General features: G+C 41.6%; 7 protein-coding genes across 8 annotated transcripts in view; 2 read left to right on the forward strand and 5 right to left on the reverse strand.

Moving 5' to 3' along the window:
* Positions 1-225: 225 nt before the first annotated feature.
* On the reverse strand, positions 226-51,855 carry LOC120066168 (low-density lipoprotein receptor-related protein 5-like). Of its 2 annotated transcripts, none has more exons than XM_039017337.1 (24): positions 51,644-51,855; positions 45,866-46,060; positions 45,389-45,605; positions 40,266-40,463; positions 36,257-36,453; positions 35,190-35,321; positions 32,352-32,748; positions 31,891-32,062; positions 14,523-14,739; positions 14,030-14,319; positions 13,588-13,814; positions 12,784-12,968; positions 9,158-9,481; positions 7,715-7,911; positions 7,194-7,408; positions 5,285-5,475; positions 4,245-4,454; positions 3,963-4,088; positions 3,602-3,838; positions 3,317-3,427; positions 2,926-3,165; positions 2,640-2,782; positions 2,308-2,405; positions 226-2,198 (listed from the first exon to the last, which is right to left on the reverse strand). In XM_039017337.1, the coding sequence occupies exons 1-24, from the start codon at positions 51,726-51,728 to the stop codon at positions 1,937-1,939; spliced, it is 4,866 nt and encodes a 1,621-aa protein (XP_038873265.1). In that variant the 5' UTR covers positions 51,729-51,855; the 3' UTR covers positions 226-1,936. The 2 variants fall into 2 exon arrangements, with proteins under 2 accessions (XP_038873265.1, XP_038873264.1); XM_039017336.1 differs by having other exon boundaries at positions 2,917-3,165.
* A 4,320-nt stretch (positions 51,856-56,175) lies between these two features.
* Positions 56,176-68,068, reverse strand: wu:fa25f02 (uncharacterized protein C11orf24). Its single transcript, XM_039017338.1, has 4 exons — positions 67,892-68,068; positions 65,025-65,262; positions 58,117-58,242; positions 56,176-57,918 (listed from the first exon to the last, which is right to left on the reverse strand). The coding sequence occupies exons 2-4, from the start codon at positions 65,161-65,163 to the stop codon at positions 57,011-57,013; spliced, it is 1,173 nt and encodes a 390-aa protein (XP_038873266.1). The 5' UTR covers positions 65,164-65,262; positions 67,892-68,068; the 3' UTR covers positions 56,176-57,010.
* A 19,641-nt stretch (positions 68,069-87,709) lies between these two features.
* On the forward strand, positions 87,710-96,023 carry anpepb (alanyl (membrane) aminopeptidase b). The gene is made up of 20 exons (XM_039017339.1): positions 87,710-88,399; positions 88,507-88,649; positions 88,756-88,904; positions 89,071-89,197; positions 89,454-89,608; positions 89,864-89,977; positions 90,148-90,291; positions 90,478-90,543; positions 90,766-90,831; positions 92,510-92,691; positions 92,900-92,976; positions 93,177-93,310; positions 93,415-93,470; positions 93,583-93,730; positions 93,859-93,950; positions 94,133-94,243; positions 94,596-94,763; positions 94,999-95,139; positions 95,268-95,349; positions 95,475-96,023. Exons 1-20 carry the CDS (start codon positions 87,747-87,749, stop codon positions 95,631-95,633), a joined length of 2,967 nt encoding a protein of 988 aa, XP_038873267.1. The 5' UTR covers positions 87,710-87,746; the 3' UTR covers positions 95,634-96,023.
* Positions 96,024-100,731: 4,708 nt separating this feature from the next.
* LOC120066645 (aminopeptidase N) lies at positions 100,732-112,248 on the forward strand. Its single transcript, XM_039018075.1, has 19 exons — positions 100,732-100,870; positions 101,388-101,518; positions 101,744-101,870; positions 101,973-102,127; positions 102,230-102,343; positions 102,514-102,657; positions 105,992-106,057; positions 106,283-106,348; positions 106,799-106,974; positions 108,632-108,708; positions 108,854-108,981; positions 109,067-109,122; positions 109,220-109,367; positions 109,482-109,573; positions 109,671-109,781; positions 109,934-110,101; positions 110,962-111,102; positions 111,720-111,801; positions 112,031-112,248. Exons 1-19 carry the CDS (start codon positions 100,747-100,749, stop codon positions 112,181-112,183), a joined length of 2,259 nt encoding a protein of 752 aa, XP_038874003.1. The 5' UTR covers positions 100,732-100,746; the 3' UTR covers positions 112,184-112,248.
* A 2,870-nt stretch (positions 112,249-115,118) lies between these two features.
* On the reverse strand, positions 115,119-116,756 carry LOC120065816 (mesoderm posterior protein 1-like). Its single transcript, XM_039016867.1, has 3 exons — positions 116,706-116,756; positions 115,361-116,044; positions 115,119-115,178 (listed from the first exon to the last, which is right to left on the reverse strand). The coding sequence occupies exons 1-3, from the start codon at positions 116,754-116,756 to the stop codon at positions 115,119-115,121; spliced, it is 795 nt and encodes a 264-aa protein (XP_038872795.1).
* A 527-nt stretch (positions 116,757-117,283) lies between these two features.
* LOC120065817 (mesogenin-1-like) lies at positions 117,284-135,282 on the reverse strand. The gene is made up of 3 exons (XM_039016868.1): positions 134,685-135,282; positions 134,479-134,630; positions 117,284-117,340 (listed from the first exon to the last, which is right to left on the reverse strand). Exons 1-3 carry the CDS (start codon positions 135,280-135,282, stop codon positions 117,284-117,286), a joined length of 807 nt encoding a protein of 268 aa, XP_038872796.1.
* Positions 135,283-139,766: 4,484 nt separating this feature from the next.
* Positions 139,767-144,179, reverse strand: part of LOC120066646 (synaptic vesicle glycoprotein 2B-like) — a 9,586-nt gene continuing 5,173 nt past the window's right edge. The window contains exons 3-12 of the mRNA XM_039018076.1: positions 143,509-143,660; positions 142,899-143,032; positions 142,604-142,693; positions 142,361-142,474; positions 142,164-142,252; positions 141,799-141,963; positions 141,129-141,262; positions 140,611-140,811; positions 140,117-140,276; positions 139,767-139,950 (exon numbers count right to left, since the gene is read on the reverse strand). Coding sequence (XP_038874004.1) covers positions 139,767-139,950; positions 140,117-140,276; positions 140,611-140,811; positions 141,129-141,262; positions 141,799-141,963; positions 142,164-142,252; positions 142,361-142,474; positions 142,604-142,693; positions 142,899-143,032; positions 143,509-143,660 — 1,423 coding nt within the window. The remainder of the gene's footprint in view (positions 139,951-140,116; positions 140,277-140,610; positions 140,812-141,128; positions 141,263-141,798; positions 141,964-142,163; positions 142,253-142,360; positions 142,475-142,603; positions 142,694-142,898; positions 143,033-143,508; positions 143,661-144,179) is intronic.

Consider the following 144,179-nt stretch of genomic DNA (forward strand, 5'->3'; position numbering starts at 1 on the left):
GCGGATAGGGAAAAAACCCTAGAAAGGCAGGAACCTAGGAAGAAACCTAGAGGAACCAGGCTGACAGGTGGCCAGTCCTCTTCTGGCTGTGCTGAATAACCAGTGCAGTACCATCTCAACAGGAATGTGAACTCCATTTGGCTAACCAACATGGAAATTAATATCACATTTCATGTGACTATATAAAACAATGACACAGCTAATTTAAAAGATTAGGCACACAAGTATTCTTTAAAATATAACCTTTATTATATAAAAATGCTTTTGATACAAAAATTATCACAAGTGTAAATTACACAAGGCATTTAAAACACAAAACAGAGTTTGTACGGAGAGCATCTATATACTGGCACAATGAAGTAGTGTCGAAGTTTTCCCTATCCAGCAACAAGGCTTAAAATGGGCAGGGCAGCAGGTTTTGTTGTGGAGGTCTGAGGAACCTATACAACCTCTCTGGTAGAAGCCAGAGGTGTTCAACATAAAGATGGAGGCCTGACACTATGTCATAACACTAATGTTGAACATGATTTAATTTCACTTCTTATGTCAGCACCATTGTTAATTGCCTATACACAAATATCCAAATGACTGAGAAAAAGCTTGGAAATAAGCTTTAAAAGAGGTATGAATTTAATATACATTTCCCTCTGCACGTCCAACAGTCATTTTTACATTCACTGTTCACATTTCATAACTGGTTGGATAGTTCATTTTTAAGTAAGTGCTCAATTTAGCAACTGACAGCTTGCTGAGCGTACACATAGACCTTCAAAACACGACAATATAATGGAGCCATGATTTTACAGGTGCATGATATTCACCACTGATGAAATTCAATCTATAGAATTAAATTGAAATGTATGAGGATAGTAAAATTGTTTAGAGAAGAGGATGATGGAACAGCTTTTTTTTTAAACTAAAAACTCTGACAAAAGCTGAAATACCAACCGTATTGGCATCTTAATTTTTTTTATTTTATATTTTTTTAAAGGAATAGTCAGTGTAATATGTCATATGTAATTAGAGCACACTGACATGGCATATCAGTTTAATGATAAAGTGAAGAGATTCACGAGAGAGTTAAAAGGTTGTGTCTAGCCTTGTCATTTCTGGGTGACAACTGCATCAATGATGAAGCCGTTCTTATGAGTTATTTCATACAGACTCCTTCAAAACAATGAACACAATTTCACAAATGCACATGTGAATACTGTTCTACACAAAAAAAACAATTGCAATGTTGCTAGACAAATAATTAAAAACAGTCAAATAGCTTCATGATCTATTGTCAGTCTTAATACGCAAATTGTAATTGTTTGGTTGGGTGCTTTCTTTTCTCTTTTTTTTAAGTGTTTTTATAACTCAGTATATATGTACAGTAGCAGCAAACACACTTTTGGTATATTGTAAAATAAACATATGCTTGGGACAATTTCAAATCACAAATAAAATCATTAATAAGAACATATGATGGCTGTTATGAAAACAATTATTATTTACTTAATTACAAATATTTACAATATAATTTTTTGTAATTCTTTTGGCTGGCCACATAACCAGTTTAATATTTTTGAATAGAGTACTTCCTCAAATCGATATTGGTGTCCGCTTGTTAAAAATGTCACCGTAAATAGGTATCTGTTGTTTGAAGGAAGTTCTAAAGTATTTTGCTGAAAAAACAAAGGCCAATAGAATGGAGTCAAATTGAAGGTATTCTCTAAATTAGGACGATACTCCATCTGAAACGAGGGTGGGAAACATGAAAGATAAAGACAAGTGATACAATTCACACTGTACAACAATTTCACACTTGATCTGGCCCTATTCCATCCCATCCCCACTTTAACCCATGGCAATCAGTGGAAATGAATAAAATAGAATTATCTAATTTGTTCATATTTAAAATTATTTACAGACATGGCTATTTCCCCAAGTGTCATGAAGAGTCAGTGCAGGGTGAGGGGGGCGGGGGACAGAGGTGAAAGTAACTGCGCTCTGTGGATGGAGAAGGGGGGCAGCTCTCCTCTGCTGATAGGTACTGGCTCCGGGGGGTGGGGGGAGGAGGGTAGGGGTCAGAGTCTGAGTTAAGGTCCATGTAGTACTTGTTGCTCTTCCAGCGACTTGTGGTGTAGTCGCTGTCACAGACGTCAGTGCTGCAGGGGGTGGTGGGGGGTGCCACGCCTCGCATTAGATAAGGCCTTTCAGGAGCAAGCATGGAGGAGAGAAGACAACATTGTAAATTGGCATCTGTTGTAAAATAAAACAAAGTTGACTGTAGCATAATGCAAAGAGAAACTGATCTCTTACCTGTAAGACCTGGTGGTGGAGGGACTGTTAGAGGAATAGAAGATGTCTGCGTTATACAGGGAGCGATCCGTGGCTGGAGAGGGAGGAGGGTTGAGCATCTGCAAATACAGAGAATAACATGCATATCTTCAGCCATTCTCCATTTGTAATTGAACTTTTACTTTTCTTCAGTATGGGAATTATGTATGAGAGCCAACTCGGATAGGACAGACGAGGTGGGTCCCCTACGTGCAGGTAAAAGAGGGTGGAGAAGGTAGGTCCCCTACGTGCAGGTAAAAGAGGGTGGAGAAGGTGGGTCCCCTACGTGCAGGTAAAAGAAGGTGGGTACATACCTGTGGATAGAAGGCTCCCTTGGCGCTGGATGAGCTGCTGGAGGAGGCCCCTGTCACATGGTTCCTGTCGTAGAGCGGAGTTCCACTACTGCTGCTCCCCATCAGACTGACAGAACTCATGATAGACTTCCCACACGAGATACCTAAGAGAAACAAAACACTGTCTGTCAGAACAACTACCTGCTTCAGCACGTAAAAACAATCCCGTCACAGTACAGGCGATCTCTATACACTCATCCAATTGACCTGCAGTTTTCAGTGTTGTGTAATTGCTGACCTTCTTTACCTGTGAAGGTTCCGTTCTGTGAGCTGCTAGGGGCGATGAAGTTGAGGGGTACGTGGGGGGTGCCACTGATGTACTCGTGGGGGAAGGCTCCGTTGGGACCTTTGTAACGGCGGCACACGACCCGCTGGCACAAAAAGTACATCCCTCCCATCACAAACACTGACAGGATGATGCCAATGACAGGGCCTATGGTGCTGGTGTGAGATGAGTGAATGTCGTTTGACGAGGGGGTGAGGAATTCTACAGACAGACAGACAAAGACATTACTATACATTTAACGGACCGCTGTCAATTCTGAGCAAAATGACACAAAATACAGGTATGTGTAAATTCTGAACTGACAATTCTAAACTCCCTTGATTTTGGCGACAGTGAGTGAAGTTAAACGCACCACAGAAGAGCTCGTCAGAGTTGTCAGCACAGTCACTGTAGGAGTCACACTGCTGTTTCTTCAGGATGCACTGGTTGTTGTTACAGCGGAACTGGTTGGGCAGGCAGATAGCTGAGGGGAGGAGAGCAGAGCAAAGTCCTCGTTACAAGACGAGGCATGGTTTATCGTTACAATCCACACAAGGTTGCTGTTGCTCCCAGCCTAAATCCCAACCCCATTAGTCCATGTTTACTAAACTGTCCCAGTGTCAATATGTAGTACACAGTCTGAGTTGAGTGAGCGTACTGTCACAGTCCTGTTCATCGGAGTTGTCTGTGCAGTCTGCCTCTCCGTTACAGCGTAGCTGAGCATCCACACACTGGCCCTTGTCACACTGGAACTGGAAGGCCGAGCACACTGGGCACTTCTCCTCGTCACTGTTATCGTCACACTCGGCGAAGCCGTCACAACGCCACGCCATGGGGATGCAGTCAATGTCGCCTGTGGCACAGGTGAACTGCTCTGTGGAACAGGTGGGCGGCTCTGAGGTGGTAAAGGAGCAGAGGACGTTTAGATTCACAGCAAAACGCCTGGTGGAGGAATAATGCACCTGATATTGTTCACTCAAAGCCTTATTGGATTTGTTAGAGCAGCGGCTGTGCTGTACCTCCACAGACGAGCAGGTTGGGCAGCAGGACCAGGTGCATGGGACAGGAGCAGCGAGGCGTCCCGTCTCCTTTGGCGATGCAGATGTGTGAGCAGCCTCCGTTGTCACGGGAACAGGGATGAGAAGCTTTGGAGGAGAGGAAGGAAAAGACGTGGATGGTTAGCTTTGGCCACTGGAGTGTCAACCGAACTCTGCTGTACTACATACAGCACTACATATGCAAAGGTACTGTTATAAACTGTGGCAACGGAAGTGACTAAACAAAGGGTCCTGTTGCCTTACCAAACTCGGTAGGGTCCATGTCTTCCACAGCGTGGATGCTGGTGAGGTAGGAGATGCGACCCTGGATGCGGGTCCTCTTCTCCCCCGTCAGCTTGTCCACCCGCTCGATCATCTGCTGCTGTCTGTCGATCCAGTACAGGTGCTCTCCCAGCACCGTCAGACCCATGGGCTGCAGGATGTTTGAGTCCTGGAGGACGATCCGATTGGCTCCTGGGAGGAGGAAAAGAAATGACCTCATCAGAACCAGGGCCGTATACATTATCCTAATCATCAAAGACCGTGCACTCCCAAACGTATTTACTTTCCAGACCCTTAGGGCTTACTTTAGAAGCTCTAACCTTTATCATACCAAATATAGCTAACAACTTCAGACGCCATCACTAAAACAACTTTGTTTGAATAATATTCAATATCTCTGACCAAACATGGTCTGCCAAAGTAAAGATACACTCTTATATAACTCGACAGTCTTCGATGGTGCATAAATGGCCTGGATAAATCAGTCTGGGTGCTTGTTCCTATCCATTCCAGACTTCAGAAGCCAGGCAGGGGGAGTGAAGCTAAACATGTATGTGCACAGTCAGATAAAGGTGAGCTCATCAGCCACCAGGCAGACATCAAACCTTTCTCTCTGCACCAGGACCGGAAAGGATCACAAGGCCTTGGCTAGCAGCTGTCTGACAATGATAGAGCTTAACCAGACAACCTTGATGTCTCTGCTCGTGTGAGGGAGGGACTAGGAGAGACCAAGGATTAAATGTTTTTTTTTTAAAGGCCCACATCCGTTCTGATTACCTACTATTTTCCTATGATCAAACTCAGCTCCCCCCTATTTGACCACAAACTGTGTTTGGACTGGAGGAACATTCCGTGTCATTTTCTGTAGTATTGCGGTGTACTTCAGTGACTATTGAGAATGAGAGCTGTAGATAAACACCGTCGAAGCAGATGAAAAGGAACAATATATTTTCAGCTGAGTGTTTAGAAGTGCTGGTCCTCTGGTTCTAGAATGGTTGTTGTTCTTTAGCCCTGGGACTCACCAGTGAGGTCACTGCTCTCGATGCGTTTCAGGTCAGCGTCCACCCAGAACAGTTTTCCCAGCTTGTTGTCCAGGGCTAGGGCTACAGGCCGGATCAGACCCGTGGTGAACAGAGACTCCCGCTCCGTCCCGTCCAGAGACGCTCCCTCGATCTTAGCAGAGCGATCCTGCATGGTGGTGAAATACATGTACCTATAGGAGAGATGAGCCGGTCCGAGGTTAGAAAACTAAAACGACCAAAACAAAAGCATACTGCCAGACATTTTATCGGTTTCTAGCCTAACCCCCCAACTGTGTACAGTACTTTAGATGTACATTAATATACAGTATCTATCAAGGTTATCACAAAACATTGGGCCGGCAAGTAGCCTAGTGGTTAGATCATTGGACTAGTAACCGAAAGGTTGCAAGATCGAATCCCTGAGCTGACAAGGTAAAAATCTGTCATTCTGCCCCTGAACAAGGCAGTTGTAAGGCCCTCATTGAAAATAAGAATTTGTTCTTAAGTGACTTGCCTAGTTAAATAAAAGTCAAAAAAAATAAAAATAAATGACAAAACAATTGAAATCAGCCAGAGATGATGGATAGTATAATACTGTGGTATGTGTTTTGATGGGTGGGCAGGGCAGGGCTCTCCTTCACCCTGTACTGTGCTGGGTGTAGACTAGAGCTCAGGGCTGTTCAGTTAGCCCCCCTCTCCCTCTCTCTGAAAGCCTGGAGGAGTAGAAGCTATTGTCTGTGTGTGGGCCTTCCCTGGTTTGTTATGTCTCACGCCAGGTTCTATCAGCTCTGATAAGACCCTCCCTAACACTTGTTGGACTGAGAAGACTTGGAGAAATAAACGCTATTGCTCAAACGCTCATCTGTTTGTAATTTGGTTCTGCCTCTCCAAGGGAACAATTGTAAAATGGCAGTCTGTGAGCATAATCAATTGACATATTAATGTAACACCAGAATGCTTTGAGTAAATCTGGAAGATGTCACTTCAAGGGAAAGTGGGAGAAAAATTTATCCTGACAGATTCTCAACCTGCCTGTAACCTTTACTGAGCCAAATATCTTCAATGTTTATCTACTGCTTTCCAGGCCCAAAGAGAGACATTTGAAAGTTGCATTTGATTCCCTAACATACAAAACTACAAGACCATGTCAAATTCTCAAAATTGTCAGCTGGTTGCCATAAGTTTTAAATTTGTTCCTTTCTGGCCACGCTCGTTGAGACAATAAACACCTCTCATGATGATTTGTTTACTTCTTTGACTTTGGGTTACTCCTATGGAATAAGTCCCCTCTGTCACATCCAGGCCAAGCCACAAAGAGCCCAAAATAGAAGCTAACGTGGAGGGCAGCCGCATGAACAATGGGCATCACAATTACAGCGCAGCTTGCCAGGGCCTGACCATGGCCCTGAACATACCACTGCTCCACTAGGCTAGAGGTGAGGAGAGAAGAGAAGCTCAGGCAGCAGAGCACAATATGCACAACCATCTGCTGCACACATGGCCCGACATCTCAGCCTCGTACTTACTTAGGGCTGTGGTTCCTTCCCTGCCCTATGGAAGGAAAATAAACAGAGCTCCACGGAGCGTCCAAGTCAAATTGTCAACACCACATCACTAAACACCTGATCACCCACTAATTACTCTGCTGCTTGGAGGCGTGCCACGCCCTGTCCCTGATATATTTTGGAAGTCCTGTATATTTTCAAAAGCTTTCGAGTGAGTTCCCCCTGTTTTCCATTCCCAAGTCCACCACTTATGGGGTAGATTTCAAATAGAAATGTTGCCATCTCTAAATGCAGTTATTGAGTCAGTCTGCCTCCATCTTCACAGTTGCCTCAACCAGTGTGACAGTATGAAGCAGTATTTTGTTTTATTCAGCCTCCGCCATGACTCCACCCTCCCCTCTCACCCTTTCTCTGCATTGACAACGATGGCTCTGGGTTTGTCGTGTTCGTCCCTCAGCACCACGCCCACAGCATCTCCGTCTAGGCGCTGGAGGTTGATGGTGTTGGTGGCCTCACAAGTCCAGTAGACAGTACGGCTGTAGGGGTCCAGGCTCAGGTCGTGGGGCTGCTTGTCAGGCTGCTGCTGGTGGGTGGAAGTGGTGGACACCACCACTGATGACTGGAACAGGAGAAAGGAGAAACAGATACACATCAGAGAAAGGGGCCTACAACAGTTTCACATGGTCAAAGTTATTTCCAGTGTTCATACAAATTCATTTGTGGCTGATGGCTGTACTGATGTCAATCAAATTAAGTGTTATAACTCTGTCATCGCCTTGATACAGTAGCCTGCTCTATATGTCAACTGGAAGGTGACAAGCATAGTTAGTGTCTGTTGGAAATCACATGACATAGTATCTTAAAATGTGCTGTTGGTACAAGCAGGTTAACATTCTGGCCCGTGGTCCTGTTAATGCTCTCGCACCTGTGTGCCATCGTCGCGGGCCCTCCTGATGTTCTGTCGTCCGTCCACCCAGTAGACCAGGTGGTCCAGGGGGTCATAGCTGATGGCCCGGACGGTGCGGAGCACGTGGATGGGCAGGATGATGTCGGGGCTCTGCTCCCCCAGAACCATGCGGCTGATGGAGGCCTTCTGGCTGAACAGGAGGAAGCTGGAGGGGGCTAGAGAGAGAGCCGGGGGACAGAGGTCAGCAGGCGCAATCCAAACAAATCTTTCTCATTCCCCCTTCTCCTACCAACCTCTCCATGACTGTAATCAGCTTACTAGAATGCAGTAATCAGTGATCCCCAGAGGCCAGGGAAGTATGCAACAGTAAGAAAGAAAAACAGACTCATGTAGAAAGACAGAGCCTTCATCCCCTGCCAAGTGCAGAGGAATGCTCAAGCTGGGATATGTGCACAGCAACCTCCTTTCTAACACTTGTGTCCACATCAGGCCTCAGTGAAAGTCTGAGGTTTGCTCATGGCATGATTCAGACAGACATGTGTTTGGGGTTTTGCATGGCCGAGGGCTGTAGACAGACCTGCGTTTGATTTAGACAATACATTCATCTACAGCGGGCGGAGGGATCGATGGCAATATATATATATTTTTTTAAAGTCAGTGGGGGACCACACATTTTTTTTGGGGGGGGGGACTTATTTGGTTGCCAAAAGCAATTTGCGGGCCAGATAGAGGGCAGTTATTTGAAAAGGTATAGGTCCATTCTAATTTCTACATACTTCGATCTAGATTTAGACGTTCAAGAGCAGCCTGGAGCTTTAACCCAAAATAAATCCTAAATACTCTCCTTACCCAAACTATGACTGCTCAATACAACACTGAACAACACTACAATTTTTTTATTATTTTTTTAAATATTTTTTTTATCCCATTTTCTCCCCAATTTACGTGGTATCCAATCGCTAGTAATTACTATCTTGTCTCATCGCTACAACTCCCGTACGGGCTCGGGAGAGACGAAGGTCGAAAGCCATGCGTCCTCCGAAGCACAACCCAACCAAGCCGCACTGCTTCTTTAACACAGCGCGCCTCCAACCCGGAAGCCAGCCGCACCAATGTGTCGGAGGAAACACCGTGTACCTGGCCCCCTTGGTTAGCGCGCACTGCGCCCGGCCCGCCACAGGAGTCGCTGGAGCGCGATGAGACAAGGATATCCCTACCGGCCAAACCCTCCCTAACCCGGACGACGCTATGACAATTGTGCATCGCCCCACGGACCTCCCGGTCGCGGCCGGCTGCGACAGAGCCTGGGCGCGAACCCAGAGACTCTGGTGGCGCAGTTAGCACTGCGATGCAGTGCCCTAGACCACTGCGCCACCCGGGAGGCCACAAAACTACATTTTGTTTATTACACCAAAACATCCCCCAGCCAAGAGCCCGCACGCTCCCCGTTTCTCAACTCACAGCTGCAGTTCCTGCCGTTGGAATCCAGGGTGTAGTGGGAGGCACAGCGGCACTGGGCGCCGGCGGGCGACGCCAGGCACAGGTGGGCACAGTTGCCGTTGTTCTGGGAGCAGTCGTTGGCACCGTCCTGGCGGGAGGAGTGGAAGACCAGGATGTCCATGACGTACTCCAGGTGTCCCTGGACCATGGTGCGGTTGAGGCCGCTGCGCTTGTCTGCCCGCTCGATGCTGCGCAGGTTCCAGTCGGTCCAGTAGATATAATCCCGGTACTGGGTCAGACCAAACGGGTGCGGGAGGTCGTCAGCCACTATCTCCCTCTGTAGACCTGGGGGAAATATATAATTATCAATGTGGACTAATGAAAATGTATTGGTGAGGGTATGGTTTTAAACCACAGCAATATGAAAGTAATATTGTACAGTAATATGAAAATAAGTATATCATCAATATACACCATGTATCATTAACGAAACAGCAGAGGGGGTTGAAAAAGAGATCGACTAGGAAAAAAGGAGAGTATCTGGGCTAAATGAAGATTGATATTTCTGTCAACCACAGAAACATGATGGATAGGGTAATATGCTCATCATTTATATTGGAGTCATTTTAGTAGACGCTCTTATTCAGAGCGACTTACAGCGCCTTCAGACCCCTCAACTTTTCCCACATTGTTACTTTACAGCCTTATTCTAAAATGGATTATATAATTACTCAGCAATCTACACAGAATACCCTATAATGACAAAGCGAAAGCAGGTTAAAAAAAATTGCACATGTATTACAAATAAACTGAGATCTTGTTCACATACAGTACCAGTCAAAAGTTGACACCTAATTATTCAAGGGTTTCTTTATTTTAACTAATAAAATAAAAAAAATCTACATTGTAAAATAGTGAAGACATCAAAACTATGAAATAACATATGGAATCATGTAGTAACCAGTGTTAAACAAATCAAAATATATTTTAGATTCTTCAAAGTAGACACCCTTTGCCTTGACAGCTTTGCACACTGTTGGCATTCACTCAACCAGCTTCATGAGGTAGTGACCTGGAATGCATTTCAATTAACAGGTGTGCCTTGTTAAAAGTACATTTATGGAATTTCTTTCCTTCTTAATGTGTATGAGTCAATCAGTTGTGTTGTGACATGGTAGGGGTGGTATACAGAAGACAGCCCTATTTGGTAAAAGACCAAGTCCATATTATGGCAAGAACAGCTCAAATAAGCAAAGAGAAACAACAGTCCATCATTACTTTAAGACACGAAGGTCAATCAATACGAAAAATTTCAAGAGCTTTGTGCAGTAGCAAAAACCATCAAGCGTTATGATGAAACTGGCTCCCATGAGGGCCGCCACAAAAAAGGAAGACCCAAAGTTACCTCTGCTGCAGAGGATAAGTTCATTAGAGTTAACTGCACCTCAGATTGCAGCCCAAAGAAATGCATCAGAGTTCAAGTAACAGACACATCAACTGTTCAGAGGAGACTGGGTGAATTAGGTCTTCATGGTCAAATTGCAGCAAAGAAACCACTACTAAAGGACACCAATAAGAAGAAGAGACTTGTTTGGGCCAAGAAACATGAGCAATGGATAATAGACCGGTAGAAATCTGTCCTTTGTTCTGAGATTTTTGGTTCCAACCGCCATGTCTTTGTGAGACACAGAGTAGGTGAACGGATGATCTCCACAGGAGTGGTTCCCACCGTGAAGCATGGAGGAGGTGGTGGTGCTTTGCTGGTGACACTGTCTGCGATTTATTTAGAATTCAAAGCACACTTAACCAGCATGGCTACCACAACATTCTGCAGCTATATGCAATCCCATCTGGTTTGCGCTTAGTGGGACTATCATTTGTTTTTCAACAGGACACTGAACCAAAACACACCTCCAGGCTGTGTAAGGAGCGTGATGGAGTGCTGCATCAGATGACCTGGCCTCCACAACCAACCGACCTCAACCCAATTGAGATGGTTTGGGATGAGTTGGACCGTAGAGTGAAGGAAAAGCAGCCAACAAGGGCTCAGCATGTGGGATCTCCTTCAAGACTGTCGGAAAAGTATTCCTCAAGAAGCTGGTTGAGAGAATGCCAAGCGTGTGCAAAGCTGTCATCAAGGGAAAGGGTGGCTACTTTGAAGAATCAAAAATCTTTTGATTTGTTTAACACTCTTTTGGGTTACTACATGATTCCATGTGTTATCTTATCATTTTAATGTCTTCACTATTATTAATCAACGTAGAAAATAGTAAAAAGAAAAACCCTTGAATGAGTAGGTGTGTCCCTTTGCTGAGACTCAAAATTGAGCTCAGGTGCATCCTGTTTCCATTGATCATCCTTGAGATGTTTCTACAATTTGAAGTCCACCTGTGGTAAATTCAATTGATTGGACATGATTTTGAAAAGGCAAACCTGTCTATATAAGGTCCCACAGTTGACAGTGCATTTCAGAGCAAAAACCAAGCCATGAGGTCGAAGGAATTGTCAGGGGACCTCCGAGACAGGATTGTGTCGAGGCACAGATCTGGGGAAGCGTACCAAACAATTTCTGCTGCATTGAAGGTCCCCAAGAACACAGTGGCCTCCATCATTCTTAAATGGAAGAAGTTTGGAACCACCAAGACTCTTCCTAGAGCCTGCTTGGAGTTTGCCAAATGGCACCCAAATACTCTGACCATGAGAAACAAGATTATCTGGTCTGATGAAAACAATATTGAACTCTTTAGCCTGAATGCCGAGCGTCACGTCTGGAGGAAACCTGACAACATCCCTACGATGAAGCATAGGTGGCAGCATCATGATGTGGGGATGTTCTTCAGCAGCAGGGAGTAGGAGACTAGTCTGGATCGAGGCAAAGATGAACGGAACAAAGTACAGAGAGATCCTTGAAAAGGTCCTGAGCGCTCTGGAGCAGGTTAAGACTGGGGCGAAGGTTCACCTTTCAACAGGACAATGGCCCTAAGCTCACAGCCAAGACAACGCAGGAGTGGCTTTGGGACAAGTCTCTGAATGTCCTCGAGTGGCCCAGCCAGAGCCCGGACTTGAACCCGATCAAACGTCTCTGGAGAGACCTGAAAATAGCTGTTCAGCAACGCTCCCCAGCCAACCTGACAGAGCTTGAGAGGATCTGCAGAGAAGAATGTGAGAAACTCCCCAAATACAGATGTGCCGAGCTTGTAGCGTCATACCCAAGAAGACCGCTGTAATCGCTGCCAAAGGTGATTCAACAAAGAGTAAAGGGTCTGAACACTTATGTAAATGTGATATTTAATTGATTTTTTTTTCTTCTAAAAACCAGTTTTTGCTTTGTCATGGGGTATTGTGTGTAGATGAGGGAAAAAAACAATTTAATCAATTTTTGAATATGTCTAACGTAACAAAATGTGAAAAAAAGTCAAGGGGTCTGAAAACTTCCCGAAGGCACTGTACAAGAATAATTAGGGTTAAGTGCCTTGCTCAAGAGCACATCAGCTTATTTTTCACCTAGTTGGCTCAGGGATTCAAATCAGCGACCTTTCAGTTACTGGCCCAACGCTCTTCACCACTAGACTACCTGCAACCATTTCATGTGCTGTCGTCATTAACATTAGTGGTTGGAAAAGAGATTGACTACGGTATGCGTTTACCTTGCATGTTGGTTGACTCTATCATGCAGGTGTCCAGGTCGGTCCAGTACAGTCTCTGGTCAATGTAGTCGATGGTGAGGCCGTTTGCTCTGCCCACTTTGTCCACTAGGGTCACTATGTTGCTGCCGTCCATGTGGGCCCTGGCGATCCTGGGCTTGCCTCCCCATTCAGTCCAGTACATGTAACTGAGGAGAGTAGACAAAGAACTGCTTTTTATATCCCCCCAAACACTTGATGGCAGCCAAGACCATGTCTGCATTCTTAAACTAATTCAATATGAACTAGTAAATTGGTAAAAATGGCCACGGCCCCAAGTACGGGGACAATCACTGTGGAATAACTCAGTGTTGTATTTGAGAGAGGAAACAATGCCAATGGGTGAAGCTATGTGGTAAAAATGCATCAGAAGCCACAGGAATGACTTTTGACAGCTCCAGGATATGACTTCATACTGCAGAGTGACATGTAGAAGCCGTGGCAGGTTGGCACAAGAGTGTCGACAAACTCCTCACACGGAGGACTAGCCGCAGTGCTGTGCCACTGACGCAACCTCTCATTACACTCACTGCCTGAGAGGGAAAAGATCATGTGTGGGGATTCACCCAGCCAGACATCTCTATCAGTACTGGTGAAGAGACAGTCTAGCCTGGCTTCAAAGCTGTTTGTACGGTTTTACCCACTCTTATGGTCACGGTCACACGTTCAAAGTTGGCAAGACCGCACAAACAGATCAACGACCAGGCTAAGGTCAGTCAGACATGAAAGTTGCGTCATGCAGATGGGACGAATCTCAGTCAGTCTTACCCGTTGGCGGGGTCGAGGGCCAGGGAGCGAGGGTTGTCCAGGTCCTTACACACCAGGACCTGCCGGTACTGTCCGTCCAGCTTGGCCACCTCGATACGATTGGTCCCCGTGTCCGCCCAGTACAGATTCTTCCCCAGCCAGTCCACCGCCATGCCTTCTGGGTAGTCCAGGCCAAACTCTATCACATGCTCCACAGAGCTGCCATTCATGAAGGCCCTGCTGATGGTCTGGGGAGGCAGAACAGGGGAGTAGGTTCAGACACTTGTACAACAGTCAGGCACAGAGCTCAATAGGAATTTTAAAAAGCCTGGAGCCTAAACAAATAAACACCCGGTGGCTAATTCAACCCAAAATGACAGAAAACAAACCCCCAAAATGATACATGGAAACTCTAAAATTAACAATGACTAGAATAGAATGACAGAAAAGCAGTCATCCTCACCTTGGTGCTAACGTCAGTCCAGTAGATCCTGTTCTCGGAGACGTCAAAGTCGAGGGCAGAGGCCTCCTTGACCCCGGTGAGTGGGATGGCCACATCGTTAGAGTTTGTGCCGAGAGAGATGGAGCGGATGTCAGCCCGGTTGGTGAAAAGCAGGAAAGCCTCGGGCACCACGCACGTCCTCATGTCACTGAGCAGCTCCAGGCCCATGGGACAGGCACAGCGCAGGCCCTGGGGCCGGTGGAAACACAGGTGGCTGCAGCCGCCGTTGTCTTCCGCACAGCCGTTCGTGCCTTTAGGAGAGAGAGAGAGGCAGACACGGTCAGTTTCTCTGCAGTAGACAGGGAGTTCTGCTCTCTTCAAGTGTTGATAGTTGTGGATATCCATACATGAAAATTAGAAAACATTTACATGAGTATTCGTAAATATTGTATACTACTTCTACTAAAAAAGCTGTCTACATCCTTGTGTCAAACATTAACATTCTGTCTCCTACCGGAGGTCTCTGTGACTCTGGTGGCCTTGAGACCCATAAGGTCAGGCAGCTGATCGATGATGATCTCTCGGATGGCGTCGGTCTTGTGGACCCTCTCGATGCTCCGTCTCTGCCAGTCCGTCCAGTAGATGTAGTCGCCCAGCAGCGTGAAGCCAAAGATGTGGGGAAGCTTGTCCTCCAGCAGGGTCACCCTGTTGGAGCCATCCACGTCAATCACCTGAGGGAGAGCAAGGAGGAGGGTTTAACCGTAAAATGGGCAACCCAAGCAGTAGCCTATGCCATGTATGAAAATAAACAGTTTTATTTCAGCACACCTGGCGCAGTAGGGTGATTTGCTCAAGGGCAAAATGGTAGGAACTGGCAACTAATAGGCATCTTAAGTCTGCCAAGTATGAGCAACAGAGTTTGATTCATCCTCAGGCTCTTGTTCTGTTAGACAAGCATCCACTCACACCCCATAGATGCTGTAGGCATCAATAAGAGTTATGCAATCTTGTACTTGATAACCTGGGGCTAAAAAAAACAACAAAAAAAACAGGTGAGACCAAGTTTGACACAACTGGATACATTGCACTGACAGTGACCCTCACATAATATTTGTTGAGTTCACCAAGTGTGTACTAATTTCAAGACGTTCTTGCTGCGTGTATTAAAGCCAAACCACGGAGACATTTCAAACCAAGAAAAGTCAATACATAACTGCAAACAGACAAACTTGATTTTCATAGATTACCATTAACCATAGAGCATGACTGAATATCTCCATCTAGGAAAAACATCTGTGGGAGACAGCACAAATCCTTATTTGTATCACGTTTAAAAATGAATAAATGTGACAGTATAAGATTCCTGTCACAAGTGTTGCATTACAGAGGGAAGAAAATGAAGTAAACGGATGTAGGGAGTGGTGCCAAAGCATGCGTCGGTCTTTTAAGGTGCAGAAAGAGAGAACTGAAACTGAGTGTTCCTTCCTGGGAAGTGAACTGTGCTTATTTCAGAAAAGACTGCAATTACACTCAACACAAATCCTAGACTACCCGGCATTACCATTACACAAAACTGTGCCTCTGAAAATAGAGCCATTTTTTATTTTCGCAAACTGGGGTCAGCTCCAGGATATATTTCCATCTGACTGAAAATTCTGGTGTGGCATCTTATGGCGGCCACTACTACGTGACTCGGTGAGCATATTCTGCTCCAGGAGAAACCGAACGCTACGCAGATCAGCACTGTGTTTCTCCTCTTCCATTTCAGCTTGCATGGAGGTATCAGTGGGTTCACGTGGGTGTAATTCAGTCCATGCAACCAACCAGCCCACCCTAGGTGTTCATTTTGGTGGGAGACAAACTGAAGTGGTTCAGACACACAGTATTACATTTTTTTTTTTAAAGGGCCTGCTCTGGATAAAAACAAGATGTTGTCCACAAGCACAAAACCCTATAGGAATTCAGCACAAAAGGCACCAGTACACCTTTATGTCCTGTTCAAAGCAAGTATTTAACATAATGGCAACTTGTACTTCTAAGATCCGGTGGTCTTACAGATGACTTTGGATTGCTCGAGTTAAGACAAACTTAGGCCCATTCAGCAGTTACCGGTTGACATGTAGATTTGTATTAAGACATTCTGCCAGGTGACGGCCATAATAATGTGGACTATTGTTTTACCGAGAAGGAGCTCTTAAAACAAAGACTTCCTGTACGATGTGGTTCCCATCTCGAGCCCTTCCTGTGTGGAGCAGAGAGTGCAGACGGAGATTGGGTTAGGGCTGGGGATTGGGGCTACTGCCAGGGGCTGTTGCCCTGGAGGGGTGTCCACTTGATTCATTCCTGCAATTCAGTCCCTTGCTTCCTACAGCTGGTGGAGCGACTGACTTCCTCCCTCTCCTAATATAAAGAAAAACTGGGCGCATTGCAGGCAGCACACTATGAGGGGGACTGGCAGAATTTGACACCACAGAGAAATGGTGTCGCTTTTGAGGAGGGGAAAAAGGTGATGGAAGATAATCCGGTTCACTAAACTGCTCTGACCACATGGCTGACAAACTCAAGGGGTGGATTGGGTTCACTTTACACCCAGCATTCTTTATTGGACATTTATACCGTGTGACTCGGTTGTCCCCACCACTGTTTCAGTAAAAAGCTGAGATGAGGCTGGAGAAATGTTAGCAGTCAAATTCATAGACAGAGCTAGGGATGTAAAGAATGACATCAAAATTATAGTTAACCATGTTGAGGCTATACAGTGTTTGTAAACAAACATTGGCGTAAAACAAGCTCATATTTTAAGTTCTGATGGGGTACTACAGTTAAACTAAGATCATGAGGAATGTATATGTTATATTCTTCAAGAATCAATGGGTATATATCAAATTTATAAGTCCAAAAATGGATGTAGAAACTGCAGATTGCCCCTTTAAAAGGGCTAAGCACAACAAGCCAACCAATAAAACTCAGAGTGCAAAGTCTTAAAGGGGAACTAGCAGAAAGTTGTTTTTTCACACCTCACTCCAATACACAGTTCAACTTCAAAGACAAGTTGAAGTGCAGTAACACTGTGGGGGAGAGGGTGGGTCATCTCTGGGGAGGGTCACGTGACGCTCAGCAAACAGGTTTCTATAACAGCCCCAGCTAGCAGAGATATAATACCTCAACTGAACTTTCCTGGAAGCTTCACACAACGTGTGTGGTATTCCAAGTTCCATGAATGTTATGATTCCCTGTTTGAGGGAGACGGATCATTTAAAATGTTTTTCCTGTCTTTGGAATGTAAATATTTGTTATTCTGTAGTTAGGCCTTACTAGTGCGTTATCTTGTCCCAATTAAAATATTGATGACCAGTTATGCTTTGGAAGCAGACTTTCGACTTCGGGTTCTAACAATCTGTACAGAATATTGAGAGTGTTGTTGAACACAGGATGGGGTTGATCTTTGTCTCATGGTTTCCTAGGAGTTAGGCATGAATTCTTTCCACTGGTGTAATTAGACATGTTATTGGATGGCATACCTTTCAAAACGTCCGTTTCCCCTTGCCTTTTTGCTTTCAGTGGACTACAGGACATTGTTCAGGCGCTCACCCGCGTATACCACCAAAATCCCAGCACTTTTACCAGCAATGGATGAAACCTCCCCAACTCGGGGATGATTTCTCCCCTCTACCTTTTCCCCCCAGTCTAATCCAGGTAGGAGTACTGCTCTGGAGTCATGTTCCTCCCTATCCTGACAATTCCACATAATCCTTTGATGCGCTGCAAGGCGAGCGGTATAAGTGCGCAGCTTATCAATTTTTGGCCCTGGATTCCAGCGGCGTGGCCACACTTTCTCCAGGTTAACTCCTTCTGGGGCTGGCCTGGGAGTGGAGGGGAGAAAGGAAGGAGTGGGGGAGGGGAGGCCCTAGACAGCATGCTCGAGTAAACGCATGGCTGCCAGTGCATACTGGACCCTTTTGTGTAATTAAAAACGTGCCAGCTGCCTTGGTAAATTAGCCCAGAACAAACTTAAGCAGGCCTCTGAGGTCATTCAAACATATGCCACAGGGAGAAGAAAGTGTTGAAGGAATTGACCTCCCCTTTCCACCAAAAAGGAAAAATCTTGCAAACAAACAAAAATGGACTCAAAACACCCAAACACACATTCTTTTGCTAAACAAAAAAAATGAAGGTATAGAGTTGGCAATACAACAAGTAAGGTTTGTTAAATAAGTTGGATCTGATCTTATTATGATAGATATAGAAATGTTGATTCCACAGGATTTAGGATCAACTGAAAACACACATTTTGATGGCACTTATGAGCAGAAATCTTTTCCAACCCTTGGAAAAATGATAAAACAATTTTATTGAGAGGAAAACAAAACATGAAAGTCTCATCAGCAAGTCAGAGAAAGTTACTTTTTATTTAACCTTTATTTAACTAGTCAAGTCATTTAAGAACAAATTCGTATTTACAATGACAGCCTACCCCGGCCAAACCCTAACGACGCTGGGCCAATTGTGCGCTGCCCTATGGGACTCCCAATCACAGCCGGTTGTGATACAGCCTGGAATCGAATCAGGGTCTTTAGTGACGCCTCTAGCACTGAGATAGTGACTTAGACTACTGAGCCACTCGGGAGTCCCTGCTTGGCGGGCTTCAATGCCAGCCGATTTTAAAATATCCTATTTGCGCCTTAGTGTCACAGATGCCATTCAAATTCTGTGGGCCGGGGCAGTGTGACAACGGGCCGCATGTTCTCCAAAGACCAGTCTCTACTGGCGAGCCTAAAGCTGCTCTGAGTATGACTGAGGCCTGACCAACACAGAACAGGCCATTTCACTCCCACATTACACTTGATTTACAAAATCAGAGTGACATTTATTTCTTACCACTTAGTCTCAATTACAAACCATCATTCCAATGGCCCTTTAATTAAAATGTCAAGCACTAGTTTATTTTAATTTAAATAATTAGGCTATAAAGTCAGCTTTCTGCAGAAGTAAGATAGATTTGTAGTAGTGGGACCTTGGATGCGTTTTTCTGGGTTTGTTGCTGTGTGATATGATACCTACCCATCATATCATTGGCTCAGCTTTGGGATCACCATCAAGATGCACATAACCTTGTGGACTACATTATATGGAGAAGTCTAGGAGAACTGCACAAATTCAATCTCCACATGAGCGAGCCCCCCCCCCCCCCCCCCACCACCTCTTTTACCTGCCAGATCTGACCAATTACCCCACTCCCGAATACAGTCCCCCCTCAGGCCGCTTCACACGAAACAACCTCCCTATTCACCATTGGCTTTGAAATATTATAGGGTTTCGCTTGAAGTTTGGCCAGTTCTTCTGAAGGCCCGACTCGGCAACAAATGATATTATCTTTTTATCTGCCGTTTTCTATGTAAGGCCAAGAACAGCGCTGCCTTAATTCAAACAGAATGTCCTTACTGCTTTTCTTTCCCCCTCCAATTCTCCATTACACCACCACCCCCCCCCCCCCCAATAATGTTCCATGCACTTTCCCCCAACTCCCTTTTCAAGCCTTTCTCTCGACTTTCTCTTGCTCACCCTCCCTTATGAGGGTTGACCACCTCCACAGGAAATAAGCAGGAAAGGAGGAGAAATGCTATTCTCAAATAACATTTGAATTGTGTCACCCAATATACAAAGTCATGCTTCTGTTTGAAGCTTTAAACAACATTTGGTTTAATGGACTACTATTGGTCATATGATCAAATTCTTGTAAAAGACTTAATCTGAACATGTTTTAATTATTTGCTTATACATGTTGACGTTTGGTCTGTGAAGACTATCTTAAAAACAAAAATGGTGGATCTGAGTTGGTGTCATGTCTACAAAATATCTAAATATAAAAATTAAATATCAATTCTGCAATTCAAATGTCTAGTATCATAATTGGAACCGTCCTCTGGAACTCAACATGAGTCTAATGTGACGCAGAACACAATTCAAATCAAATGTTATTTGTCACATGACTCGTAAAGAACCGGTGTAGACTAACAGTGAAATGCTTACTTACGGGCCCTTCCCAACAATGCAGAAAGAAAATAACGAGGAATAAATACACAATGACTAACGTGGCTAGACACACACGGGGTACCAGTATCGAGTCGATGTGCAGGGGTACAAGGTAATGGAGGTAGATATAGGTAGTGGTAAAGTAACTAGGCAACAGGATAGATAATAAACAGTAGCAGCAGCGTAAGTGAAGAGTCAAAAAGTGCATAGAGGGTTCATGCAGATAGCACTAATAGTTAACTTCTTCGGGGTAGGGGGCAGTATTCAGATGACTGAGGTGCCTAAAGTAAACTGCCTGCTACTCAGGCGTAGAAGCTAGGATATGCATATAATTGGTAGTATTTGATAGAAAACACTCAGAAGTTTCTAAAACTGTTTGAATGATGTCTGTGTATAACAGAACTTATTTGGCAGGCGAAACCATCCAGGAATGTTTTATTTTTATTTTTTAAATTTTTTGGGTCACTTTTCAATTGGTTTTCTATGGGGATCTAGATTTCTAAGGCACTTGCTTGCAGTTCCTATCGCTTCCACTGGATGTCAGTCTTTAGAAATTGGTTGATGTTTTTCCTTTGAGAAATGAAGAAGTAGGGCTGTTCAGAACGAGGGTCGAGTCTAGTGTACTGTTGTGGTTGGGGCGCGTGACTTGAAAGCTCGCTCCACTTTGTTTTCGTCCTGTATTGAACGCAGTTTATCCCATCTTAAATTTTATCGATAATTTATGTAAAAAAATACCTAAAGTTGTATTAGAAAAGTTGTTTGAAATGTTTGGACAAAGATTACAGGTAACTTATTAGGTATTTTTTAGTCATGTTGCGCGAGTTGGAACCAGTGTTTTTCTGGATCAAACGCGCCAAATAAAATGGACATTTTGGAGATATAACGACGGAATTAATCGAACAAAAGGACCATTTGTGATGTTTATGGGACATATTGGAGTGCCAACAGAAGAAGCACTTCAAAAGGTAAGGCATGAATTATATCGTTATTTCCGAGTTTTGTGTCGCGCCTGGCGGGATGAAATATGATTGTCTGTGTTTGTTTCATGGGGTGCTGTCCTCAGAAAATCGCATGGTTTGCTTTCGCCGTAAAGCCTTTTTGAAATCTGACATGGTGGCTGGATTAACAAGAAGTCAAGCTTTAGTTTGCCATATTGCATGTGTATTTTCAATAATGTTAAATATTTACAATTCCGTAGTTTGAATTTGGCGCCCTGCACTTTCACTGGATGTTGGTTAGGTGGGACGCTACCGTCCCACGTACCCTAGAGAGGTTAACAAAATAGCTGCTCGGACTGAGTGATTAACCAAAACGGTTATTTTGGTTTTTTAAACTAATTGATCGACTTCGGTTCAATTATTTAAATTCCATTTTCTTCTGTTTAAAAAAATAATCTGTGAGCTCAGTGCGCACATTGTACTGCATTTTCTCTAGAGATAAATGCCCAAACTGTGCAATGTATTAAGGGGTTGTAGTTTCCAACAGGCCAATGTTTTACATGTTAACGTAAGAATTAAGTGATGCAGAAAACGTGATAATTAACTACAATGACCATAATCCATTGTGCAGCTACTTGGCCGGTCTTGGTTTCTTTCACGCCTCCTACTAAGAAGAATGTATCCCTTGATCGCGCAGAGAGCAGTTGCTTTGCGAGGTATTGGTATTCAGCAGTCATGAAAGTATGCGTTATGTACTTTGAAATACTACTTAAACAGTTATCGTCAGACAGCAGCTCTATAGAAATGATTTTTAAAATTAAGTCATCAAATATAATATACAACTGAAATATTTTATTAAAGTAAGGTAATGCGAATAACTGATCAATAGTCATGGGCAGTCACTACCATTATGGGAATTTGCGTTCAACCCACATGATGCATGTAATGTTAAAAATTACATATTTTTTACTAATCAAACTGAAAACAGACCAGGGGGGAAAAAGCACTAATCGCTCAGCACTATGTACTATTTAGTAGTCTTACGGCTTGGGGGGGAAGAAGCTGTTCAGGGCCCTGTTGGTTCCAGACTTGGTGCATCCATACTGCTTGCCGTGCGGTAGAAGAGAACAGTCGGTAACTTGGGTGGCTAGATTCTTTGACCATTTTTAGGGCCTTCCTTCGACACCGCCTGGTATAAAGGTCCTGGATGACAGAGCTCGGCCCCACTCCACTACAGCCCCGTTGATGTGGATCGGGGCGCGCTCGGCACTCCGTTTCCTGTTGTCCCATGATCAGCTCATTTGTCTTGCTGACGTGGAGGTTGTCGTTCTGGCACCACACTGTCAGATCACGGACCTCCTCTCTATAGGCGGCATCGTCGGTGATCAGGCCTACCACGCGTGTCATCAGCAAACTTAAAATGGTGTTGGAGTCGTGCGAGGTCCCACACTCGTGGGAACAAAGACTACAGGAGGGGACTAAACACGCATCCCTGTGTTTAGGGTCACCGTGGCGGATGTGTCGTTGACTAGGCCAGATTTTCCAAAGGGAGGGCGAGCCTTGTTACACATTTCCGTGCGTGGACTATTGCTGATCTACAGTTGTTGCACAGGTGACACGCTGGTGAAAACCGAGGTAAAACGGATTTCAGTTTCCATGCATTAAAATCGCAGGCCACTACGAGCGCCACCTCTGGATGAGAATTTTCTTGTTTGCTTATGGCCCTATACAGCTCGTTGAGTGTGGTCTTAGTGCTCGCGTCGGTCTGTGGAGGGAAATAGACGGCTACTAAAAATATAAACTCTTGGAAAATAGTATGGTCAGCAGCTTATGAGGTATTCCATCTCAGGCGAACAAAAACTTGAGACTTCGGTAAGATTAGTGATCGCGCAGCAGCAGCTGTTAACACACCCTCAGCGCAAACAGCTTTCCACATAGTACAGTAATCGGAGAAGTTTAAATTGTGGATTATTGCATTTTATAAATGGTAATTTTCTACCAATCATTTGTTTATAAAGGTGTACCTTCAAAAAGGTAGATGGAGTTATTTCCTAGATGAAGGAGACTCATTAGCGCCACAAGTTCAAGTTGATATATTGTGATTTACAGTGCATTGCACAGAGTCCATATTTCCTTTATAGCAATATAAACATTCTTGTTCCATATGGGCAAACTCCAACACACACACACCCAGACAGAGCAACAGAACCAGATAGGGTCTAGCTTTAGCTGAACATAGTAACTCTTGATCCATGGAACTCCATCTTCCCCTGATCCCTGCACCTCCCCAGGAAATATGGGGAGCTGGTGTCTGGAGAGGATCACTGACAATAAATCTCACCCACTCGTCTATAAACATTGAAGTATTCTCCAACCAGGCCTGCCAACAGTAGGTCCAGTTAAGCCAAAACATAATTACATTTACATGGCGGAACGGCTTTCACACGCAAAGACAATCCTGCTGATCCAGGAGGCATGAGTAAAACGCACGACTTGGGTAACAAGAGCGTCGGGCTCATTTAGGCTGTTCATTCACAATTGTTAAAGCAAAGAGTAGTGTAAACAGTATACAAAAACATTGCCTTTATCTACTATGTCAGTCAATCGTTGAGCCAACCTGCACACACACGATACAAAAGTGATGGGGAAAAAAAATGTACAATTAAAAAAAAATAAACCCCCCCAAGCACCATATTCAAGGACAATGTAAACAAAAATGTACAGTGCCTTGAGAAAGTATTCACACCTTGACTTTTTCCACATTGTGTGTTAATGCCTGCATTTAAAATTGATGAAATATTTTTTTATGTCACTGTCCTACACACAATACCTCATGTCAAAGTGGAATTATGTTTTTAGAAATGTTTACAAATTAATGAAACCTGAACAGCAGAAATGTCTTGAGTCAAAAGTATTTAAACCCTTTGTTATGGCAAGCCTAAATAAGTTTAGGAATAAAAATGTGCTTAACGAGTCATAATAAGTTGCATGGACTCATTCTGTGCAATAATAGTATTTAACATGATTTTTGAATGACTACCTCATCTCTGTACCCCACACATACAATTATCTGTAAGGTCCCTCAGTCGAGCAGTGAATTTCAAACAGAATCAAACAAAGACCAGGGAGGTTTTCCAATAACTCACAAAGGGAACATATTGGTAGATGGGTAAAAAAAAGAAAAAAGACATTGAATATCCCTTTGAGCATGGTTAAGTTATTAATTACACTTTGGATGGTGTATCAATACACTCAGTCACTACAAGCACAGGCAAAGTCCTAGAAGCAGGACAATAACTTAAAACACAAGGCCAAATCAACCTGAGTTGCTTACCAAGAAGACCGTGACTGTTCCTGAGTGGCCGAGTTAGATTTAAGCAGATTTAAGTCAAAACTATGGCAAGACTTAAATGGTTGTCTAGCAATGATCAACAACCTATTTGACAGAGTGAAGAATTTAGAAAATATACATTTATTTTTTTTTAAACAATTTTAAATGGGAAATATTGTACAATCCAGGTATGCAAAGCTCAGACTCACCCAGAAGCACTCACAGCTGTAATCACTGCCTAAGTTGGTTCTAACATGTATTGACTCAGGGATGTGAATACTTACATAAAACGCAACAAAATGTATAAAAACAAGTTTTCACTTTGTCATTATGGGGCATTGTGTGTAGATGTTTGAGAAAAAAAAAAAAAAAAGTAATCCATTTTGAATTCAGGCTGTAACAACAAAATGTGGAATAAGTCCAAGGGTATGAATACTTTCTGAAGGCACTATAAATGTAGCTAGGAACTATAACAGGTGCTTCCGGTCTTTTCAACTGGGTTTAGAAAGGACGGTCTAAACAGGCTGGCTGTCTCAGCGATGTCTTTGAACGCCACGCAGGCCTATTTGCCTGTAAATTCCAACACAATGTGGTCTTTGGGATACATATGGGATGCATTGTGAACAGACAAGTCGACAGCTTCTGGCAACTCCTCACCGCAACACTGCTATGGAGAAGAGAGATAGACACAGCACAATCATGTTAATAAGCCACAAACATGGCCAGAACAGGAGCAGAGGAGCTCGCAGACCCCCTGCCTGCTGACAGATGTGGGACAGCAGTGCACATCCCTCAGGAAATGAGACATTGTCGTGCAGCACAGCACTGGGGCTAAGGCTGCTTCTCTGGCTGAATATTACTAGACCAGGCAGTCTCAGTGCTGGAGCTAGGGAGGAGAGCCAGACAGCTCTTTGTAAAGGTTATTGTTAACCTTTGAAGAAGCCGATCTCATCCTCCCCTCTAGCAGGGCTGTAACGTCAAAGAAAACAGACGTTCTTGTTGATTCAAGACACTCCTCTCCAATTCATCTTTCCCTTTCCTTTGTTATTTCCAAAGGTGCACCGCCACGAGCCATCAAGAAGATGAGCGTTTACCGGCGAAGTCTCCTGGAAAATTGCAAGACACCTAAACAACACATAGGCTAATAGTTCTCTTCCCGGCAAAACATTTGATTAACTTAATGTATTGGAGAACCTGGAGTTCTAACACAGCTGTTTACCATCAACCTGGGCAGACAACTTTAAAACAACTTTAACATTGATGAAGGCACCAAAACACGACACTTGCCACTAATGAGTCTTTCAGATACCTAGATGTGTTTTCTAAAACAGCTTTGCCCATGATGTACAGCCCAAGTGAGTGACAAGTTGGACGGCAGAGTGCTGGCCGATGGGGGTGGAAAATATTACAAAAGTCAGGTGTCTTTTATTCCCCTCAAATGTGTATCCTTCCTCAGAGCTTGGCACATCAAAGTTTAAGACCTCACTGTAGAAGGCAACAGCAACAAACGGTTGTTACCAGGCAAGTAACTGATTGGCTAAGTGAGATATAAGACGTAGCAGTGGAAACAAACCAGCCAACAAGGCCAGCACAACAACAAGCTTGTACAAAGACTTACTGGACACCTCTGAAAATGAGATGCATGTCATCATCCCCTTTATAAAACCAGGGAGTTCCACAGTAAACATGTGGATAACCTGTAAGAAGAGCAGAGCATTCAGCAGACTTCATTCCATTCCAGAAAATTGTGACTGAATGAAAGCACAGAAATAGCAATGATGGCAGATGAATCCATAGCGGAATGGGAGTTTAACTTATTTCCTACAATTTGAGTTGTGACTCGAGGTGGTTTGATCTTACTGACTGTGAAGGTGGTTGGACAAGGATTAAGAGAGCGAGTCTGTGATACAACTCAGCTGTTAAGACTGATCGGCCACAAGGCTGTGTGTGTGCGTGGTTGTGTCTGTTGAGTGGCTGAGTGCTCTATGGCTTACTCTGCTGCCGTCCCCCCCACCGTCCTCCATGTGAAGAGGCTTGAACGGGTCACTTATACTGAGACTAAAGCTGTCATTAGCATGGCCAATGTTTTAGAGGGGCCCCTTGTTGGAAAATCCTCCGCAAATCAAGTTTCACGGCTCAAGACGGCAACAATGTGGCGAGGCCATCTGAGCGACGCTTCGGGGGAACTTTAAAGAAAACATTATTGATCCCTTTCAGACGAGAGAGGTTTCAGCCAGCATCCATCAGCACCAGGGCCTTCAGCTGGTCAGACTCAGATCTCAGGCCTAAATAAAGCCTTTCTTTCAGAGCAAGGCTTTTCATTGTGGTGGTGAAAACAGCCCTGGTTGCCACTACCTTGGCTGTAATGTACCGAAAAAACTAAAGTAATCAGATGCACTTAAGGCTATTCATTGTTGTTTGTGCCCTTTCTCCACTTTTTATAGAAATAATAGACCACTTCACATAATGATTTATTTGACAAACAGGCAATTCAGCATTTATTTTGTTCATTTTACCAAAGTTATTTTAATGAGATTCATGGCTCAGCAAGCAGTAAGCCATAGACAAAAAAAATAGTTATTTTCACACATCGGTTCAAAGTTGCCTCTACTCTTTTCTCACCAACACATAGATGGGTATTGGGTACAGCTGCTGAGATCACAGGAGGTCTTTGAGGTTCAGGTCTGAGAACCAACACCCAGTTCCTGAGAAGCTCATATTTTTCATTCCGCTCATTTTTCTGGAGGAAATTCAATCACCATACCATTTACTTTCCTCTACCTCACAAAATGTACCATATGGGACCACACTCTACACACATGGCAATGAAGAGTGACTAAACGCTCCACGGAAGGAGAATCTGCATAATTGTACAACAAAGCATGAGTTTCTGTATAGAGGACTAGCACATCAGTCAAATGAGTTATCCTCAGGATCTCACCAGTTATTGGGTGAACGAGGGGGTGCGGCAACATCAGAGGATTTCACCGGGGGGGGGGGGGGGGGGTGCGAGGTTGCAGGGGGAGTCAGATTCCTCAAAGAGGCTAAAACACATGGCGAGAGACTGAAATAAAAGACCACAATTCCCTTACTGTTTAAGGAAAAAACCTTCCAATCCGAGTGCCAATAACTTAGCCTTCTTTCAGACGTGCGGGTCCCGAGATGAAAGAGGACCTTCTTGGACTGTATTCAAAACCGAGCTTTCAACAGCACATTTAAAAGAAAAGGAGGCAGTGGACTCAGATCACCATTTCAAACTGCACTGTATCTCAGCAAAAGGCCTACTTGGTAGCTCGTCAGCAATGAAAAGCTTTGTCAAAAACATTAAGAAAACTTTATCCCTACTATTTTGTCTTAATAAATACTTTGATAATATCTAATAGTATTGAAACTTCACTTCAGAACACTGATATGGACAGAAGGAAAACAAATTACTAATTTACTTAATTGAAAGTGCCGGACTAAATCGATTTACTCAACAAGCAAGCAATGGATAATGCCATCTAAAAATATTTCTCCATTTTGAATGAATGTGAAAAGGTACTACCTCTGGAGATGGCAAGGGGGACTTTCAAACCATAACTCTTTAAAAAACACCAGAGTAAAAGTGGTATAATAGCATTAAATATCCCCAGAAACATCTGATGATAATATAAATTGAGTCTGAGCCACACTAGGGATGGGAGTTTCAAATCATTTAACCATTCGAATAGTATCATTCATATTTGGTCAGATATTCAAAATGCTTGTGTTTTTAACAACATACGTTTTTAACCAGAGCACTGCTGTGCGATTGGGAGGCTGGCACTCTATTGCTGCAGGTGCTGAGGTTATATGGGGCGGAGTGTGTAGCAAGCAGTGGATACAGTCACGGCTAGCTAACTTGTAGCAGCCACAATGTTATTCATCATCCCATATAAGCTAGTTGCGCTTTCTCCTCGACCCCATTCAGATAAAACATCCTACCTGTTGGTTGCTCGGTGTAGCCGACCTCCTTATTTCGCTAACTTCATTCCATTCAATCTTGCATTGCGTTAGCGAACCCTCACATCGAGCCTGTTTGCCACTGATTGGCCAACAAACAGGCTACATATGTGAAGGCTAGAGGTTAGATACTGGTCTTTAATGGGGCGCACCGTGCATGGCATAAAAACTATATTGAAAAGGGTTTTATTAAATGAATAATTTGAAATGTCATGGCATATGTGTATGTAACAATGTCACATGGATATTTTAAATTTGAAAAATAATTTCCAGTGTTAAAATTAGATATACACACACACATACGTTTTTCCCCTAGCAAAGAATGAACTCACAATTATTCAAATAATAACGTCAATTCAGATATTCAAATAACAGCGCACATCCCTAAGCCACACATGCAAAGTGTGAAGATGACAAACATTTAGGGGAGTGAAGAGCTATGCCCTCACACACTGAAAAATGTCTTCGGACCCAAAGGGCATTTCACGACGCAATAGAAAAGAAAGAAAATTCTGACAGGCCCAGTCACCAGCACAGAAAAAGAGTAAAGGTGGGGGGGCGGGGCTGGGAGGAGGGCTAAAAAGCCTCCAGACCTCTATTTATAACCATTCAGCCAGTGAACTGACGCATTCCAAATGCCAGAAGCACTTTTCAAAAACATTTAATTCAAGACCTAATGCTGTTGTCATCTAAAAATAAAAAAGGTAGGCAGTAGCAACTAAATGCACCCTTCTTTAAGGAAAAGATAGTCTCGGGAATTTCACAAAAAACACAAGGGGGCCCTCAAAACAAAAACGCTTAATTATGTTCAAAAACTTTAATGAGAAATGACTGATGTCTGAGCAGCGCCGGGATTTCTCCCCATTAGCACTTCAAGCAGTTCTGTTCCCTTCAGCAGCTAAGTGGGTCTGTGGAAGAACTGCCCGGGCCTCCATTAGGTGAAGCTGAAGAACCCTTGTGAAAAGAGCAGAACAGAACACACTTGTCAGCTGCTGGGAGCCTTTGGAAGCATGGCTGCCACCAAAGTGTGCATCTGGTGCAGGAGTGGGGGCTGCTGAGAAGGACTCTACAAGGGCCGGCCCGCCACCATTCTATGCACCCATTGTAAGGTCCAGGGCAAGGGTCACGGCAGAGCACACGGGCTAGGGGCTTCCCTTGTCAGTCAGCACATTGGTCAGGCGTGCTCTGCTGTGAGAAGAGGCAGTGCTGCCCAACCCCCTCTTTGAATCGCTCCACTCCACTACCCTTGTTCGGTTTCTCCTCCATCTGCTCTACACAGACAGAGAGAGAGTCATGCAAGGAACTCTGGGCTGCTGGGTCCAGACTCCAGAGCAAATAAACAACTCTTCACCAGCCACAAAGTTATGGAATGTACGATTTCTGGAAACACTATTGTCGGCCAATAGCAATTTCTTTTCACCTAAATTATCCGGTTATCACTAAAAGTATTCATCTGGAAATGAACCCAACATATGATTCCCAAAACTGGTCACTCCCACTCAGGACCTGCACACACAGATGGATTCAACATTTTGGACATCGCCATCTGACAAAGGGCTCTTTCTACTTCTCCGTCTGCCCTGAATCCTGTGGGGCTCGAGAGACGATGTCGTCACTCTTTCAGGAAAGCTTCGCCCCACGGCTCTGAGTTGACAACTGATTCAGACAGGAGAGAACATTTCTTCACTGTGCCCCTGGACAAAACCCAAGGCTCGCTGGAGCCTGGTGCTAGCCAAAACCAGTGCCAGCCAAAGCCCCAGCGAGGGACAGATGCCTGGTTTAAGGCGAGGGGAAAGGGGAGACAGGGACATTACATGTTGACACATCTGTGGCCTCTCATTGAGCTCAATATCTTAGTGGGAGCTACCTATTCCCTGCTCATTCATCCCAGCCTGCATGCCCAACCCTGTTAATGATAATCAACACTTTGGACACAAACACACCAGCTTCAGAGCATTCTAGCTAGGCAGGTAAAAATGATTTACAGTTCAACCAAGAGTTTTGGAGTGGATGTGTAAATGGATAGTCTCCCCCCTAAGGGTACTTTATGCTTTCTGAGACTGAACAATGCCCCTGCAGGGTGCCAGGCAACAGAGGCGAGCAAAAAAAAAAAAAACTGTGGTTAGGAAACTTCCAAGGGCTGATGAGGCCAGTCAGAGAAACTGCTCCTAAACGAACAGAAACCCAAGTGAGTTCACTAACCACTGGTAAAGGCATAGTTATGATGAGCAGGGGAATATTCAACCAACAGGACATACACACAGTCACAGGGAAAGAGAAGAGAAAGAGTGAGAAGGGGAAAATAACGAACTAATTCCCACCAAGCGCTGTGTTAAAGCTCATCTGGGAGGTGGCTCCGGCTCTTCCTGTGTTTACATATTATATGGAGCATGTGACTGGAGAAATATGGCCACCGTGGTATTCAACACCCTGGGACCTGTGCATGCAGGTAGACGATAAATCATAAAATACAGTCAGACCTTGAAGACACACACATACACAGCTCTTCCTCTAAAGATATGATCACCCGCACACTAACAAAGGAGCAGCCTAGCACAGTTTCTAGCCTCTCAAAATAATTCAGTCTTTCACATGTAAAATGACCCCCCCCCCCCCCCCCCCCCAATAAAAGAACACAATATTGAGCAATATAAAGTGGGAAAATGGGTAATATCAGGGTTTCAAAAAAAATGGCTTTGGACAGAGGCAAGCAGGAAATAAGTACAGTATAAAGTCCTAGCTGTTAGAATCCAAACAATAATAAAACTGCAGTGTGTCTGACAGGAAATCTAGAGTTGCTTGTCCAGGTATTATAACCGCTCGCTCAGACATTCCTCTGTAGCTCACAAGGGATCAACGGTCAGATTAGGGCTGTAACAGTCATGGAATATTAGATGACGGTAATTGGCCAGCCAAATGACCGCGTTCACCGCAATAATTTTTTAAAGCCCATTTTCTCCTCTCCGCCACTTCTGACTGCATGTGCTGCCATAGAAATTGAATGAATAAGACGGGCGTCCCCATTCAAGTCAATGATGGCATAATGGGTGGACTGATGGCCGTTGCAAGTGTACCCATAGGAGCAAGGCAGGAAGTAAAATACTGTATGTGCTAAAATATGCACCGTGGTTTGTTGATTCAACTCAACTGACATTACAAAAAATACATTCCATTGTATGAGCCACATCAGTTAACAATTTGAATGATCATTCTACATTACCATGGAAATGATTGTCACAATGACATATACATATTAATTCTTATTTTTTTACACAGTTATGGCGGTTATTTTATTTCCATGACCGGTCTTCATCCATAACATGGTTATAGGGTAATTGTGCCAGCCATAGGTCAGATAAATTCTCAGGTTTGGGCTGCCTCTCCTCATCCAAGAATGTGCTCCTGAAGCACTTCTCAACATCCACAGGCAACAAACACACCAGACAACCTCAAAATGAGGGGAACGAATGAATGAGAACACAAGTCCCGAGGGAGACGTCGACTCAACTACTTCCACAATCAACAGCAGCAAACCATGGGAATATTATAGTTGCTCCATAGACAACTATTTGGTGCATAAGAAGCACCAAACTTACCTCAATTTTGTCTGTCTTGGCATCGCCCCAATACAGCTTTCCTGCTTCATAGTCGATAGCTAAACCGTTGGGCCAACCCAGCGAGGTATTGAGCAGCACGAGACGCTCAGTTCCATCCAGGTTAGCTCGCTCTATCTTGGGCTTCTCCCCCCAGTCTGTCCAGTACATGTAACTGTGGAGAGAGACAGGAACAAAATTCTAACTCAACTAGAAGCACAAGCATTTCGCTACACTCGCATTAACATCTGCTAACCATGTGTATGTGACTAATAAAATTTGATTTGATTTATAGTGTAACTTGAAGTGAAATCATTAAACAGGTGTTTTGTAGAATACATATGGAATGAAGGAGGAATACATCATTATTTTTGTTGTTGCTGAAATGAGTTAACTTGATTGCTGTGATCAAGTAAGAAAAAAAGGGGGGAAAGACCTAAATCGTCTATAAAACACACACATACCCATTGACAGGGTCCAGCACAATGGCCCTTGGTTCATCCAAGTTCTCTGAGATCAGAATACGCCGGGAGGTTCCGTTCAACCTGGTAACCTCAATACGGTCAGTGCCAGTATCCGTCCAGTACAGGTTCCGGGCCACCCAGTCCACTGCGATGCCATCTGGGTGGTTGATCTCCGTGGTGACCAGGGTCTGGGCCTCAGTGCCATCGATACGGGAGCGGCGGATGGCTTTGACCTCGTCATCAGTCCAGTACACGTATCCATCCACGGGGTCGTAGTCAATGGCGATGGCATGGCGGATGTCATCCACCTGAAGGACAATGTCGGTGAAGTCTGGGAGGTCCAGAGAGATCCTCCGCAGGTCAGTCCTCCGGGCAAGCAGCAGAACCTGCTCTGCACCTGGGGGGGTAGAAGTGGACATTAAATGGGGAGAGAGCATGCCATTCAACTGGCATGTGACATAACAGAGCTTATTGGAGACCTATCTGGAGGTCCTACAAAGCTATACCTGACAAACATAAATGAATATGCTTTAGTAAAGACGAACCTTCAGAGGACAATTTATAGTTGTAACTTAATTCTTGTATTCTATTTGTTTACTCGGTTTTTAGTTGATGAAAATAGGCAATTTGTTCACTGTTTTCCAAACAAAAAGTGAGAACAGGCTTTAGATTAGATTGAAACAAATCCAAAAGACTAAATTATCCCTTTTAAATATCAGCCTATCAAAAAAACAGTTGTGTATAAATGTTTTCCTGAGGGGACACCTAGCTGCCACTGAGCCTGGTTTAAATAGCAGCTGCATTTGCTCACTAGAGCCACACTCTGCGGAGGCAATTAGGGCCAAATTTTTCCCTGCCCAATCTCACGTTTTAGCCATGTACGCTCCAGTGCTCCCAAAACCAGCTTCAGACTACCGACGCCCAATCAGAAGAGGGCATCCATCAAGGGTGACACCAATCAGTAATGACAGTGAAAAAACAGCTCTTCGTTTTCCCATCAAGGAGAGAACGCCACGCCTTTGATTTAAATTCACTCCTCGGTCTGCTTCACATTTGACAAAGTGACAAGACTTCCCCTAAAACCACAACAAATGCCCTCAATTTAGCCACCCAAGCTAAACAAATGAGGAGCGTGGACACTAGCTCTTTTTAATCTTCACACAGCCACCCCCCGTCCTGCTGCTTTCCCCCTAATCGGAGCTGATACAATGGGGTATTGTTTTACATTCTGTTTAGTTGTCAACACTGCTGGAGGTTGGCTTAATCCTATAGTCACTCTGAATACATCCATGTTCTATCAGGCCTGGATAACTAAACCCCCCCCCCACACATACACTATGGTTTTACTTACTCCTCTGGAATGAGGGCTAGAAGAATACAACTCATTGTTCCCTGGCCTGGGAATACACCGCCTCAATTTCAAATAGAGGATCTGCTGCATCCCTGGCCTGGGAGAGAAGTCTTATTGAGGCAAAGAACAGGACTGGTGCACAGAGACAATAGTGTTTTCTGTCCACCAGAGAGAGGGGTGAGAACTAGAATGGCCAGGACTGAACTCGGATTTCAGAATCAGCACTGACCTTGGATTGACGTCGAACTGTTTCATTCCAACAAGGAGGTATCCCAGGTCAAAACAGCCTCCAGCTACTAAACAATCAAAGGGCTGTCACTCCTCAAACAAGGGTTGATCCCAAGAAATCCCCCAGAATTTTTTTTTCTTCCCCTCTAGACAAGTATTTGTCACCTTTATGAGGGTGGGGTGGGTCTCTCCTTAGTCATGGGCAGGCGGGGAGAAATATCAGGCCCTCCAGAGAGACCAGAGGGAATGTAAACACCCTGGGGCAAGTCAAACAAACAGGTTTCATTTTGCAGGATGGGCCCGGGCGGTGTCCACTAAACACACAAACGGAGCAGTGACCTGATTAGGCCTGGCTTCCTACGTAATTGCGCTCTCTGCCCAGAAGTAAGGCGAGGAGATTGGAGTGGTAAGGGAAATGACCGTAGCAGCAACACAACAACGCATAAACAGGGGAGGTCCAACCTTCCTGAATTTCAGTCAGTCACATCTGTGGCCTTTGGTAAACTCTGGAAAGTAGGGAATGTGGGGAGAGGAGGTGGTGGAGTAGTAGGCTTCTAGGCTAAATGTAGCTGTCTGTATGTGGGGGCAATAGAAATTAAGAGAAAACGGCAGGGTAAATTGTGCATTGAAGAGCTCGCAGTGTGTAGCAGCCATCTGTCAGAGATTAGGCCCTTTTAATGGCTCTCTGGTTAGGCATTTTGGTCGGGGAACAGGATGCCAATACACCCAATAAAAATATCTTAATTGAATAATTGTATTAAAAAAATGAAAATCTAACGTTTTAACTGAATTTGATGCTTAATTACTGTGCACGTTGTTATGAAATGAAAAATAGATCTTGCCATATTTCCTAATCTGTTTAAAGAAATTGGGACAATATGACTTTGTTTGTGTGATTAAGGGCAGCTCTTGCAATTGAATAGGCCTAACTCAAGAGTCCATAAATAAAATAACCTCAGAATTGTCAATAATGTCCCGTACACCAGATAGGAATGTCTAATGTGAAACCGCGACACATGTACAGTAGCATTAGGAGAGGGCGTCATCACTGGGGGGGCATTGTGTGAGCTTGATTCTCAAATGGCACCCTATTCCCTCTAAAGTGCTCTACTTTTGACCAGCGCCCAAAAGCAATGCACTGTATAGGGAATAGTGTGCCATTTGAGATACAATCATTGTGTAGTCTTTTCAAAAAGGGGGCTCTCTACGGAGAAACCCATACCAACTGAGGGTAGTGGCCACAGCGGCTTGTCTCTTACCTGGGCGGCAGGTCTTCCCATCCTCCTTGAGCTTGACTCCAGTGGGGCAGGCACAGCTGTAGAAAGGCTGTATGGGGGACAGCAGGCACAGGTGGGAGCAGCCTCCGTTGTCCACACTGCAAGGAGTTTGGACTGAAGGCGCAAAGAGCAATGTCAGTAGAGATTACACTGAAAGTCAGTGAAACTGTCCCTAAAACTGAAAGCCACACTGCGAGCGTCTTCTATTCACATGTACTGGTGTCTTCGAGAGAACCATTCTGACAACAATTGATGAAAAACTTGAAGACTTTCACAAAAAAAAAAAAAAAAAAAAAAAAAAATCAAACTAAACCAACTGTGATATTTTTGCTCCACAATAAAAAGGTCGCTGCTCGGACAATAGCTGTGCCACAAAGTTTGATGTCCTGTGGCGTGATTTTCCCTGTCTACTGGGTCACGCTCTGCCAATCTCAGCAGGGCACTACAGAGCTACAAAGCCCAGCGGCTGGCACAGTGGACCAGCAAACACCAACCCTCCCCTTTCTCACAGCACTAAAGGAGGATTACAACCAGGCCACAGTCAAAGGCCAAATTGCTCAAACTCCTCTCACACAAAGTCTAAGCCAACTCATTTCTGGATTGAATTTATGGCGGCTTAATATACAGATTAGGAGATTTATTGTTGAATATTTATCTAAATGGCCTACCTCCTAAATATCAATGTCGTCCTCTCTAAAGTTTCTTATCTAAGCCTCCTACCTTTCCATCTTTCTCTAGATCACCTGCCCTCCCCAAACTCCTTGGGAGACGTAACCCACCATAATGGTGGCTTTCGTCATCATTCACTCCCCAAACACAGGCGTGTCAATGTTTACACACTGCCAAAGTCATCCGTTTTCACTACCTCACAACACACACAACCATAGACACACAGATGGGAATCATAACGCACTAAAAATATCCTCCCAAAACAAAGACAATCTGTTATGTTGTGCTCTCTAACATTCATTATGAGTACCATGGGGATATTTAAGTAACACATTGCAGGCCGTTACACATGCAGAATGAACTGAAGAGGCACTACTTACTGTCTGGCTGTCTATCTGGACCCAGCACTTGGATGTCCATGGGGGAGTAGATTCCACTGAGGATCTCCCTCCTCTTGTCTCCTGTGTGTTTGTTGCAGGCGTGGATGGAGCGGGTCTGCCAGTCTGTCCAGTACAGAGTCTCCTCTGACAGGGTGAGGGCAAACGGGTGGGTGAGGGTGCCCTCCACCACAGTCTCCCTGTGAATTCAAAACATAATTTATGGATCAGCATACCTTTTTAGCCATCAGTACCAATCCATGCTTAGACGGTATATTTGTAAGAGTAAAATTGGAACGCAATGAAGAGGAGTATCAGTTGAGATGTTGAGTTGTGCGTCTCAGCCACAGAATGTCATGACACCAAACAGCAGTAACTGGCAAAAACTAGGGCCTTCACGATACCAGCAATATTTCTTCCATGGCAAAAATGAACACGAAGCAGAAACCTGCTGCATGTAAAATAGTGTGCTATTGCTTGGAAAATAAATAATTGTGACACTGGATGACAATGTTTGTTTCCAATATTAGAGCCGTTTTCTTAGACGTTCAATCTGTTTTGTTTTCTTGTTACGATACTAACGAGTATTGTGAAACAGGTATCGTCCTGGCCATAGCAAAAACCCAGACTGAATAGGAATAAATTCATACCAAAAATAACAAGTGGTAGGGGAAATTAGTTAACAACAAGCTTGAGCCCCCTGGTTGGGATTTCAGTCAGGCCCTAAAGAGGATGCGTTGGAACACGTAGTGACGTCATGGAACCACAGTTCAGGAGCCGCACCAAGCCCTTTCCAAGGGAAAATTTAACAAATCAGCCTGTCATCAGACTTTAATGCAGCATCTGGTAAACTATTTAACAGGGGAATGGTTGCCCCGGCTCTGTACTAACGGTACAGCTGTCCTGATTCAGTGGGGAAGTAAGTCAGAGCAGTAGTCTATCAAAGCCAGACCAGAGCAGCACAGAGTACCGAGCGCAGCCTCATCCAGTAGTGCTCCCCTTTGCGCCGCCAGACGACACAGTCAGGCCAACAGCCAGTCAGCCCTGTGAGGACATAAATAAAATGCAGGATCAAAGCGTGGCATGCCGTTGCACAAGTGTTAAGAACCATGATACAGAAAGCAGAATTCTGTTGAGGCCCTCATCAATCACCAGACTGTGGAGGGTTGGTTGGTAGGTAAATGGATCCCTTTTCAGAGGGGTAGGGTCGAGGAGGGCGACAGCATGTTTTCTCCAAAACTTTAATAGCGTGTGAAGAACGAGGGGTTGGGAGAGAAAAAAATATATAATTACACCAGATTTCACAGCTATTTCGCATTCGACGTACTTGGAAGTTGGACGTGTGCATGTTTGAAGAAGCCGTTGAAAACATACTACAAACTGCTCCATTAATCAGACGTGTCAAGAATGTGTTGCACATGAAAGGCAAAAACGTCTCGCTTTAAGAGGTAAACGCTAACAGAAACTACTTCTGGGGTGAAGTTGACTTTTCTCTGTAAGAGTGCTTACGATAATTCCGAGTACCATTACTAGAGGCATGCAATTAGATTACAGTTGGCAAGAAACAGTTCCACCATGGTGCGTCTTATCCTTAAGTTAGAAATCACAACTTAATTTCAAATTGACATAACACACTGGGCAATCTGGTCCTGAGGGAGTTAAACAAACGAGGGTATTGCAACTGCATTGATCTTGAGAAAAACGCCTTTCACTCTACACCCTGAAGAAAGCAGTCTTGTCTGAACGAGAGAAGGGCTCTCTTTAGGGCTGGGCAATATGGCCAAAATGTTATCACAATATTTTTCACATTTGACCGTATTTTGAGTTTTTGAATAATAAAAATACTAAATATGCTTTGATTAGTTCATGACCCTAGGGTGGCAACGCATAAATTATACATGATTTCAAAAATGGGGCTTTCGCCATTCTAATTGTTTTATAGTGTTCAATGCAACAAAAATATAATAATTATAATGCATTTATAATTATTTGCATTTCCGTTATCATTTCCACAGTGTGCCACACGGGGCTGCATGATAAGGGCAAAAAAATACGCAGGCTTAGTTAATTGGTGAACTGTTGGAACCTTGGAAATATAATGATTATAAGCGATTGACCAACATGTCATTTTTTGTTATCAAACACATAATTGACCAACGTTGGTTCAATTACATTATTTTTTAGTGAGCCCAAGGCGCCGTCTCTCTAGAATTAAATCAAATCATTCACGAGAGAAATCATGTCAAGAACTGTGTTGGACGCTGGGCTGAACGGAGCTGTAGTTTTCATCGAGCAAATATTCAACCTAGTTAAGAGCAAAAACAATGACCATAATTTATTGTGCCCGTTTTTTTCCGTCTCAGACAGAGATGGATACACTTTTACTCCTGCTATGTTAGCACACAGACTGCATGAGAGGAACATACACAACAAGAAGGATAGAGACAGTTCGTGAAAGTATGCCTTATCTATTTTGAAGAATTAATTAGTCAGACAGCTCTGCAGCATGCTTAGTCAGGCTAGTCTAGCTAAATAGGATGACTAAAGACAATACATATGGGGAGCACAGAACGTTGTCTGGCTGGCAGACTGCTACTGCCTGAGCAGAGATGACATTACTTGATTTTTCATTTCTTGAAGTCATCGATTAAAAACGAAGTAATATCTACAACGGAAATATTTTATTTCATAGTAATTTGCCATTTTTCTATTGATGTCTACCCAATGCAGACCTGAGAGACAATGCAATATTTTCAATGTTCTGGCAATTGAATGTTAACTATTTTTGGCATTGGAATTCCATTAAAAAGCTAAAAAATCATTTGAATGCCATTATTTCACAAAAACCGTGATGATTTTTAAAAATAAATCGAACAGACATCAATAAGCACTAATCGCTCAGTACTAATGATTATTCCAATTCTATAGTTGGAATATAGTGGGCAGCACCTTGAATACATTGTTGTTTGACATGACAACAAAAGAATAAGACAGGGAAAAATTATTCACAGGATAGGTGCCAAAGTGTTGGTCAGTGTTTCCAGGTGACCCTAATTAGATGTTAAATTACCTCATATAGCTAGCTAACATATTCATGCTTCGCCTATTCAGCTTTGATTTAGAAGATACCGTTGCACAAACATGATCATCTAGGCCTACACCAGCACTGGTAACATGCTGTATTAAATAGCTACGTTTGCGCTGACTCTTAGGACATTTAGCAAGCTAGCTATCCAGCTATATTAGCAGCTTACAATATTTATTTCAGCCACAACTTGCTAAAACGCACCAGCAGATAGTAGTTTGCAGACAATAACAAACTAATAGTGCAATTAGAGAACTCGTGGAAAGCACCATGTCACCAACATCTAGTTGCATCCATCTGACCATGCAGACTGCAGTGCCGAGTTAACAGCAAGAAAGTGCTCCGACTGTGGTCGAGTAGCTGCTCTCTCCTTGAGTGACAGGGGGCAGGGCTTGGTGTGGGAAGCGGCATGCAGCAGGAGGGAGAGAAAGACTCAAATAGCAAATGGAGTCAACTATAAAAACAGATATTATGCTGGAGTGCTGGAGTTGCGCATCACATTTGACAAATCAAACATTGAAATACGGTTATAAAATGTTAAAAACCCAAACCGTGTATCAATACCGGTATATAGTAAAATACGGTATACCGCCCAGCCCTACCTCTCTTTATGAACACTGCCATTAAATCCAAGTTACAAAGGAAAGTCAACCCGAGGGCCCCAGTACCAAGTCAAGTCAGATAGGGTTTCAACAGTATGGCAGAGGTAATCTCCAGTTTAGAGAACCACAGAGGGAGGGGGTCACAACTGGGCCTACATGCAGAGCCAATGTTTGGATTGGGACCTCCAGAGTCAAATGTGTTTGGATTGGAGGTTTCAGCCGTCTCATCCTCTGAAATTAAGTTGAGTCCAGTGCTACGGTTCAGTCAGATCCCTGGCTGCTTTTGCACAAAGGGTGTACAAACTAATAATGAGAACAGACTGACCGTGAGGAGCCATCCAAGTTAGCTCTGTGGATGAAGCTCAGCTTGGCGTCGGCCCAGTACAGTTTCTGTTCGTCCAGGTCAATGGTGAGACCGTTCGGCCAATAGATGTCCACCTCCACGATGATCTTCCTGTTGCTGCCGTCCATCCCCGCCCTCTCGATGCGAGGCTCCTCCCCCCAGTCTGTCCAGTACATATAGCTGAGGAGGAAAATAAGAGTCAATAAGTAAAACAGCACCCAAACACACCCAATGGTCCTACCAAATGAAAGATTTCCAATTTCCCCGGCAGAGTACAAAACAAAGCAGGCAGCGTAAACACAACTAAAGACCCAGCAAAACTTTGTACAGCACCACTGATAAGACCCACTCTCAGAAGGCTTGAAACATGAAATACCATGTGAATTAACAATACAGGTGGTCTACATGAGTGTTCCCAACGCTGGTCCTCCAGTACTCAACAGGACACATTTGTTGTAGCCCTTGACAAACACACCTCATTCAACACAATTGAGGGCTTGATGATTAGTTGAATCAGGTGTGCTTGTCCAGGGTTTCAATAAAAATGTGTCCTCAAACACTCCCAACAGTAGATATCGGCATTGCGCTTCCCACGGTATCATTTGTGCTGCTGTTACTCTTGCTTTTCACAAAAGAGTAGTGTGTGTAGCTTGTTCCTGTTGTCGTGAAAGTCAAACCGGCACTAGGCTACAGTCAGAGCTAGAGCCTCCGTGTGGCAAGTTATTATATATCTAGGCAATCAATGGAAGATGGAATTAAAATGACAGAACTACAAGTTAATTGAGAAAGACAGGCTACAACACCAAGAGCCAACAAGCAGGCTGCTACTTCATCTGAATGGAGTTATTTACTGTATGATTCGGACGGGGAGAAAGCACAGTTCATGTTATGTAGTCTCAATTAGCCTAGCTAACATTAACTAGCTAGCTTAACTAGTTTCTCTCGGTTTGATAAAGTCAAGACCGGTACTATGCAACGAGAACTAGCAATAAGTCGACTTGGTTGTCATCTCTGCTCCCCTCGTCACTTTAGATAGCGCCGCTTGATCTAAAGAAGGGGGAAAAAATGCAATTTTTTCTCCTACTAACAGTACAGCATCGTTGTGTTAGGTATTTGTAAAAAAATATATATATATATAAAAAAATATATATTTATTATGATCGGGACCTGTTAGTGGTAGTTGTGTGATAACTGCACTGTGATTTAAATGTTAAATAAAACATTTGGAGTTAGGGATTTTTCTTAACGTTTAGGATCCCAATTTCGTTTAAAACGTTTTCACCCCTAACATGCACACACACGTTCTCATGTCCCCACACGTCCTCTGATAACGCCTGATAGAAATCTTAAAACCTGGCAGATCTCCAAGTTGTAGTCTGCATGTTGTGCCCAGAATACCTGCAGTGGCTCCAATGTGCACTGCATTGAATGGAGGCTACATTAGGCATGTTACATTTCTATTCATAGACAGCTGAGGTGGTGGATGGACAGGGAAGCCCACCAGCAAATAGAAATTATCCTACGTACACTACATGGCCAAAAGTATATGGACACCTGCTCGTCGAATAGCTCATTACAAAATGTTGGGCATTAATATGGAGTTGGTCCCCCCTTTTGCTGCTATAACAGCCTCCACTCTTCTGGGAAGGCTTTCCACTAGATGTTGAAACATTGCTGCGGGGACTTGCTTCCATTCAGCCACAAGGGTATTAGTGAGGTCGGGCCATTAGGCTTGGCTCGCAGTCGGTGTTCCAATTCATCCCAAAGGTGTTCGATGGGGTTGAGGTCAGGGGTCTGGGCAGGCCAGTCAAGTTCTTCCACACCGATCGCGACAAAACACTTCTGTATGGACCTCGCTTGGTGCAGGGGGGCATTGCCATGCTAAAACAGGAAAGGGCCTTCCCCAAACTTGGAAGCGCAATTGTTGAGAATGTAATTGTATGCTGTAGCATTCAGATGTCACTTCACTGGAACTAAGGGGCATAGTCCAAACCATGAAGACAGTCCCAGGCCATTATTCCTCCTCCAAACTTTAGTTGGCACTATGCATTCGGGCAGGTAGCGTTCTTCTGGCATCCGCCAACCCAGACTCATCTGTCAGACTGCCAGATGGTTAAGCGTGATTCATCACTCCAGAAGACACGTTTCCACTGCTCCTGAGTCCAATGGCGGTGAGCTTTAAATCACTCCAGCCGACGCGCATGATGATCTTAGGCTTCTGGCGGCTGCTTGGCCATGGAAACCCATTTCATAAAGCTGCCGACGAACAGCTCGTGCTGACATTGCTTCTAGAGGCAGTTTGGAACTTGGTAGTGAGTGTTGCAACAGAGGACAGACGATTTGTACATGTGTCAGCACTCTGCAGCCCCTTTATGTGAGCTTGTGTGGCCTACCACTTTGCGGCTGAGCCATTGTTGTTCCTAGACGTTTCCACTTCACAATAACAGCACTTACAGTTGACTGGGCAGAAATTACCAAAAGACTTGTTGGAAAGGTGGCATCCTATGACGCTGCCACGTTGAAAGTGACTGAGCTCTTCAGTAAGGCCTTTCTGCCGCCTATGGAGTTTGCATGGCTTCTGTGCTCAAATTTATACAACTGTCACTAACGGGTGTGGCTGAAAAAGGCGAATCCACAAATTTGAAGGGGTGTCCACATATTTTTGGCCGTGTAGTGCAAGTTAAAATGGACAGAATAAAAATGGTGTTAGAACTGAAAAGCTGTTGTAAAATAACCTGGAACAAACATGCAGAATTTTATGAACAACGTATGCGCTGCCTCCAGGTTTCCCGGTTGTCCTGGTCTATGGCTTACTCTGTTTTTCCATTTATCAAACTGGCTAGAGAAAGTATTGGGTGTGGTAGACTGTCTTACTACTACTCATAGGCTACTCACAACAAAAAGACACACTCAGAGGTCAGTTTTGGGTCACTAACATCGGTGTTGTTCCAGTGTTGTACAAGTTCAGCTAGAAAGCAGATACACTGAGTATACAAAACATTAACTGCTGTTCCCATGACAGACTGACCAGGTGAAAGAAGGATTTTTAAGCCTCGAGACATGGATTGTGCATGTGTGCCACTCAGAGGATAAATGGGCAAGACAGAATATTTAGGTGCCTTTGAACTGGGTATGATAGTATGTGTGCCAGGCGCACCGGTTTGTGTCAAACTGCAACACTGCTGGGTTTTTCCACACAACAGTTTACCGTGTGTGAATCAAGAATGGTCCACCAAAGGTCCAGGAATGGGAGGGTCATAATGTTTGGTATACTTCTGTAACATTAGGGATAGCTCCATGTTCCCAGAGCCCCCCTGATGCACATTACTCAGGATGATGTGAATTCCTGAACTCTAGGCCCTGTGAGAGCAGAGCACCTTGTGGGTTTCAGTTGCATTCTAAATACGTCCAAAAATGGATATACTGTACGAGTAGCTAACGCAGACATCCCGTTCCAACAAGAGCCAATAAAAGCAAAGATCTTTTTTTAAATCCATGTCTTTTGATAGGAAAAGTCTGACATGTAGATTTGTGCCAGAATGGATCGCCTATGTGTCAGGGACCCAGTAGCGGATTAGAATGTAACACTGTGCACCAACTGACACGGTGAACAGCATTCCTGTGTCCAGCCGGGTAGAAAATACAATTATGGCGTCAGGAAACGGGAGTTTGGAGAAGCCCGATTATTCATTCATTTAGCATGTGGTACGACAGCAAGCATGTCACCCACCATCGGAAACTCTTAAACCTAATGCCAGCAGGGAGACCAAGCATGAACCCCCCCCCCCCCCCCCCCCCCCCCCGAGACCTAACATATTAGTTTGACAATGGTGCCAAATTCAGCTAGCACATTTTTCACAATTAAGAGCTTCCCTGCTCCTATACCCCCATTAGAATTCAGTTATTGGTTGAACAAAGAGCATGAAGAACAACGGCTGTGCTGTCTAGGAATTAAACTCTTAACAGCCTCATGAGGGCAAAGCAAGGACAGAAGGGAAAGGCAACGCATGTCAACTCGCATTTGAGACACATTCAGGACAGCCCATTTCGCATAAATTGTTATTAGGTATACGCATAATTGATAGTATTTGTGAAATAAAAAAAGTTGAATCTAGAGTTGCTTCTAAACTAATAATCAACGTAATGAAATGAGTATCAACATTGGACATAATTGGCACCTCTAAATAACTCTCATATTAGGTGATGTGGTTGAGAACGGCCTTCCACCTAGCCACCACCTCAGCAAGTAAACATTGTGCAAATCAAAATATATGTTAGCTTAAACACACCATCCACCAGCGCTAGCTGAACTAGGCTATAACTGGATCCTGGACTGTGGCCTACCAAGGACTGAACACCTTTCCCTCCACTACTCAACCCAAAAAAAAACACTACTGAAGCTGGCAGGAGCTGTACTCAAAAGGAGAGATCTCAAAACGGAAGACTGCAAGAACCTAAAAATGGCTAATGTATTGTGTTTTTGTGCTTCTTCAAGATGAACAAATGTCTTTCAGAGAAAGAATTCAACAAATGAATAACTCAAATCTTACTTGGTTTATCGGACAGTATTTCAGTGATATATTTATTTGAACTGTATGAACACAACTTTGTACAGAGAGTTAAACTCTTGACACCATAATCTGTTTTAGTTTTTATATCGCTATGCTAAAGAGTAAAAAAAAACAACAGGTTATTGGGGTTTAAAGTCCAAACGTTAATAAACCATATACATTCAAAAATAGCACTCAATTGCACTAAATCCATCAACTAAAAAGGTATTCCTGCATTAATTTCCACTGACTGAGGTGGAATTTCACTGACTCAACAATGCTAACAAAGGATACACAACCTTAGTCCCTGACGTAGAATTAGAAACAGTGCCCTATGAGAGAAAAGGGGATCCAGAGGATCTACGCAACACAACAACAGGAAACAGACCCAGCTGAAAAGCAGGTTTTCCACCCTCTCTCATTAACCAACGGATGCATGTATGAACCAGAAATACACATGGAGGGAATGGGAGGCTAGTGCGGATACATGACCTAGGAACCCACCCCAAACCATGTCCAGTCAGGGGAGAGAAAGAGGTCAGGCCAGAGACTCACCGATGGGCTGGGTTCAGGGCGATGGCCCGGGGTTGGTCCAGGTCTAACCAGAAGAGCACTTTCCGAGATGTGCCATCCAGGTTGGCTACTTCAATGCGGTTGGTCTCCGAGTCGGTCCAGTATAGTTTACGGCCCAACCAATCGCAAGCCAGTCCGTCAGGGGAGTCGAGGCCTGACACGACAACAGTCTGCCCTGTCCCCATGGCCTCTTTCAGAGCTAAAAACAAAATGCCAACATTTCAGTGGGAACACTTAGGTCTACACTTAACATCCCTACATTATTAGTGACATTCTAGTGCGATTATCTAGACTTAGCTTAGTTTGCATCTTTTTTCCAGTTTATCTATGCTTTGCAGAATATATTAATGTTTAATTATATTTGCAACCAACTTAAAAACAACACATATTTAACACACTTACAAATGGAAGCCAACACAACATAAGTCCCTAACTGGCATGCGGCGCTGTAACGCTTACAGTGGGTGGACTGATTGTAGTAGGTTTGCTTGATGGCCTCCTCGCTGACGTCGGTCCAGAAGATGAGTGCTTCAGAGTAGAGAAAGTCCACGGCAGCAGCATCCTCCAAATCACTGACCACCACCACCGACTCCGGCCTCCCCACCTCCACCAGCCTCACATCCCGCCGGTTGGCAAACAGCAGCAAGGGAGATCCTGAGGAAAATGAAAAAAAAAATGAAAAAAAGAAGGTACACAGCCATTATACAACCTACTCTCATTTAAGGTTGAAATTTGACTAAGAGAAGCCCATGACCTTTCATGTTAATTACGTTTAGAATCAAGTTACATATTCCACAAGGAGAGTGAACGCCAATAGCAAAAGCTGGATTGCATAATGTGCCACCCAGTAAGCAAGTGGTGACTCAGTGACTGCTGATTGGGATGGGGGCATTGGATGCATACACACAGACTGATGTCATCACTGGCAGAAAGGAATGACAATGCTTGCGGAGAGGAGAGAGGTAGCCTAGTGGTTAGAGCGTTGGGCCAGTAACCGAAAGGTTGCTGGATCAAATCCCAGCGCTGACAAGGTAAAAATCTGTTGTTCTGCCCCTGAACAAGGCAGGGGCACTGTTCCCTGGTAGGCTGTCACTGTAAATAAGAATTTGTTCTTAACTGAATTGCCTAGTTAAATAAAGGTTAAATAAAAAATGTAATAAAAAGATGCCTCCGTCAGCAATGTTTTACGTAAAAAGTTGTCAAAACATGTTCCAACTTTCTCTGGGGTATAATCACTTGTTTAACCTTCAGTACAAACCATGTTGAAGCTGCCATGGACTGCTGCTTGTTGCTGCTAAGGAGAACTTCCTCCCCCTGAACAGGATTAAAACCCAGACTAACCACAATTTACTGCCTGTCTACACATCCTCAGAACACGACTCCTCATTATTGACTACAAAAGGGCTGTGAGGCAAATGAACTGAGATGAGCGACACATTTAAATGTGATGGGAGACCTCATACTTTAGTTTCTACCCCGTCCTCCCCATATCTAGGCCGATATGTCCAACGTAACCTTTCTTAAACCATGATTTTGTGGAATTAAATCTGGATTCCACAAACACATACCACATGTCTTTGTAGTGTGGTGCACATGTTAGACAGTGAGAAAGACAGAAGATGGCTATCACACAGGTACTAGTGGAGAAAAAGAGGGAGAAGAAGCTTAGATTTAAAGCCACAAGTCACAGCCTAATTCTCCCATAAGGCCACGTGCGTCTCCCTCTTTCTTTTCTTCCCTGAATCCCAAGGTTCATAGGTCAATACTGAAAGAGAAGAGTTGTGACCTGGAGAGGAACATAACAATATCACTGCCTAAAAGGTACAGAGAACTCGGCTACAGAAATGCCACAATCAAAGAAAGTCTCTAGAAACTAGGCCTAGTCAACATGTGGCATACAACAAGTACACTACATCCTGATTATGAGATCTCAAGGATTTAGCTTGGAAGTAAGTGGCCGTGTGTATTGGACATTGGAGTGTTGAAAACAAATACGCCCCATTGGTAATCCAAAGGCATTCCTAAAAAGACAGCAGAATGTGGAGGCCCAGAGAGAGAGAGACCACCAAAAGCCATCAGGGAGGATTCTTGACACCTCAGCCCCCAGTGGATACATAACAGTGGGGATTACAAAACTCAACAGCTGCACTTTTTATGAGATCTGAGCAGAGGCCTGTCCACTCCACATTCTGCAAAGCAGTCGCTCTAGGTCTCTGCCCCAAATGCACAATCCCAAGAGGCAGGGCCAGGAGCCAGTCTACCAAACAAACAATGCCAGCGCTTTCCTAAACATCCATGACTGGCTCCCAGACACGATCCTTCACTGACAAGAATGTGGTTCCTTATTTGCCTATCATCATGGTCAAGTGGCTCCAACAGTTGGATTATCAAGCCAGCTAATATAGACATAGAAATGAACAGCCTATAGGCCACATTATCATTTGGGGGTGTAGCTATAAGGATATAGTTTAACAACCCTGCAAACATCTTGCCGGTGAGGCAATCAGCAACTCTATACACTGGAAGGCTAGTTTATATCAAAATGGCTGACCCGAAACAAAAACACTATAGTGCTAGTCCCTGTACAGGTCCATCTTCAAAGCCTATGTTTCTGTCCCCTCTCGACAGTATTTCATTTTCTTTCTCAGCAACACTCAATGAAGAACTTTCCATCTGTATAAAACAGCAGGAGGAACCTGGAAACTTCCTTGAAAAAGCACAATGAAAGCTCTGGCACTCAGGAGAAATGCACTCTCCGAAGATGGGCCCACCGTGAAGAAAGAAATTAAGACTGGGTATATAAAAATATAGGGTTCAGAACCTTCAGGCATTTCCTTAGTTTTGATATAAATGCACTATGCCTCACATGAATTTTGCACTTGAAGCTTAAAAAAAGAAGATGGCTCAAATAGAGAGGAAAGTACAGCCTATCAGATAGGCTACTTACTACCTGAATAAGAAACTCAATTCTGCTCAAGGGCACACAGCTTAGGATAAGATGCATACCAGAGTCTGCTCTGTTTTACTTTTGCACAGGGTCCCAAAAACCTAAACCTCTTTCTTAGTAAGGCTAACTAAGTCAATAGCTGCCCTGACATTTTTCTCTGACAGTTCAAATAACTTACCAACATTGCATCATACCAGCTTTTCCAGTCAGTCATTTGAAAGGGGGTGAGTTAGGAACAACTGGATCCAGCGGACTTGGCGTTTGTGGAAGAGGGAGCACAAAGGAACAGCTGAGGAGTCTGAGCTTGTCACCAGGATTAACTGGCCCTCCACTGGGAGGAGAGATAGGGGGTGAAGGGAAGGGGGTGACTACTCTACGAGCTTCAGAAGTGTCCTGAAAGGAAGGCAGAAAGCCTCCATTGCTCTAGCACTGTGCTCAGCTTGAGAAGTGATTCCCTCCCACTTATTTTCTTGTTCTGGTTGGGAGGAAGAACAGCTCCCTGGCTCCAAAGCCTTATCAGAGTGCTGTGCTGTGTGTGGTGTCTGAGGTTGTGAGGAAGAGTAGGTGTTAAGGAAAAGGGAGTGGGGGACCCATGGGGAATCTAGACTGCCTGTTACAGTGTACAGAATTCAGCTAAACGTCCTCTCTACATCCCCAGCTGAAATGAAACAAATAACCTACTCATATTTCAAAAACTGATGTGTGAAAAAGATTAAATCTATAGACTACATTCTTCACCCATGGAATGGAATAACATTCACGCCTCAAGTCGTGCAAATCTTCCCATACACAGCAAGGCTTTATTTTCACAGCAGAACAATTAGCCAAAACTCAGATCTATTGGGAAAATAGATCTGAAGGGATTGATTTATGATATGCAGTCACAAGAAAGCAACTGAACATGGTCAAACTTATTTTTTAAATTTTAAACAATGAAGTGACTAAAGGGCTGAATCTTACCTAGGATGTGTAATGCGAGCGTAATTGAAATGAATACAATCATACATAAAATAATGAGTTTATTTTTTATTGATACTAGTCAGAGGGTAATATAGGATTGCAGTGCCATCAGAAAGTATTCACACCTCTTAGATTTAATTGTCAAATGGATTTAAATTGTCTTCATCAACACAAAATACTATAATGTCAAAGTAGAAGACTCAGGAACATTCATGTTAGAAAGCAGACAACCAGGTTTCCTCTAGGATTTTGCCTGTGCTTAGCTACATTCAGTCTCTTTTTATACAAATAAAAAACTCCCTAGTCCTTGCCGATGACGAGCATATCCATAACATGATGCAGCCAACCCCATGCTTGAAAATATGAAGAGCTGTGCTCAATGTGTTGGATTTGCACCAAACATAATGCTTTGCATTCAGGACAAAAAGTTAATTTCTTTGACACATTTTTGCAGTATTACTTCAGTGCCTTATTGCAAAACAGGCTGTATGTTTTGGAATATTTTTTATTCTGTACAGACTTCCTTTTCACTCAGTCATTTAGTATAGTGGAGTAACTATAATGTTGATTCCATCGTCAGTTCTATCACAGCCATTAATCTGTTTTAAAGTCACCATTGGCCTCATGGTGAAATCCCTGAGCAGCTTCCTTCCTCTCCGGCAACTGAATCAGGAAGGACGCCTGTATCTTTGTAGTGAATGCATCTATTGATACACCATTCAAAGTGTAATTAATAACTTCACCATGCTCAAAAGGATATTCAGTGTCTGTTTTATAATTTTAAAAAACACGTTACCCAACTACCAATAGGTGCACTTCTTTGCGAGGCATTGGAAAACCACCCTGTTTTTTGTGATTGAATCTGTGTTTGAAATTCACTGCTTGACTGAGGGGCCTTACAGATAATTGTATGTGTGGGGTACAGCGATGAGGTAGTCATTAAAAAATCATGTTAAACACTATTATTGCACAGTGTTAGTCCATGCACCTTATTATGTGACTTGTTAAGCACATTTTTACTCCAGAACGTATTTAGGCTTACCATTAGAAAAGGGGTTGAATACTTTTGACTCAAGACATTAACGCTTTTAATTCTAAAAATAAATCTCAAAAGAAAATACCACTTTGACATTGTGGGTTATTGTATGTAGATAGGTGGCACACAATCTGAATTTAATACATGTTCAATTCAGGCTGTAAAACAACAAATGTGTAAAAAAATCCAGGGGTGTGAATACATTCTGAAGGACTGTATATGATAATTTACCAAAATCAATGCTGGGGAAAAGGATAAAAAAATTAAGTGGGCATTAATCTGCCATTTTCTATTTAAAAGAATGACCATAAAACCCCAAAATATTCACTTTCTACTTCTTTCAAACTCTAATTGTGTACAATCATGCTAAACTGCATACAGAAATATTGTATTGATTTATTTCTAGGCATAGCCAGCCTATATTCGATAAAAAGTGAACTAATAATTTAATCTATATATAGTGCATTCAGCCCTAGTCAACCTAGTGGAAACAGCTGGCTAATAACGTACACACAAAACAAGAATCTATAGACCTAAACCCACTTGTAGACTTTGAGAGATGTTTTTTGTGATTCCTAGTATTTACAAAAATATGTATGTAAAATGGTCAAATGTATTTTGTTAGTGGTTTGATGATCCATCTTACAAAATATGTGTTTGCCTATTCATTGTTTAAGGATTTTTTGGGCACCTTCAGAAAAACTCTCACCCATCTCATTGGGTATTTGTGGTTTCCTACTTCAAAAAGTTTTGGGGAAAAAAAGAGAAACAACTTGTCCTTCACTTTCACACAAACTTTCTCGCACTTACAAACAGAAAATCAAGGACTCCCAAATGACACCCGACACCGGCGATCAATCGCAGTACATTGAGGCCTCGGAGTATAGGCTCTAAAATGAACTTTTGCGGTTCCCCTCAATAATTAAGTAAAGTTGCGCAAAATAATGTCTCATTTCATATTTTGGGTTTTGAACATTTCACTATTGCTGATACAGTGTGAAAGCATCACAAATGCGCGAGACAGTTTCGGCTTGAGTGAACTCCTGCGATTTTCTTGCCACACAGTCAGTATCCAACTTGGAAAGAAAAGACTCAAACGTATAATATTTAAAAGAAAATACACGCCAAGACATGCTAGAGTCTATTCAACTCTAAAATATAAAAATATAACTTATGGCTACTATAACTACCGACCTCTAGCGAGATACATTCACATATCACGTAGCTATAGCCACATTGCTTCCAAGAACTTTGCCACCTCCGAGCAGGGTCCGAACAAAAAAATGCTACTTACCATGAACCAGAGAGAGCAAGCTGCTATAAAACAGTAATTCCACAAGAAGAACGTCCATTGCTAGTGCTCGTGGCTTTAATTCCATAACCCCGACTCCATTATTCGGGTTATTTGTGCAAAATAAAGTTAAAAATCCGAACGGAAGTCTTAGTCGATACTTTTTATACTTTTGTTGGAAAGCTACTCCAGCCTGCCTTGATTGTAGAGGCACTGACGAGAATGGCAACGGAAATTAGATGACGTCACTAGACATACAGTTACTTTATGCAGAGAGGAAGAGGCAAAGCGAGAGGGATAACTGGGCCCAAAATATATCTTCTCTAGCAGGTGGCGTTTTTTCCGCTCACCAAGCGAGGAATTTTAGTATGGAGGACAATGAATGTCGAATTTGGTTGACAAAAAATGTAACAGCATATTTGCAACGTGTGGCTTATTTGATCGAACATAAATTTCGTAATGCGTAGTTTCTTACGAGTGTACTGACATAAGTAGGACTCTTCACATCCCGGCAACTTTGAGAAAATTTACTTTATATCGGACTTGTTCACAAGCGTATCTGCCCTCTCATTGGCTAGAATGGTCCCACCTGATCTTGCCTCCCGACTGCCTTCCATTTTTGAAGACGTTTATTTTCATTGTTAGTGTACACTGGAATATCTGCTCCATGTAATGGATAATCTGTGCTTTGTGCCAGGGGTGCCCAATTACATTCAGTTTTCTTGATCGGCAGGTCGGGAGCCGACCAGGAACATAATTATAAATAATGTGTACTGCAAATTGACCGCAAGAAGCGCAAACAGACATAGTAAAAAAAGATAATAATTTCAATTCTTACATTACATTTGGATGTGATCACATAATGCTTCTCTATATATGCATGGGAATAATTGGGTACACATTTCCTACATTAAAACCACTTTGAGCTGATTTCCTGGTGATTTAACAGTCTTTGTAATGTAAAACTTGATTTAAAAAAAATCACCTGACAGCTCCAATAAATATACTTCCGTAACAAGCTACGTTTCTATAAAGTGTCCGTCAAATATTGACTTCATATAAAGTAGTCAATATTGAAATGATTGGTGTTTTTAGGCTTAGAATCAAAGATAATGTAGTACATTTTTATGTGACAGTGAGAATAATTTTGACCTGTAAAATATATTGTGTAGGCTACAGTGGATGTCAAAACATCAGTGACAAAGTGAGTCCATCTTGGTCCAGTGCAGGATGATTTATCTACAACATCTGCTCCTCAAGAAATGTAGGCTATAGAAGGGTATACACTTCCTTACAGCAAATGGCCAGTAGGCTATACTGCATCAGCACAGAGGATATTTGGCATGAATAACTCTTTACTATTAGATAAACCTATATTATCTATATCAGTCTCCAAATGCGCGTTGCACTTTGATTTGCTTAGCTGACACTGCACTTAGCCCATAATGTGTCTGAGGCCACAGAATGTAAACAAGTCATTTTAAACAAGGCACACGGACTTGGTCACTACTAGGTTACTTCTACCCATGTTCTCCATATTATATATAATGCAATAACAGAAAAGTCATTTTATGAGAAACCATTTGCTCTTTCACAAGACTCCAGGCACTGCAAACAGGATTAGGCCATAGACCTGGCAGAAAAAGCACTCGTCGGGTTGAATGCTAAGGTTCTCCAACTGGCCTGAACTCGAAAGAGGAAAAGTAGAAGCATATGTCCCTCTCAGTGCGTGTGAGTGAGGCAGGAAACCATTCCCAGCCCAGAGAAATATGCTGTAATGAAACCTGCCTTTACAGTCACCTGCACCATATAGCCTGTGGCATTCCCTTTGATCCACTGGGCCCTATCCACAAATAAAAAAAATCTGCCTTTCCATTGGTCTTTGTTGCTTATAAATATTGGGTTTGCAGTAATATACCCACGCCTCAGTGTAACAAATACCCCTCACAGAGTAATGCAGTCCATGAGGGACAAGCCCTCTCAAAACAAAAGGCTTATACAGGTATGTCAGCGAGCTTATCACTAAACCCCTAGCTACCAGCTTCTTACCAGGTATTCATATTGCAGATATTGCAGACGCATGTACTGGAGACTCTGATTTCCTGCTCTCTCTGATTTGACAGTTACAGCTCAATACTGCGAACAAAACACCCATAACTAGAGCAAATAGAACATTCCCAAACACTGAAGTACACCAAATACACTGCTCAAAAAAATAAAGGGAACACTTAAACAACACAATGTAACTCCAAGTCAATCACACTTCTGTGAAATCAAACTGTCCACTTAGGAAGCAACACTGATTGACAATAAATTTCACATGCTGTTGTGCAAATGGAATAGACAAAAGGTGGAAATTATAGGCAATTAGCAAGACACCCCCAATAAAGGAGTGATTCTGCAGGTGGTGACCACAGACCACTTCTCAGTTCCTATGCTTCCTGGCTGATGTTTTGGTCACTTTTGAATGCTGGCGGTGCTTTCACTCTAGTGGTAGCATGAGACGGAGTCTACAACCCACACAAGTGGCTCAGGTAGTGCAGCTCATCCAGGATGGCACATCAATGCGAGCTGTGGCAAGAAGGTTTGCTGTGCCTGTCAGCGTAGTGTCCAGAGCATGGAGGCGCTACCAGGAGACAGGCCAGTACATCAGGAGACGTGGAGGAGGCCGTAGGAGGGCAACAACCCAGCAGCAGGACCGCTACCTCCGCCTTTGTGCAAGGAGGGGCACTGCCAGAGCCCTGCAAAATGACCTCCAGCAGGCCACAAATGTGCATGTGTCTGCTCAAACGGTCAGAAACAGACTCCATGAGGGTGGTATGAGGGCCCGACGTTCACAGGTGGGGGTTGTGCTTACAGCCCAACACCGTGCAGGACGTTTGGCATTTGCCAGAGAACACCAAGATTGGCAAATTCGCCACTGGCGCCCTGTGCTCTTCACAGATGAAAGCAGGTTCACACTGAGCACATGATCACATGTGACAGACGTGACAGAGTCTGGAGACGCCGTGGAGAACGTTCTGCTGCCTGCAACATCCTCCAGCATGACCGGTTTGGCGGTGGGTCAGTCATGGTGTGGGGTGGCATTTCTTTGTGGGGCCGCACAGCCCTCCATGTGCTTGCCAGAGGTAGCCTGACTGCCATTAGGTACCGAGATGAGATCCTCAGAGCCCTTGTGAGACCATATGCTGACACATGCACATTTGTGGCCTGCTGGAGGTCATTTTGCAGGGCTCTGGCAGTGCTCCTCCTGCTCAAAGGCGGAGGTAGCGGTCCTGCTGCTGGGTTGTTGCCCTCCTACACGTCTCCTGGTAGCGCCTCCATGCTCTGGACACTACGCTGACAGACACAGCAAACCTTCTTGCCACAGCTCGCATTGATGTGCCATCCTGGATGAGCTGCACTACCTGAGCCACTTGTGTGGGTTGTAGACTTCGTCTCATGCTACCACTAGAGCAAGAGCACCGCCAGCATTCAAAAGTGACCAAAACATCAGCCAGGAAGCATAGGAACTGAGAAGTGGTCTGTGGTCACCACCTGCAGAATCACTCCTTTATTGGGGGTGTCTTGCTAATTGCCTATAATTTCCACCTTTTGTCTATTCCATTTGCACAACAGCATGTGAAATTTATTGTCAATCAGTGTTGCTTCCTAAGTGGACAGTTTGATTTCACAGAAGTGTGATTGACTTGGAGTTACATTGTGTTGTTTAAGTGTTCCCTTTATTTTTTTGAGCAGTGTATATTCATATTGGCAGCAATATATATTGGGGTATGGCAGATACTGTAGTAACCAATTGTTAGTTATTTTTCTACTAAATGCAGAAAACTGTTCTTTGGCAGTGATGTTGCATGAGGCAAAAATGCTATTTTATTGCCAAATATTCTCAGAAATTGAGAAACTAGACCCTGTGTGGACCGGCACTTTCACTGGAAAACTGTGTGGAACAGGGATAAGTCCACAGTAATGGTTGTTTGAACAAGAACTTTTAGAAAGCATTGGCATGAAGAGAGAAGTAAGCAGAGAAGCAAACGAGAAACATAACTTAACAACCTTTGGCAGCTCAAGGCAGTTCTCTCCTAAATGTTACTCTAATGGAATCCATGTTTTCCCTTTTCAGCTTTTGTTTTCCCTCAAAATAAATGCTGCCCTGGCGTGTGCATTGTAAAGGTGTCGGGACCACCTCCACGCTCTCATTTTCTTCTCTGCCAATTAATTCGTAGTCCAGACCTTCAAACTTTTGCTACAAAAACAGACACATTACATGTGCATCATATTACCAGGAAGCTATTACTGGGCTAGAGCTGTGGGATGTTACAGCCCCAACTGATTGATATGCCCTTCTAAAAAACAACATTGAATCTCTCCCTGAAACACAGCATATACACAGTGGTGCAGCCATCTTAAAAGTCTTACAGGAGTTGAGAGAATCGAAGACTACTAATGCATCTCACTGAAGCGCTGATTAATCCTTACTGACATTACAGATTTTTTTTGGGGGGGGGGGGGGGGGGATGAAAGAAAAATCCATTTCATTCTTAATTGTTTTCTTTACTGGAAATAACATATCTGATAGCACATTAGTAAGATTTAAATTGGCACATAACAGGCCTTCAGACCCATTTCCAACCTTGACAGAAGTTCCTCCGCATTGGAAAGTCTCTCTTGGTTATCATATAACCGTTCCTTCTTCTTCGTCATGGAATGGAGTTCATAATGGCTAGACAATTCCCTTGGCTTTAACGTAAATGTGCCTCAGTGCTACAGTGATCATTTTGGCCTTCAATCTTAATCCAAGGACAGGAATGGTAAACAAAGGAAACATGCAAGTCATGAACAAAGGAAAATTGCACGAAAAATTACCAACAAAACATACACAAAGCAATGGATACATACAAGTGAAAAATTTACAATAAATGAAATACCAGAGATGAAAACAAAGCTACCTCAAACCTTTTCAGCCCCTTTTCCACAGAACGATATTCACCATTTAAAAAAAGTGAATACTTAACAGTCTATGGCCATAATCCTATTGGTTGGAGGTGGAATATTAATCTGCATAGAAATGTAAGACATAGAAATATAGGACTAACAAACCACTGTGGTGATACTTTGGCCCATGGCCTGAATTGGCCCATCATAAGACCTTAAGGCCTGAATAAAAACAAGAGCAGAGGTAACTTATATTTGAATAATCTCTGTATGCTGGAGTACCTTTAAGACAGAAATGTTATACAATACTAGGGCAAAGGCTGCTGCAACATTGACAATCTCTTAACTCATGTATGTTACTAACCCTTTTCCAATAAAGAAAATATAAAAATAGAAATAACTGAACCATGTTGAAATGTAAACACTCAACTATCACTTTTAAACGCCTGAATCAGAATACATTCCATTGATGAGATAGTCCACCTGGGTGTAGTCTTTCCTCCTGTAACTCTTATAGGCCTGTGTTAGGAAGAGAACAACTGTAACTAGGAAGAAGAGGAGGCCAAACAACAGAACAGCCAATAGAGCGCTTGTGTCCACCAACTGGCGAGTCAGAATCTCGCCGGCAACAACATCTATAATGGCTCTGTTGGTGTCTTCGTCCAGCCTTTTTGTGCTGACCTCAGCAGTGGAGGTTGAAGGAACCATGGTGTTTCTGGAGGTAGCTTGAGAGTTGGGGGCCTCCGGAACGGTTGGTGACGGCTTCTTCTCCTCATCTGTAGGCGTGTCTGCGGTGGTGGTTGTTTTTGGAGTGGTAGTTGACGGTAATGCTGTTGTTTTTATTGTGGTGGCAGTTGTTGGTATTGTTGTTTTGGTGGTAGTTGGTTGTGTTGTGGTGGTATTGGTAGTAGATGGCATTGCTGTTGTGGTGGTAGTAGTCATAGTGGTGATTGTTGTTATTATCTGTGGGATGGCTGGTGGAGTTATAACAGTAGTAGATTCCAGCTTTACTGAAGTGGCTGTGGTTGTTACAGGGCTTTGGACCTTTGACTTGTGGGTTGTCTCAGATACTGTAGTTGCTGTGTCATTCTTGAGAGCTGGCAAAAGTGCTGCAGTCATGTTAGATGCAGTTAAGACAGGAGAGTCTCCAGCAGTTGGAGCCTGACCAGCATCGCTGTGCTGTGAGGTAGAGTGGGTCTCATTGAGGGCAGAGGTTTGATTGGCATTATTGTTGACTGTCAATTTATGCACAGTAGGGTTCTTATGTTGGCTTTCTGATGGAGTTACGGAACTTGAAGACTGAGTGACACGTTTAGCTTCTCTCTTAAAAACACTGATGTCTGTTTCTGGGGGGAAAAAACAGATTTAAAATACTGTGACAAATGTAAAGGCATTACACGACATGCATTTCAATCACAAAATAGATGGTTCATTTACAACCCTTGGAAACCAAAAGATTCAGTAACTAGATATATCAACAAAAAATATTCATATTGATAATAAGAAGCTAATAAACATTCTCCACCCAAGCATTGTGTACACACCTTGTTCCCTTATCAGGTCAGCGACAGAGATACTGCTGCATTTGGTGCAATTTGGACATGTCAAGAAAAAGCAGGTGGACTTCTCTTTCCAAAAGACAGCATGATCACATGTCGTATTGAGTGAGCCTGTGGAATAAACACACACACAAAAAATGTAATAAGGAAATCTTGCATGCAGTCAAAATCATATCCAATATTAAGCAAGAAATTGTACCAGTCAAAAGTTGACACACCTATTCATGAGTTTGACTATTTTCTACATTGTAGAATAATAGTGAAGACATCAAAACTACAAAATAACATATGGAATCATGTAGTAACCAACAGCAACAACAAAAATAAGTGTTAAACAAATCAAAAATATATTTTATATTTGAGATTCTTCAAAGTAGCCACCCTTCGCCTTGACAGCTTTGCACACTCTTGGCATTCTCTCAACCAGCTTCATGAGTAATGCTTTTCCAACAGTCTTGAAGGAGTTTCCACATATGCTGAGCACTTGTTGGCTGCTTTTCCTTCACTCTACAGTCCAACTCATCCCAAACCATCTCAATTGGGTTGAGGTTGGGTGATTGTGGAGGCCAGGTCATCTGATGCAGCACTCCATCACGCTCCTTCTTGGTCAAATAGCCCTTACATAGCCTGGAGGTGTGTTTTGGGTCATTGTCCTGTTTAAAAAGAAATAATAGCGCAAACCAGATGGGATGGCATATCACTGCAGAACGCTGTGGTAGCCATGCTGGTTAAGTGTGCCTTGAATTCTAAATAAATCACTGACAGTGTCACCAGCAAAGCACCCACGCACCTCCTCCATGCTTCACGGTGGGAACCACACATGTGGAGATCATCCGTTCACCTACTCTGCGTCTCACAAAGACACGGCGGTTAGAACCAAAATTCTCAAATTTGGACTCAGACGAAAGGACCGAATTCCACCGGTCTGAGGTCCATTGCTCATGTTTCTTGGCCGAAACAAGTCTCTTCTTCTTATTGGTGTCCTTTAGTAGTGGTTTCTGTGCAGCAATTCTACCACAAAGGCCTGATTCACGCAGTCTCCTCTGAACAGTTGATGTTGATATGCGTCTGTTACTTGAACTCTGTGACGCATTTATTTGGGCTGCAATTTCTGAGACTGGTATTTTAATTTATTATGGATCACCATTAGTTCCTGCCAAAGCAGCAGCTACTCTTCCTGGGGTCCAGCAAAATTAAGGCAGTTTATACAATTTTAAAAACATTACATTCACAGATTTCACAACACACTGTGCGCACTCAGGCCCCTACTCCACCACATACAGTTGAAGTCGGAAGTTTACATACACCTTAGCCAAATACATTTAAACTCAGTTGAACAATTCCTGACACTTAATCCGAGTAAAAATTCCCTGTCTTAAGTTAGAATCACCACTTTATTTTAAGAATGTGAAATGTTAGAAAAATAGTAGAGAATTATTTATTTCAGCTTTTACTTCCATCATCACATTCCCAGTTGGTCAGAAGTTTGCATACACTCAGTTAGTATTTGGTAGCATTGCCTTTAAATTGTTTAACTTGGGTCAAACGTTTTGGGTAGCCTTCCACAAGCTTCCCACAATAAGTTGGGTGAATTTTGGAACATTCCTCCTGACAGACCTGGTGTAACTGAGTCAGGCTTGTAGGCCTCCTTGCTCACAAACTTTTTCAGTTCTACCCACACATTTTCTATGGGATTGAGGTCAGGGCTTTGTGATGGCCACCCCAATACCTTGACTTTGTTGTCCTTAAGCCATTTTGCCACAACTTTGGAAGTATGCTTTGGTCATTGTCCATTTGGAAGACCCATTTACGACCAAGCTTTGACTTCCTGACTGATGTCTTGAGATTGCTTCAATATATCGACATCATTGTCCTTCTTCATGATGCCATCTATTTTGTCAAGTGCACCAGTCCCTCCTGCAGCAAAGCACCCCCATAACATGATGCTGCCATCCCCGTGCTTCACAGCTTGCAAGCCTCACCCTTTTTCCTCCAAACATAACAATGGTCATTATGGCCAAACATTTCAATTGTTGTTTCATCAGACCAGAGGCCATTTCTCCAATAAGTATGATCTTTGTCCCCATGTGCAGTTGCAAACCGTGGTCTGGCTTTTTTATGGCGGTTTTGGAGCCGTGGCTTCTTCCTTGCTGAGCAGCCTTTGAGGTTATGTCGATATAGGATTCGTTTTACTGTGGATATAGATACTTTTGTACCCATTTCTTCCAGCATCTTCACAAGGTCCTTTGCTGTTGTTCTGGGATTGATTTGCACTTTTCTCACCAAAGTATGTTCATCTCTAGGAGACAGAACGCGTCTCCTTCCTGAGCGGTATGACGGCTGCGTGGTCCCATGGTGTTTATACTTCTGTACTATTGTTTGTACAGATGAACGTGGTACCTTCAGGCGTTTGGAAATTGCTCCCGAGGATGAACCAGACTAGTGAAGGTCAACTATTTTTTTTCTGACGTCTTGGCTGATTTCTTTTGTGCCTCCCATAGTCTGTTCTGGACTTGGGGACTGTGAAGAGACCTCTTGTGACATGTCTTGTGGGGTATGCATGGGTGTCCGAGCTGTGAGCCAGTAGTTTAGACAGACAGCTCGGTGCATTCAACATGTCAATACGTCTCATAAATAAAAGTAGTGATGAAGTCAATCTCTCCTCGACTTTCAGCCAGGAGACATTGACATGCATATTATTAATATTAGCTCTCTGTGTACATCCAAGGGCAGGCCGTGCTGCCCTATTCTGAGCCAATTGCAGTTGCCTTAGGTCCTTTTTTTGTGGCACCTGACCACACGACTGAACAGTAGTCAAGGTGTGACAAACCTAGGGCCTGTAGGAACTGCCTTGTTGATGTTGTTAAGAATGCAGAGCATTGCATTATTATAGACAGACTTGTCCCCATCTTAGCTACTACTGCATCAATATGCTTTGACCATGACAGTTTACAATCTAGGGTTACTCCAAGCAGTTCAGTCATCTCAACTTGCTCAATTTCCACATTACTTATTAAAAGATTTAGTGGGTGTTTTGTTCCAAATACAATGTTTTTAGTTTTAGAAATATTTAGGGCCAACTTATTCCTTGCTACCCACTCTGAAACTAACTGCAGCTATTTGAGTGTTGCAGTCATTTCAGTCGCTGTAGTAGCTGATGTGTATAGTGTTGAGTCATCCGCATACATAGACACTCTGGCTTTACTCAAAGTCAGTGGCATGTCATGAGTAAAAAAAAAATAAGCAAGGGGCCTACATAGCTACCCTGGGGAATTCCTGATTCTAACTGGATTATATTTTAGAGGCTTCCATTAAAGAAAACCCTCTGTGTTCTGTTAGACAAGTAACTATTTATCCACATAATAGCAGGGGGTGTAAAGCCATAACACATACGTCTTTCCAGCAGCAGACTATGATCGATAATGTCAAAAGCTGCACTGAAGTCTAAGACAGCCCCCCCAATCATTTTATCATCAATTTCTCTCCTTCAAATCAGTCATTTGTGTAAGTGCTGTGCTTGTTGAGTGTCCTTCCCTATTAGCATGCTGAAATTCTGTTGTCAATTTGTTTACTGTGAAATAGCATTGTATCTGGTCAAACACATTTTTTCCCAGAAGATAGTAAGGGTTGGTAATAGGCTGATTGGTCAGCTATTTGAGCCAGTAAAGGGGGCTTTACTATTCTTGGGTAGCGGAATTACTTTTGCTTCCCTCCAGGCCTGAGTTCACACGCTCTCTAGTACGCTTAAAATGAAGATGTGGCAAATAGGAGTGGCAATATCATCTGCTATCATCCTCAGTAATTTTCCATCCAGATTGTCAGTCCTCGGTGGCTTGTCATTGTTGATAGACAAAAAAAAATATTCACCTCTTCCACACTGACTTTACAGAATGCAAAAGTACAATTCTTGTCTTTCATAATTTGGTCCGATATACTTGGATGTGTAGTGTCAGCGTTTGTTGCTGCCATGTCAACCCTACGTTTGCTTACCTTGCCAATGAAAAAATCATAAAAGTAGTTTGCAATATCAGTGGGCTTTGTGATGAATGAGCCATCTGATTCAATGAATGAAGGAGCCAAGTTAGCTTTTCCCCCCCTAAATTTAATTGAAGGTGCCCCAAAGCTTTTTACTATCATTCATTCTTTGTTACATAGTGTAGTTTCGTCACATGGTTTCTTAATTTGCAGTACGTTTGCCAATCAGTTGGGCTGCCAGACTTAATTGCCATACCTTTTGCCTCATCCCTCACAACCATACAATTTTTCAATTCCTCATCAATCCAAGGGGATTTAACAGTTTTTACAGTAATTTTCTTAAATGGGTGCGTGCTTATTAGTAACTGGAATAAGTAGTTTCATAAATGCGTCAAGTGCAGCCTCTGGTTGCTCCTCATCGCACACCACAGACCAGCAAATATTCTTTACATCATCAACATATGAATCACTACAAAACTGGTAACTAACAAACTTATCCTCTGCAGCAGAGGTAACTCTGGGTTTTCCTTTCATGTGGCGGTTCTCATGAGAGCCAGTTTCATCATAGCGCTTGATGGTTTTTGCGACTGCACAAAGCTCTTGAAATGTTCCGTATTGACTGACCATGTCTTAAAGTAATGATGGACTTGTCGTTCCTCTTTGCTTATTTAAGTTGTTCTTGCCATAATATGGACATGGTCTTTTACCAAATATGGCTATCTTCTGTATACCAAACCTACCTTGACACAACACAACTGATTGGCTCAAACGCATTAAGGAAAGAAATTCCAAATGCATTCCAGGTGACTACCTCATGAAGCTGGTTGAGAGAATGCCAAGAGTGTGCAAAGCTGTCATCAAGGCAGACTGGCTACTTTGAAGAATCTCAAATATACTTTTTTGGTTACTACATGACTCCATATGTATTATTTAATAGTTTTGATATCTTCAATATTATTCTACAATGTTGAAAATAGTCAATAAAGAAAAGCCCTGGAATGAGTAAGCGTGTCCAAACTTTAGACTGGTACTGTATATTAATTCAAGACTGAAGAATGGAACATACCAAGAGCATTGTTATGTAGGCAACATAAATATAGCTTGCCAACAAATAACACTTCTCAGGAGTTATCCAAACATGCCTCCCAAAAAGTTGCCGCAAAAAACCCTGGGAATTCCTTTAAAAATGTTCACCACAGGGACTAAGGTTGTCAGCGTGAAATGAAATAAGAGTAGTACTGAAAAATAGAGTAAAAACAGTCTCAGCAACCACCGTCCGTGTTTATCAGGAGATCTGGGATCCATTACAGAAACAGATGGGAGAAAAACAGGCCTGTTTACGCCTCCTTTGATCCCTTCCAAACCCGTGTGCTGGAGCTATCCTCTCAGTTACACACCTCTGCCTCAACATCCAGCCGTGCACGCCTGATGGCTCTCTTCCCACTGCAGAGCAGACCTACTGATGAGGGTAACAGGTGGGGAAAAGCAAAAGAGCGGAGGCAGCCCTGGGCCTGCACCGAGGAGAGGAGTCGGCCCCACCGGGGAGTCAATGTGAGAGGAGGCAGAGCGAGTTGTGCGACCTCAAGTCTGTCTCCTCTCCTGCTTTATTTTAAAGCTGCTGCTAGGTGCCGAGGAATCAAAACTCCTTTGCGGTTAAAAACTTCAGGTGAAATGATGATCGCGCAAGAAGAGAGAAAAAAAGTTTGGCCTAGAGAGCCATTCCTGGTCAGTGATGGCAAACTAACTGGAAGGCCAGATGCTTTGTGTTTTTAATGATTCCCCAGCTGTTCCACATGGGACGGGAAAAGAGTGTGGAGAGTTGGGAGTTGAGGAAAGCAGGGAGAGGGGGTAAGAATATCAATGTTGCAGACGGCCCCTCACCCCCCTTCCTCTTAAGTTACTAGGGGGTCACCCTATGCTAGGGGCATGACGTGTCCCAAACATACAGGTCTCTAAGCTGGAATGCGAAATGATTTTGTATTTATAGCTCTCTGTCATACCACACATTACATGCTTCCAGATGGTAATAGCGACCTTGTTTTCATGCCCTACTACTTTCAAACCCACATTGCCTCTCGGAAACCCTGTCGCGTGTTTAGGGTGGATCATGTGGTGGAACTGGAAGAAGGCTGGGCCAGTTACAACTAACTCCTCCCATGGAGATAACTGCCTTTGGGTTATATGTAGCTATGCATTTGCTGCATAAATCTGACCAGACTCAGGTGGTGCAGCAAGAAGTATTGTAAGATCTAATTTAAAGAAGAACCTGTCATGACAAAGGCTGCGTTTACACAGGCAGCTCAATTCTGATCTTTTATTCCCCATGAATTGGTCTTTTGAACAATAAGATCCAAAAAATATTTGATTTAAAGAGATGTGATTGGGCAAAAGACAAATTAGTGGGAAAAAATATATTGAATTTGGATGCCTGTGTAAATGCAGCCTTTAGACTCATGGGGTAACGCTCTCCAAAGCAGCGCCAGGCTCATACACAACAAGGCCTAAGAATCCCTTTCATCTTAAATCTGAAACACATGGTTGCTTTGAAATTATATGTCCTTCAGTAGAAAGATGTGATTTGGGGGGAAAAAAGAACATTATGGCTACTCCCATATCGGCAGTGGTCCCGCTTTATCCAAGAGGTAAGCTTTGAGATGTAGGTAGGTAGCATGCATGCAGCTTATCTTTTTCTATAAGAGCTTCCTTCAGGTTATGAGTGACTAACGTTTATATGAGAAGTAGTTAGACAATGTATCAAACATTGGTGAGCTTTAGTGAACTGGTGTACATTCCACAACATATTTGATATGTTTTCAGTCAAATAATAGAGTCGGAGCAAAGATATAGTATTTATGTGTGTTTTCACTTTTCACCTGTGGCAACACACCTGATTTGTTGATTTTCTGATTCAAACTTACATGCTTCAGAGCAATGGGTTTGCTCGGTCATTGTCTGGCTGGCCACAATGCTGAACTGGCTGGCCACATGGGATGACAGACAAGGTAGCACCAGAAGCCCAAGGACAGGGGACAGGACGAGGAGAAGATGCAGGGTCATGGTGAAATGGTGGCACACACACACTGGGCAGGGAGAGGAAGGTTGTGGACACGAGTCACAATGAAGGCAGGGGACACACCACCATCACAGCTCTAACATCTACAGGAGGGCACAGAATTGGAAAAAGGTCCTATTAAAGATATTTGCAGCCGTCATCATCCCATAGAATTGCATATCATTTACAGACATGTGTTTGCATTTTAATGTTGTACGTTCATCTTCCAAAAAGCCATGGTTGATGGTTCACTTCCATCTCAATTTTATTCAAGACACGCATTACCATTAAAATAATGAATTGTGAAAATTCACATTTGCAGAGAAAAAGACAAAAACATGTTCGATTCTGGCTCCAGGTAGCCAATGTCTGTGCCATGAGCTGTTTAGAGACCAATTGCAAGTTTGACTCATGAGCAGCATCTAGCGGGATTACTACAAAACATACAACCATTTTAAAATTCTATAGCCTGTTACAAATTGATGATATAGTTCAAGTTTCATGTAACATCTGAGGATATGTGTAATGATTTTTCGATCTAGCCTAGTTAACGAAGAATAGACAGAGGGAGAGATGCTTGTAGCAGAACACATATTTCACCATTGTACTGGGCAGCTTAGTTATTTCTGATACCATCACAATTCTGATACCATAAATAGGCTATCATACACGTATATTTGGATACATCCATAACAATGAGCTAATGGAGGCGCGATTTCACCTGGCATAGAAAATGTGCTCACTCGTCAAGACACTGTTGTTCAGAGGAGCTAGCTAACACAATCACTTCAAACTGAAGCTGGAAAGACTGCAAACTACCTGCACTTCGTTTGACTTATTTTCATTTCTTTGTATATATCCATAAAAATTATGCCAGCCAATTCATGATTTCGACTGCCTGAGAAACGCTGTCTGCTTGTCTGTCTCGATCATTACAGCAATACAAGGTTAATACAAATCTCCGCTGTTGAAAACTAAATGTTAGTCTAAAATAAAATGTGATAATGTCTAGATGCTTTTTATAGTGGAGATCAAGTTTATAAATTGCCTGGCTGGGTTGATGAGACAGTGGATTGCGCAGTCAGATGGAACAGTAAAAAGGCACTTTAACGCACAGATTTAGCCGGAGGTAATTTGTGGAATAGACACCGGCTGGAATGCGGTTTAAGCAAATCAGAATTCAAGATTAAACCCACCCATTGTGGGTAGTTTTAGCATTCCAGAATATTGTTCAATCTTCGAGGACACTCACTGTTTATAGAGTAAGATGACAGTTGACTATTCTGTATCATGTTATACAGTAGTAAGAAGCCAACCCAAATATCATACCATTGTCAAACACCCAGAAAAGGAACATGCATACATTCTACAAGAAACAAAATCTCACACCATTGCTGTCCTCAAGATAATGAGGACAGCATACCTCTTGTTGGCTATGCCCTAAATGTAAACACCACTTAGCTAACAAATTGCCATAGTCCACTGCATGCGTGCCAACGTGGTGATCATGTGATGAACAATGGATTTCACTCCACTCTACTCTCCACCCAACTTTCATTGCACAAATGGACAGTTCACAGGGTAGTTAACTAGTTACATGTGTATGGAAAACACCAGGGACGTCTGGCTTTGTGTATTTATTACCAATGAGCATTGGCAATATGGTTTAACCTTATCGTCCCATCATCAAACCACGCTAGCTGGCTATATTTGTTTTGTAGGAGATTTTCCAGTCATCTGATGATTCTCAGTACCTATACTGTTCTCTTTGAAGTAGAAAGAATAATCGATATAAGTTTAAATATTAGACATGTGTAAGCAGAATGAAGGCTGAAGCCCATGTGAGTGTACAATGCTGGATCAACATCGAATTCTCCATTGGACATGTAAAAACAGAACGTATGCAGAATCTGTGTAGATGAGGCAAGGTATACTAACAAGACGTGACTGGTCTGGCCTATATCTGATCTTGTGAAGGCTACTGGACATGCACATGAGTTAATCACAGACAACATCAGCCTGAACTTGTAAAGACCTTTGGACAGGAACATTAGCTAAGGGGTATGCATGTCACACCACCAATATAATCTATGCCCCAATAAGAGAATGGAAACTAAGTAAGACAACATGATTAGTAAAGTGGAGTGACGATGTTATGTAAGGGTAAAACTGTATAAAAGCCAAGCACTAAGAATGAGGAGGCAGTTTTTCCATTGATTTGCTCAGCTTCTGTTACTTTTGCAATAAAGTCTAATTGAATTTACAAACTCCTGTATCTGAGAAGTATTTGATCTAATATTTTCTACAACAGTTTCCTGAACACTCAACAAACATCTGTCTTCAGACCTCTTCCCCCAGTCATTTTGATAACTGCTAACTTAGCTAGAAGCCAACAGTTATGGAGTTAGTTATTAGCTAGCTAACAACATTGTGCTTCCTACAATTAACTTCACCTTTTGGCTGTAGCTACGTTACTGAAATTAAGAGACAGGTCCACTGTGTTGCAATTCTGGTTCATCACACTATCTTGCTTGCTAAATCGACAGCTAGCTGTCCATGTGGCTGATTGTGTAGATAACAGGCCAGCGTTTCTAGACCGGCAACAGTTTGCAAATCAGGCTACCATCAAATCCACCGCAGGTAGTTTAGCCACTACCCCCACTATTTGCTACCTAGTTAACGTAGTAGCTAGCGGCAATTTAGCTAACGTTAGCCAAAGACCAACTCACTCACCCAGGAAGGAGGAGGCTAAATGCACAAATTTTAGCCAACTTCTGTTCTTGTAGCTAGCTAGCTAATACCGTAGTAGTTAACAATCTATGTATGGGCTAAAACGCTATGTCATGACACGCAGTCAAACACATCCTCCTTCCCAACACATACTATTTAGCTAGCCATTAACCTCATAGATGAGAACAATGATAAAGACATTTCACCGGATGTATTACAGTGAAGCATCCGCGTGGCGTCCCCTCACTACCAAATATGGTGGTGAGAGGAAGCCAAGTGGCCGGCAGTGGGAGAAGATGGAACGAGATGGATTTTGGGAAACATTCTGCAAATGCTCTCATCGATGAAATATTTGATCACAATACAGTTTTCTGTTCCCAAAACTAAAATCTATTGCGAACAGAGTGGACTAAGTTTGGTAGACTATACCCTTTGCCAAAGTTTCCAAAAATTGTGTTGTTTAGTAGGAGTGCAAGGGCGAATTGATTTATTGCACACGCGCACTTCACAGAGTAGGCGTTCAATAACATAAATATGCCAATACATGTTCTACAGCGGGTTGGTCAAAACAAGCATTGCGATTGGTTAAGAAGCGTTCTAAACCATACTAAAAAAACAGTTTAGCATGATAAGCCTGACTCAAAATAATAATATTGAAATCATTAACTTGATCTCCACTGCAGAAAGTATCTAGACATTATTTCGCCTTGCTTCTAGCCTAACATTTGGTTTGCAACAACAGGGGTTTGTACAAATGTTGCTGTCTGTTTCTCGAATTTTGCAACATTGCTTCAATATTGAAATTCGATCTTCACTGTCCTAATGAAAACTAACGTGTCAGAAAGAGATTGACATCTTTTATCAGCCAGTCGAAATCACGAATCAGCATATTTTTTATGGATATATATATATATACAAGGAAATGTCAATAGAAAAAAAGGTCAAACAAAATGAAATGCAACTACTTTTCTGCTACATAACAAGATTCAACAACTGAGACATAAACTGAACAAGTTCCACAGACATGTGACTAACAGAAATTGAATAATGTGTCACTGAACAAAAGAGGGGGGGTCAAAATCAAAAGTAACAGTCAGTATCTGGTGTGGCCAGCAGCTGCATTAAGTACTGCAGTGCATCTCCTCGTGGACTGCACCAGATTTGCTAGTTCTTGCTGTGAGGTGTTACCCCACTCTTCCACCAACGCACCTGCAAGTTCCCTGACATTTCTGGGGGGAATGGCCCTAGCCCTCACCCTCTGATCCAACAAGTCCCAGACGTGCTCAATGGGATTGAGATCCGGGCTCTTCGCTGGCCATGGCAGAACACTGACATTCCTGTCTTGCAGGAAATCACGCACAGAACGAGCAGTATGGCTGGTGGCATTGTCATGCTGGAGGGTCATGTCAGGATGAGCCTGCAGGAAGGGTACCACATGAGGGAGGAGGACGTCTTCCCTGTAATGCACAGCGTTGAGATTGCCTGCAATGACAACAAGCTCAGTCCGATGATGTTGTGACACACGGCCCCAGACCATGACGGACCCTCCACCTCAAAATCGATCCCGCTCCAGAGTACAGGCCTCGGTGTAACGCTCATTCTTTCAACAATAAACACGAAACCCGACCATCACCCCTGGCGAGACAAAACCACGACTCGTCAGTGAAGAGCAGTTTTTTGCCAGTCCTGTCCAGTCCAGCGACAGTGGGTTTGTGCTCATAGGCGACGTTGTTGCCGGTGATGTCTGGTGAGGACCTGTCTTACAACAGACCTACAAGCCCTCAGTCCAGCCTTTCTCAGCCTATTGCAGACAGTCTGAGCACAGATGGAGGAATTGTGAATTCCTGGTGTAACTCGGGCAGTTGTTGTTGCCATCCTGTACCTGTCCCGCAGGTGTGATGTTCGGATGTACCGATCCTGTGCAGGTGTTGTTACTCATGGTCTGCCACTGCGAGGACGATCAGCTGTCTGTCCTGTCTCCCTGTAGCGCTGTCTTAGGCGTCTCACAGTATGGACATTGCAGTTTATTGCCCTGGCCACATCTGCAGTCTTCATGCCTCCTTGCAGCATGCCTAAGGCACATTCACGCAGATGAGCAGGGAACCCGGGCATCTTTCTTTTGGTGGTTTTCAGAGTCAGTAGAAAGGCCTCTTTAGTGTCCTACGTTTTCATAACTGTGACCTTAATTGCCTACCATCTGTAAGCTGTGAGTGTCTTAACGATAATTCCACAGGTGCATGTTTATTAATTTTTTATGGTTCATTGAACAAGCATGGGAAACAGTGTTTAAACCCTTTACAATGAAGATCTGTGAAGTTATTTGGATTTTTACGAATTATCTTTGAAAGACAGGGTCCTGAAAAAGGGACATTCCTTTTTTTGCTGAGTTTATTTCCAGATCTCTCCAGAGATGTTCGATCGGGTTCAAGCCTGGAATCTGGCTGGGCAACTCAAGGACATTCCGAGACATGTCCCGAAGCCACTCCTGCGTTGTCTTGGCTGTGTGCTTAGGGTAGTTGTCATGATGGAAGGTGAACCTTCACACCAGTCTGAGGTCCTAAGCGCTCTGGAGTAGGTTTTCATCAAGGATCTTTCTATACTTTGCTCCGTTCATCTTTCCCTCGATCCTCACTAGTCTCCCAGTCCCTGTCACTGAGTAGTTACGTCTGGCCACTCTTCCATAAAGGCCTGATTGGTAGAGTGCTGGAGAGATAGTTGTCCTTCTGGAAGGTTCTCCCATATCCACAGAGGAATTCTGGAGATCTGTCAGAGTGACCATCAGGTCTTGGTCACCTCCCTGACCAAGGCAGATCTCCCCCGATTGCTCAGTTTGGCCGGGCGGCCAGCTCTAGGATGAGTCTTGATGGTTCCAAACTTTTCCCATTTAAGAATGATGGAGGCCACTGTGTTCTTGGCGACCTTCAATGCTGCAGAATGTTTTTGGTACCTTCCCCAGATCTTTGCCTTGACACAATTCCTTTGACCTCATGGCTTTTTGCTCTGACATGCACTGTTAACTTTGGGATCTTATATAGACAGGTGTGTACATTTCCAAATCATGTCCAATCAATTGAATTTACCACAGGTGGACTCCAATCAAGTTGTAGAAATATCTCAAGGATGATCTATAGAAACAAGATACAACTGACCTCAATTTCGACACTCTTAGCAAAGAGTCTGAATATTTATGTAAATAAGGTATTTCTGTTTTTATTTTTTATAAATTTGCAAAAAAATCTAAAAACCTGTTTTCCCTTTGTCATTATGGGGTATTGTGTGTAGATTGATAATACAAAAAATTTATAAAGAAAAAGGCTGCAACATAACAAAATGTGGAAAAAGTCAAGGGGTCTGAATACTTTCCCAATGAACAATACAGTCCCGACACAAATCTAGGGTTGCTACCCAAGCCGGCTGGTCGTTCATTCTATCGGTTCGGTTGCCAGAGACGCAATCCAGTTGTTAAGTCTTTTGTTCCAAATCTATGGACTCGCGACCCAGTCGTTCGTTGTAAATGTTCTGTTGCCATGATGGCTGGCAGTGTTCTTATCCATTGATTGCTAGCTAGTGATTTGGGGGGGAATACATCCATAACAATGAGCTATTGATGTGCGTTTTCGCCTGGCATAGAACATTTGTTCTCTCGCCAGGCCACTGTTCAGAAGAGATAGGTAGCCAACTAGACAGCTAACACAAGCACTTCAAACTGAAACTGTAATGACAGCAACCTAGCTTTATGTTGTGTTTTTCTATTGAAATTTCGTGGTACACTGAACAAAAATATAAACACAACATGTAACTGTTGGTCCCATGTTTCATGAGCTGAAATAAAAAATCCCAGAAATTTTCCATGCACACAAAAGGCTTTTGCACAAATTTGTTTACATTCCTGTTAGTGAGCATTTCTCCTTAGCTAAGATAATCCATTCATCGGTGGGGCATATCAAGCAGCTGATTAAACAGCATGAGAGCTCCCGAGTGGAGCAGCGGACTAAGGCACCACATCTCAGTGCAAGAGGCGTCACTACAGTCCCTGGTTTGATTCCAGGCTGTATCACATCCGGCCGTGATTGGGAGTCCCATAGGGCGGTGCACAATTGGCCCAGCGTCGTCCGGGTTTGGCTGGGGTAGGCCGTCATTGTAAATAAGAATTTGTTCTTAACTGAGTTTTCTAGTGAAATAAAGGTTAAATGTAAAGCATTATACAGTTGAAGTCGGAAGTTTAAATACACCTTAGCCATACATTTAAAGAAATCAGCCAAGACCTCAGAAAAAAATGTAGACCTCCACAACATCCTTGGGAGGAATTTCCAAATGCCTGAAGGTACCATGTTCATCTGTACAAACAATAGTACCCACGTATAAACACCATGGGACCACACAGCCGTCATACCGCTCAGGAAGGAGACGCATTCTGTCTCCTAGAGATGAACGTACTTTGGTGCGAAAAGTGCAAATCAATCCCAGAACAACAGCAAAGGACCTTGTGACGATTCTGGAGGAAACAGGTACAAAGTATCTATATCCACAGTAAAACGAGTTCTATATCGACATAACCTGAAAGGCTGCTCAGCAAGGAAGAAGCCACTGCTCCAAAACTGCCATAAAAAAGCCAGACTACGGTTTGCAACTGCACATGGGGACAAAGATCGTACTTTTTGGAGAAATGTCCTCTGGTCTGATGAAACAAAAATAGAACTGTTTGGCCATAATGACCATTGTTGTGTTTGGAGGAAAAAGGGGGAGGCTTGCAAACCGAAGAACACCATCCCAACCGTGAAGCACGGGGGTGGCAGCATCATGTTGTGGGGGTGCTTTGCTGCAGGAGGGACTGGTGCACTTCACAAAATAGATGGCATCATGAGGCAGGAAAATTATGTGGAAATACTGAAGCAACATCTCAAGACATCAGTCAGGAAGTTAAAGCTTGGTCGCAAATGGGTCTTCCAAATGGACAATGACCCCAAGCATACTTCCAAAGTTGTGGCAAAATGGCTTAAGGACAACAAAGTCAAGGTATTGGAGTGGCCATCACAAAGCCCTGACCTAAATCCTATAGAATATTTGTTGGCAGAACTGAAAAAGCGTGTGCGAGCAAGGAGGCCTACAAACCTGATTCAGTTACTCCAGCTCTGTCAGGAGGAATGGGCCAACATTCACCCAACTTATTGTGGGAAGCTTGTGGAAGGCTACCTGAAACATTTGACCCAAGTTAAACAATTTAAAGGCAATGCTACCATATACTAATTGAGTGTATGTAAACTTCTGACCAACTGGGAATGTGGTGAAAGAAATAAAAGCTGAAATAAATAATTCTCTCTACTATTATTCTGACATTTCACATTCTTAAAATAAAGTGGTGATCCTAACTAACCTAAGACAGGGCATTTTTACTAGGATTAAATGTCAGGAATTGTGAAAAACTGAGTTTAAATGTATTTGGCTAAGGTGTATGTACATTTCCGACTTCAACTGTGTATTTTTATTTTTATTTCTTTTTTTATTTAACCTTTATTTAACCAGGTAGGCTAGTTGAGAACAAGTTCTCATTTGCAACTGCGACCTGGCCAAGATAAAGCAAAGCAGTTCGACACATACAACAACACATTGTTACACATGGAATAAACAAACATACAATCAATAATACAGTAGAAAAATCTATATCCAGCATGTGCAAATGAGGTAGGATAAGAGAGGTAAGGCAATAAATAGGTCATGGTGGCAAAGTAATTACAATATAGCAATTAAACACTGGAATGGTATGATGTGCAGAAGATGAATATGCAAGTTGAGATACTGGGGTGCAAAGGAGCAAGATAAATAAATAAATACAGTATGGGGATGAGGTAGATTGGATGGGCTATTTACAGATGAGCTATGTACAGGTGCAGTGATATGTGAGCTGCTCTGACAGCTGGTGCTGAAAGCTAGTGAGGGAGGTAAGAGTCTCCAGCTTCAGAGATTTTTGCAGTTCGTTCCAGTCATTGGCAGCAGAGAACTGGAAGGAGAGGCAGCCAAAGGAAGAATTGGCTTTGGGGGTGACCAGTGATATATACCTGCTGGAGCGCGTGCTACGGGTGGGTGCTGCTATGGTGACCAGTGAGCTGAGATAAGGCGGGGCTTTATCTAGCAGAGACTTGTAGATGACCTGGAGCCAGTGGGTCTGGCGACGAGTATGAAGCGAGGGTCAGCCAACGAGATCATACAGGTCGCAGTGGTGGGTAGTATATGGGGCTTTGGTGACAAAACGGATGGCACTGTGATAGACTGCATCCAATTTGTTGAGTAGAGTGTTAGAGGCTATTTTGTAAATGACATCGCCAAAGTCGAGGATCGGTAGGATGGTCAGTTTTACGAGGGTATGTTTGGCAGCATGAGTGAAGGATGCTTTGTTACGAAATAGGAAGCCAATTCTAGATTTAATTTTGGATTGGAGATGTTTAATGTGAGTCTGGAAGGAGAGTTTACAGTCTAACCAGACACCTAGGTATTTGTAGTTGTCCACATATTCTAAGTCAGAACCGTCCAGAGTAGTGATGCTAGACGGGCTGGCAGGTGCGGGCAGCGATCAGTTGAAGAGCATGCATTTAGTTTTACTTGCATTTAAGAGCAGTTGGAGGCCACGGAAGGAGAGTTGTATGGCATTGAAGCTCATCTGGAGGTTAGTTAACACAGTGTCCAACGAAGGGCCAGAGGTATACAGAATGGTGTCGTCTGCGTAGAGGTGGATCAAAGAATCACCAGCAGCGAGAGCGACATCATTGATGTATACAGAGAAGAGTCGGCCCGAGAATTGAACCATGTGGCACCCCCATAGAGACTGCCAGAGGTCCGGACAACAGGCCCTCCGATTTGACATACTGAACTCTATCGGAGAAGTAGTTGGTGAACCAAGCGAGGCAATCATTTGAGAAACCAAGGCTGTTAAGTCTGCCAATAAGAATGTTGTGATTGACAGAGTCAAAACCCTTAGCCAGGTCGATGAATACGACTGCACAGTAATGTCTCTTATCGATGGCGGTTATGATATCGTTTAGGACCTTGAGCGTGGCTGAGGTGCACCCATGACCAGCTCTGAAACCAGATTGCATAGCGGAGAAGGTACGGTGAGATTCGAAATGGTCTGTAATCTGTTTGTTAACTTGGCTCTTTCAGAACATCAGCTATCTGGAGTTGGGTGAAGGAGAAGTGGGGGAGGTTTGGGCCAGTTGTTGTGGGGAGCGCAGGGCTGTGTACCGGGGTAGGGGTAGCCAGGTGGAAAGCATGCCCAGCCGTAGAAAAATGCTTATTGAAATTCTCAATTATTGTGAATTTATCGGTAGTGACAGTGTTTCCTAGCCTCAGTGTTTCCTAGCCAGAGTATGCTGCAAAATCAATAGAAGACATAATTTGTAACACTGGGTCATTGCAAAGCAATTGGTAGATGTCTGTCAAAATATGAACTAACCTTGGGATGCTGGACGTAACTCTGAGCTGAATGCTGAGAGCTTCCAACCAGAAAACAAACAAAGTGAAATGACTTCACACAGCCTAATCTGTTCGCAACAAAATACAATTTTCAGTCACGATTTAGCTAAAAGAAAATGTTTAGTTTACTCAATGGCACTGATTGATAATTGACGACAAATTATTGGGTTCTGTGCAGAAAGCGTCAACTCCCACCAGGTGGTGCAAAAGCCTTAGGAATGTGTAATGTCCAGCAGACAGAAATGTTACTCCTCTGACTCGGTTTCATTTGTAAAAGTGCAAATTAAATGAATTGGAGAAGTCTTTACACAAATACTAAAGCTAGGCCCCACTACGTTAGACAACTTGATGTTTTTTAACCTTCTGTTTCATTTTATTACAGTGTGATATTACACAAGTGTAGTCTATTATTATCATAATAAAGTCTAACCAATGTTTCATAAATAAAGTTTTGGCATACTGGAACATTTGTAAGAGTGATTAAAAAAATTAATTCCTACAGTTTTCTAAAAACACTAAAAACACCAGTCAGTATCAAGGTGCTGCATTGGTTTAATTAAAGATATAACTATTGTCTAACTGTATCAACTACAATTGTCTATTGGTGTCACTATTCAGTGCCATTTTATAATAAATATTACTGGTAGATAACATTGCATTGATATTCATAGCTGTTTAATCTTCAATATACTGTGTCCCTACCCCCAATAGTCTGTCACTATTATGCAAAATTATGAACAGGAGATGAACTTTCTGGAGAGTGATCTTTACATCCCTGCTTAACTCATCAGGTTTTATGGAGACAGTTGATAAAGACTAAAACATCTAACTGCCTGTAGCTCAGGACCTGAAGCAAGGATATTAATATTCTTGATACCATTTGAAAGGAAACACTTTGAAGTTTGTGGAAATGTGAAATTAATGTAGGAGAACATAACACATTAGATCTGGTAAAAGATAATACAAAGAAAAAAACATGCATCTTTGAAATGCAAGAGAAAGGCCATAATGTACTACTCCAGGTTAGGCGCAATTTAGATTTTGGCCACTATCAAGACTGCCCAAATGTGCCTTATTGGTTTATTAATACATTTCCAAGTTCATAACTGTGCACTCTCCTCAAACAATAGCATGGTATTCTTTCACTGTAATAGCTACTGTAAATTGGACAGTGCAGTTAGATGAACAATAATTTAAGTTTTCTGCCCATATCAGATATGTCTATGTCCTGGGAAATGGTCTTGTTACTTACAACCTCATGCTAATCACATTAGCCTACGTTAGCTCAACCGTCCCGCGGGGTGGTCACTGATCCCGTAGAGGTTTTAATGTAGAAAGGTAATCTTCAAATGATGAATAACTCAATGGAGATTATAACCTACAGTGCCTTCAGAAAGTATTCACACCCCTTGACTTTTTCCACATTTTGTTGTGTTGCAGCCTGAACTTAAAATGGATTGAAGAGTTTTTTCTTCTTCACTGGCCTACAGACATTACCCCATAATGTCAAAGTGGAAAAGTGTTTTTCGAAATGTTTACAAATTAATAAAAATTAAAAGCTGAAATGTCTTGAAACATAAGTGTTCAAGCCCTTTGTTATGGCAAGACTAAAAAAGTTAAGGAGTAAACATTTGCTTAACAAGTCACATAATAAGTTGCATGGGCTCACTCTTTGGATGGTGTGTCAATACACCCAGTCACTACAAAGATACAGGCCTCCTTCCTAACTCAGTTGCCGGAGAGGAAGGAAACCGCTCAAGGATTTCACAATGAGGCCACGTGACTTTAAAACAGTTACAGAGTTTATTGGCTGTGATAGAATAAAACTGAGGATGGATCAACAACATTGTAGTTATTTCACAATACTAACCTAAATAGCAGAGTGAAAAGAAGGAAGCCTGTACAGAATACAAATATTCAAAAACATTCATCCTGTTTGCAATACGGCACTAAAGTAATACTGCAAAAAATGTGGCAAAACAGTTCACTTTTTTTTGTCCTGAATACAACGTGCTATGTTTGGGACAAATCCAATAAAACACATTATTGAGTACCACTCTCCATATTTTCAAGCATAGTGGTGGCTGCAAACATGCTATCATGCAAATCGCTGTGAAAGGTGTTTCTACAAAGTATTGACTCAGGGGTGTGAATACTTACATTAATTAGATATTTCTGTATTTAATTTTCAATCAATTTGCGAACATTTCTAAAAACATGTTTTCACTTTATTATGTTACTAAAACGTCAACTTTATCCATTTGGAATTCAGTCTGTAACACAACAAATTGTGGAATAAGTCAAGGGGTATGAATATTTTCTGAAGGAACTGTATGTCCTGTCAATTTTAGTACATTCTTTATAATTACTTTGGATATCTGCATGCTCCAATTTAGTGCTTACATCCACTAGCATCCCAAGACATTCTGTGCAGTGATCACTATACAATTTACAGTAACCAGAGATAATAAGGAGGGCTAACAGAACACCAATTGGGTAAAGTCAATTAGTACAAAGTACACTGATCATACTGTTTTCACACTTTTGAAAGAACAACATAGCTGCTTGTTTTTGAACTCATGGTCGAGATAATAAAACAAGGGTTGCAAAGTTCAGTTATTTAGTTATATATGCTGTTGTGCCTCTTGGCCTTGGCTTTTCATTGCTGAAATCGTGCAGAACAGATGTGGACCTTGACACACCTCTTTAGCCTGTCTGGTACATGCACAGCTAGAGTATTGTGATGATAAGACCAGGTGGGCCCGTGATGTGATGCTGCTGCATTATACAGTCAGTATCACATTACTGGACAACAAATTGAAGTTCCAGAAAGCCATAAAACCTTTAGTGCGTCAAAGGTCACAGTGCCTTACAGTAATCTCTTGTTGAATGACAAACATCTACTATGCCTCTCTTTTATATTCATTGTCTTCTGGTTATGTGCGTAAGCAAATGTCCCTTTGCAAAAATGGTGCCAATGAACTTTCTAGAGTGTTTTCTGTTTCTCAAGGGATGATCAGATGCCCCATCCTTAACAGTGTCTGCAGTGGAGAACATGAAGCTTCCAGAATTCCTTCGCAAGAGCAATATTGGTCAAATCATCAAATTAAATAAAATGTTATTTGTCACATGCTTCGTAAACAACAGGTTTAAACTAACAGTGAAATGCTTACTTACGGGTCCTTTTCCAACAATGCAGAGCTAAAGATAAAGAAATATAAAATAAAATAGAAATAGTGACACAAGGAATAAATATACAGTGAATAACGAATAACAATAAGGAGTAAAAATAACATGGATATATAGGGAGTAGCAGTACTGAGTCGATGTGCAGGGGTACAAGGTAATTGAGGTAGCTATGTATACGTAGGTAGGGGTAAAGTGACTCGGCAACAGGATAGGTAATAGACTGAGCTGTAGCAGCAGCATACAGTATGTGGAGCAGTAGCAGCAGTGTATGTGGTGAGTGGGAAAGAGTGGGAGTGGCGCCAGTATGCCTGTGTGCACATGTTAAGTTTGTGTGGGCGTAGGGGCTCCAGAGTGGAGCAGCGGTCTAAGACACTGCATTGCAGTGCTACAGGTGTCACTACAGCCCCGGTTTGATCCCGAGCTGTATCACAACCGGCCGTGATCGAGAGTCCCATAGGGCGGCGCACAAATGGCCCAGCGACGTCCGGGTTAGGGGAGGGTTTGGCCGGGGGGATTTACTTGGTTTATCGCTCTCTAGCGACTCCTTGTGGCGGGCTGGGTGCCTGCAGGCTGACATCAGTGATCAATTGAACAGTGTTTCCTTTGACACATTGGTGCGGCTGGCTTCCGGGTTAAGCTGGCTGGTGTTAAGAAGTGCGGTTTGGCGGGTCATGTTTCGGACATTACATGACTCGACATTCGTCTCCCGAGCCCGTTGGGGAGTTATAGCGATGAGACAAGATCGAAATTGGAGATACATTTTTATAAAAACTTTTTGTGTGGACGTATGTAGTATGTATGTGTGTGTGTGTGTGTGTGTGTGTGTGTGTGTGTGTGTGTGTGTGTGTGTGTGTGTGTGTGTGTGTGTGTGTGTGTGTGAGTTGGGTTGTCAGTGTAAGTATGTGTGAGTGTGTGTGCATAGAGTCAGTGCAAGAGAGTTTGTTAAAAAAAAGGGTCAATGCAGGTAGCCCGGGTAGCCATTTGGTTGGCTATTTAGCAGTCTTATGGCTTGGCTTGGGAGTAGAAGCTGTTCAGGGTGTTGTTGGTTCCAGACTTGGTGCACTGGTACAACTTGTTGTACGGTAGCACTGGCTTTGGTGGCTGGAGTGGTTGACAATTTCTTGGGCCTTCCTCTGAAATCCTCTGGTGACATCAACATCAAATTGCCAAGCTTCTCTTTGCTTACAATTAAGTTGATCTTATGTTAACATTGACATGATATGCAATATGTGAACAAAGCAGCCCATGAAAATTCAGACAGAAAAGTTGTTACTGGGAATGGAACATTCTTTTGACATATTGTCACGCCCTGACCATAGTTTGCTTTGTATGTTTCTATGTTTTGTTTGGTCAGGGTGTGATCTGAGTGGGCATTCTATGTTGTTTGTCTAGTTTGTCTATTTCTATGTGTTTGGCCTGATATGGTTCTCAATCAGAGGCAGGTGTTTGTCGTTGTCTCTGATTGGGAGCCATATTTAGGTAGCCTGTTTTGTATTGTGGGTTGTGGGTGATTGTTCCTGTTTCTGTACCATACGGGACTGTTTCGTGTTCGTTAGGTTATTCGTTATTTTGTTTTGTTTGTTTCAAGTATTCTAATAAATATGAATACTCACCACGCTGCATCTTGGACCGACATTTCTTACTCCTCGTCAGAGGAGGACGAAGAATATCGTTACACATATTTTATCATGATTGGTGAAAAGTCATTTACAATGCAGCATTGATGTTGTTAAACACACGTTTTCATACGGCATGGGTGTAATTGTAATCAACTGAAGCTTAGCTTTGCCCGACCCACATTTGGGGCTACAGCAGGTCTAATGGATGTCCTACAGTTGTATTAAAGGCTATTTGTTATTGAGCTCCTGGCAGGCTAAGGGCAACAGCCAAAGTCATTTACTGCAAATGGTCATTAGAAACATAGCAATTTGACGCAATGACCACATTTTGGTCCAGTCTGTTACCCAAACAAGGGCAATCAGTGCTGTAGTCAGTGGCTGTGCAGTCATCTTACTGATAGTGGCATTTCTCAATAGTTTGGAAGTACATTTAACCCCTTGGGAACAGAGCATCAAACTTTGACAGCATTGTTCCTGTCCACATCTATCTGAGGGGGACCGCCTTCACTCCCAGTGTCAAAGGTCTGCAAATGGTGTGAGTTGGCACCTATGAAGATAGGGACTGTATGATACATTTCATGTTTTTACTTTTGCTTACTCTATTAATGGTGTGTGAGTATGTGTGTATGTATGTGATTGTAAAACTCTATAGCTAACTTTAAGAGTTGTTATTCAGCAACACTTTGATGTGTGTACAGGTTTTTTTTAAAGTCATTACATATAATAGACAAAATATTAACCATTATCCTCAGACCTTTGAATGTATACAGCTGAGTGATACATTGAAAGAGATGATGTCATAGCTCATCATTAGCACATCATTTAGTGCTGCAGTGCCTTTTCACCCAGTCAGGTCCCTGTTGCTATTGAAGATAATACGGAATTTGAACGTCAGACCTTACATCTTTCATACAGATTTCCCTTGACAACAAGCAGTAAAGAGTAACATTGTAGAAAATATTCCCCTCTCCTTCTATGTACTAATACACTGTTTCAGGGTGGGGAGGGAGGAGGGCAATAGAGTTTTCACGTTTTATCCAGCTTTGACATCATTTGGCCTAAGTGTAACGGATGTGAAATGGCTAGCTAGTTAGCGGGTACGCGCTAGTAGCGTTTCAATCAGTTACGTCACTTGCTCTGAAACCTAGAAGTAGTGTTGCACCTTGCTCTGCAAGGGCCGCGGCTTTTGTGGAGCGATGGGTAACGACGCTTCGTGGGTGACTGTTGTTGATGTGTGCAGAAGGTCCCTGGTTCGCGCCCGTGTCGGGGCGAGGGGACGGTTTAAAGTTATACTGTTACATAAGGTTACACAGAATTATAGGCATTTACGTAACTTGAGAAACCGTTTCCATGATCTGAAAGCCCATACCTTATGACCAGGTCAAATCCCCTCCCAAAAGAAAATATGTTAAAGGTTTATTTTGAAAGGTAAATATCTAATCTCATGTAGCACTGATACTGTACATATCTTCCCACCATATCTTCGTATCAAATCAAAGTTTATTAAAAATTAAATACAGAAATATCTCATTTGCATAAGTATTCACACCCCTGAGTCAATACATATTAGAATCACCTTTGGCAGCAATTACAACCTTGAGTCTTTCTGGGTAAGAGTTTTGCACACCTGGACAGTGCAATATTTGCCAATTATTCTTTTTAGAATTCTTAAAGCTGTCACGACTTCCGCCGAAGTTGGTCCCTCTCCTTGTTCGGGCGGTGTTCGGCGGTCGACGTCACGTATACGTATTCAATGTCTGCTTTTATTTTTTTTACCCATCTACCTTGAGTTGCCCTTTGCGAGGCACTTGAAAACCTCCCTGGTCTTTGTGGTTGAAACTGTGTTTGAAATTCACTGCTCGACTGAGGGACCTTACAGATAATTGTATGTGTGGGGTACAGAGATGAGGTGGTCATTAAAAGGTCATGTTAAATGCTATTCTTGCACACAGTGAGTCCATTCAACTTATTATGTTACTTGTTAAGCACATTTTTACTCCTGAACTTACTCATGACTGCCATAACAAATGGATTGAATACTTATTGATTTGAGACAATTCAGCTTTTCATTTTTTATTAATTTGTAAAAATGTGTAAAAACGTAATTCCACTTTGACATTATAGAGTATTGTGTTTAGGCCAGTGACACAAAATCTCAATTTAATCCATTTTAAAATCAGGCTGTAACACAACATTTTTAAAAAGTCAAGGGGTGTGAATACTTTCTGAAGGCACTATACATATAATATATATAAATATGTATATACAAATAATGGAGTGTACAGACAGTATATGAACAGAAAAGGTGTGTACATCAGTAGTTATATAGGATTAGCGGAGTGACAAGTCCATGAAGATCTTCCCGGTCTTTCTGTGATACAAAGATAGATATGGGTATCTATCTTTAAAGATATCAAAGGTCGAGAGAGTGGATAGATTAAATGTGCAGAGTCACACAGGAAAGAATTCTCATAAAACAATCGACCTTCTGTAAGCGTTTTCCGATGTACCACACTCCAACGCTCTTGCCTGCGTTCACACCCCTTACGGAAAAAACACCTGATTTCACATATGGAAAATCACATGTTTCATGTGACATTTCAACATGTTTTGCACATGTGAAATCATGTGAAACCATGTGTTTTTGGAACACTTCACGTGATCATATTTTAGCTGAACAGCGATAATACATTTATTGCACGTTTGTGTTTCAAAAACACGCAGTCACATGTGAAGTGTTCCAAAAACACGTTTTCACATGTTCTTGTAATTTTATAGTAAGTTACCGGCTACCGGGTTGGGGTGAACATAGTGAAAATAACTTTTAATGTATTTCTACAGCTGAACTGTATTTTGTCAGTAAATATACAACATCATACTGTAGTCAGGATAATTAGGAATTAGGTTTCTTTTTAAAATTAACTGTACCTGAAATTTCCTCAACATTGGTTAGCACACTTAGATGACATCAACCTGAATGTCCTGCTTTGTTACCAGGGCTGTGTATTTATGTATTTTATAATAATGTATTTATTCTCCCCCTTGGATCGCACTTCCGAAGCTTGAAAACAAGTAAGTACCCCTGAAGATACACTTCACTTTAACCAGCTAAATCCTGTGTAACAACTAGTATTTACATTGTACTTAGGCAAACATTATATGTACTATGCTTTACAATGGTGTCTTATTCCACATCTGGGATGACACTCGTATTAAATAGATCTGTTTTTGTAAGCTTAACCATGTTAACCCAGATGGTACACTTTCTTTTGGGGGCAAGTGCTAATAAAGTTGACTGGAGATATATTTTGAACAGTGCACATCCATGGGTAAGTAATTAGAGCCTATTGAGCATAGGCTATAATCTCTCAGACACCCAGCACATTCACAAGGGATCCCAACCTTTGTCACAGTTGTTAATGAATTGGATGCAGCTGAGAAGAAGCAAAACAATATGTTGGTGAATTTAGTGGAAACTTGCCCATTCGTCACAGGCGTGGTAACAAGAATTTGTTGTTACACAGAATTACTACCAGGTACATCTTGTTATTGCATTGTAACTATGAGTTGATACAGATAACTACAATACTGTTGAAAATCATTTAAGAAAATAATGTGGATTTCTATCAGTCTTATCGAGGTGTAGATTACATATCACATGACAGTGTTCCAACTTTTAAACCAGGCTGCATTGGATTTCTCTTAATGCAGCTTCGTGCAGCTAATGGCATTTTCCGCTTCAGGTATAATGTCGGGAGACACTTGTAGATTTGACTGCTCTAATGCAGTTCTACCTCTGAAACAACCACTATAGAGGTGTCCGCTAGCGCAGATATGATAGAATCAAGCCCTAAGTGTTCATAAATGTTCTCAGGATTTAAACTTGCGAGATTTTGGTCTGGAGTGCATTAATGGCTTAGCAGTGCCTCCAGATGTTATATATTTATTTTTTACCAAGAACATATATCCAAATACTCTCAAAAATAAGAGTATGGTTATCGTACAGTGTCGTTCCCTGGTATGTAAAAAAGGTCTAAGATATGTCATGAGATGGATTGGTAGATCAGTGGATAAGTGGGTGGCGGAACTGGTGTGATCAAATGTACCTTCAGGGAGTTAGCTAATCACACAGGTAGCTGGGGATTGGCTGTCATTTCCTTCAAAAGCCCCGTTCTGTGTTGTTTGTCTGCTGGGACTTGAGCAGAGAATGTCTCTCCGTTGGGATTGGGCCCCTATATAAGTTGCCATGTCTTGGGTGTGATTGCACTGGACCATTGTCTGCAGGATGAGAAGTCTTACTGACGAATTTGAGTGAGGAAGTGGGCGGCTGGGCTGACGACGAACTGGGGCTGCGGAGCTGAGTGCTGATCCGAGAGCAGAGGACCGAGAGGGGCATTGGTACAATGCACATCTAGTAGCTTTAGCTCCGCCAAGTAAGGGACGTCATTCTTCCTGTGTTCCCCTTACACTACTCTGTCTCTCGGCCATTTTGCCATGCCACTGAAAGCCACTAATGTCGGCAGGTTTCCCTGGCGTCTGTCTCCCACTCATTCAGCACCGGAGGCGGGGCCATCGGTGACGTCGCCGAGCAGAGTCTCAGACAGGGCACGTTCCAGGACAGGGAGCTGTGCGGATCTGGATATCTCCAGACAAAGACATGTATTTTATTTTTGTGGGGATATGGTTCTCGTTGGGCCCTAGAAATCAATAACCAGGGGCCTCCCGGGTGGCGCAGTGGTCTAAGGCTGCTGAGCCACCAGAGACTTTGGGTTCGAGCCCAGGCTCTGTCGCAGCCGGCCGCGACCGGGAGGCCCATGGGGTGGCGCACAATTGGCCCAACGTTGTCCTGGTTAGGGAGGGTTTGGCCGGCAGCGATATCCTTGTATCGTCGCGCACTAGCGACTCCTGTGGCGGGCCGGGCGCAGTGCACGCTGACCAGGTCGCCAGGTGTACGGTGTTTCCTCCGACACAGTGGTGTGGCTGGCTTCCGGGTTGGATGTGCATTGTGTCAAGAAGCAGTGCGGCTTGGTTGGGTTGTGTTTCGGAGGACGCATGGCTCTCGACCTTCGCCTCTCCCGAGTCCGAAAGGGAGTTGCAGCGATGAGACAAGACTGTAACTACTACCAATTGGATACCACAAAATTGGGAGGAAAAAAGGGGTAAAAAAAAGAAGAAATCAATAACCTATCCCCAGCCTCTTTATATGTTGTCGGTCTTTCTCCCTGCCTGTTTTGTCCCATAGCAGTAGAGGGTCCTTTAGAGGGGTTGGCGGAGTAGAGAACGGCCAAGGGTTGGTCCCATATTGTGTGCAGCACTAGAGTGAAATTGTAGTGCCTTTCACATTATTGTTTGCAGTGCCTTCCCTTCGAATTACTATCAGAATAATTCGGATAATTCCGAATTCAGTGTGAGTGAGATTTGTAGTGCTTTTTATCATATTGTTGCAGTGCTGTATCAGAATAATTCTGTGTGTTGCAGGGTCACTTTCGCATGCCTGATACTTACCTGAGGGATTAAGGGGGAGCGTAACCTACCTGAGGGGAAGCTCTGTGTCGACAAAGTCCGGGAAATCGTACGGTCTGCTGTGGGAGGTGGGGTAACGGGGTCTGATCCATGTTATGCCCACGAATTTAAAATAAAACTTACCTTGCGCATACTTACCTGTCCTGGTCTTCTGTGTTGGTTGTGTGCTCGAACATTAAATCCTGTGCTGGGTGGCGTTAAAAGGGGTTCATATTAAACTGTGATGGGTACACAACGTACCTTCAGAGGTACACAGAAACTCACATGATACTGGTCGATACCTTTTTAGAGTACATGTGTGGATAATCTAATATAATAGTACATTTTTCTACCGAATATAGTGTGTATATATATAAAGCTGCGTTCGTAACAATATGGGAAATTACCAGTTGAAGTGATAAATACTTGTTGGATGCATTCACGTCCTCTGAAATCGTTGGGAATTGGCCAACAAGCTGCGTCAAACATACTAAAAGTACAGATATCATGCATGTAAACCAATTAAAGAGTTAAGAAAAACATGACTTTTTACAAATGTTTTGTTACATTTAACTTCTGAAACTGCTGTTGAGGTTAGGTTAGCATGTGGGAGAAGTCAGGGATGATACATTTCCCACTAGTAATTACCAGTTGGAGAGCCGTTCAAGTGGCGTTTTCCCAGTTGTAAGTGGTAAATTCCCACTTCGCACATGGTTGACTGCAGCATTAGATACAATAATTATATCGTTCCTTTTATAACCTGTGAAATCAAGTTATTTTTACATTTAGCTCATTAAATTACTTCATGTGGATTTTCCGTAAGGGACAGGCAGCCCAATTCTGATCTTTTTACCCCCAATTGTTTTTTTTGACCAATCACATCAGATCTTTTCACATCAGCTCTTTTTCAGAGCTGATCTGATTGGTCAGAATTGGGCTTCCTGTCTAAACGTGTTTCCTGGAAAATTAGATCTCTTTGTATTTTGAAATTCCCTTTATCAAATTAATGCTGAGATGGGTAACACTCAAGGTAGATATTAAACGATACCCAAGGTGAGGTTTTATGGACTCTGGAATAACCTGGCTTTAATATCTGAAACTATTGTGAGATAAGGCACCATAGAATGCATCATAAAGATGTGTTGTACAGATTGTCCTTGAGCTGGTTTGATTGCATGGTGTTTCATTTGTTCTAATACTTTTATCTTATGAGAAAACAAAGGCCTGTATAGTGCTTATGAGCCTTGATTGCACAGTTGAACAAATTAAACAAATTAAACACATACACATCACTAGTAGTAGCTAGTCTCCTCTAGTTCTATCGAGGTCTGAGACTTGGCTAAGCTTTTCCGCTCTTTAACTAATCAACTCACTGCATATGACGTTCTGTAATGATTATGTGAAAACTTGACGAACAAGGGCTGTTATGACATTTGTCGGAGGCCTTCCACGTGAGGATAATTCTATTACTAACAATACAAGATAATACTTGTGCATGTAACGAATAACAAGTTATCCTTTAACAGTTTTATTATGTATTCTGGCTTCATACCAATCAAATGTAGTTTTACTGAAGCTGTGGTAAAGACTTTACCTGGTGAGGTAATATAGCTTGATTGTGCAAAGAAACTACCACCAAGCATGTCTAAAGACACCTAATACCCACAACAACGTGCTTTCAACATCTAAAAGACTGCATTTCTATGTATGATGAATTGGATTAAGTGGTTTATTTACAATGTGTAATATTTTGTTAGACCGTATTAAATGGTGTTGCTATTACATGAATAGTGTACTGTCTCAAAATTTGCCTTCAATTCTCTTTTTCCACCTTTTTTTAAGACCTCCTGTCAAGCAGTGGCAATTGTTACTAAGAGGACAATCCTGGTTAAATAAATAAAATGAACCTAGATCTGTGACCCCTAGAAGTAACTGTGTGTCTCTGCCCACCAGAGCTATGTCGTGTTAATGGATGAGCCATTAGTCCTGGTGGGAGGAGAGTCCACTGGTGTACCGCTATATAAATAACTGCACAGACACCACATCATCTCTTTTGCTGTGTATTTTTACACCAGTTGGACATGGGGGGAGGCTTCTATATCAGTAAGTTTGTTGGGGTGGTGGGCATTGTGTTTGGTGCAGGGGCAGTGGCCACCATCATTGCGTTGGCAGTCGTTTATTCTCAAGAGGTAGCCAAAAACGAGGCTGTCAGTCCGACTAATGGAGGTTCCACTGTCAAGCCACCGGTCACCACACCTGGAGGGTCAACTGTCAAGCCACAGGTCACCACACCTGTCATACCCACAACTGCACCCTCAAATGAACCATGGGACAAATACCGTCTCCCAGACACCCTGAAGCCTGATCACTACAACCTAACCCTGTGGCCTCGACTCACCGTCAACGCACAAGGCCTCTACATCTTCACAGGGAAATCCTATGTGGTCTTCAAATGTGTGAAGGAGACAGACCTGATCCTCATACACTCCAACAAGCTGAACTACACCAAGTGGGGTGATGACCATCTGGCTAAACTGTCTGCTCTCGGTAGCACACCCGCACCAACCATAAAGAAATCCTGGCTTCAGCCAACAACTCAGTTCCTGGTATTGGAACTGAATGGCAAGTTAGCTGATGGAGAATCCTACCAGCTGGATACAGTGTTTGTTGGGGAGCTGGCTGATGACCTGGGAGGCTTTTATAGGAGTGTATATACAGAGGAAGGAGAGAAAAAGTAAGTTGTAATGAAGCTTAAACTCTGTAATGCTGATGTAGATTGACTTGATGGATTACACCTACATTTGACGAAACAATTCTGAACCATTGTACTGTTTGTCTCAGAGTTGTTGCGACAACTCAAATGCAGCCCACAGATGCCAGGAAAGCCTTCCCCTGTTTTGATGAGCCTGCAATGAAAGCCATCTTCCACATCACACTCCTCCACCCCCCGACGACAGTGGCCCTGTCCAACGGCATGGAGCATGGTCTGTACTGTGAATGTTTAAAGAACGCTTTGGTTCAGAAATGCTGCATTATGATTCTTATCAAAACATCTTATTGTCCGCTCTTGTTTTCCTAATTCTTGCTCAGCTCCTGTTGAAGTCAATGAGGAGGGGCCCGAGGGGTCTGTGAGAGTTTGGAGGACATCTTTCGACGAAACAAAAAAAATGTCAACATACTTGTTGGCGTTTATTGTCAGTGACTACGACTATATTAACAGCACAAAAGACAATGTTCTGGTAATGTATTTGACCTATTCTTTAGAATAACTAAGTTCAGTCCCATATTGCCGTTTATCACATTCAAGGAAAAAGCTCATAATGTTCAAGTGTCATAAAGTCTATGTGGATATAACTGTGTTTGTGATATACAGTATGAAGTGCAATGCTGCTAAATTGTTTTCAGATCCGGATCTATGCCCGCAAAAAAGCTATCGCTGATGGACAAGGCGAGTACGCCCTCAACAAAACAGGACCCATCCTGAAATTCTTCGAAAAATATTACAATGCCACCTACCCTCTGCCAAAGTCAGGTAAGGGTTTTATAGAAGTTGAATTTCTTACATCTTGATAAGGTTTTAGATGATAGATTTCTTTATAGGTTTCAGACACTTCTTTATGGGAAGCCGTATGCTGTCAATTATTTACTGTTAAAACGTAATAACTATTTTGTTCTTAACTCTTATATGGCATCTGTTAACTCTTTATTCATGGAGTTATTGTAGCTCTATAGTACCGTATATGGCTGAGAATGTGTCATCCTTTTTGTTTGCTGATTCTTTCTTCCAGACCAGATTGCTTTGCCTGACTTTAATGCTGGAGCAATGGAGAACTGGGGACTCATTACATACAGAGAAACAGCCCTCTTGTACGACCCTAAGATGTCCTCCAATTCAAACAAAGAAAGGATCGCCACCATTATTGCTCATGAACTGGCCCACATGGTATGTGAACTACATACAGTATTGTACATACAATATACTGTACCTCCCTGTGTTTTCATAAAACAATTAACTGGGTCATGTACTTTGGCTAACTTGATTAGACATTTGTAAGTAAATGCAGTTACTGTATGTTTTAGCAATTCATAACCTACTGTATATTATCTTAATGTCTTATGTTAGCTGATTACTTTGGATTGAAGTCAACCTGTTTTATTTTGAATGGTCTTGTAAGTAACATGAATCTCTTCTGTTCAGTGGTTTGGGAACCTTGTGACACTGAGGTGGTGGAATGACCTGTGGCTAAATGAGGGCTTTGCGTCTTACGTAGAATATCTTGGGGCAAATGAAGCAGAGCCTGACTGGAACATTGTAAGTGTTTCAACTATTTTTCTATTCATCTCAGACCTTCATTTGGACAGCTTTCTGTCATTAATATTATTTTCTTTGGCTGAACAAATTATGGAGACAATGCATATCAATTGTCCACATGGAGTGGAGAGGTCTCCCTCATTGTATAATCATGTATTTTCCCTCCACAGAAAGACCTGATAGTTCTGGGTGATGTGCACAGGGTGTTTGCAGTAGACGCTCTTGCCTCATCTCACCCCCTGTCCTCCAAAGAGGAGGACATCCAGAAGCCTGAGCAAATCAGTGAACTGTTTGATGCCATCTCTTACAGCAAGGTACACTCAAGTATTTTCTCTGCCATGATCTTTGAAGAACAAATAACATTGATATCAACATAAATAAAATCATAAAATGTGACTAATTGTGTTGCAGATATTAAATATCTATCCATGATTAATATATATTTGTTTTAGTTGTAGCTATATCATGTATCGTCATTTGAATTCTGTGGCGTTCCACAGGGAGCATCAGTGTTGAGAATGCTCTCTGATTTCCTGTCTGAAGTGGTCTTCTCCAAAGGACTCGGAGTATGTACAGTATATTATCATATTATTAATATAATCCTGAGTAACACTGTACTGCAGGTGGTAGAACAAAAATGGCTGTCTCTGGCTGTCATAAGAGAAGAGTAAGTACAGGGTAGATAGTAGTAAAATGTGTCAATGCATCTATAAGTTCAAAGCAATTATGTATGTTTATTGTGTTGCTGAATAACCTTTCTGTATATTCTTTCCCCTATTCTCCCACAGACATACCTGAACACGTTTGCCTATGATAACACAGTGTATACTGACCTCTGGGATCACCTCCAAATGGTACGTTTTCTCTCTATTATTACATAATCAAACACTGAAACAGTAGTGATAACTTGATGAAACTCCTATCAACAATAATATATATATATATATACACACATACATACAGTACCAGTCAAAAGTTTGAACACACTTACTCATTCAAGGGTTTTTCTTTAGTTTTACTATTTTCTACATTGTATAATAGTGAAGACATCACAAATATGAAATAACACATATGGAATCATGTAGTAAAACGAAAAAGTGTTAATCAAATTATATTTTAAATTCTTCAAAGTAGCCACCCTTCGTCTTGATGACAGCTTGGCACACGCTTGGCATTCTCTCAACCAGCTTCACCTGGAATGATTTTCCAGCAGTCTTGAAGGAGTGCCCACATATGCTGAGCGCTTGTTGGCTGCTTATCTTTCCCTCTGCGGTCCAACTCATCCCAAACCATCTCAATTGGATTGAGGTCAGGTGATTGTGGAGGCCAGGTCATCTGATGCAGCACTCCATCACTCTCCTTCTTGGTCAAATAGACCTTACACAGCCTGGAGGTGTGTTGGGTCATTGTCCTGTTAAAAAACAAATGAGTCAAACTGAGCGTAAACCAGATGGGATGGCGTATCGCTGCAGAACGCTGTGGTAGCCATGCTGGTTAAGTGTGCCTTGAATTCTAAATAAATCACTGACAGTGTCACCAGTAAAGCACCCCCACACCTCCTCCTCCATGCTTCACGGTGGGAACCACACATGTGGAGATAATCCGTTCACCTACTCTGCATCTCACAAAGACATGGCTGTTGGAACCAAAAATCTCACATTTTGACTCAGACCAAAGGACAGATTTCCACCGGTCTAATATCCATTGCTTGTGTTTCTTGGCCCAAGCAAATCTCTTCTTATTTGTGTCCTTTAGCAGCAATTCGACCATGAAGGCTTGATTCACACAGTCTCCTCTGAACAGTTGATGTTGAGATGCATTTGTTACTTGAACTCTGTGAAGCATTTATTTGGGCTGCAATCTGAGGTGCAATTAACTCTAATGAACTTATCCTCTGCAGCAGAGGTAACTCTGGGTCTTCCTTTCCTGTGGCGAACATCATAAGAGCCAGTTTCATCATAGTCCTTGATGGTTTTTGCGACTGCACTTAAAGAAACTTTCAAAGTTCTTGAAATTTTCCAAATTGACTGACCTTCATGTCTTAAAGTAATGATGGACTGTCATTTCTCTTTGCTTATTTGAGCTGTTCTTGCCATATGGACTTTGTCTTTTACCAAATAGGGCCATCTTCTGTATACCACCCCGACCTTGTCACAACACAACTGATTGGCTTAAACGCATTAAGGAAATAAATTCCACAAATTAACAAGGCACACTTGTTAATTGAAATGCATTTCAGGTGACTACCTCATGAAGCTGGTTGAGAGAATGCCAAGAGTGTACAAAGCTGTCAAGGCAAAGGGTGGCTACTTTAAAGAATCTCAAATATATTATATTTTAAATTGGTTAACACTTTTTTGGTTACTACATGATTCCATGTGTTAATTCATCGTTTTGATGTCTTCACTATTATTCTACAATATAGAAAATAGTAAAAATAAAGAAAATCCTTGGAATGAGTAGGTGTGTCCACACTTGACTGGTACTGTATGTATTTGTTTTAACCTTAACGTTTCTTTCCTTCGTCTCTAGGCAGTAAATTCCACTGGCACGTCACTTCCCACAGGCCAAACTGTGCACAGCATCATGAACCGCTGGGTGCTTCAGATGGGCTTCCCAGTGGTCACCATAAACACAGCCACTGGACTGATCACCCAGCAGCACTTCCTTCTGGACCCTGCCACTGCAGGGAGTGTACCACCATCTGACTTCAAGTACGTCTGAATGAAAATGATGAATAATTGCAAACTAAGTTGAGGATTAAACAAAAGGTAGCACTTTACTATAGGGGGGTATACATAACACCTTTCTGAACCAGTCATAACACCTTTATGAGTGTCACAGTATCATTCATAACCTTAATCAATACTAATAGAAAAACTGTATAGCGCACAATAACCTAATGATAATGTCTTTCCCCAGTTATGAGTGGATAGTACCAATCAGGTGGATGAACACAGGAGTTGTACAGCAACAGACATGGCTAGAGGACAAAACTGGTATGCATTACAACCACTGACGATGTGGGAACCTGTCAAATGTATTGTGGTATATTTAAAGCAATAAACAGTTAATGGATGGAGATGAGCAAAAGCTAGGGATTACAGTACAGCCAAGATAATCTTATCAAAAGAGCATTATTTAGAAATAATATGAGGATTTGGAAACTGACATGTTGCTTTTGTCCCTAAATATTAAGCTAATAAGCCTGAAATGATAGTCACTGAGAACAACTGGATACTGGCCAACCTTAACGTCTCTGGATACTATAGGGTTAATTATGATAACGCCAACTGGGAACGTCTCCTCGTTGTACTGAGCAGCCATCATGAGGTCAGCCATTGATGAAAACGATCTATTCTCCAAATAAACATCAAATTACACAAAATACAGAAACAGTCATTCATGCTAATGTTGATGGTAATGTTTTTGCATAGTCTATTCCAGTTATCAACAGAGCTCAATTGGTGGATGATGCTTTTAACCTTGCAAGGTGAGTACATAGTTTACTGTATGCGGGGTTTAAATAGTAATACTTGGCATTTGATTCATAAATAGTAGGCCTAGAAGGATTCTCAATTCATTTGTATATTTTCTCTGTCAAGGGCAAAATATATCGACACAACATTAGCGTTGCGAACAACGAAGTATCTCAGAAGTGAAAGGGAATATATGCCGTGGGAGTCAGCTCTTGACAACTTGGACTTTTTCTACCTCATGTTTGATCGGAGTGAAATCTATGGGGATATGCAGGTTGGTTTATTATCTAGAAAAGCAATGCTAAAAAATAAAAAGCATGTTACAAATAATATTATGGGCAGTATACTAAACAAAAAAAATATTGGAAATTACACTTTCTCATGTTTGTTTTGATCATTTAGACTTACCTAAAATATCAAATAGAACCACTTTTTAAGCACTTTGGGAATATCACTGGAAACTGGACAGAAGTACCCACTGGACATATGGACCAGTGAGTAGATCAATAGCCTTACATTTCTTGATTATAATATAACATTTTATTTTTGCTTTTACCCAGCCATGTCCAAACAAAAGTATCCTTTTCACAATATCACTATGGCTTATCTAACTATATGAAGGCCAAGACAATCCCCTTACTCTACTCTCCCTTTACTTGTATTTTTCCACCCTCAGGTACAACCAGGTGAATGCCATCAGGGTGGCCTGCAGCACTGGTATGGAAGAGTGCCAGACTCTGACTAAAGGCTGGTACAGTCAGTGGATGAAAGACTCTGCAAACAATCCGTGAGTTCATTTCTGAATACCCTTACAGATGTAGGATCTTAATCTGAGCCAGTTTTCTACAGTAGGAAAATAATCCTGCAGCAACAGGAAATGTAAATTATGTGGATTATAATTTTTGTAGGGGTTGATACATTTTTCCTAAGGGAAAATGACATCTGAAATTTCAAAATGGAAATTACAAACTTCAGAAGCATAGTGTTTTAAATGTGTAAATTAGTAAACGTTTTAATTATAAATGTTTTTCCTTCATTACAAATTAAGATCCTACACCTGTAACAGTAAATATCAAAAATGTTGAGTACCACACAGCATGATAGATGCTGAAATATTTAGATATTTTCTTTCCTATTAGGATACACCCCAACTTGAGGACGACAGTGTACTGCAGTGCTATTGCTGCAGGGGGGGCTGCGGAGTGGGAATTTGGTTGGGATCAGTTCAAGGCTGCCACCATCGCTATTGAGGCAGACAAGCTTCGATCTGCCCTGGCCTGTACCAAGCAGCCATGGCTACTCAACAAGTGAGTTCAAGTTTTCCAGGCCAGACTAAATATAGTAATGTTACCCTAAAATTGCAATCTGTTATTAGCCCTCCTGTAAGTGTCAGAGAGTATTCAATAAGCAGCAAATCCTTGATTCTCTGTCTGGCGTCAAAAGGAGAAATATTAAAACAATGCTTGAAAGAGACTTGTGTGTTTGACATGAATATGAGGTGCTTCAATGCCTCATGTCTTTGTACCTCCATGCCACATTTAGGTACCTGGAATACACCCTGGATGCAACCAAAATACGCAAGCAGGATGCTACCTCTACCATTGTTTACATTGCAAGCAACGTGGTGGGCCAGTCTCTGGCCTGGGACTTTATGAGAGACAGATGGAATTACATCTTTACTCAGTGAGTTTGAGCTTTTAAAACACATATTGTTTTGATTGTTTCATTTTCAAAGTAATTAGTCACATTGATATTTGATTTAACTCTTCACTAGATGTTGATCTTTAGCTTCACCTCTTATTCTGTCATAGGTACGGTGGTGGATCTTTCTCCTTCTCCAACCTCATCAATGGTGTGACCAAGAGGTTCTCAACAGAATTTGAGCTCAAACAGGTAAAATTAAAGTTTAGGGGATTTTTCAGCACGTACTGCTCAACATATTTGTATTGGGACACTGTCGACCCTGAATATTGAGGTTTCTACACAATACAAGTTCATGTTTCTCTTCACTGTCACAGCTCAAGCAATTCCAGGCGGACAACTCTGAGGTTGGCTTTGGCTCAGGTACCTTGGCAGTTTCACAGTCCATTGAGAGGACAACAGCTAACATCAAATGGGTGGCGGAGAACAAGGACTCAGTGCAGGCATGGTTTAAAACAGAGGTTCCTAAAGAATAAGCGTCACATGGAGAAACAAACACCTATCCAAAAGCTATGTTCAATGTTTTTACCAGAGTTTGTCTCTAACGATTAAGGACCATTTTGATTCTACAGCTATCCTGCCGTTTAATCAGAAATACTATGTATGAATTGAAATGTTATTTTTCTAGCAAAGACTAAAGACATTTTGATACATGCCTGCATCCTGAATAACTTTATTTTTTATCATAGTATATTCTGCTTAAGTCAATACTGTTAATATTTGAAGACAGTAACCATCTACAATGCTGATTTGTTATAAAACACTGGTTTATTGTTGTGGAAATAATATACTTGTTTTACACTGCATCTTATGTAATTTTGCATTACTGGAAATAAACGGTTCTCCTTATAACAAGGAAATAGTAATAGAAAGTGTGTAAAAAAATTCAATGGGTTGCCTAGAAGTATTTTGCACTTTTCCTACAAAACTATTGTGTGTGTCACGCTGGTATGAAGGATCGAGAGACAGGTGCAGGAATGCGTAATAGTATTTTTTTTTTTATTCCCAAATTACATCGTGCCATGTAAAGGCACGGGGACGAAGACCAAACAAACACGTAGACAAAACACAGGGTTGAAACCCAAACAAAAGAGCGAGGAGTACCTCGAATAAATAACACCAGCACACAATGATACCACACGGGACAAGACCCGTAATCATCTGCACAATACAAGCGGCAAGAAAGTCAAAACAACAAGGCACAGGTACTCACACGACCAACGGACATTGGAACACTAATCGACAGCCCAATGGTGAACCAAAGGGCACATTTATACAATTACAATCAGGGAAATGGCGACCAGGTGTGCGTAATGACACAGTTCCGTAGGGATCTGTGACAGTATGTCTGTGAGTGTGCAAAGCTGTCATCAAGGCAAAGGGTGGCTACTTTGAAGAATCTCAAATATAAAATATATTTTAAATTGGTTAACACTTTTTTGGTTACTACATAATTTCATGTGTTATTTCATCATTTTGTGTCTTCACTATTATTCTACAATGTAGAAAATAGTAAAAATTAAGAAAAACCCTTGAATGTGTAGGTGTGTCCAATCTTTTGAATGGTACTGTACATAGCGCATTGATATAAATCACACTGCTACTCTCTGATTTAGCTATTTGCGGCTTTGGTTGGATTGTGATTGTTGTGGATGGCGGTTCACAAATCAAAATGTGTATTTGAACCCAATAATGGTTGAATTCAAGAAGCTTAAGCTGCCTATCAATCATTGGCTTTGAAACCAGTGGAGAGCAAAAAATGAGCTCTTGCAACAGCTGCATAGTGCGGATCCCAGCCTTTGGAATAAATGTAGGGTTTTTGTTACTCAATCTAATTCATGCTGATAAAAAATACATCCATAGGCCTAATGGACACATGCTCAAACTCACACACTTTTGATAGACTAAAAGGGGCAATCTGTAGTTGCTACATCCATTTTTGGACTTATAAATTATACATATATTAATGTAAAGATATCATTTAATGTAGTAGAAAGCTATGGGTTAGAAGAAGCCTACATAACCAACCCATAAAGTAAAATGTAACATCCATATATGGCCAGCTATGTAAACTTTAACATTGATTTATCCTGCAATAGATGTCGTTCAATTGGTAACATACATTTTTATCTTCTTCTAGTGCCTCTTAAAGGGAAAGTAATCTAAAAGTAACTGAATGTAATCAGATTACATTAGAGTTTTGGTAATCCAAAGGTTACGTTACTGATTACAGTTTTGGACAGGTAACTAGTAACTGATTACATTTAGAAAATAACCTACCAAACCCTGGTCATCCCTGAAATGGTGATCGATGAATGTGTAAAAATGCCAGTTGCTTATGGAACAACACAATAAAAAGTTATTACCGCCCATTTTTCTCTCTTATCATCTTCTTTCAGCAACTCCCCACCCACAAAAGCTAATACTAAATAGATCATCCATTCATTTTGAAGGGAAGCACTGGTATCAGCTCAGCCCTCTCACTGAGTGCGTGCTGAGACTCATCTAGGACATGGAGAAATCCTGCAAAATCAGCAAGTTCTTTATTCTCTGCGTTGTGCTGGGAGTCCTCTCTGTGGCAACCATCGTTACATTGTGGGCTATTGCACTGACAGATAGCGTAGAGGTAGTCGCTCCATGGGACAAGTACCGTCTCCCAGACACCCTGAAGCCTGACCACTACAACCTAACCCTGTGGCCTCGACTCACCGTCAACGCACAAGGCCTCTACATCTTCACAGGGAAATCCTATGTGGTCTTCCAATGTGTGAAGGAGACAGACCTGATCCTCATACACTCCAACAAACTGAACTACACCAAGTGGGGTGATGACCATCTGGCTAAACTGTCTGCTCTCGGTAGCACACCCGCACCAACCATAAAGAAATCCTGGCTACAGCCAACAACTCAGTTCCTGGTATTGGAACTGAATGGCAAGTTAGCTGTTGGAGAATCCTACCAGCTGGACACAGTGTTTGTTGGGGAGCTGGCTGATGACCTAGCAGGTTTCTATAGGAGTGAATATGAAGAAGATGGAGTTAAAAAGTGAGTCAATTGAATCTTCATTATGATAATAGCAGCAGGTAGCCTAGTGGTTCAGAGTGTTGGGCCAGTAACCGAAAGGTCACTGGTTTCTAATCCCGGGGCCAACTAGATGAAATGTATGCCGATGTGCTCTTGAGCAAGACACTTAAACCCCTAAGGTTGATGTCTGCGCCTGCACGAAAATCTCATTAGCATAATACAACAATCAACATAAAAATCTGTCAGTTTAAGCTATAGAAATTTTTGCATTTTTGTCTCAATCGACCGCATCCATCTATGTCGCACTTCTGCATCTTCTGCATTGGGGCGGGAGGTAGCCTAGTGGTTAGAGAGTTGGACTAGTAACCAAAAGGTTGCTGAATTTAATCCCGAGCTGACAAGTAAAAAATCTGTCGTTCTGCCCCTGAACAAGGCAGTTAACTCACTGTTCCTAGGCCGTCATTGTAAATAAGAATTTGTTCTTAACTGACTTGCCTAGTTAAATACAGGTAAAATAAATAAAAAATATGTGGTGAAAGGTGACAGAGTTAGAACGGTGCTTGTCAGACCATGAGACATCCCGGAAATCGGTCTTCTCACAAAATTGTCTGTAGCGTCTGGTTTGGCCTACAAACTATTATGACCCATCTATGGAAAGCCGAGACTCTCTCGAACACGATGGTGTTCTCTGTTTTGCTCTACGACCTCCACAAGTATCAGGAGTCGGTACAACCGGTCTGCCAACTTCTGTCTGTAGCGTCCAAACCGTTTGGGCTACACATTAATATGACCCCTCTGTGCAAAGGTGACATGTCAGTTGTTTTGCTCTAGGTTGCCCACAGGCCTCACAAGACTCATCTGAAGGTCTGAAAAAATGCTTCACTGTAGGGATGGTGCCAGGTTTCCTCCAGATGTGACGCTTGGCATTCAGGCCAAATAATTCCATCTTGGTTTCATCAGACCAAAGAATCTTGTTTCTCATGGTCTGAGAGTCTTAAGGTGACTTGGCAAACTCCAAGTGGGCCTTTTACTGAGGAGTGGCTTCCGTCTTGCCAATCTACCATAAAGGCCTGATTGGTGGAGTGCTGTAGAGATGGTTGTCCTTCTGGAAGGTTCTCCCATCTCCACAGCGGAACTCTAGAGCTCTGTCAGAGTGACCATCAGGTTCTTGGTCACCTCCCTGACCAAGGTCCTTCTCCCCCGATTGCTCAATTTGGCCGGGCTGCCAGCTCTAGGAAGAGTCTTGGTGGTTCTAAACTTCTTCCATTTAAGAATGATGGAGGCCACTGTGTTCTTGGAGACCTTCAATGCAGCAGACTGCATATGTGCCTCGACACAATCCTGTCTTGGAGCTCTACGGACAATTCCTTTGACCTCATGGCTTGGTTTTTGCTCTGACATGAACTGTCAACTGTGGGACCTTGTATAGACAGGTGTGTGCCTTTCCAAATCATGTCCAATCAGGTTGTAGAAACATCTCATGGATGATCAATTTAAACCAGATGCACCTGACCTCAATTTCGAGTCTCATAGCAAACGGTCTGAATACTTATGTAAATAAGGGTTATCTGTTTTTATTTTTAAAACATTTGTTAACAGTTGTAAAAAACAGTTTTTCACTTTATCATTATGCGGTGTTGTGTGTAGATTGCTGAGTATTTCATTTTTTTTAAATTATTATTATTATTTTAAATAAGGCTGTAAAATGTGGAAAAAGTCCAAGGGTCTGAGTACTTTCCGAAGGCACTGTATATATTGAGACTGTTTAATGCCAAAAATATGTGGTTAAATACATGTAAAAAACAAACAAATGTTTCCTGATCTATCTCACGTCTCTCAGATATAGGAGAGACACTTCAGAACAAACTTCCTTTTGATATTTTTTGGGACTGTTATCTGTTATTCAATGTGTTTCTATGGGCTAATAGCAGTAAGGCCAAAAATAAATTGATACTTCAAGGGGTCTTAACATTCATAATCACATAGCTAAATGATCCTTGGTATGACTTTCTTAAAACAATTCCATATAGCTTAGTAACCCCCCCTCCCCTCCCCTCCTGTAAGTCACTCTGGATAAGAGCATCTGCTACATGACTTAAATGTTTAATATTTTCTTCCATTTCTCACAAAACTTTTCAGCACTGAGTGTCATACTGCATTGAAAATTCTAATAGGTTAAATAAACTCAATCATATCTAATCATTTACATTCAGCAAAATTGTGTATCGTAAATATGTACAAATCAAGAGGTGGGTTTCCACTGAAAAACAGGAACCTGAAGTTTTTCTCCCACAGTCAAACAGGAAGTAGCTTTAGAGGAGTGAGTGATTAGTCTTCCCTTTAAAATGTCCCAGATGCTGTTTGTTTACCAACCTTTGAACAACAATACACAGATACTCAGCTACGTAATATTATGCATATCATGAATCTTGTCTGCAATATGAATGTATGTCTAAATGGTATAACCTCAATGGTGGTACACCTTATACTCTTGATTTTTCCATGCACAGACTCAGTAATAATCAAACTATGCTTGTCCTTCACAGGGTTGTAGCTACCTCTCAGATGCACCCTACTCACACCAGGAAAACTTTCCCCTGTTTTGATGAGCCTGCGAGGAAAGCCGTCTTCCACATCACACTCCTCCATCCCCGTGGGACTGTGGCTCTGTCAAACGGCAAGGAGCAAGGTTAGTTGAAACGGCTATATGCATCCAAACATAGCCCTAGTTTCCAGGAATCAAAGTATTTAAAGCTGCAAAATGTAACTTTTTGGGCGACCTGACCAAATTCACATAGAAATATAAGTTATGAAAGCAGGTCTAAAAAGCTGTAGATATGTTCTATGCGTGCTGTTTCTATGCTTCCAATCTTAAATTTCATTTTTGCGTCTTTTACTTTCGGTTTTGTACACCAGCTTCAAACAGCTGAAAATCTAATATTTTTGGTTAATGAAAATATATTTCACAGCGGTTTAGATGGTGCAATGATTCTCTACACTATGCATTGCTTGTTCGTCACATAAACTGAAATTCGGCAAACTATTCAAATTTTAGCAACCAGGAAATGGCGGAGTGATTTCTTCATATTGCACCTTTAAACTAAATACTGTATTATGTTACTGTTTATACTGAAACCATTTGACAGCCCTTCTTTCAAGGGATCATATTGTCCTGACAATCTGTTTCTGATCTTCTTTAAAAATAGTTAACACCACTGTATACACAGAGGCTGTCACACAGACCAGATTTGAGCCAACCAAGAGCATGTCAACCTACCTACTGGCCCTGATTGTCTGTGACTATTCATTTATCAGCGCTCAGGAGGGAGATATTCTGGTAATGAAATCAACTCAATCTTTGCATAATTTCAACTGCAGTAACAACAATCATACAAGGTACGCTCTTGTTGAGTCTGTGGATGTATTGTGTACTTTCTCAACAGTAATCTAACCAGTGATGGTTCTTGTCCATGTTGGGTGGGTGTTTGCAGTACAAAGTGTACTGTAAGTGTTTACATCAGTAAGTTGTGAATGGAATAAATCTCCTGGCCTGTCCGCGCAGATTCGGATCTGGGCTCGTAGAAAAGCCATCAGTGAAGGACATGGAGAATATGCGCTCAATCTAACAGGACCAATCCTGTCCTTTTTTGAGGTTTATTACAATACCACCTACCCTCTCTCCAAATCAGGTAAGATTTTAAATTGACCACATGATTTGCAAATGATATCATCATGATTTGTTTTGGAAAATAAAATAATTTTTGAATTTCTTTTCAAACATCCCTGTATAGACCAGATTGCCTTTCCTGACTTCTATTTTGGGGCCATGGAGAATTGGGGACTAGTTACCTACAGGGAAACAAATCTGCTTTACGATCCTTTAACATCCTCCAATGGAAACAAGGAGAGAACAGCCACCATCATTGCACATGAACTTGCACACATGGTAGGATACAGTCCAGGGAATCAGACTATCATTGCTCGTTCTTAAAAAGATGAATTCAAACATTAATTTCATTTTATCTGTCATGGTCTTTCTTTTTGTCAGTGGTTTGGAAATCTAGTGACCCTGAGATGGTGGAATGAAGTCTGGCTGAATGAGGGCTTTGCATCCTACGTGTCATATCTTGGGGCTGATTACGCTGAATCCACTTGGAACGTGGTAAGGTTTCCCATTAAGACAAGACACACATCCATCCCCTCCCGTTAGCATTTGATAAAAAGGTGATAGTGGTGCCAAATGTGACTAGTAATCTACCTTTCTGTGTACAAGCAGTCACTGAAAGTCACAACATGTACAGTATACTACAGCCCTATCTTTCTCCTCCACAGAAAGATCTCATAGTTCTTGATGATGTGCACAGGGTGTTTGCAGTGGATGCCCTGGCTTCCTCTCACCCCCTGTCCTCCAAAGACGATGACATCCAGAAGCCTGAGCAAATCAGTGAACAGTTTGATGTCATCTCTTACAGCAAGGTAAACATAAGACAATACGAACTCAGTCAAAACATTCATGTACAGTGCCCTCAGAAAAGTGTTCATACCACTTTACTTAATCCACATTTTGTGTTCGAGCCTGAATTCAAAATGAATTACATTAAAAAACTCTCACCCATCTACACACAATACCCCATAATGACAAAGTGAAAATCAGAGATTACAGCTGTGAGTCTTTCTTGGTTAGTCTCTAAGAGTTTCCACACCTGGATTATGCAACATTTGCACATTATTCTTTCCAAATTTTTTCAAGCTCTGTCACATTGGCTGTTGGAAATTGCTAGATAACCATCTTTCCATAGATTTTCAAGTAGATTTAAGTCAAAACTGTATCTCTGCCACTCAGGAACATTCCCTGTCTTCTTGGTAAGCAACTCCAGTGTAGATTTGGCCTTGTGTTTTAGATTATTGTCCTGATGAAATGTTTATTCATCTCCCAGTGTCTGGTGGAAAGCAGACGAAACCAGGTTTTCCTCTAGGATTTTGCCTGTGTTTAGCTCCATTACGTTTCTTTTTTATCCTGAAAAACCTATCAGTCATTAACGATTACAAGCATACCCTTAGCATGATGCAGCCACCAGTATGCTTGAAAATATGAAGAGTGGTAGTCAGTAATGTGTGGTATTGGATTTGCCCCAAACACAGCACGTTCTAATCAGGACAAAATGTGAAATGCCTTGTCACATTTTTTGCAGTATTACTTTAGTGCCTTGTTGCAAACAGGTGGCATGTTTTGGAATATTTGTATTCTGTACAGGCTTCCTTCTTTTCACTTTGTTATTTAGGTTAGTATTGTGGAGTAACTACAATGTTATTGATCCATTCGCAGTTTTCTCCTATCACAGCCATTAAACGCTGAAACTGTTTTAACGTCACCATTGGCCAACTGAGTTAGGAAGGACACCTGTATCTTTGTAGTGACTGGGTGTATTGATACACCATCCAAAGTGTAATTAATAACTTCACCATGCTCAAAGGAATATTCAATGTCTGCTATTTTTTACCCATCTACCAATAGGTGCCCTTCTTTGCAAGGTATTGGAAAACCTCCCTGGTCTTTGTGGTTGAACCTGTGTTTGAAATTCACTGCTCAACTGAGGGACCTTACAGATACAGTGCATTCGGAAAGTATTCAGACCCCTTCCCTTTTTCCACATTTTGTTACGCTACAGCCTTATTCTATAATGGATTTTTTTTAAAACTTTTTAAAAAACTAAGCGAAAACAGGTTTTTAGAATGTTTGCAAATTTATAAAAAACAGAAATACCTTATTTACATAAGTATTCAGACCCTTCGTTATGAGACTCAAAATTGAGCTCAGGTGCATCCTGTTTCCATTGATCATCCTTGAGATGTTTCTAGAATTTGATTGGAGTCCACCTGTGGTAAATTCAATTGATTGGACATGATTTGGAAAGGTTAACATGTCTATATAAGATCCCACAGTTGTCAGAGCAAATAACAAGCCATGAGGTCAAAGGAATTGTCCGTAGAACTCCGAGACAGGATTGTGTCGAGGCACAGATCTGGGGAAAGGTACCAAAAAATGTCTGCAGTATTTAAGATCCCCAAGAACACAGTGGCCTCCATCATTCTTAAATGGAAGAAGTTTGTAACCACCAAGACACTTCCTAGAGCTGGCCGCCTGGCCAAACTGACCAATCGGGGTAGAAGGGCCTTGGTCAGGGAGGTGACTAAGAACCCGATAGTCACTCTGACAGAGCTCCAGAGCTCCTCTGTGAAGATGGGAGAACATTCCAGAAGGACAACCATCTCTGCAGCACTCCACCAATCAGGATGTTATGGTAGAGTGGCCAGACAGAAGCCACTCCTCAGTAACAGGCACATGACAGCCCGCTTGGAATTTGCCAAAAGGCACCTAAAGGACTCTCAGACCATGAGAAACAAGATTCTCTCGTCTGATGAAACTAAGATTGAACTCCTTGGCCTGAATGCCAAGCGTCACATCTGGAGGAAATCTGGCACCATCCCTACGGTGAAGCATGGTGGTGGCAGCATCATGCTGTGGGGATGTTTTTCAGAGGCAGGGACTGGGAGACTAGTCAGGATCGAGGGAAAGATGAACGGAGCAAAGTTGAGAGATCCTTGATGAAAACGTGCTCCAGAGCACTCAGGACCTCAGACTGGGGCGAAGGTTCACCTTCCAACAGGACAACGACCCTAAGCACACAGCCAAGACAACACAGGAGTGGCTTCGGGACAAGTCTCTGAATGTCCTTGAGTGGCACAGCCAGAACCCGATCTAACATCTCTGGAGAGACCTGAAAATAGCTGTGCAGCAACGCTCCCCTCCAACCTGACAGAGCTTGAGAGGATCTGCAGAGAAGAATGGGAGAAACTCCCCCAAATACAGGTGTGCCAAGCTTTTAGCATCATACCAAAGAAGACTCGAGTCTGTAATCACTGCCAAAGGTTCTTCAACAAAGTACTGAGTAAAGAGTCTGAATAATTATGTAAATGTGATATTTCTGTTTTCTATTTTTAATACATTTGCAAAAATTTCTAAAACCTGTTTTTGCTTTGTCCTTATGGGGTATTGTGTGTAGATTGAGGAGAATTATTATTTTTTAAATCCATTTTAGAATAAGGCTGTAATGTAACAAAATGTGGAAAAAGTCCAGGCGTCTGAATACTTTCTGAATGCACGATATTTGCATGTGTGGGGTACAGAGTTGAGGTAGTCATTCAAAAATCATGTTAAACACTATTACCACACACAGAGTGAGTGGATGCAACTTATTATGTGACTTGTTAAGCACATTTTTACTCCTGAACTTATTTAGGCTTACCATGACAAAGGGGTTGAATTATTATTTACTCAAGACATTTCAGCTTTTCATTTTTAATTTAATTGAAAAAATTCTGAAAACATAATTCCACTTTGACATTGTGGATTTATGCAGTAGATGCCAGTGGCATGGAACTTCCTGGTACAGTGCATGACATCATGAACCACTGGGTCCTTCAGATGGGCTTCCCAGTGGTCACCATAAACACACACACACACAAGCATTTCCTACTGGACTCTGAATATGTGGGGAGTGTACCACCATCTGACTTTTGCCAGTCACAAAAAAATCACACAAAAAATAATTCAGGCTGTAACACAACAAATGTAGAAAAATTAAAGGGGTGCGAATACATTTTTTTTAAAATAAAGGTTAAATAAAATAAATGTGTTAATGTAGTGTTGTGAATGATAGTGTTCTACAACCTATACTCTTCAATTTCTGTTTAATTATTTCTGTTTTGAAAGCATTTTAGTTTTCAGCCATTTGTACTCTCTCTACAGGGGGCATCAGTGTTGAGAATGCTGTCAGATTTTCTAACTGAACCAGTCTTCGTCCAAGGACTAAGTGTATGTATTTCTTACTGTCCCAAGGCACTGCTACAGCCCAGGATCTTCTCTTGATATGATACACATTTATCATAGTTATGTTAAGCATTAAGGAATGCTGTTTGTGTAGTGTGTGAGAGGAAAACAAGTGAGTAGATCCCTTGGAAGTCAATTTCTCATTATTAACTGTAGAATATATTGCCTATGATTAATGGTTCTAAGTGCAGAATACATATTTTTCTCTAGAGCTACCTGAATCACTTTGCCTACAACAACACAGTGGGGACAGACCTTTGGGATCATCTACAACGAGTAAGTCCCTTAGAAACAATCAATAGCGTGCATTGGCTAGTCCTATTTTCAGCTAGTTACTTTGTACTGTTGGAATTAATGATTCATCTGTGGCAGTACTACACATTCCGTCAGAATGTGGAGAATATGTATTTATTTATTTAACAAGGCAAGTCAGTTAAGGACAAATTCTTATTTACAATGATGGCTTACCCCGGCCAAACCCGGCGACGCTGGGCCAATTGTGCGCCACCCTACGGGACTCCCAGTCACGGCCAGATGTGATACAGCCTGGATATTATGTGTGCCTTTACAGCAGCAAATGATACTGACCGAGCTCACATTCTATTTACAGTCATATCAATGAGAATGTGGACTTCTGAATTGTAGTTTTATGAAAATGCTGCCCTCCTATGGTTCAGGGAACATAATACTATCTCTAATCGTTCTCCTGTGTTTCTCCCTCTCTAGGCAGTAGATGCCAGTGACATGGAACTTCCTGGTACAGTGCATGACATCATGAACCGCTGGGTCCTTCAGATGGGCTTTCCAGTGGTCACCATAAACACAGCCACTGGACTGATCACCCAGCAGCACTTCTTACTGGACCCTGATTCCGTGGGGAGTGTACCACCATCTGACTTCAAGTACGTCTGACTGGTCTGGAGAGACATACAGTGCCTTCAGAAAGTATTCAGACCACTTGACTTTTTCCATAGTTTGTTATGTTACAGCTTTATTCTAAAATGGATGAAATAAAACAAATTCCTCAGAAATCTACAGACAATACCCCATAATAACAAAGGAAAAACAGGTTTTTAGAAATGTTGGTTAAATGTATAGAACACTAAAAAAAGAAATAACTTATTTACATAAATATTCAGACCCTTTGCTATGAGACTCAAAATTGAGCTCAGGTGCATCCTGTTTCCATTGATCATCCTTGAGCTGTTTCTACAAATTGATTGGAGTCCACCTGTGGTAAACTCAACTGATTAGACATTATTTGGAAAGGTACACACCTGTCTATATAAGGTCTCACAGTTGACAGTGCATATCAGAGCAAAAACCAAGCCATGAGGTCGAATGAATTGTCCGTAGAGCTACGAGACAGGATTGTGTCGAGGCACAGGTCTGGGAAAGGGAACCAAAACATTTATGCAGCATTGAAGGTCCCCAAGAACACAGTAGCATCTATCGTTCTTAAATGGAAGAAGTTTGGAACCACCAAGACTCTTTCTAGAGCTGGCAACACGGCCAAATTGAGCAAGCGGGGTTGATGGGCCTTGGTCAGGGAGGTAACCAAGAAGCCGATGGTCACTCTGACAAAGCTTTAGAGTTCCTCTGTGGAGATGTGAAAACCTTCCAGAAGGACAACCATCCCTGCAGCACTCCACCAATCAGGCCTTTATGGTAAAGTGGCCAGACAGAAGCCACTCCTCAGTAAAAGGCACATGACAGCCCACGTGGAGTTTGCCAAAAGGCACCTAAAGACTCTCAGACCATGAGAAACAAGATTCTCTGGTCTGATGAAACCTGAATGCCAAGTGTCACGTCTGGAGGAAACCTGGCACCATCCCTACGGTGAAGCATGGTGGTGGCAGCATCATGCCGTGGGGATGTTTTTCAGCGGCAGGGACTGGGAGACTAGTCAGGATTGAGGCAAAGATGAACGGATTAAAGTAAAGAGAGATTCTTGATGAAAACCTGCTCCAGAGCAATCAGGACCTCAGACTGGGGCAAAGGTTCACCTTCCAACAGGACGACCCTAAGCACACAGCCAAGACAACGCAGGAGTGGCTTCAGGACAAGTCTCTGAATGTCCTTGAGTGGCCCAGCCATAGCTCAGACTTGAACCCGATCGAACATCTTTGGGGAGACCTGGAAATAGCTGTGCAGCAACGCTCCCCATCCAACCTGACAGAGCTTTAGAGGATCTGTGCAGAAAAATGGGAGAATCTCCCCAAATACCAGTGTGCCAAGCTTGTAGCATCATACCCAAGAAGACTCGAGGCTGTAATCGCTGCCAAAGGTTCTTCAACAAAGTACTGAGTAAAGGGTCTGAATACTTCTGTAAATATGATATTTCATTTTTGCTTCATCATTAGGATATATTGTGTGTAGATTGATGAGGGAGAAAAACACATTTTAGAATAAGGCTGTAACCTAAAAAAAAGTCAAGGGGTTTGAATACTTTCCGAAAGCACTGTATATGTAATGATTGGTCATTGCATTTTTATGTATTACATATGAAGAATATTATATATAATATAATAAAAAAGCCCAGTTCATTTTGGTGCCTAGGTACGAGTGGATAGTACCAATCAAATGGATGGAAGCAGGAGTGCTTCAGAAAGAGATATGGCTGCTTGAGAAAGAGGGTACGGATACAGAAAACCTCTTAACTAGTGCCGTCTGTAGAAAACTGTGGACGAATATGAACACATAAAATAGTCCTATGAAATAACATGCAGATTTGATGTACTCTCCGTAGCTTCACTGTCATGAATTCATTTCCTCCCCCAGCACTAAACAATAAATTGAAAAGTAGTCACTGGGTACTAGCAAACATCAATGTGACTGGATACTACAGGGTTAACTATGACCGTGGCAACTGGCAACGTCTCATCTTCCAACTGAGCACCAATCACCAGGTAAAATGAAAAACTGACTCATCACATGTTACTGTTATTTTGCTTCAATAAAACATTGATAAGAGTCTGATTTATTTTCTTCCAGGTCATACCAGTTATCAACAGGGCACAACTTGTGGATGATGCTTTTAATCTAGCAAGGTTGGGGTTTCGACGTTTTTGAACCACCACAATGTCACAAAGTGTTGTGTGCATCATATTTTGGTGATTGTATTTCTAAACCTTATTTCCTACACAGGGCAAAGTTCATTACCACAACATTAGCTCTGAAAACGACAAAATACCTCTCCAAAGAAATTGAATATATACCGTGGGAGTCGGCTCTGAACAACTTGGATTATTTTTACCTCATGTTTGATCGCACTGAGGTCTATGGGACTATGCAGGTAGAATGTCATTTAATTGGTGACAATTACACATGAGATATTTCGAGACTTATATAGATATACTGATCTCACTTTAATACATACCTAGCATCTTATTCTCTGTCCTTGTCATAGCATTATGTGAGGAATCTAGTGACACCCCTTTTTCAACACTTCAAGACTATTACTGCAGACTGGAGTAAAGTTCCTGATGGGCATAATGAGCAGTGAGTGGAATGACCCAGAGCATTGATATGGTGTATTTGATGTGGTCTGAAAGGAGTATAAGGCTTTATGATAACAAGGAATACCTTTCACTTCCAGGTACAACCAGGTGAATGCCATTAGGATTGCCTGTAGCAGTGGACTGGTTGAGTGTCAGAATCTGACTAAAAGCTGGTTCAGTCAATGGATGGCTGACCCTGACAACAATCTGTGAGTTCACAGTTATCCATTAATTTATAAACTATAGGAAGTGTCTGGTATCAATAATTTAGCCTATACTACCGTATATCTGGAATTTTTGTGTGGTTTTCAACAACAAAGAATACTACCCTGTAACAACAATGTAAAACATTTGATATCAGGATACATCCTAATTTGAGGATGACAGTGTACTGCAGTGCCATTGCAGCAGGCGGGGCTGCAGAGTGGGATTTTGGTTGGAACATGTTCAAGACTGCCACTATTGCCAGCAATGCAGACAAACTGATGTCATCTCTGGCATGTACTAAGGACCATGAACTTCTGAATAAGTAGGTTACATCTGATTATTTTGTGAGGATACTATTAGACATACGGTGCATTCGGAAAGTATTCAGACCACTTGATTCTTTCAACATTTTGTTACGTTACATCCTTATTCTAAAATTGATTAAATGTTTATTTCCCCTCATCAATCAACACACAAAACCCTACAATGACAAAGCCAAAATTGTTTTTTTTAGAAATGTTTGCAAATGTATTCAAAATAAAAATATCACATTTACATAAGTATTCAGATGCTTTACTCAGTACTTTTTTGAAGCACTTTTGGCAGCGATTACAGCCTCGAGTCTCCTTCGGTATGATGCTACAAGCTTGGCACACTTGTATTTGGGGAGTTTCTCCCATTCTTCTCTGCAGATCCTCTCAAGCTCTGTCAGGTTGGATGGGGAGCGTCACTGCACAGCTATTTTCAGGTCTCTTCAGAGATGTTCGATCGGGTTCAAGTCTGGGCTCTGGTTAGACCTCATGGCTTGGTTTTTGCTCTGACATGCACTGTGAACTGTGAGATGTTATATAGACAGATGTGTGCGCCTTTCCTAATCATGTCAAATCAATTGACTTTACCAGAGGTGGACTCCAATCAAGTTGTAAAAAAAAAAAAATGTTTTCGCCTTGTCATTATGGGCTATTGTGTGTAGATTGCTGAGGAATTGTATTTATTTAATCAATTTTAGAATAAGGCTGTATTGTAACAAAATTTGGAAAAAGTCAAGGGGTCTGAATACTTTCCGAATGCACTGTATCATATTGAACTGTTGTTTTCGCTTTCCATTGTCTTCATATTGACAAATACAGTCAATTATAACAATCTGTCTAAACGTATCAATACTCTATGGACTCAATTCAGGTACCTGAGATACACTTTGGATTCAGACAAAATCCGTAAGCAGGATGCAACGTCTGTCATCGTGTACATCTCCAGTAATGTTGAAGGCCAAACATTGGCTTGGGACTTTGTGACACAGAACTGGGAGTACATGTTCACACAGTAAGTTGTACCCCCAAAAGGCACTTATATACTTATACTTATATCAGTAAAGGAAGGAACACCTTCCTAATATTGAGTTGCACCTTCTTTTGCCCTCAGAACAGCCTCATTTCGTCTGGGTATGGACTCTACAAGGTGTCCAAAGCGTTCCACAGGGATGCTGGCCCATGTTGACTCCAATGCGTCCCAGTTGTTTGAAGTTGGCTGGATGCCCTTTGGGTGGTGGACCATTCTTGATACACACACGAAACTGTTGAGCGTGAAAAACCCAGCAGTGTTGCAGTTCTTGACACAAACCGGTGCACCTGGCACCTACTAACAAACCCCGTTCAAAGGCACTTACATATTTTGTCTTGCCCATTCACCCTCTGAATGGCACACATACACAACCCATGTCTCAGTTGTCTGAAGTCTTAAAAATCCTTCTATAACTTGTCTCCTCCCCTTCATCTACACTGATTGAAGTGGATTTAACAAGTGACATCAATAAGGGATCATAGTTTTCACCTCGTCAGTCTATGTCATGGAAAGAGCAGGTGTTCTTAATGTTTTGTACACTCAGTGTATACTTGGTTTGTGTATGGACATTATTAACTTGTAATTGTCATATTTCCTAGGTATGGTGTTGGATCCTTCTCATTTGCCAATCTTATAAGTGGTGTGACAATGAGATTCTCAACGAAAGCTGAACTTGAGCAGGTAATGTTTTAATTGAAGTGTTTCAATGACTGGGTATACAGTACTTTCTTTAGCTGTACTGTTAATAAATAGCTTACTTTATTAAGAATTATACTGACTACATTTGTATCTATTTAATTCAACCCTTATTTTACCAGGTAAGTTGATTGAGAACACATTCTCATTCACACCAATGACCTGGGGAATAGTTACTAAGACTAAAATGTAACTTTGTTTTTCATGATGTCAGCTCCAGAAATTCAAGGAGGACAACTCTAAGATTGGTTTTGGCTCAGGGACCTTGGCTTTGGAGCAGGCCATTGAGAGAACTACAGCCAATATCAAATGGGTGGATGAGAACAAGAAGAAAGTGTGGGACTGGTTTTTGAGTGAGATTGCCTAAAAACTCCTCAATGCTTTGGTTGTCCAACAGACTTAAATATGTTATTTTACTATGGCAGACAAAGTGCTTGGATTATTTGCTGGGTTTTAATTGTATGTTAAACATCTAATGCAGTAGTTTTTATCTAAATAACAAATCATTTCTGGGTCACAATTAAGTACGTTGCTGTGATTGTTTTCAATTAAAATGGTCAAAAATAAGAGCAATTTCCCAAGCAAGAATTTTGCTAGGACTGACAGAGTGCTCGGAGTGGTGATGGGAATACTGAAAACTAGCTGTTGGCAGGGAGGTTTGGAACTCTCTAATTGGTCTGTTAACTAATGTACCGCCTCCCACCAAAACAGGCAGAAGTTTCAGGCGGTCTTTTTATTAAACAGCTCTTACACTAAAAGGGCATTGTCATAATTTTCACAATTTCACAGAATTATTCCAACCTCATAGTGTGGAAAGATATATAAAACACAGGGAAATCACGTTTTTGACTGCACTGGGCTTTTAAATCAGAAATGTTGGGGTAAGGTCAGCAACTTCCTGGTGATAACATTTAGTCAATATACCATAATTTTCTCTGTGGACCATACTGCAATTTCCCAGAGCACAATAATGTTATGAGTGTCTATGAACTTCTATTATTTTAGAGTTTCAGAGAAATAATTTCTATTGTATGCTATTTTGTTGAAAAACAATCAACCTGTCCATTACAAAACGGTTGTCAAGCTGTCATGTTAATGGCCTTCAAAGTGTTGGCAAGAGCAAGTAGATGGGAAAGAGACAGATGCAGAGTGTGACATTCTGCCACTGACTGTCTGGGAATCAGGACACATGGACAGCAGGGGGACTAGCTGTCACCTTGACTCACCCACAGCACATGCAGGGATTTAAGCTTCACCTGCCTAGTCTGACCACCCACCCCTTCTTTAAGGTTTACTCTACAAGCAATTTACAGTATATAATGGCTGTGCACAGAAAAACATACCTCATGACTGCCATCTTGATATTGGATTAATGTAGGCTACTGTAGATCAGTCTTGTGGAATCTGAAACGAAGATATTTCACCCAGAAAAAGCTACTCGTTTGAGTAAACATGGTGCTGTCTGTACCCGAATGAATAACAAAAGAGGGCTTTTGCTGGGCTTATAGGTCTCATTTGTTTACTCAGGCCAGGAAGAAATGAAGTTTATTGTCAATTAGCTCAACTTCCAGCCCCTGATAATCCTCTGAAACCCTTACAAGTCCTATGATGGTTCAATTAACACCCCTGTGTAAGGAAGATTGAATATGTGTTTGATCTACCATCCAGTACACAAAGTTATTGGTTAGGCCTTTTAACATTTTACATACACATACTAAAAAGGTTGTGAGGGGAGTGATAGAATAATATAGCAAATTTGACTTTTGTACCATGACTAGATACTATTGTATATATTTCGTATAGCTATTGATGTTAGGCTGTATCACATCCGGCCGTGATGGGGAGTGCCATAAGGCGGCGCACAATTGGCCCAGCGTCGCCTGGTTTTGGCCGGGGTAGGCCGTCATTTTAAATAAGAATTTGTTCTTAACTGACATGCCTAGTTAAATAAAGGTTAAAAATAAAAATAAAGTTTTTGTCATGGGATGTTTATACCGTTTCCTCTCCAACGTCTAGTGATACGTCAGCTTCGTTCCGTCTTCAACGCTTGAGGAAGAAACGCAGTTACAATTAGTTTCCAACAACCGGATGTATTCGTTTTTCAGGGATACAGCTAATTCAACCTAGGTTCCTTTTCCGCTGAAAACCAAAAACTAGGGTCAGGTGTTTTCTTTTGCGATTGCTACGTTAGGTTTATGCGACCTGCTGTAGCCTAATATGCAGATCTGTCAATAGTTAACTCAAGTTTATTTTCATCTTACCGGGCGCCTTTTTTTGTTGTTGGATACAATAGTAATATGGCCTACTGTATAAAAAAAAGCATCCCTCATTTAAAAAATGATTTAACCTTTAAATAACTAGGCAAGTCAGTTAAGAACACATTGTTATTTACAATGACCGCCAAAACCGGACCAATTGTGCACCTCCCAATCACGACCGGATGTGATGCAGCTTGGGCTTGAACCAGCTACTGTAATGACTCATTGCACTGAGATGCAGTGCCTTAGACCGCTGCACCACATGGGATCCCAGCTGGCAAAGATCTCATCTCTGGTTTGCAATGAAAATCATATATGTCCTAAATAAAACAATCTATTGAGAAAGCAGGATGAAGGCAAAGCATTTTCATCGAATATTTGGCTACAGTAATGTTGTTGTTTTTTTTTTTTAAATAGATTGGGCAAGGCTGAGGTGAGCTGAGCGCGAAGGTTGTTTGGCGATGCAGGATGATTCAGGGATACTATACGATTACAAATGGCATAATATTTGTGCAGAATTAGCCTACCTTAGGTTAGTCCTTGCACGGGATTGGTGGCCTAATGTGTTAGAGTTAACTTTATCAGATGTTTTATCCTCATCATCAAGCATTTGCATCAAGGTTCAAGGTATATCACTCGTTTACAAAGTTGAAACAAACAATGTTGTAGGCCTGTTTACTAATCTCACTAAGGTAGCCACATTTGAACTATTCATCATATTCATCAGTCAATGGATATATTTCATAAATTGTAATTAGGCTTACTGAAGGCCAAAACATGTTCGAGTTTGTTTAGTTATTCAATTAATAAAATACACAGCAATATTATTGTCTGTTTTTATTAAAAATATGATCCAAGACACACATAAATTAGATTTAGAAAAATATAATCTCATAAATAGCTACATACATATCATCACTTTCATTGAAACAATCAACAATTGTCAGTATCACAGTTTATAAATAGATATTTAGGTAAATGTTTTTGTCCATAATGTCTCTGATCTAAGCACTGTATCTTCAGGTGTGTTCACCTCTTCACTCATTATTGGTAGTAGGCCATATCAATTGACTTGATGTCACTTTGGAACACCTGGTTGTACATCTGTAGAAGAGAGTACATTCTTATTAGTTTCAGACAAAATGTAGAATTCAAAGAGGACATGGGATACAAACTATCTGCTTTATAAATTGCTCTTTCTCAACAGAAGCAATGGTTTGCTATTGGATAATATCAATTAGAAGATTACAGACACTATTATAGAGGTGATATAGAGGCATATTTACCGGATATAAGGTCATGTCCTGATAGGAGACTGCTGACGTCAGGTAGTCTGGTTGTGGCTCTGTGTTGTTGGTACATGATGTGACCAGTGGCAGACAGTATTGATCATTGCTCTGGATGTTCCCCTGTAGTCTCTCCTGATACCATTGTCCAGACATGGAGCTTCCCTGAGGGCATTGTGGCATATACTGGCGTGGTGTGGTTTCCATCTCTCTTTTCAGGCATGGCTCCTTCTCGCTGAGCTCTAGCTGGGCTGAAAGGTGGGAGATGTACCTGATGGTGAGGCGCAGGGTCTCGATCTTGGTCAGAGTCTGTCCAGCCGGAGCCACAGAGGGGGGCAGGTAGGTCCTGAGGTGGTTGAGGGCTTTGGTCAGGTCTCTCATCCTCAGCTTCTCCCTCTCGCTGGCGCTCTCCCGCTTCTTCCCAGGGAACTTGGACCTAGACCTCTTCTCCTGAGCTGGGAGTTTTTCTATCCTCTTTCTTTTGGCAACATGGCTGATGCAGCCTGAAGCGTTGGAATCGTCTTTCTCCTGACCACCTCCCCACTGTAAACAAGGGGGAGAGAGGCAGAAGGAGTCAATGGAAGAGGCAGGTGACAGGCTACTACAGGCACTGTAATAACCAGAGTCGGAGCTGGGACAGCTCAGCTTCAGAAAGCCATCACTGTCCAGCAGATGCTCTCCAGCCTGGAGAAACAAGAGTTTAGAGAAATCAACGGAATCCATTACTGCAGTGTTTTCTGACCTATGAATATCTTCAGTCTGTCTGTCCTTGGAGAGGTTGTGAGGAGTACTGGAGGACCCCAGAGCTGCTCCCCAATTTATCCTACAGGCAGGTGTGATATGGCACCTTCAGGGTGCCTGGACTTCAAAGTGCCCAAGTACAGATCACACTAGACTTACGGGGTCCCTGGGAAACACCCTCCTAGAGCCAGGTGTTAGGTGGCAGGCAGATTAGAATGAAATCTGCATCAAGTTCAAGAATTCATGGTGGGAGAGATTATTGTTTTGAACAATTCACTAAATTGAGGACAAAAACTGGTTGACTGAAGGTTGTTTCCACACCATAAATAAAGCAATGTGATGACGCTGAATCAATGTGGAAAACTGATTGGATTTGCAAAAAGTATATTTTTTTTCAACCAACTTACATTTTTTTTGTTGATTTCACAGTGAAATTATTTGACAACGCAACCAAATGTAAATCAAAACTAGACGTTGAACTGACGTCTGTGCCCAGTGGGTGGGGACTGTTAAAAACAGTTATAATTATTATATTTGTGTTTTGGAATGCAGATTATGCAAATAACTATAAAAACCCAAATACTATCCTATATCTACACAACACATTGCCGGCCTTCAGCAGAATCTTATCATTCTCAATGACCAATAGTCCCATGGCTCTCAGCAGCCCTCACTGGTTAAAGAAGTGTGCCAGCTGTAATGTGTGAAGTTCACACCTCTCCTCTGTTTAGACAAGCAGACAACTCCTACACTGCCTTGGGAAACAGAGGGAATATAGCTGTTTTGACTATTATTTGCCAACCATATTGTTGTTTTTTCTCCCTTCATGCTGAGTACATTAAATGTCGTATCACAATTTATGGTGAGTCGTTGTTCTGAAGAGATTGGCTCTGCCAAGATCAAGGTGATGGGTGACTTTCTATGCAGCAATTGAATTAGTCACTGAATGCAAAAATAAATAATTGTCTGGGGATGTCTCAATGTGATATCACACATGTGGGTGAAAACTAGTCGATAGTAATTGTCTGTATACAAAACTTGAAACTGGGCTCTAATGATAACTTTTGGAAAGAGTAATTTTATCATAAACAACCTCTAACTCCTTTTCCATATTCATAAACCCTGTGCACAGAAATAACATTGTGTTTTTGTGGTCTTAGCTGTGTTTCTGGGCCTGAGGTGCTATTTGGCACCTCTACCTTTCCCACCCCGGGAGTGTGGATTGCAGTGGTTGTGGAACTGGTCATAAGAGAATGTTCCCACAGAAGAGAGTCACATTTATCCCCTTCCCTCATAGGTGTAGAGCTGTGATGATGAGACCTAAAACATGGCCAGAATACACACACACACACACACACACACACACACACACACACACACACACACACACACACACACACACACACACACACACACACACACACACACACACACACACACACACACGCACACACACACACACACACACACACACATAGCGTGTCTCACAGCAACACAACCAATGGTTTTTATTAATTTCTACAGTGAGTATAATATATATAATATAACATAATGCCCGCATTCCACAGTAGAGCCACATTTGGTAATAAAAAAAGGAGAATGGGTAGAATTAAAACTACTCGAGTAGTTGACTCTCTACTGACTGATTTCATTCTGTTTTTGAAAGGAAGCATGGTGATTGAGGAGACACCTCTGTGGCACTGACAGAACTGACAGATGCACTGAAGAATAGGTCAGAAGGTAACATTCCCGTCTCATCTCATAACCTCAGCCTAAACTCTAAATCTGACCCTTCTGAATGTATTGCAATTGTAATATTATGAGTGTTTAGCTACTGGCTAGTTCATTGAGGTTAGTGAAGCCAAAATATGAGACATAGTTCTTTGCCATGACTTTGTATCGTAATAGTATTTTGTCGGTGTTACATTTTCTAACACTCATAACTTTTTGTATTATCAATTTTGAATGATGAAATATTAAGGAGTGACACGTAATAATAATATCTCTGCTTTGTATATTCTTGTATATTTTCTTTTCTTTTCTTGTATATATTTCTCAACTCTAAAGGAGATTTCTAACATGTGATGATGGCCCCTTTAACCAGAATAAGGGATAAGCATAAGAAAATCTTGCCATCTTTATGATCTTAGGTTGATTAGCAAATCAACGTGAACTAGTTTTATTTCCAGCTTGCATGGGGAATTGTATATTTCAGGTAAACAACATAAGTCTAATTATTTTCCTTTGTTGGTGTGTTTGGCTGGTTTAAGCTTTCTATTAACACATCAAATGCCCTTGGCAAGCTGATGAAACAGGCGCTTCATGTTAATTCCTCAGATATCCAACACCTCACCTCTCCAGTGATATGCATATCCTAGCTCATCCTCTCTCACATTAGGGTCCCTTAAGATAAGGGATCATACTCTCTCTCTAGACTGAGAGGTGCCAAAGCGGTGTCTCTATTGACCTGAGGATCAGTTTGTCTCTCTGCGGCTTGATACATAACTGATACATAGCTGATGCATAGATTATAGCTAAATATCTAATGCATGGCAGATACATAGCTGTTGATACCTAGCTGTTACATAGTTTATATTTAACTAGGAAAGTCAGTTAAGAAAAAATTCTTATTTACAATGACGTCTTACCCCGGCCAAACCTGGGCCAATTGTGCGCCGCCCGAAGGGACTCCCAATCATAGCCGGATGTGATACAGCCTGGAACTGAACCAGGGAATATAGTGAAGCCTCTTGCACTGAGATGTAGTGCCTTAGACCGCTGCGCCACTCAGAAGTTGATACTGAAACATAGCTGTTGATACCTAGCTGTTTCATAGTTGATACATAGTTGATACATAGTTGATACATAGTTGATACATTGTTGATACATAGTTGATACTGTTACATAGTTGATGCATAGTTGATACATAGTTTATACTATTACATAGTTGATACATAGTTGATATTGTTACATAGTTGATACATAGTTGATACATAGTTGATACTGTTACATAGTTGATATTGTTACATAGTTGATACATAGTTGATACATAGTTGATACTGTTACATAGTTGATACATAGTTGATACATAGTTGATACTGTTACATAGTTGATACATAGTTGATATTGTTACATAGTTGATACATAGTTGATACATAGTTGCTACTGTTACATAGGTGATACATAGTTGATACATAGTTGATACTGTTACAAAGGTGATACATAGTTGATACATAGTTGATACATAGTTGATACTGTTACAAAGCTGTTACATAGTTGATACTGTTACATAGTTGATACATAGTTGATACATAGTTGATACTGTTACATAGTTGATACATAGTTGATATTGTTACATAGTTGATACATAGTTGATACATAGTTGCTACTGTTACTTAGCTGATACATAGTTGATACTGTTACATAGTTGATACATAGTTGATACTGTTACATAGTTGTTACATAGTTGATACTGTTACATAGTTGATACATAGTTATTACTGTTACATAGTTTATGTCACGTTCTGACCTTAGTTCCTTTTTTATGTCTTTATTTTAGTTTGTCAGGGCGTGAGTTGGGGTGGGCATTCTATGTTGTTTTTCTATGTTTTGTTCTGTTGTTATATTTCTATGTGTTTGGCCTAGTATGGTTCTCAATCAGAGGCAGGTGTCAGTCGTTGTCTCTGATTGGGAGCCATATTTAGGTAGCCTGTTTTCTATTGTGTTTTGTGGGTGGTTGTTTCCTGTGTTAGTGTTTGCACCATACGGGACTGTTTCGGTTGTTTGTTTGTACTTTTGTTATTTTGTTCAGTGTTCTGTTGAGTTATTAAATATCTCATTATGGACACTTACCACGCTGCACATTGGTCCGATCCTTGCTACTCCTCCTCAGACGAAGAGGAAATCCGTTACAGTTGATACATAGTTGATACTGTTACATAGTTGATACATAGTTGATACTGTTACACAGTTGATACATAGTTGATACTGTTACATAGTTGATACATAGTTGATACATAGTTGATACATAGTTGATACTGTTACATAGTTGATACATAGTTGATACTGTTACATAGTTGATACATAGTTGATACTGTTACATAGTTGATACTGTTACATAGCTGATACATAGTTGATAGTGTTACATAGTTGATATAGTTACATAGTTGATACTGTTACATAGTTGATACATAGTTGATACATGGTTGATAAATAGTTGATACTGTTACATAGTTGATACTGTTACATAGTTGATACTGTTACATAGTTGATACATAGTTGATACATAGTTGATACTGTTACATAGTTGATACTGTTACGTAGTTGATACATAGTTGATGATGTTACATAGTAGATACTGTTACACAGTTGATACATAATTGATACTGTTACATAGTTGATACATAGTTGATACATAGTTGATACTGTTACATAGTTGATACATAGTTGATACTGTTACATAGTTGATACATAGTTGATACATAGTTGATACTGTTACATAGTTGATACATAGTTGATACTGTTACATAGTTGATACATAGTTGATACTGTTACATAGTTGATGCATAGTTGATACATGGTTGATACTGTCAGGATTCACCTAGGGGTCATGATTTGGGGCTGTACAAATGTTTGATGTATTAGAATAATTGATTATGCTTATGTTATAACCCCTCCCCTTATATTAATATAAGCCCCTCCCTCCTTACATTTATAGGGTCCTAGACTACAGATTAACAATATATAGTTTTAGAATTGTTCCACAGATTGCTCTTTCTTTCTCTCTCTCTCTCTTATAATGTGTTACTGAGACAGAACTCTGCAGGGGAGTGTGGGAGATAAGAGACGACTCAGACATTCCACAATAAATCAACTTTGGGGAGGGGACATTTATTGCCTAGCTTTTAGATAAACACTGAAACTCTATGTTTGTATAGCTATGGATGCAGGGTTTTGGTCTCAGGAGTAAAAAGGTAATGACGTAGTCAGTGACATCACTAAGGCGGGACTTCGGTTTAATAAAACAACTTGAGACCTTTTGTTTGATGCAGAACTTACTCAGAAACATGCGTGCTATGTTCCTGTTTGTCAACTTCTGTCTGCAATTGCATTAATAAAGGTTTTTGAATGATTTAATTAAAGATATTGTCATAATGCTAATTTCCCCAATGAGCCAATAATGATTGACAAGGAGGAAAGGAACAAACCTAACAATACATAGTTGATACATAGTTGATACTCTTACATAGTTGATACTGTTACAATAAAGATACATAGTTGATACATAGTTGATACTCTTACATAGTTGATACTGTTACAATAAAGATACATAGTTGATACATTTTAGTCATTTAGCAGATGCTCTTATCCAGAGCGACTTACAGTAGAGTGCATACATTTTTTTTTTTTTTTTTTTTTTTTATTACATTTTACATACTGAGACAAGGATATCCCTACCGGCCAAACCCTCCCTAACCCGGACGACGCTATGCCAATTGTGCGTCGCCCCACGGACCTCCCGGTTGCGGCCGGCTGCGACAGAGCCTGGGCGCGAACCCAGAGACTCTGGTGGCGCAGCTAGCACTGCGATGCACTGCGCCACCCCAACTATGATACATAGTTGATACATAGTTGATACTCTTACATAGTTGATACTGTTACATAGTTGATACATAGTTGAATCATAGTGGATACATAGTTGATACTCTTACATAGTTTATACATAGTTGATACTGTTACATAGTTGATACTGTTACATAGTTGATACATAGTTGATACTGTTACATAGTTTATACATAGTTGATACTGTTACATAGTTGATACATAGTTGATACTGTTACATAGTTGATACATAGTTGATACTGATACATAGTTGATGCATAGTTGATATATGGTTGATACATAGTTGATACATAGTTTATACTGTTACATAGTTGATACTATTACATAGTTGATACTGTTACATAGTTGATGCTCTTACATAGTTGATACTGTTACATAGTTGATACATAGTTGATACATAGTTGATGCATAGTTGATACATAGTTGATACTGTTACATAGTTGATACATAGTTGATACTGTTACATAGTTGATACATAGTTGATACATAGTTGATACTGTTATATAGTTGACACATAGTTGATACTGTTACATAGTTGAAACATAGTTGATACATAGTTGATACTGTTACATAGTTGATACATAGTTGATACATAGTTGATACTGTTACATAGTTGATACATAGTTGATACCGTTACATAGTTGATACATAGTTGATACCGTTACATAGTTGACACATAGTTGATACTGTTACAAAGCTGATACATAGTTGTTACTGATACATAGTTGATACATAGTTGATACATGGTTGATACATAGTTAATACTGTTACATAGTTGATACATAGTTGATACTGTTACATAGTGTCACGGTTGTTGTAAGAACGGGACCAAGGCGCAGCGGATGTTGAGTTCCACATATTTAATTCAATGAGAAACTAAAACAAAACAAAATATATCAATAAACGAACAACTAAACGTGACTACGTGGTGCACATGCACAAACACAAAACAATATCCCACAAACACAGGTGGGAAAAATAGCTACTTAAATATGATCCCCAATTAGAGACAACGATTACCAGCTGCCTCTAATTGGGAATCATACAAACACCAACATAGATAATATAAACTAGAACACAACATAGCAATTATAAACTAGAATACCCCCTAGTCAGGCCCTGACCAACTACACCATAGAGAAACAAGGGCTCTCTATGGTCAGGGCGTGACACATAGTTGAGACAGTTACAAAGTTGATACATAGTTGATACTGTTATATAGTTGATACATAGTTGATACATAGTTGATACTGTGACAAAGCTGATACATAGTTGATACTGTTACAAGGTTGATACATAGTTGATACTGTTACATAGTTGATACATAGTTGATACATTGTTTATACAGTTACATAGTTGATACATAGTTGATGCATAGTTGATACATAGTTGATACTGTTAAATAGTTGATACATAGTTGATACTGTTCCATAGTTGATACTGTTACATAGTTGATACTGTTATATAGTTAATACATAGTTGATACATAGTTGATACTGTTACATAGTTGATACTGTTACACAGTTGATACATAGTTGATACTGTTACATAGTTGATACTGTTACATAGTTGATACATAGTTGATACATAGTTGATACATAGTTGATACTGTTACATAGTTGATACATAGTTGATACTGATACATAGTTGATACTGTTACATAGTTGATACATAGTTGATACTGTTACACAGTTGATACATAGTTGATACTGATACATAGTTGATACATAGTTGATGCATAGTTGATACATTGTTGATACATAGTTGATACTGATACATAGTTGATACTGTTACATAATTGATACATAGTTGATACTGTTACATAGTTGATACATAGTTGATACTGATACATAGTTGATACATAGTTGATACTGATACATAGTTGATACTGTTACATAGTTGATACATAGTTGATACTGTTACATAGTTGATACTGTTACATAGTTGATACGTAGTTGATACATAGTTGATACTGATACATAGTTGATACATAGTTGATACATAGTTGATACATAGTTGATACATAGTTGATACTGTTACATAGTTGATACTGTTACATATTTGATACATAGTTGATACTGTTACATAGTTGATACATAGTTGATACATAGTTGATACTGTTACATAGTTGATACTGTTACATAGTTGATACATAGTTGATACTGATACATAGTTGATACTGTTACATAGTTGATACATAGTTGATACTGATACATAGTTGATGCATAGTTGATATATGGTTGATACATAGTTGATACATAGTTTATACTGTTACATAGTTGATACTATTACATAGTTGATACTGTTACATAGTTGATGCTCTTACATAGTTGATACTGTTACATAGTTGATACATAGTTGATACATAGTTGATGCATAGTTGATACATAGTTGATACTGTTACATAGTTGATACATAGTTGATACTGTTACATAGTTGATACATAGTTGATACATAGTTGATACTGTTATATAGTTGACACATAGTTGATACTGTTACATAGTTGAAACATAGTTGATACATAGTTGATACTGTTACATAGTTGATACATAGTTGATACATAGTTGATACTGTTACATAGTTGATACATAGTTGATACCGTTACATAGTTGATACATAGTTGATACTGTTACAAAGCTGATACATAGTTGTTACTGATACATAGTTGATACATAGTTGATACATGGTTGATACATAGTTAATACTGTTACATAGTTGATACATAGTTGATACTGTTACATAGTGTCACGGTTGTTGTAAGAACGGGACCAAGGCGCAGCGGATGTTGAGTTCCACATATTTAATTCAATGAGAAACTAAAACAAAACAAAATATATCAATAAACGAACAACTAAACGTGACTACGTGGTGCACATGCACAAACACAAAACAATATCCCACAAACACAGGTGGGAAAAATAGCTACTTAAATATGATCCCCAATTAGAGACAATGATTACCAGCTGCCTCTAATTGGGAATCATACAAACACCAACATAGATAATATAAACTAGAACACAACATAGAAATTATAAACTAGAATACCCCCTAGTCAGGCCCTGACCAACTACACCATAGAGAAACAAGGGCTCTCTATGGTCAGGGCGTGACACATAGTTGAGACAGTTACAAAGTTGATACATAGTTGATACTGTTATATAGTTGATACATAGTTGATACATAGTTGATACTGTGACAAAGCTGATACATAGTTGATACTGTTACAAGGTTGATACATAGTTGATACTGTTACATAGTTGATACATAGTTGATACATTGTTTATACAGTTACATAGTTGATACATAGTTGATGCATAGTTGATACATAGTTGATACTGTTAAATAGTTGATACATAGTTGATACTGTTCCATAGTTGATACTGTTACATAGTTGATACTGTTATATAGTTAATACATAGTTGATACATAGTTGATACTGTTACATAGTTGATACTGTTACATAGTTGATACATAGTTGATACTGTTACATAGTTGATGCATAGTTGATACACAGTTGATACATAGTTGATTCTGTTACATAGTTGATACATAGTTGATACTGTTACATAGTTGATGCATAGTTGATACATAGTTGATACTGTTACATAGTTGATACATAGTTGATACTGTTACATAGTTGATACATAGTTGATACTGTTACATGGTTGATGCATAGTTGATATATAGTTGATACTGTTACATAGTTGATACATAGTTGATACAGTTACATAGTTGATACATAGTTGATACATAGTTGATACTCTTTGTCACGTTCGTCATACGAAGGAGACCAAGGTGCAGCGTGGTATGCGTACATTCTTCTTTATTAAATAGAATGAACACTGAACTAACTACTGTTACATAGTTGATACATAGTTGATACTGTTACATAGTTGATGCATAGTTTATACATAGTTGATACATAGTTGATACTGTTACATGCTTGATGCATAGTTGATACATAGTTGATACTGTTACATAGTTGATACATAGTTGATACTGTTACATAGTTGATACATAGTTGATACATAGTTGATACTCTTTGTCACGTTCGTCATACGAAGGAGACCAAGGTGCAGCGTGGTATGCGTACATTCTTCTTTATTAAATAGAATGAACACTGAACTAACTACTGTTACATAGTTGATACATAGTTGATACTGTTACATAGTTGATGCATAGTTGATACATAGTTGATACATAGTTGATACTGTTACATGCTTGATGCATAGTTGATACATAGTTGATACTGTTACATAGTTGATACATAGTTGATACTGTTACATAGTTGATACATAGTTGATACATAGTTGATACTCTTTGTCACGTTCGTCATACGAAGGAGACCAAGGTGCAGCGTGGTATGCGTACATTCTTCTTTATTAAATAGAATGAACACTGAACTAACTACTGTTACATAGTTGATACATAGTTGATACTGTTACATAGTTGATGCATAGTTGATACATAGTTGATACTGTTACATAGTTGATACATAGTTGATACTGATACATAGTTGATACATGGTTGATACATAGTTGATGCTGTTACATAGTTGATACTGATACCTAGTTGATACAGAGTTGATACATAGTTGATACTGTTACATAGTTGATACTGTTACATAGTTGATACATAGTTGATACATAGTTGATACATAGTTGATACTGTTACATAGTTGATACTGTTACATAGTTGATACTGTTACATAGTTGATACATAGTTGATAGTGTTACATAGTTGATATAGTTACATAGTTGATACTGTTACATAGTTGATACATAGTTGATATAGTTACATAGTTGATACTGTTACATAGTTGATACATAGTTGATACATAGTTGATACATAGTTGATACTGTTACATAGTTGATACTGTTACATAGTTGATACTGTTACATAGTTGATACATAGTTGATAGTGTTACATAGTTGATATAGTTACATAGTTGATACTGTTACATAGTTGATACATAGTTGATACATGGTTGATAAATAGTTGATACTGTTACATAGTTGATACTGTTACATAGTTGATACTGTTACATAGTTGATACATAGTTGATACATAGTTGATACTGTTACATAGTTGATAGCTGTTACGATAGTTGATACATAGTTGATGATGTTACATAGTAGATACTGTTACACAGTTTGATACATAATTGATACTGTTACATAGTTGATACATAGTTGATACTCCTTTGTCACTCGTCATACGAAGGAGACCAATGTCAGCGTGGTTGCGTACATTCTTCTTATTAAATAGAATAACACTGAACTAACTACTGTTACATGTTGATACATAGTTTGATACTGTTACATAGTTGATGCATAGTTGATACATAGTTGATACTGTTTCTAGTTGATCATAGTTGATACATGTTGATACATAGTTGTTACTGATAACTAGTTGATACATAGTTGTACTGATACATAGTTGATACATGGTTGATACATAGTTGATGCTGTTACATAGTTGATACTGATACCTAGTTGATACAGAGTTGATACATAGTTGATACTGTTACATAGTTGATACATAGTTGATACATAGTTGATACATAGTTGATACTGTTACATAGTTGATACATAGTTGATACTGATACATAGTTGATACAGTTACATAGTTGATACATAGTTGATACTGTTACACAGTTGATACATAGTTGATACTGTTACATAGTTGATACTGTTACATAGTTGATACATAGTTGATACTGATACATAGTTGATACTGTTACATAGTTGATACATAGTTGATACTGTTACACAGTTGATACATAGTTGATACTGTTACATAGTTGATACTGTTACATAGTTGATACATAGTTGATACATAGTTGATACATAGTTGATACTGTTACATAGTTGATACATAGTTGATACTGATACATAGTTGATACTGTTACATAGTTGATACATAGTTGATACTGTTACACAGTTGATACATAGTTGATACTGATACATAGTTGATACATAGTTGATGCATAGTTGATACATTGTTGATACATAGTTGATACTGATACATAGTTGATACTGTTACATAATTGATACATAGTTGATACTGTTACATAGTTGATACATAGTTGATACTGATACATAGTTGATACATAGTTGATACTGTTACATAGTTTATACATAGTTGATACTGTTACATAGTTGATACTGTTACATAGTTGATACGTAGTTGATACATAGTTGATACTGATACATAGTTGATACATAGTTGATACATAGTTGATACATAGTTGATACATAGTTGATACTGTTACATAGTTGATACTGTTACATATTTGATACATAGTTGATACTGTTACATAGTTGATACATAGTTGATACATAGTTGATACTGTTACATAGTTGATACTGTTACATAGTTGATACATAGTTGATACTGATACATAGTTGATACTGTTACATAGTTGATACATAGTTGATACTGTTACATAAATGATACTGTTACATAGTTGATACATAGTTGATACTGTTACATAGTTAATACTGTTACATAGTTGATACATAGTTGATACTGTTACATAGTTGATACATAGTTGATAAATAGTTGATACTGTTTCATAGTTGATACTGTTACATAGTTGATACTGTTACATATTTGATACATAGTTGATGCTGTTACATAGTTGATGCATAGTTGATACATAGTTGATACTGATACATAGTTGATACTGTTACATAGTTGATACATAGTTGATACTGTTACATAGTTGATACTGTTACATATTTGATACATAGTTGATACTGTTACATAGTTGATACATAGTTGATACATAGTTGATACTGTTACATAGTTGATACTGTTACATAGTTGATACATAGTTGATACTGATACATAGTTGATACTGTTACATAGTTGATACATAGTTGATACTGTTACATAAATTATACTGTTACATAGTTGATACATAGTTGATACTGTTACATAGTTAATACTGTTACATAGTTGATACATAGTTGATACTGTTACATAGTTGATTCATAGTTGATACATAGTTGATACATAGTTGATAAATAGTTGATACTGTTTCATAGTTGATACTGTTACATAGTTGATACTGTTACATAGTTGATACATAGTTGATACTGTTACATAGTTGATGCATAGTTGATACATAGTTGATACATAGTTGATACATAGTTGATTCTGTTACATACTTGATACATAGCTGATACTGTTACATAGTTGATGCATAGTTGATACATAGTTGATACATAGTTGATGCAAAGTTGATACATAGTTGATACATAGTTGATACTGTTACATAGTTGATACATAGTTGATGCAAAGTTGATACATAGTTGATACTGTTACATAGTTGATACATAGTTGATACTGTTACATAGTTGATACATAGTAGATACTGATAAATAGTTGATACATAGTTGATACATAGTTGATACTGATACATAGTTGATACTGTTACATAGTTGATACATAGTTGATACTGTTACATAGTTGATACATAGTTGATACTGTTACATAGTTGATACTGTTTCATAGGTGATACATAGTTGATAAATAGTTTATACTGTTTCATAGTTGATACTGTTACATAGTTGATACTGTTATATAGTTGATACTGTTACAAAGCTGATACATAGTTGATACTGTTACATAGTTGATACTGTTTCATAGGTGATACATAGTTGATAAATAGTTTATACTGTTTCATAGTTGATACTGTTACATAGTTGATACTGTTACATAGTTGATACTGTTACAAAGCTGATACATAGTTGATACATAGTTGATACTGTTACATAGTTGATACATAGTTGATACGTAGTTGATACTGTTACATGATTGATACTGTTACATAGTTGATACTGTTACATAGTTGATACATAGTTGATACGTAGTTGATACTGTTACATGATTGATACTGTTACATAGTTGATACTGTTACATAGTTGATACATAGTTGATACATAGTTGCTACTGTCACGATCGTTATGAGACGAATGAGTGGACCAAGGCGCAGCGTGGAAAAAATACATCTTCTTTTAATGAAGAAAAACAAACACTTACTAAACGAACAAAAAACAAACGATCGTGAAGCTAAAACGAACTAAGTGCACACATGTAACATAGAACATAGACAATTACCCACAAACAGCTAAAGCCTATGGCTGCCTTAAATATGGCTCCCAATCAGAGACAACAATAAACAGCTGTCTCTGATTGAGAACCAAACCAGGCAACCATAGACTTTCCTAAACACCTACACTGAACACAACCCCATACATTCTACAAAACCCCCTAAACAATACACACACCCTAAACTAGACAAAACACACAAACATCCCCCATGTCACACCCTGACCTAACTAAACTAATAAAGAAAATCAATATAACAAAGGCCAGGGTGTGACAGTACCCCCCCCCCCCCAAAGGTGCGGACTCCGGCCGCAAAACCTGACACAGAAGGGGAGTGTCCGGGTGGGCCTTCCTATGGCGACGGCTCGGGTGCGGGACGTGGACCCCCCTCCACCATAGTCACTACCCGCTTTGGTGGCGCCTCTGGAACGGCGAGTCCCGGACTGAATACCATCCCAGAGGGCGCCACTGGACTGAGGGGCAGCTCCGGACTGAGGGGCAGCTCCGGACTGAGGGGCAGCTCCGGACTGAGGGGCAGCTCCGGACTGAGGGGCAGCTCATGACTGGCAGATGGCTCTGGTGGATCCTGGTTGACTGACGGCTCTGGCGGATCCTGGCGGATCCTGGCTGGCTGGCTCTGGCGGATCCTGGCTGGCTGGCTCTGGCGGATCCTGGCTGGCTGGCTCTGGCGGATCCTGGCTGGCTGGCTCTGGCGGATCCTGGCTGGCTGGCGGATCCTGGCCTGCTGGCTCTGGCGGATCCTGGCTGGCTGGCTGGCGGCTCTGGCTGGTCATGGCTGGCGGACGGCTCTGGCTGATCCTGTCTGGCGGACGGCTCTGGCTGATCCTGTCTGGCGGACGGCTCTGGCTGATCCTGTCTGGCGGACGGCTCTGGCTGATCCTGTCTGGCGGACGGCTCTGGCTGATCCTGTCTGGCGGACGGCTCTAGCGGCTCGGGACAGACGGGCAGCTCTGACGGCTCGGGACAGACGGGCAGCTCTGACGGCTCGGGACAGACGGGCAGCTCTGACGGCTCGGGACAGACGGGCAGCTCTGACGGCTCGGGACAGACGGGCAGCTCTGACGGCTCGGGACAGACGGGCAGCTCTGACGGCTCGGGACAGACGGGCAGCTCTGACGGCTCTGGGCAGACGGGCAGCTCTGACGGCTCTGGGCAGACGGACAGTGCAGGCGGCACTGGGCAGACGGCAGACTCTGGCCGGCTGAGGCGCACAGTAGGCCTGGTGCGTGGTACCGGAACTGGAGGTACCGGGCTGAGGACACGCACCTCAAGGCTAGTGCGGGGAGCAGCAACAGTACGCACAGGACTCTGGAGACGCACAGGAGGCTTGGTGCGTGGTGCCGGAACTGGTGGTACCGGGTTGGAGACACGCACCATAGGGCGAGTGCGTGGAGGAGGAACAGGGCTCTGGAGACACACTGGAAGCCTGGTGCGTGGTGTTGGCACTGGTGGTACTGGGCTGGGGCGGGGAGGTGGCGCCGGATATACCGGACCATGCAGGCGTACTGGCTCCCTTGAGCACTGAGCCTGCCCAACCTTACCTGGTTGTATGCTCCCCGTCGCCCGACCAATGCGGGGAGGTGGAATAACCCGCACTGGGCTGTGTAGGCGAACCGGGGACACCATGCGTAAGGCTGGTGCCATGTATGCCGGCCCGAGGAGACGCACTGGAGACCAGACGCGTTGAGCCGGCTTCATGGCACCTGGCTCAATACTCAATCTAGCCCTGCCAGTGCGGGGAGGTGGAATAACCCGCACCGGGCTATGCACACGTACAGGAGACACCATGCGCTCTACCGCATAACACGGTGTCTGCCCGTACTCTCGCACTCCATGGTAAGCATAGGGAGTTGGCGCAGGTCTCCTACCTGACTTCGCCACACTCCCTTGTAGCCTCCCCCCCCCCCCAATACATTTTTGGGTTTTACTCACGGGCTTCCAGCCTTGCTTCCGTGCTGCCTCCTCATATCGCCTCCTCTCGGCTTTAGCTGCCTCCAGCTCTTCATGAGGGAGGCGATATTCTCCCGGTTGTGCCCAAGGTCCCTTACCATCCAGTATCTCCTCCCAAGTCCAAGAATCCTGTGTATATAGCTCCTGCTGCTGCTTTACACGCTGCTTGGTCCTTTTGTGGTGGGTAATTCTGTCACGATCGTTATGAGACGAATGAGTGGACCAAGGCGCAGCGTGGAAAAAATACATCTTCTTTTAATGAAGAAAAACAAACACTTACTAAACAAACAAAAAAACAAACGATCGTGAAGCTAAAACTAACTAAGTGCACACATGCAACATAGAACATAGACAATTACCCACAAACACCTAAAGCCTATGGCTGCCTTAAATATGGCTCCCAATCAGAGACAACAATAAACAGCTGTCTCTGATTGAGAACCAAACCAGGCAACCATAGACTTTCCTAAACACCTACACTGAACACAACCCCATACATTCTACAAAACCCCCTAAACAATACACACACCCTAAACTAGACAAAACACACAAACATCCCCCATGTCACACCCTGACCTAACTAAACTAATAAAGAAAATCAATATAACAAAGGCCAGGGTGTGACAGCTACTTTTACATAGCTGATACATAGTTGATACTGATACATTGCCGAAACATAGCTGATATTGTGACACGTGTGTGGAATGCCAGCACTTCCAGTCTCTGCCACATAGTGGCATACTGACCATGACATGGCACTTGATCCAAGCTTGATCTACCTGTATATCGCTACAATATAGTCAGTTCTACCAACAGGTTACCAGCAACCATGGTTTCAGTCAAAGTTAAAGATTCTAGATAAGTGAAGGAGTTCATTAATTATCCTCCATGCATCTGATTTATGATCCAGGGCAAAAAATAGCTTGTTGTTTACTATTGCCCACCAGGGCTCTAACCAGTACTCTCTCATCCTTGTATTAGCATGGGAGTGCTAAGCTCTTTATCTGGACTAGGATAAGAGGGGTCATTAGAATGCTAATGTCAGAGAGGAGTGTGGGTCCTGACTAATAGCTTCTCTGTGAAAGATAAACAGTGTTCCGAAGTTAAGGAGATTGTGTGGAAGCATACTGATACATTGCCGAAACCAACGATTGAAGCTTTGGTATGTACAGATGTAGGATCTTAATTTGATCACTCCTTTGTTGCTGAGAGTTTTCCTGCTGAGCAGGAAATGCAAACTTGTAGTGTATTTGAGTTTTAAAAAGTATTCTAACGTTTGTCATTTCCACTTTCAGATGTGATTTGCCCTAACGAAAAATTGATCAACCCCTACAAAAATGTCCATTAATTATAATCCACATAATGATTCACATTTCCTGTTGTTGCAGGATTATTTTCCTGCTGTAGCTCAAATTAAGATCCTACATCTGCATAGTAACTATTTAATGGGGTCAAAAGTTTAGTGAACTTATTGATGGCCTGTGTTTCATAGTCATTCTCGATGATGTTATTCTTTCCTCAGTGTGTGTACTGATGTGGAAGGTATAGGCTACTAATGCATTTAAAATATTGGTTTGAAAATGACGTTTTTGACCGACAGAGCGCTCGCTTTCATTCAATTGGTGCTGTGGTAATGTTAGCTGGCAGCCGGACTGTTTGAGTTTATTTCTATCAAAGCAGTTATAATGCTGGCAAGTCTGCCATGCTGTGTTCCATAATCACAAAATGCATTCCGTGTCATATGCCTCTGTAAATGTCTGGTGGTGTGGGCTGACTTATATGGAGGAAGTAAAACTGTCTAGACAGAAAAAGTACAGAATATTCCATTAATATTTAAATACTGTTACTTACATTTTAAAATGCTTATTTACTTACAAACGTACTACTTTACTTACAAAACCCTTAATAATCAAATACAGGAATAGCCAAAGACACAGTAGTTAGTTATTAGTTCATATTTTATTATACATTTTAGAATACGTTCTGTATTTACAATGATCGTTGTATAAAATCTAGAATTTGAAAGTAAAATAAACTAGCTATATTAACATATAAATACTCTGTAGATTGAAATGTCTATGACTGGACAGTAGATTCTCTTAAAAGTACAGAATATTCCATTAATATTTCAATACTGTTACTTACAACTTAAAATGCTTCTTTACTAACAAACTTACTAATTTACTTACAAAACCCTTACTTTTAAATACAGGAATAGCCAAAGACACATGAGTTAGTTATTAGTTAATATTTTAAGTTTTGTATTTACAATGATCGTTGTATAAAATCTAGAATTTGGAAGTAATAGAAACGAGTTATATTAACATATAAATACTATGTAGATCAAAGTAAACGTCTATGACTGGACAGTAGATTCTCTTGATGAGGACTTCTGTTACATCCAGAAGTCTTGAGGAATGTTCTGATAGTGGACATCTTTTCTGTATATCTGAAGGAGAAATTTTTTTTTTAGTATTTAATATTTAATATTTATAATAGTTCAAACAGATTTTCTAATTTCCTTAAAACCATCAAAGTGAAAAATTGCAGTGAGTGATACCAATTATTGTGAGCAAACTAAGTTAACAGCAGTAAAACTTGTCATTGACCAAATAAATTAACAAATATTTGAACATCTAAACACTGTACATTGAATCTGTACATACCTGACATGACTGTGCAGCCTCTGCGTACTCTGGCGATTCCAACAGCGAATCCATACTGGAGTTGAAGCTGTTGTCGTAAGCACACGTGTCCATCTCACTGCTGAGTGGGTGTCTCTCCATTCCAGTGTTGTGGAGCGGGTACGTGGGCGTAGCTGTGTGTAGGATCTGTTCCTGCCCTGCACGTCTCCCCACCTCTGCCTCCTCACCCCAGCAGTACCCTGAGGAGGAGGTGTTGAACTGGCACAGGCCCACAGAGTCTTGTTGAGGTGATACGTGGTGTCCCGACACGTTAAGGTTCAGCTCCTTCCTCTGACACACAGCCTCCTCGCTGAGCTCTAGCTGGGCCGACAGGTGGGAGATGTAGCCGATGGTGAGGCGCAGGGTTTCGATCTTGGTCAGAGTCTGTCCAGCCGGAGCCACAGAGGGGGGCAGGTAGGTCCTGAGGTGGTTGAGGGCTTTGGTCAGGTCTCTCATCCTCAGCTTCTCCTTCTCGCTGGCACTCTGTCTCTGCTTGCTGGGGTTCTTGGAGCGGTTCTTTCTAATCCTCCCTCCAGAGAGTCCTCCCTCGTCGCTGGAGGATGGTGAAGCGGATGCCTTGGCTCCTCCAGAGTGTGTGGACCTGTGAGGTTCTGTGGCGGTCCCCCGAGGCAGGCAGGAGGATGAGAAGTCCATATAGGCAGAAGGGGAGAGGATACAGGTCTCTGGAGAGGAGACGTTATAGAACTCAGAGTCCGAACTGGGATAACTCCAGTGGTACTGAACACCAACACCATAGTTGCTGAGAAGAGGGGCAGAGATATCCATGCTGTCTGTCTGTGTCCTGTCCTGCGTGTTGAGCGGTAGGACTGAACTGAAGAGCTTGGCCTGTGGGCTGGTGAAGAGGAGAGCCCTGGTTTTATGCAGGAGTCGGAGGTGTGAAGTGACACCTCTGCAGGCCCTCTCAGGCCATCAACATGGCTTCCCAGAGCTCAGCCCTACTGGACAGAGAGAGGCGCCACCATGCAGTCCTCTGCTGGGAAATAATACAACTACTGCTGCTCAGAGAGAGACGTGTCAAATTTGACCCCTGACCAAAACAATAAACATTTTTGCTCTCATAATGTTTTTGCCATTGTGGCCTCAAGTCATCTGGTTTTGTAATCATTTCCATCATGAGATACATCAGCCAATGATTTGAAAAAGGCCACTGTTCATAAGTTATTAATTTAGACCATAGTGGTTCAGAGGCTGAATTTTCAGATTCATTGACTGCCTTAATTTTTCATGAGGTGGGAAATGTTTGCTCCAATCACAATGACTGAAACAAATGTTTATGCATATAGAGCCATTATTACACATTAAATGAAATATTATTTAATATTTATAATAATTGTCAATCAATCCATCACTTGATCATTAATCATTGATATAACATAGGGAAAATTTGAAAGACTGCTGCGTAATATCATTTTTAACAATAAAAGTCAGTTACAGCATACCATCTCCTGGGCATGGCATTATGTGTACATTTTGGTCATCACAGCCCACTATGAAAGGTCTTAATTATGTTTGATTATCTCTTTAGTCCCAGTTATACGTGTGGCGTGACTTTCCATTACTGGTTCACACAGTGGTTGTGTCTTTAGCTGAGCTCATTAGAGGTGCCAAGTGACGCCTTGGCTGTGAGAGAGTCACTCCTGACTCTTCTCTGAACCTCTAAACTGACCATCGGTGTACTCTGTGACCGGTTGACCTGTCATGTTGTGGTTTTAGGTTGCCATAGTAGATATGTACATTCACCCTGAATGACACATCTGTACCCCTCCCATACCAACACACACTCTTATACATTGACATTAATTCAAATATGAGCCAAAGAGAATGTTATTGATAGTTACGCAACCACTAGTAGCACCATAAGCAATGGATGAGTTGCCCACCTGATGCACTGGGACTGAGACTGGGGGAGGTCCGTGGGGGTTTTCCTCACACGTTTATGTTTATACTGAAGCCTGGTTTTGTTAACTCGTGAACATCTCCATGGGAAACAGTGCAGGATTAGGAATTACATGACCCATTTTGACCCTTGGTGAACAGGTCAAGATCACTGAATTTCCCTCTGTAGATAGATCAAGTATATAACTGTGAATAGAATGTCTAGATCTGGACATTGTGAAAAAAATGACCTACAGCACTGTGCTGTACACACAACTTTGCATTTCCTTATGTGACTAAACATTGAATCCACAAAAGAAAATGTGTTCATTTCATTTGAGAGTTGAGCTACCGGATACTTGAACATGCTTGCCAATCATTCTCAGTCACATTTCTAAGTGGAGCCAGTAGTGTATCTGTATTGCAGTGTTCCATTATTGTACACATTGTACAACGGTTGGCATCCATCCCCATCCCCAGCTGCCCTGGCCCTGAGTGACCCTAGGCTCACCCTGGTCAGGGTGAGAGGGGCCAGTGGGTCTGCGGGGGTGAGGCCAGTGGGCCTGTGGTGGCCTTTGGCACCTCAGAGTTACAGCTAGAGACAGAGCTGGCACCTGTCCTGTCCGCCCCCCACGCAACCAGAAACCTCAGCCTGCCTGACATGGTCCAAGCCTTCCCAGGTGCGCACACTCAGCACTCCACAGTTGTTTAAAGCAGTGAGTTTAGTTTTTGCCTTAGAATCCAGTTTGTGGTTTTAGAGAAGAGCTGTGATGGATTTTCACCAGATTCATATTTGTATAGCAGTTAACCTCTATTATGTCCTGTATAATTGTTTACAATTCCTCATACAATATGCAAACCAAGGAATATGATTGATTCACTGTTAGTATTCTGTCCTGCCCTACCTATAAATATCCACAGCTCCCATTTTTACTCTTGTATTGGACCTGGTGTCCTGATGTTGTCCATGGGGAAGTGAGTTGTTTCACACCTCTGGTAGAGTAAACATCACCACCCACAAATCTACCCCCCCCCCCCCCCTTCAATGCTCTCTGTTGAGGACCATCCCCCACGCCTCCAATGTCCCCCCACTCAAAACAGGTGAAATGACGGGAAGCCCTGAATGGGTTCTATGTCTGACTCAAAACATCTCAACCAAGCGTAAAGAGAGCATGTTTGCAACTCAGAATGAATGCGCTATGAGAGTTGTGTAGTTCCTCATGCTCGTGTTTTACACCTTTCATATCACTGGAGAAACCTGAACCAACCAGGTCTGTCTATCACCGAGTGACGTATTACAGCCCTAATGCCAAGTAGAAACCAGACATCGCTCACAGTACACTGATAGATTGATTTTATTTTTTTTCACAGTCACAAAACAAAACATGTATGTGAAATGAATGTCTTTTACCGTGACAGACAATATTTTGAGATCAAAATAGAAAAATCAAAGAACAAAGCATGGCTTTTTCTGTTTTACAATGACGGACACAGAAACTAACTCAGAAAAACAAACCGCCTAAGAACTGTATTCATAAGCCGATCCCTTGATAACGGTGGTGATGCAGTTCAAACATATGCTGGAGAAAGAAACAAGGTTTTTTTGAAAACACTGTGTACCTTATGGCTCGACAGAACCATTGCATTCAGGTAAGGCGGATAACTTCCTGCAGCTCAGTTGATAACAGATCAGTGTATGTTTTCAAGAGAGGTATAACAGGTATTAATTACTACATAATGTATCGGCAATAATGTGATTGTGTCTACCTACGGAGGATGGTACAAGTGCTCGATAGACTAGCTAAAGGAAACCAAAGCTACACTTTGAAGAAGGATAATTCAATATCACCTTCATTCTTGCTTTGTAACTTTCTCTATTTAAAATGTCTTACGTTATTGTGTGAATATAGTGTAGATACAATAACGATAGTCAAATGTAAAATAGTGTTTCAACAGCAAAGCGTGTAACTGTTTGATTGTTAGTATGACAGAATTAATTGGAAAAAGTCTTGTTTTGTATTGGAAAAGAAATGCAATTGGCTCCTCAATACTTGACAAGAAACAGCTTATGAATGCTTAAACTAACTAAAGTGATTGTTAATTCAAGCCGGTACAAGCTACAATCCAGTCAGTTATTTACATTGACACAGACAGCAAACATCATTCAGACTACTTGCTTTTTGAACAACACATGAAAAAGACACAGAAACATTACCTGGTAGGTAGATAACACACATACACACACACACACATGCAACTCAGTCGACAGTTATCAGTAACAGCACTGTGTGCTTCAGTGAATCCCCCATCCCCAATACAATAAGAGCATTTCCCCCACATATTGTAAAACACATTTTCCTTCATATTTCTATGTGGTACCACTTCAACAGAAAAACGAAAGATGTCGTCGCATAGACAACACAAATAAAGCACAGCCAAGAGCATCATGTGCAGTAACATGGAGGCTGAAACTGATAACATTTACAAGCAAGCACACAAACACACTCTAGGACCAACCAGTTTGCTAAATGAAGTTGCTAGTTAGATTCAATTGTGAAGTTGGACCGCAAAAATCGACAAATAAATTGATTTATTGTGGTTTCCAAGGGCAAATACTGCAGTAAATTGCAGTTCTATGTTGTTTCTCTTGTGGCGACCTACTGATGTACTATAACTTCTTAACACTCAACTAAAGTTAGAAATTCAAAAATACAGTACAGATGTGGTGAAGGATATTTGCTGTTCTCCCACTCCATACTGTAGGTTGATTGTAACACAAGACAAGAACAGGGAGGAAGTGCTACAGTCTACAGAGAGTTTACATTTTGGCGAGAAGGTAGAGGGTGTGAGTTGAGAACTATTCATTGAGGCAGGGCCAAGATAAAAAAAACGTCATTCTGGCAGAACAAAACAACAGTACGTGAATTCAAAATGGCACTGGGGAAAGATTTCCATGACCAGAAATCTGTTTCTGGTTACCAAAGTCTCCGTCGAGGTTTATACATTTTCAGATTTTTCATCTCGTCTCAGATGTACAGTATCATACATTAGTAGGGCAAATTAGGATTCATAGACTGATACATAAGCGATTGAATTTGAGAAAATGTCCATTTGGTCCCAAGAATAATTTATATACGGAGTAGATTTTAAAGCATTTCCCTCCAAACACGTCATAACTGGGGAGACAGAACAGACAATGAAGCACACTGTTAGTTAGCATGTTATTAAAGGTTCTCAATATGTTGCGGGAACAAACTCCTGTCAATTCCTGTTGGTTAAAGCCAATCTTGCTTAATGCCTGTGTGTCTCTCAGAGTAACTCCGCCTGTAAAGGTTGCTCCTGGCACCTTTGACCTTTTGGCCAGTATGACCACCTCACTGGAGGATCTTCTCCCGGGTCTCGGGTAGCTTGAGGGCCACCAGGCCTCCGCACACCAGAGCAGCACAGGAGAGGAGAATGGGGACGACTTTGGTGACCCCCACAAAGGAGGCAAAGATGGAGCTACCCAGGATAGCAGCCAGTTTACACAGGGCATTCAACACCCCAAACGCTGTGGCTCTGTGGGAGGAGGTTAGGGACACAGGTTAAGTAACCACAGGAAACTAACTTTATAACTTTCTAATAATGGGTTGACATAGTTCTAAGAGTATAAAAATCAATCATACGATATAGTATAATCTAGCTATTTCCAATAGGCCTAATCTAAGAAATTGCTGTACTGTACCTTTTGGAGGCTGGGTAGAGTTCCACTGTGATGACCTCGATGCCGTTCCATGCTGCCACGCTGACCCCACAGAACAGACACTGCCAGGCTATGATGGCCGCCTGACTGAAGCTTAGGAACAGGAAGAAGGTGCACCCAGCTGAGATTAGCATGGAGAGGCCTGCAGAGAGAGGAGCAGAGCGGGCTCACGGTAGAATGTCGCTTAGCTCAGTGGCACGTCGTATGCAGAGGGTGATGTAGCCGTGAGGTGTGCTGTACGATTAATTCACACTTCAATGTTCTTTGATCATATTTCAAGGCTCACACCCATAGATATAACTCCATAACACCTTTCTCATCTGACAATTGCAGAGCAGAATCCCAGGAGGGCAATAGCTGAGCTGCTGCTCTACACAGTATCTGCACTTGTCCTACCTGTCCATTGTAAGAGCTAATACAGCTAAAATGAAAGGAAGCTTTTACCATTGTACTTTGTCCAATGCAGACCTACTCACCTATGATTTTGACCCTGCCTATCTTCTCCATGAACAGAGCTGATATAATGTTGCCGGGCAGAACAGCCAGGGACCCCAGGAAGCTGACCAGGTAGATAAGCACGTCGTTCTCCTCGTCGATGTCCAGGTGACAGCCCCTCTTGTTGTGGAGGAACGTGGTGTTCTCCAGCTTACAGTCTATGAACTTCTCCTCATACAGGTCTGGAGAAACCGTGACAATGGCATTGATAACATAAATAGTATACATGGAGCAACATGCATGGCTTTGCAATTCTTAGTCCATTGGTCAATATGTACTGTCTTTTTACAGTGAAACATAGCAATAGTAATTGATGATGCTGGCATGCATTAGATACTGTAAGGTCACAATGTTTCATTCATATTGAGCAGGACTTGATTATTGCAAAAGTTCAATCTCCGTTTAACCTTTTTTTCTTTTGGAAACTTTCCAAAGGGTTAAACTTGTTAACAATGTGATGCATTGGTTGGCCTACTGTAACACCTCCAGCGGCCCCCACCTGTGTTATAGAAGACGGTGGATCTGATGGTGCAGTTCTCAAACATTGTTTCAGTGGACTTGATGTCCTCAAAGTAACAATCTTCAAACAGTGAATCCTCAAACTTTACAGACTTCATCTCTATGCTGATGAACCTAAAGGGATGGAACACAAAAGCATGATTCCTGACTTTTTGACCAAGTGGCACACAGCTAACTAATGGTTACATGCTAGAATGGCAGACAGCACTATCCCTCTTCAAAATTGTCTGTCGAATTTTGAAAGAAATGATACGTTCCATCAGGGGCACAACTTTCACTGGGGATGGGGCCCCACATTCTGAAATAGCTTTTTTGCCCCCCCCCCCCCCCCCCCCAGTTGTATCATTGGACTGTGATACAAATCGAGGCAAATGTGTGCTTTAGGACCATGCGGATGCCTCCGAGCGGTCGGGTAGGCTGTTTGGAGTGTTTATCTGACTGGATAAAAAAAATATATTATAATTATAATTATGTCCACCCGACGTCTAAAACCAAAGTTGCGCCCCTGGGCGCCATACTTACATAGAATGATATGTTACATTGTCATATCAAAGAGACATGATAATGAAATGACTGTTGTAATATTACTACCCGTGGTACTGTGGTGTAGTAGTGAGAATGGCCAGAAGGGGACGATAGAGGTGACATACTTGTCATTGATGTATTCTCCCTCTCTGTGGATCTGATTCTCCAGGGAGAAGTTGAAGTGGAAGCGTTCTACTCTCTCTCTATGGAACACCTTGACTTTGGACTCATACTCCTCTTGCTGCAGGTATTTGATCATGTCAGGGAACCACACACCCAGTCCATAGTAACTGAAACACAACGGTAACAAGAGTTATTGGACCAATGTAAAAAGGAACATTGACAACCAACGTTAGAATACACATACAGTATTTTTGCATCCTGATTGGATACCATTTGTGATGCAGTCTTGATACATTTACAATCAGCTTCACACACTATATATACACTCTTACCTCTTTGGCATCACATATATTGTACATATATTTACCTGAAGGCCATGGTGAACCAGATGATGGCCATGAACAGTGTACTCAGTCTCAGCTCAGGTCCCAAGAGAGAAGCAACGTTCTTCAGCATCTGCAATGAAAACATGGCATAGTGACACGTCACCTACTAATAGCCTGTTACTGTTAATGTTGGTCTCATTAGGTAACACGTTTGTTTTCAGGACATTTTGGGGCCTACCAGTTTGCACAGAGTGAGGGTTCGAACGGCCCATCGCTGTATAGCCGTCCCTGTGGCACTCTGGATCTCAATGAACTCATCCTCATTGGTCTTAGGAGCCTTGATGTGGGTCGCCTGACGGGAATGAAATGATGTTCACTCCTCTAGTTAGGTTTCATTATATTCTGTGATGCTGAGAAACGGCAAAGCAGCCCTTCAAGAGCGTGTTATTTATTGTCAAACTGTTGTCGTGTCTCCACTCACCTGGAAGACCTTCTCAGGCTGGCCCTTAGCCCTCCAGTTGGTGTCATGAACATTCTTCAAGATCATCCAAGCCTCGTCATGTTTGGCATTCTGACAAAGACAATCACATACTCTGAGTGAAACCTTAGGATAGTAGTCCACACACTTTTTATCGATCAGTTTTGTTTTATCTAACAAACTCGGTGTTGATTTATGAACGGAAAAAAATTATCGACACAATATGTTAAACCCAGAGTATAAAGTTCCTGAACTGTTCATCTGTGAACAATCTTTAATTGGAGAAAACAGATCTTACTTCCAGGAGGAACCTGGGGCTCTCAGGCATGAACATGAGTCCCACAAGGGAGGTGATGGCAGGCAGGGCACAGACCAGCACAAACACCCTCCAGCTGTGGAACTGGAACTCTGTCCCCATGCTGAAGCCCCAGCCTGGAACACAATACAGCCACAACACAATCCTTATTCATTCTCTACGTCTAGACTCAAGAGCCTGGAACACAATACAGCCAAAATCTCTCAATGTGTCTAGAAAACAATCACAGTAAGATATACTAAAAGGGCATTATGATCATTTTCACAATTTCACAGTATTATTCCAACCTCATAGTGTGGGAATATAAAACACAGCAAAATCACATTTTGGACTGCACTGAGATGTATTTCAATGCAAACCTAGAGAGTAAATGACTGGTACTGAAATATATTTTACTGTGCGTTTACAGACTAATATCTTTAAAAGATCTATCAGCCAAGTAATGAACTCAATACATATGCTATAATTTGGTTACATTTACACAACATCCAGTACACAGACCACTGTAGCTAAACTTGCTTATGTCAGCAAGATAATATTGATCCCAGGTCATAGTAAGAGTTTCCTGTTGAGTGTTTAGTGTGTACTATACCGTAGCGAGGGATGATGCCCCAGGCAGTGAAGGAGGCGTAGATGCCCCCCACCATCCAGAACATACACAGCCAGCTCAGGTGCTCCCCTCTCTTATCCATCTGCAGGAACTCTGAGAAGTAGGAGTAGACTATGGGGACAGAGCCTCCGATGCTGAAGGGAGAAACACAGGATTAGTATAGGAACTCACCGAGATTGTAGACTACACAACAGATGTGTAATCTTGCAAGTATTACCTTTATTTAATGGTCCAATGCAGCCGTTTTTTGGGTAACAATGAATTACCTTACTGTGATTGTTTTCAATTAAAACGGTCAAAAAGAAAGAGAAATAGCTTCTTAGCAAAGAGCAATTTCTCAAGCAAGAATTTTGCTAGGACTATATGTGAGTGTCTGAGTGGGAGGGGACAACTGAAAACTGGCGCTTATTGGCAGAGAGGTTTGGAACACTCTTTCTTATTGGTCTATTAAGTAATTGACTGCCTGGTGATGTCACAAGGCAGGCCAGAACTCCATCCCACCATAACAGGCTGAAATTTCAAACAGCTCTTACACTAAAAGGGCATTATCATAATTTTCACAATTTCACAGTATTATTCCAACCTCATAGTGTGGAAATATAAAACACAGCAAAATCACATTTTGGACTGCACTGAGATGTATTTCAATGCAA

This window comes from Salvelinus namaycush, chromosome 21 (assembly GCF_016432855.1).
Source record: "Salvelinus namaycush isolate Seneca chromosome 21, SaNama_1.0, whole genome shotgun sequence".
NCBI lineage: Eukaryota > Metazoa > Chordata > Actinopteri > Salmoniformes > Salmonidae > Salvelinus > Salvelinus namaycush.

Coding starts and splice junctions, on each gene's coding strand:
- LOC120065816 (XM_039016867.1), bottom strand. CDS start 116,756: ATGGGACTATTGGTCATTGAGAATGATAAGATTCTGCTGAAGGCCGGC. Junction 116,045..116,705: donor TTCTGCTGAAGGCCGGCAAT/GTGTTGTGTAGA, acceptor TTGTTTCTCCAG/GCTGGAGAGCATCTGCTGGA. Junction 115,179..115,360: donor AGGACATGACCTTATATCCG/GTAAATATGCCT, acceptor TCTCTTCTACAG/ATGTACAACCAGGTGTTCCA.
- LOC120066645 (XM_039018075.1), top strand. CDS start 100,747: ATGCACCCTACTCACACCAGGAAAACTTTCCCCTGTTTTGATGAGCCT. Junction 109,782..109,933: donor GCTGACCCTGACAACAATCT/GTGAGTTCACAG, acceptor ATTTGATATCAG/GATACATCCTAATTTGAGGA. Junction 111,802..112,030: donor CGAAAGCTGAACTTGAGCAG/GTAATGTTTTAA, acceptor TCATGATGTCAG/CTCCAGAAATTCAAGGAGGA.
- LOC120066168 (XM_039017336.1), bottom strand. CDS start 51,728: ATGGAATTAAAGCCACGAGCACTAGCAATGGACGTTCTTCTTGTGGAA. Junction 40,464..45,388: donor GCCCTGAACCCAGCCCATCG/GTGAGTCTCTGG, acceptor TTTCCTCCTCAG/CTATATGTACTGGACAGACT. Junction 13,815..14,029: donor GGACTGACGTTAGCACCAAG/GTGAGGATGACT, acceptor CTGCCTCCCCAG/ACCATCAGCAGGGCCTTCAT.
- anpepb (XM_039017339.1), top strand. CDS start 87,747: ATGGGGGGAGGCTTCTATATCAGTAAGTTTGTTGGGGTGGTGGGCATT. Junction 89,198..89,453: donor CTACCCTCTGCCAAAGTCAG/GTAAGGGTTTTA, acceptor TCTTTCTTCCAG/ACCAGATTGCTTTGCCTGAC. Junction 93,951..94,132: donor CCCACTGGACATATGGACCA/GTGAGTAGATCA, acceptor TTCCACCCTCAG/GTACAACCAGGTGAATGCCA.
- LOC120065817 (XM_039016868.1), bottom strand. CDS start 135,282: ATGGATATCTCTGCCCCTCTTCTCAGCAACTATGGTGTTGGTGTTCAG. Junction 134,631..134,684: donor CTCCTCAGGGTACTGCTGGG/GTGAGGAGGCAG, acceptor TCCTACACACAG/CTACGCCCACGTACCCGCTC. Junction 117,341..134,478: donor AGGCTGCACAGTCATGTCAG/GTATGTACAGAT, acceptor TCTTATGACCAG/TTCCACAACCACTGCAATCC.
- wu:fa25f02 (XM_039017338.1), bottom strand. CDS start 65,163: ATGACCCTGCATCTTCTCCTCGTCCTGTCCCCTGTCCTTGGGCTTCTG. Junction 58,243..65,024: donor AACCCATTGCTCTGAAGCAT/GTAAGTTTGAAT, acceptor TTTATTCCACAG/GCTCACTCAATACGACATGT. Junction 57,919..58,116: donor TGACCTGATAAGGGAACAAG/GTGTGTACACAA, acceptor TTTTCCCCCCAG/AAACAGACATCAGTGTTTTT.